Genomic DNA, 144,179 nt, shown 5'->3' with positions numbered 1-144,179 from the left:
TAGTGTAGGGCTGTTGAAATCAACAGCCCTACACTAATTTACATCAGGTAAGGATCTAGCCTTACTCTTTTAATTCAATTAAGATTTTACTCTCAGTCAACCTAAATTTCTACATGTCACCCTTTACTACTATCGGAGCACCTTCAACATTAGAATCTTAGACTCATAGGACTGGAAGAGACCTCCAGAGGTCATCTAGTCCAGTCCCCTGCACTCAAGGCTGGACTAAGTATTATCTAGACCAGGGATGGGCAAACTACGGCCCAGGGACCACATCCAGCCCTTCAGACATTTTAATTTGGCCCTTGAGCTCTCACCAGGGAGCAGGGTCCAGGGCTTGCCCTGCTCCAGTGCTCCAGCCGGGGGCTTGCCCCTCTCCGTGTGTGCCATGGTTCCGTGCGGCTCCCAGAAGCGCTGGCATATCCCCCATTCAGCTCCTATGCATAGGGGCAGCCAGGGGGCTCTGCACACTCAGCCCGCCGCCGGTCTGGGGTTCTGTCTGCCAGCCCGGGGTTCTGTCCACCCACCCAGCCCAGCCCGCTGCCGGTCTGGGGTTCCGGCCGCCGGCCCCTTGCCAGCCGGGGTCCCAGCCATCAGCCCTGCTCAGCCTGGGATACGAGCCGCCGGCCCCGCTCACCTCGCTGCTGGTCTGGGGTTCCAACCGCCAGGCCCCCTGCAAGCCCAGGTCCTGGCCGCCGGCCCCACTTAGCCCGCTGCCAGTCTGGGGTTCCATTGTGGGGCCCCTGTAAATGTAAAATTTATTACTGGCATGGGAAACCTTAAATTAATGAAGACTTGGGCACGCCACTTCTCAAAGGTTGCCGACCACTGCTATAGTGCTTAGGTTTCGTTTTTCGTATCCCTGAGTGATGTAGCTATGTCAATCTAAATTTTAAAGTGTAGTCCAGACCTATGAAACAGTTGGAGAGCCCCTGTCATGGCCCCTTTACAAACAAGGCAAAGCCAAGCCAGAGTTAGTTGCTGTTCTAGATAATGTACAGCAGCAACACAAAAGTATTTTCTGGTTAAAATGCAATATAGAACACAACTATTTTGGAGTGATGTACTAGGAGGTATTAGTGTTTGGGAAGGGAGATGCAGAAAGGCTCTCTAGCAAGTCAAACACTATTTTAGTTCTGGGGCTCACCTTCCCATGTCTCACATTGTTTGAGTAGTAAAGGAACCACCTGATGTCCAGATTCATTTCAGGGAAAGGGAGGGCAGGTATGATGGGGGCTAGTAGACATGTTTAAAAATGTAACTCAAAGTTACTGATGGATAGATATGGGGAGGACAGGGACCTTGAAAGGTCAGTATTATGAATGCAATTTTACTCAACCGCCTAGCCACTCAGGCCCTGATCCAGCAAAGCACTTAAGCCCATGCTCAACTTTAAGCACCTGAGTAGTCCAACTTGTGACTTACATGCTTAAAGTTAAGCACAGGCTTTGCTGGACTGAGGACCTAGGCATCTGAAAGTGCCAAACCAGGTTTCTCCTTGGATTTGAAAGTTGAAGGTTAACAGATCTTCCTTTCCTAAAGATGCAGGGTCAAATCCTCTGCTGATGTTAATTAGTATAGCCCCACTGTAGTCAGTGCATCTATGCTGGCTTTCAACAGCCGAGGAGCTTGTCCACTTTTTTGTAATAATCTGAAAAGTTGCTTCTGCCCATAACTTGCTCCCCATTTAATATGCATCAGCCAAGTCCACTTGCTAAGTGGATCATTTTTGCACCCATATTCCCTGAGATTCTAAAGGAGAATATTGCTTGAGAAAGCAGCAATTATTTTACTTTTTTGTAGAGTAACAGGTTGTAAGTTATTATTCTCTTTATAATCGGTGACAGCTTCCAGGGAAAATGCAAAGCTGGCTGTTTTTGACGTCTTACACTGACTATAACTTAACAAGTCATAGGTCTTTTTAGCACCAGAGACATCTTTCCGTCTTAGTAATCCCTTCAGAGAATTCCTTCCAACATATATAGAAGGGTGGCCTCATGTTAAGAAAAATCTTTTCCTCTAAAATTGTTTACGGTCCAGGAATAGACCACAATGAAAAGAATGGCTTCCCAAAAACCTAAGGGGCTGTCAGTCCACTTATCAGAAAAATATTATTACAAGTGCTGCACATGGGTCACTTACCCTTTCCGGTATCTCCTAGTGGTCTGAAAGTCAGGGGGGTGGGGGAAAAAAGCAATATCAACAGACAGCTGTCCTAGTGGGCACTGGATAGACAGAATGATTAGCATTGCTGAGCTATTTAGTCATTGCCAATGGAATGATGAGCTCATGTTGCATAATGAGTCACATATTCAGTGTGGTTAGACTGTAAGCCTAACCCCCTGCCACAGAACACCCCCACCCTATCCTGACCCCGACACTAGGTCTGGCTAGTTAACACATGTGGAATGAGACTGTACCTACCTCTGAGCTGGCAGCATTAGGCATGTACTTGGATTCCCAGGTTGGAAGATTATCTCACTCAGTCTAAGTTCTCCCAAAGATATATAAGCTAAGCTATCGTGGTGAGTCTCAGCAGAGCTGACCTGAGCACTAGCGGATTTCAATCATAAAGGAATACAACTTACAACCATTGGCAAACATGATGATGCTGAAAGTAGAGGAGCTGGTAGGTATAAGCTACTTTTCATTCACAATTATTGTTATTTCAGGATTTTTATTGTAACTAATCAGTGGGAGTCTTTATTATTACAGGTACTTAAAGGACAACTATCACTGTGATATTCTGGTACATAATTATACCTATTATATCACATTATGCTTGGAGGAGCTTGTTTTAATTATTCCTTGAGTGTTGAGTTCACCATGTAATGTAACAAAGTAGTTGACTGGGTTTTGTATTGGAAGATGACTCACCAGAAGAAATGGTGTAGCCTGGCATTCGTTGTATACTTTTTACTTTGTTTTTAAGCTTAGTTGCTGCGTTTGTATGCAAATCACAAACATTTAAAAGGTGCACTCAGTAAAAGGAGAAAAAGGTCTAGATGTTAATTAGTTCTCAACCAGGGGTACATGTACCGCTTGGGGTAGGCTGAGGTCTTCCAGGGGTACATCAACTCATCTAGATATTTGCCTAGTTTTACAACAAGCTACATAAAAAGCACTAGCGAAATCAGTACAAACTAAAATTTCATACAGACAATGACCTGTTTATAGTACTCAATATACTATACACTGAAGTGTAAGGACAATATTTATATTCCAATCGATTTATTTGATAATTATTTGGTAAAAATGAGAAAATAAGCAATTTTTCAGTAAGTGTGCTGTGACACTTATATTTTTATGTCTGATTTTGTAAGCAAGTAGTTTTTAAGTGAGGTGTAACTTGCATGCAAGACAAATCAGACTCACGAATGGGGTACAGTAGTCTGGAAAGGTTGAGAGTCACTGGTGTAGACCAGCAGGAGAGTGAGTTTGTGTGTGTATGGGGGTGGGGGGGATGTGAGAAAACCTTGATCTATGCAGGAAATAGCCCGACTTGATTATGTAAAGAGTTGTCACTTTGGATGGGCTAGCACCAGCAGGAGAGTGAATTTGTGTGGGGGGGTGGAGGGTGAGAAAACCTGGATTTGTGCTGGAAATGGCCCACCTGTTGATCACTTTAGATAAGCTATTACCAGCAGGACAGTGGGGTGGGAGGAGGTATTGTTTCATATTCTCTGTGTGTATATAAAGTCTGCTGCAGTTTCCACGGTAAACATCTGATGAAGTGAGCTGTAGCTCACGAAAGCTCATGCTCAAATAAATTGGTTAGTCTCTAAGGTGCCACAAGTACTCCTTTTCTTTTTGCGAATACAGACTAACACGGCTGTTCCTCTGAAACCTGGTGTAGATTATATAAGCAAGACTGTTTCCTTTGTACTTTTAATGTAATGTTGAGAATTACTAACAAAAATTCCTATAAACTGTTTTTCATGGTTTAAGGAGTTTTTTGAAAGATAGGCTGAACACTACAAATTAACATAAACTTGATTTGACCAATAAACTGAGCAAACAGGACAAATGTAGAGGAACACTGGAATGTTGTTAGGAAACTCCTTTTCCTCCCAGAAGAATACTTTAACATAGAATTGCTGTACAGCATAGTTAGTAAATACTGGAGTAAAATTCTTTGGCAAAGTCCCTCCAATTTCTGCACTGCTAAATTCTCCAACAAACCAAATTGTGTGACAGTTTTTGATTGCAAAACCATTCCAGATCATATGCTTTTAGCAAAATAAATCCCAAACAGAAAGGTTAACACACACACTTTGAAAGTACTTTATCAATCATAGGAAACAATTTCAAGGACTGTTCTCATTTGTATTGTGACATAGCAACAACACCTGGTGTGTATAGACTACCTAAAGCTACCATTATCCAGCAACATTGAAGTCAATGGGAACTTTACCATTAACTTCACTGGGTGAGGAGCAGGCTCTTAGCCTATGTATCACACCTGTTTTAACTCTATTGTTTGTGTCTGAATTAGATGGCAAGCTCCTGGACACTAGCATATCTTCAGCTATGTCTGCAGCATGCAGACTGTGCTTATAAGTAATAAGGAATGATTTTGCACTGATAGGAAGTTGATCAGGTTGCTTTAATGTGTCTTTCCACCTTGAGCTTCTATGACTCTGATGAACGTTACACAGGATAGAAATTAATGGGAAAACAGAAAGAGATGTTGGCTTTGTCATCGGACACTTGCTGCAGTAGTACTACTGTTCTCAGAGCAGCAACCAAGGCCCAGCCAGTCAGAAAGGGGATTCAGAACTTCATAATCCATGCTAACTGCTACAGGGCCTGATCCAACATCCACTGACATCAATGGGAGTTTCTTCATTGACTTCTATAGATGTTGGATCAAGCCATTAATGAAATTGCAGCAACCATTGTCATAAGGCCAATCCTGTTGCAGAGTGTGAGTAAGCACTGGGTTCCGACTGTCACACACACACAGTCTAGGGACAGATAGAACACTTACACATAGGTTTTTTTTAACCACTGCAATTGGCTCCTAGCTACTAAGTGTTCCCAGTAGGTGGGTGCTTAAGACATGGTGCTGCAATCACAAAACATTGTGTTCCCTTTTACAGGTGACAGGGAAGAAGAGTGACAGTAAAGAGACTGTAGATTTCCTCCCAGAGGACTTCAAAAATGGAGAGTACGAAACTGCTGTAAGATTAGAGAAACAAGAGGACCTTAAAACACTCCCTAAGCACTCCCTGACCCGAGGAAACCTGACCTATGAAAAGGAGAAAAAGCAACAGGCAGAGGTAAGCGCTTTGATTTTGTGTTCATTTTTATCATCATGTGGCTGCTGTACTGGTGTAGCCCTAAAATGCCACATGATTTTGTTCTAACTAAAATAATTTTATGATGAGCATAAGAAGTAAAACCTTTGCAGCTCACTTCCCAGTGAGAAAGGAAAGGATCCCATGGTCTTCAGTGGACTTTGCATCAGGCCAGTAATGCTGTCAAGCTGTTTCTAAAGCTCTCTTCATTTGTAATTTCTAACTGAAGAACTAGGAATCTTTTCTGTCCAGAAGGTACCTGCTGCCAGCTGTAGAGTATGTTAAGGAGTAGCATATATGGGAAAAGCCCTCCCATTCATAAACATAACCATTGTCACCATCAGCTAGACAGCCCTTATTCCCCAAACTGGCTCACTTATACCATTCCCTTGCCAAGTGTTAATAGCAAAGTTCCATACTTTAATCTCCTGTTACTAAGGGCCTTCCTTTCCAGGACACCCTGCGATGTGCTTACTAGCCAGAAAGCCAGTGGCTTTGGATGAGGCCCTCATTGCAGAGCACATCCAAAACAGGAGAAGGTGAAGCTACTTGATTAAAATTCCCCTTAAAATAGACATGAAGTGTCTGCACACCAAGTCATTTTACATTTTTAGTTATTTAGGGCCAGATTCTAGCCCCTTTACTCTCCTCACGTTGCACTGTAACAGGGCATGCTCTGGTCCCACCCTCAGATGCCCCAGGAACCGCTCAGACTCTCCACCAAGTAGCAACTTCGCATGATTGATTTACATTCCCATACAACAAAATTACATACAGTGCATCCCTCCTTTACCCTTTCCTGCAGGGCCTGGGAAGTATAGAGATCACCCTTTCTTGAGAGCACTACATTCAGATAGTCCTGCTTACTCCTTCTGTAGCCCCTGTACTACCTTCCTGCAACCTTACTCTATCAACAGAGGGATATAATTGGATTATCCAGCCTCCAACCTGATCAGATAATTAGCTTATACCTCCCCAGTCAGACTTCTTAAGGCAGCTGGCTGATGCCTAAATGATCAGAGGGCTGGCTCACCTGCTAGCTTGCAGCCCTGTTGAGTAATCCTACTGAAGTCAAGAGGACTACACAATATGGGTAAGAATGGTAGAATCTGGCTCTTTATCAGTTAGTTTTTTAGTCAGTAGGGGCCAATTTCATACTTGTAAGCAGGTGTAACTATAGTGACTTCTGCTGCACCTTTTTACACCAGATCTGAATTAGGCCTTAAGCATTTACTGGTGCCTCTTTTTAAGGACAGCAGTGAGCTTTTTAGTAGATTACTGCGGTGTAACAATACTGAATGAAACTACAGGTCAGTATGAACCCTGCATTTATTTAAAGGTGTATTTTCCTTTTGCTATCCATAGTATCAGTACAACCATCACAATTCACAGGTTTCATAGATTTACGGTCAGAAGGGACCATTATGATCATCTGTCTGACTTATATTTCACAAGCTGTAGTATGTCACCCAGTGATTACTGCATCTACTACAAGTTGTGGTTGAAAGGTAGAGCCCTGCAAATCTGTGTATATCCGCAAATCGTGGATGGATATGGATCCAAATTATATATCTAGAGCCCTGCAAATCAGAGGGTATCCACTTTATATTTGAGGACCGTACTCCTGGATTGGATGTGGATAGAAATTTTGTATTTGCGCAGGGCTCTATTGAAAGGGCATAACTTTTAGAAAGAGATTCAAATTAACTTAAAGGCTACAAGTGATGGGGTATTAACTGCATCCTTTAGTTACTATTCCAGTGGTTAATTATCCCATGTAGTTAAACAGCGGCATCTTATTTCCCATTTGAATTTATTTGATTGACAGTGTAAACTGCATTGCCGTGCTGAAAGGAAAGGAGTTTTGCATTCCCTCTGGACTCAGTCTTATCATTTGCTTGTTTCATTCAGCTCAAGAAGAAAAAGCTAGAGGAGAGACCAAAACTTGAAAACTTGCAAGATCTTGAAAAAATTATTCAGCTGAAGAAAAGGAAAAAATGCACAAAATTGAAGGTGCCTGTTTTAAAGGAACCTGAACCAGAAGTTACTGTAAGTTCCATTGTTAGAAAGTGCATTCTTTTATGAAAGACTTATGGAATTTCTGGAGCAGTGTACAGCTGTAACACACGCTTATATTCTGTAAATTTGTCTCCATCAGTCAGGACCAGTGGACGTACCTACATTTTTAAAAGCTGCACTGGAGAATAAATTGCCAGTAGTTGAAAGATACCTGTCAGACAAAGGGGATCCAGATGCTTGTGATGAGGTACAACTTTTATTCTTATTATTTCAGAAAGATAGCAGCAAAAGAGATCACGGGGTGTAGTTAGGCAAAATTCCAATTTCCATTACATTTTGTAGCTTCTCTTATCCTTTTGCAGCATAAAGGAAAGAGAGTTAACTACAGGAAACTACAACTTACTAGGTTTTCTTGCTTTAAAGGCACCCCTGGGAACGAAAAAAGTGTATTTTACCTAGGAAAGTCTGTATATTTATTGGAAACGTGCTGGCAATCAGGAAACCCTGATTTCCTTTGGCAAAAGGCCTTTCAATGCTGCAGGATTCCACGACAATGAGCTATAATACAGAAGGCTTTCTGCACAGTTACCAAAACAGGATTCTTTCATTCTTAAAAAGCACAGCTTTGTTTGGATATCTGACTCTACCACATTCCAAGCTAGGAAGGAACTGTCTGATTCCTTACACTATACCCTGTTTTAAAGTGCATTTGTAACATAGTATGATATGGACGTGGGAATTCAAGAGGTTCAGAAGGTTTTTAATTTGAATGCCACATTGCAGACATTACTCATGCCCTTTAAAATGTGCTGGGTAGGCAGCTGTCATCTAGGAGGTTGCTATTAAAATTTAGTAGATTTAAGGTCTCAAAAGCATACGCACTCAGAAATGAATCAGCATAAAATGTGTGTTTGCTATCATCCCAGGGTACAAGAAGGAAAAGGATTTCACAAATCCCTGTGCCATGTACAGTATTTGACTTATCCCTGTTTTAATTGACAGTACCAACGCACTGCATTGCACAGGGCATGCTCAGAAGGACATCTGACAGTGGTGGAAAAGTTAGTGGAAGCTGGAGCCCAACTTGAGTTCCAAGACATGGTATATACATCTGTTTAAGTTTCTTTGCAAAACCCACTGACCCATACAAGAGACGTCAGAATTACAGGGTCCGTCACAAAGCAATTAGAGCAGCTTTTCAGAGTCCCAAAAACAGGACTATTGAGAAGGAAATATAAGGGAAGGGTGTCTGCCCCTCCTCCTGCACCCTCCCCAAATCGGCTGCTGAAAGATGTGAGGATGAGAAACAGACTGCCCAGCATATCTTCTGTTGCTTATTCACAACAGAGCCTGACAAAAGCCCAAAAGAGTAGCAAACCTGGGATCAGGACACTACTCAAGGCCTGTCACCTCTACAAAGTGGTAGAGATGAAACAGCCTCATCAACTGATCGCAGGTGCACTGCAATACAACCCCAATGCCTGGGCTGGGATTTTAGCCCAGAGCAGAAGAGAGGACACTGCTCTTCTGGAATGCTGTCCCTAAGTGGGGTTGAGTAGCAACAGCATTTGCTGCTGCTTCTCCCCTCCTGACTATTTGCAGGGAACAGAGAAGCCTCACTTAACCCTCCAGTGACTGGAGGTGGGAGTTGTAGAAGGGATGAAGGAACAAGAAGGATTCCCAAGAGGCAGGAGGAAACCTGGGGAGTAGATGGTGAGAGGGACCCCTCCCCATCTGCAGAAGAGCTTGGAAAAGATAATGGTTCTTTACACTGAGCTTTGTTTTTCTTATGTTTTGGAGTCCAAAAGGCAACAAAACAGAGTAAAAAAAAAAAATTGCTAGACATCAAAAACTGAACACCAGACTTGGCTGCCCAGAGTTAGGTTTCTAAACCCATAGCAGGCACCCAAATATAAGTAGCCTGATTTTTAAAAGTGCTGATCACTCACTGCTCCCGTTGAGTTCACTGAGATTTGTGGGTGCTGGACACTTTTGAAAGGGCAGATCATTCAAAACTAGGGAGGGCCTCCATATAGGCAGCCAGGTTTGAAAATTTTGGACCTCTTGTTTTAAATTACTGTGTAGAAAAATAAATCTGCACTTAGTACAGGTTTAATTTAAGGCATGTTATAATCATCAGGTAACCCATAGCCGGGCCCAGACACCCTCTACTATTGCAGTGTTGCCAGATCCTACTGCCTTTAAGTACAACATGCAATGATTGTGAAGGATGACAAATCAGCAGGGCTAGAGACAGTCGGGCCAAATAAGAAAAAGCTGCTAATAGCTACAGCTCAGTGGTCGCTGACTTGCAGTAATTTGATTTAGGTCAGACTGAATTAAAAATTTTTAAATGAATAAATATTGTTTTTTATCACAATTGTTTAATTTGTTGGGTTTTGGTTCAATTATTTTATGGTTGTAGCTTGAATCTACTGCTCTTCACTGGGCATGTCGTGGGGGAAGCCTGGAAGTTCTGAAATTCCTGCTCAACAAAGGAATAAACAGAAACGCCAGAGACAAGGTATGTTCTTATATGGCTTTTTAAGCTGGATGTGAAAAATGGATCGATCCTCAGTTCATTATTTTGGCAGCTGTTCATCATGTACTGGCTCTAAATCAGATTTGATTATTTTTTGTTGATGATTTTCCTGCTCCCTCTGATTGTTTTCTCCCTCCCGTTGTCTAGTTGCTCAGTACACCTTTGCACGTAGCTGTGAGGACGGGTCAGTATGAATGTGCTGAGCACCTCATTGCCTGTGAAGCAGACCTCAATGCCAAAGACAGAGTAAGTAAAATATATAAATTTACTTAACATAGAGGCTAACTCTCAATTACAATCTAGCACTGAGCTGACAATATGCCTTTATAATTCCACTTGATTGTAAAATGACTGTGTCCTTTGTTCAGTCTTGAAAGATGGGTGAGCACAGCAGAATCTAAGCCAGTAATCAATCTTGTTTTGTTTGTTTTAGGAAGGAGATACACCACTTCATGATGCAGTGAGGCTGAATCGTTATAAAATGATTAGACTCCTGATTACGTATGGAGCAAATCTACATATAAGGAACTGTGTAAGTAAGATTAGTACAGAATCTTCCCATCAGAATAGTTTAATAGATCTGCAGGCTAGAAAGAACCATTAGGATGATCTAGTCTGTCCTCTTATTTAAGATTAAAGTAGAACGTATTGAAAAATGGTCTGTTTTATGAAAAATTTTCAGTACATTTTTGAAAAAAATCAATTTTTTATCCAACTCTGATTTAAAATTATACCCCACCTTAAATCTACCCAAGTGACCTATCTTAAAAAAAATGCAGAATTATTATTATTTTGTAGCGATTCTTTCTTACAACCTGTTGCACTTTCACTGTATGTTCGTAATATTTTAAACATCACAAACTGAAGTTAACTCTTAACCCCTTAAAAAGAAAGTCAGCTGATGGCTGGTCTTGGCTGTGTCTGGATGAATAGTTCATTAGTAACCTGACCAGCTGGACCTATAAATCAATCAGGGAGAACTCTGGCTAAGCAGAACTTTTAAAGATTAATTTCGGAAGCCCAAAAACTGACCTTTTGCATTTGGTAATTCTGACAGTAGCAGCTATGGAGTAACAGGAAAATGTCTGTAACCAGTTGTTAAAATACTCATCCCTGCTCACAAAATCAGGAAATGTTTTTCCCAAAGCCATGGCAGGCTGGAAAGTGACCTCTATTGCCGTCAATCACCAATTTTTGCACTTGGATTTTTCCCAAATTGTTATCTGCCTTGCTGCCCAGGGACTGCACTTTGCTAAGACTGCCAGGCAACTTCCTCAGTCCACTCTATTTAGTCCTTCTGTAACACAGTCACTAATGACCATATTCATCAACATATGTATGAAGAATGATGAATGGACAATAAGTGCTGAAAGCCAAAAATCTGCTCGCTTAGGCCTTGTCTACAACAAGTTGTACCTGTTTAGCTTAAAGTGTGATTTTTTTAAAAAGCTGTTTAGTTAAACTGTTGCAACCCCCACTTATTTCAGTTTGAGTGATTTATGGTTTAGCTAACCAAATTCCTGATTGATTTAAGCTAAAACAAAATAAACTTTGTGTAACTGAAAAGTTAGATATTTTAACAGATTAAATTTAAAGTGTGCTTTATTATTGATCAGGACGTTTACTAACAGCGTCTGCTCCTGCAACCACTGAAATTAGTGGATATTTGTTAGCCGCTAACTTTGAAAGGAGCAGGAATACTTCTATAGAGCAGGGCAGTGAATACCATGGTGATGAGTTTGTCAGAACTTAGGTGTCATCAAATATAGAAAGACCATACATTAGACACATGTGTCTGACACACAGAACTAGAAGAGAACAGGGACATTAATTTACGTAAGTTTACCAATTGAAATTAAACCTGGTTCCCCTCACTCTTTTTTGAATAGGAAAAGAAAACCCCTATGGATCTTGTTCTTCAGTGGCAGAATGGCACCAAAGAGATATTCAACAGCCTTAAAAAGAACTCCCACAAGAACTCCCATATAAACACATTCTGAAGAGAGAAAAATTACTTGCCTGGAGAAAAGTAGTCTTCTCTTCAACAGTTTAAAGGCACCAACCAACCTCAAGAAAAATTGCACTGAACATGCTATTTTTACTGAAGAAAAAAATGTGTAGCCTAGCAGATTATTTGTAGCTTTATTATTTGTGTAGCAGATTATTTGTTGGAATACTCTAGAACAAAGATTCAGAAATATTTAAAAACCATTTGTGTTAAAATTCCATTGATTAAAAGTTGCTCTATTTATTTTATTTTGTTAGTTCAAATGATTATCATTGTTGATCTTTGTCAACAAGTCATGTTACCATTGTTTTTATACAGAAAGCTAGAGTTACTACTGTGGTAACCTGAATCAGTCGGCAATATTAACACCCTCCCCACCCTTATCTTAGTCAGCAGTCCAAGTGTACTCCTGTCAAGCCTTTCTATAGACCTAATTAGCTAACATGTCATTGTTGCCCTGTCTCGGTTAACTCTCAGTATTAGAGTAAGCTGGTAAAAATGAGAGGCAATATGTGGAAGACAGTAGAAAGCAATGGAAGGTTTACTAAGATGCCAAGTGGAATTAAAGGAACAGGTCAGTAATTGGACTTGTGTTGTTTAGCCATTAATAAAGAAGGCCAAGTCAAACATTAAGTAATTGTTCGGTTGCTGGGTCAAACCATGTTCTGAAGGTAAGAGGCTATAGTGAAGGAGCATGCACCTCTGACAAGCTGGTAAATGCTGATTTAAGGAAAGACAGATGTATATTTGTAAATGTGTACTGCTTTTTATGTACATTTTGTATTTATCTTATTTAAAATTTAATAAACTGGGTGGCTCTTTTTATTTCCAAGTGTATTTTGCCAAGTGAAATTGTGTGGAGGGAGCACCATGATCTTGCCAGACAGTCCACTGCTTTCCCTTTGTTAGCTAAATGATTAGGTGTAGTTTCTTTCAAAAATTACTCAGCTACCTGGAGCTACCAGCTCTGAAGTACTGTGTTTTCATTATTAAATGCCTTTTTAGCTTCATTTGTGTGTGTGTTTGTTTTTTTTAAGGTTAGACAGATAGTGGTCAATACCAAAGTTAAAAATTCAGTTTTGATTTGAGTTTGAATAGGCATCAGCTCCTCAGCTAAGCAGTAGCTAAAGCAGAGCCAGACAGGATGGGAAGCTTGAACAGCACCAGCCAAGGAAGTGGGGGAGCTGTACTTGCCCATGTTGGGAGAGGAAGAGCAGCTCTCTCTTTGCTTTTAGTAGAGAAAGCAAAACTATATTCTCCCCCGCCCTCCCTTAATCTAATCCCTGCGGATGCACCAGGTGGGAGTTCTAGATCTTTTAATGTTACAGTGGACTTTTACGCTGCATTTAATTAAAACCACACACCAGTGCTGCAGCCACCCAAATGAGAGAACTACTACTGCCCCATTGTGTATTCCTTCCTCCCCCAGTTCAGTCACACTTGAGTCTGCAAACATTAGAAAGAAACCTAAATCAAGTCCTTGTGATACATTGCTGCAAATGATGGGGTAGGACAGTCATTTAAAAACAGTTAATTATATTTAGACTTTGGCAGTAGGTGTGAATACTGTATTACAAAAGTGTGGCTTTGCATAGGAGTGCGATTATAACCAAACATGACAACAAAAGAACACAGATGTGATCTACCCACAAAGCATCAATACCTAGAGAATTCTATTAGCAGCCACCTATCTTGATGATGAATGAAACAGATCATCCTCTTCTCGGACAAGTGTTTTCCAAAGTGCCCCCTAATTAATCCAGCCCACTATATGCAAGTACTTACAAAAATCTTTGTAAATGCTGGGACTCACTAATAGGCTCCTCTTTGTTGAGTCATAGTAGATCCCTGTCACTGCCCACCACCCACATACTGCAGCTACGCTGCTTTTCTGTGCACTAGACCAGCTCAGTGTCCATGAAAGCCGAGAACGGAACTTGCTGGAAAAAGGACATGAAATAGGCTCTTTTTATTTTGTCCACATTTATACTTGAGAAATATTTATACAGTCCAAGCCTCAGAGGCTAGTGTGACAGAAAAACAAAATTAAATTTAAAGAATTAAATGTTGTCTCCCCTACTATTCTAACAGTGCTTGGGAGGGAGGAGATAAAGAACAAATAGTATAGGCTGTTAGCAAGGTTATCTCCAGCATGGAACTGATGTTAAACAAATAGTAAACCAGATTACCATGCTGCTTGTTCCATGTTCACAAACCTCTCTCTATGCATCATTCAACAAGCAATTACTCTCTTGCTCAAAGCAAGTACCTCTCTGGCCATGGCAAGAGAAGGCAGTGCCACTCTCATAGTTAGTAGTCAGCTGGATTTAGTTTCCTCTTTTGTTTCAGCCAGTATATCAGGATCTTGTTTATGATTCATTAAAGGACAAACTAATGTAATGATACCCAGTGACTGACAACAACAGGACACAGGTCAAGCACAAAGTCAAAGAAAGTCAACGGCATCAAGGGCAAAAATTGCATTGTAAACTCAAAAGCTTCTTGTGACTAACACACTCCATTTCTAAAAATGTTCGTGTATTTTAAAGCAAAACTCCATCCATGGTGCTTAGTCCAATTGTTGAGTTTTACCTTCTGTAAATCTACTGCAAAAGGACCCCTGCAGCATGTTACAAGCTATAATTAGCATTTCTCAGCTTGCTTCCAGCGGTGGCCAAAGGGCTGAAATCGTCATAGTTTGACACACAGCCGGTCCATTGCAGTCTCTTACCCCTCTTTCATATAGTTCACCATCAAAAGAAAAGCCTTAATCAAGACTTGGAAGAGCCCTAAAAACGTTTTCCAGGAGGGAGTTGATTATAATCTGCAGGCAGCTGGATTACACGCATTGAGGTAGGAACTGGTAACAGAATAGATGCTCTTGCTGGAGAACATAGACCCTAATGCAAGTTTTATTTCTCTAAGGTTACTGCGACAGAGGTTAAGCAGCTGGCATGTTGTGACCTCTGCTTATCGCATTGATCACACTCATCTCACTGTTACCTTAGGCTCTTCTTGTGTGTCTGCTATAATTAGCCGTTGTCTCGTATTATATTTCGATTTTAAGATCTTCTGGGCAGGGACTGTCTTTTAGTTATATCTTTGTATCATGTCTAATATAATGGGCTCAAGCCAGTAGGAGCTATTGTAATACAAGTAACTGACAAGGGATTTCTTTGCAATTCAAAGATGCCAGAATCTCCCTTTCAGCAGACTATCATAATGAAACAAAATTAGACAATGCTATTCTGCACCACGCAACTATTTTTCTTATGCCAGTGGGGGGATTGTGGGTACTGGCTTGCAATGGTAAGGTAAAATATCTGGAAGCTTTCTAAACTTTGATGAAGAGAAGAAGTGGTGATCACGTTTTAGAAGGGCTAATTGTAAAATCATGTCAACATATAGAAAGATGTATGTAGCTGTAAAATTCACGCTGTAACAGCCAGCACATCCCTTGGCCCACGCTGCTTCCCACAGCCCCCATTGGCCTGCAGCGGCAAACCAGTCCTACATTATCCTTTTGCCATCAGCAGTAAGATCATTCTGCTGGGGTGAAATGTTACGGATTTCAATAACCTTATTCTTGCACAAACATTTTTTTTTAATAAAATATTCTTAGTGGAACAAATTAAAATAATGCATCAAAGAATTGTGGGTGGGTAGCATGGGAGGAAAGGACTTTGTGGAAGCTGAGAAGTTGGGTTTGATCCTCATACTTCAGTCTTGGCTTTCTTGCGGACTGGGAGAACACCTTCCTCCTCTGATGCTCGGGGGGTTTTCTTCGTGTACACCACCCCAAACGCAGTCTTTCTGGTTTCTGGAATTTAAAAATGAAAAAAACCAAAGTTTAAAACAGATCAAGTAAAAGTGATATGAATATGTTAACTGCTCATTTCAGTCTGTTTCCATACTTGTGCCTAACAAGTACTTCTCCATCTCCCCCCCACAAATAATGCCAGCACAATGCAATGGATCTGAATTGTATGTTACTAATGCAGTACTTCTCAAATTTGCATTCTGTTGCCTATTTCAAATGGGAGGTAACTCCAGATTGCCTCATTCTGCCAATCCCAAATTCCCTCTTTTCATGTGGCATTGCGTCCCCTTTGCTCTCCATAGTAGCAGCCTGTACATTTCATACAGTGATGAAGCATTAAAATGAGAGCACTCAAACACATTAAAAAAAGGCAGCAGACACAAAGATACTCAAACCCAAGAACAACAAGTGCATATTCAAAAGATTAATTATTTCAGTCTCCTAAATTATACCACAGAACTGGGTAACAAGATGCTAACAAGGTCATTTCATCCAGCTTTGCAGAGACTGCTGGATTCCTCCTTCCCAAAGGAAAACCCCAAATTCTCAGATTTTGGAGAACAGATTCCTGTATGTTTCACACAAGGGCCATTGCAAATTGCATTCCACTCCCATTCACTGAGTCCCCCAGACACCCAGCTCCTCTTCTTCAGGCATAATTATCTTGACTTTTGGCATCACAAGACCCCACAGGCCATAGGGAATGGAAAAGGAAGTGGGATCACTAATTCAATCCCCACGCCTGCTCATCTGCTCATCCTGATACATGCAAGTGAGTTTACTACCTACCATTCCTCTATTTCTTGGGGATCCTCCTGTGATGTCTCAGAGGAGTTCAGTGGACTTGTTCTGGAACTACTATTGTGGAGAGCACAGTTTCCACACTTCACTCACTTGACATAGAAAGCATGCACACTGAACTTTCCGGCACCATCAGTAGGGAAAGAGCTGAAGGTCTTGTGTACCAGGAGGGTGGGGATGGTTTAAAGTTGGTTATTGGTGCAGCTGTTCCAGTGCAAACCCCAAGTGCAGATGTGCTGCATAGGAATAAGCAATGACTTGCACTGGTCAGTTATAAGGTACATAGTTATCTGCGTAGATAAGACCCAAAACGGGTCACCAATATTAGGCAGGATAATATCTATACATTGTATTTTCTATAGTCTCAATTCCTGAGATTCTGAACGTAGAGAACACAGGAATACTTGCCATAAGATAGACAAGGGGCAAATATGGCTTTCAGATCCTTGTAAGCCCATGATTTAGGAGGCTACAAGATAGTAACTGAGGGTAGGAAGTAGCTCCTGAAGGTGACCTGAAAAGGGAGAGAGAAAAGTGGGCTTGTGCCCTGAAGAAGGCTGGAAAGGGTTTGTGCTTTTTTAAAGCAGAAATTAAAAGATAGAAATTCAGGTCTTTGTTTTGCCTGGAGACTACAGCAATGGGAGAACTAATTATATTATGACTTCACAAGAGTCAGGAGACAAAGCTGAATTATAACAGAACAAGGACTTGTTCAGACTGTTTAAAACTCTGTTTTCCTTTGGCTACAATCAATGGACTAATGAACATTTTAGAGAAAAGATGCTTCTGTTAAACATTTGACACCCTGCTTCCCTTCAGCTAAGGCGTGCAATCTCACAGTAGTCACTTGCATGACTCTCCCCTTCCTCTTCCCCCGTCCCAAACAGTCCCCAAGTGATGCTCCAGCAAAACCAGGGAACATCAAATTTGATATACCCAATATTTCTGAAGTTAAAAAAACAAAGGAAAAATAAAGATTATCCTGAAAGACTAAAAAGGCCTTTAGGACTTCTTGATATAACAGAAGCAGCTAAAACTGCCAAACCCACTTAAAAATATCTTATAAATTGGACAATTAGTTAAAATACAAAATCAAGTGGATTTGTTTCAGCTTAATACCACAGAGAGAATAACAGTTTTGCACCGACTTGTAATACTTTTAAGTAGTGGCAGTGTGGCTTTGCATTAATCAATTAGCACCTAGTTACAGCAGTAGGGCATAAATAATCCTTATGCTAATTCTGCTAATTTTACTAGATGCCCAAAAATCCACAATCAAGGAAGAAGGCCATATTGGCTAAAAAATGGTTTCGAAGGAAAGCAAAGGCAGCTACAAAAAAACCCTAATACATAAATGGAAGAACACTGAAGTTGACCGTAACGAATATATAGAAGTTAGAAATTGTAGAAAATTGTTAAGGGAGCAAAGGGACACAAGGAAAAAGCCATGGCCAGCAGCGTTAAGGACAATAAGGAAGTTAGATATATTTGGAACAAAAAGAATTCTGTCAATGGTATTGATCCATTAGTAGATGGAAGTGGTAGAATTATCAATAATAATGCAGAAGTGTTAAATATTTCTGTTCTGTATTTGGCAAAATAAACAGATGATACAATGTCATCATATGATAATATACTTTCCATTCCTCTAGCATCTCAGGAGGATGTTAAACAGCATCTACTAAAGTTAACCATTTTTAAATCAGCAGGTCCAGATAACTTGCATCCAAAATTTTAGAAAAGCTGGCTGAGGAGCTCACTTTCCTCTTAATGTTGGTTTTCAATAGTCATGGAACACTGAAGAAGTTCCAGAAGACTGGAAGAAAGCTAATGTTGCCCCAACATGTAAAAAGGGTGAACAGGGTAACCTGGGTAATTATAGGTCTGTCAGACTGACATTGATAATTGATAATGGAGCAGCTGATACAGTACTCAATTCATAAACAACTAAAAGAGGATAATGTAATTAATGCAAATCATCACAGTTTTATGCAAAATAGGTCCTGTCAAACTAACATGATACCTTTTTTTAGGATGATATTTTAAAAGATTACAAGTTTGGTTGATAAAGGTAACAGTGTTGATGTAATATACTTAGACTTCTGTAAGTCATTTGATTTGGTACTGCACAACATTTTGATTTAAAAAGCTAGAAAAATAGCAAATTAACATGGCGCACATTAAATGGATTAAAAACTGGCTAACTGACAGGCTTCAAAATATAGCTGTAAATGGGGAATCATAGCTAAAGGGGTGTGTTCCTAGTGTGTTCGCACAGGGATATGTTTTTGGCTCTATACTATTCAACATTTTATTCAATGACCTGGAATAAAACATTACATCACCACTGATGAAGTTTGCTGATGACACACAAATTGGGGGAGTGGTAAATAATTAAGAGGTCAGGTCACTAATACAGAGCTATCCGGATCGCCTGTTAAACAGGGTGCAAGCAAACAATGTGTGTTTTAATACAGCTAAAACATAACTGTATACATCTAGGAACAAAATGTAGGCCATTCTTACAGAACGGGGAACACTGTTGCGGGAAGCAATAATACTGAAAAAGATCTGGGGGTCATGTTAGCTAATGAACTGAACATGAGCTCCCTGTGTGACCTTGTTGCCAAAGGGGCTAATTCAATTCTAAACAGGGGAACCTCGGGTAGGAGTAAAGAGATTATTTTACCTCTGTATTTGGCACTGGAATACTCTCTCTAGTATTCTGATGCCCACAATTTAAGAAGGATGTTGAAAAATTGGAGACATTCAGAGGAGAGCCACGAGAATGACTAAAGGATTAGAAAACATGCCTTATGGTGATAGACTCCAGGAGCTCAATCTATTTAGCTTCACAAAGTGAAGGTTCAGAGGTGACTTGATTACAGTCTGCAAGTACCTACAAGCAGACCAAAAATTGGGATCTTCGGTCTAGCAAAGAAAGTTATAACATGATCCAATAGCCTGAAGATAAAGCTAGACCGATTTTAGACTGGAAATATGGCATAAAATTTTCACACAGAGTAAATAACCATTGAAACAATTTACCAAAGGTCATGGTGGATTCTCTGTCACTGACAATTTTCAAATCAAGATTGGATATTTTTCTACAAGATATCCTCTAGGAGTTATTTTGTATTATAAAAGAGGTCAGACTAAATGATCACAATGGCATGTTCTGGCCTTGGAATCTATGAGTCTAGGGTAGTTTAATTGGTTTAGAACAAGGCTACCACCCAAGTGCTGCACAAAGCATTTATTTAGCTGTGAGGGTTTTGAAATGTGGTTTCATTTACAAGCCCTTAAGGTCGAAGGCAGAATAATAGTCACAACACAGCCACAATGTTTTAAACTCACCAAGCTATAAAAAGCAACTAGATAAAAGTTTAGGCTTTATTTTCCACTCCTGAAATCTTATTTGTATTCCATGTGAAAAGGCCTTGCAGAAAGGCCAACCGCAGTGTGTCTGAATGGATACACATGTTGTCTTTTGGAAGATATAACATTTTTCTCCAGAGTATTTGAAAAAGCTCAGCACTTCTGAACAAAATTTCTTGTTCTTTAAAATTCCTTTGCATCCCAAGATTTTAAAAGTGGACATTTAAAAATCGTAATGCATTGTCCAACTTCAAATCAGGATCAGTTCAGGCCTTCACAATAAGTAAAATTTTTATTTTAAAATCTGATTTGGGGGCATCTTACTTTTGAAGTATTAAAAAGCAACGGCATAACACAGACTTGAGTGTTACCCTCTTCAGCATTTTCATTCTATCTACCTGCACCTAAAGCATTTCAATCTATTCAAAAACACTTTACTTTACAGAAGGATGAAAACTGATACGGGAAGTTATAATGGCACCTAACACCACCACTTGTCAAGTATTCTAGTATCCCCAAGCCATACATGCAATTTTCACCAACACTAATTGGAAAGATACTCGTCTAGTTGTTGGGAAGAAAAAAAACTCCATGTACAATACACGTATTGCTAGCAGACAGGAAACCTACCTTAAGATAACCTTGCAAAAGAACTGCTCACTCATCCTGGGCAAGCACTTTTTTTGGACAGGTAAAGAAAATATCAGCTTTTTTCAACATCACGGTAAAGGGTGAGCAAGTACACTGTGTGTCAGGGCAATGCAGTTTCAATATACTACTGTCACTGCAGATTGGCAAGAGGATAGAGGCTCACAGTGAATAGGCTCAGACTTCTACATGAAGTCAAACATGCCATTGACAACAGTTTCAGGTCCCACCTGTTTTGTAGTTAGAGTTCCAGGTCCAGACCCAGTGTGTCTTCTCTACATAGAGCAACTCAGTTCTGGCATTAAATTATTTCTATGGTCAAAACTGACCAGTCATTCACACCACTTATTATGGTACACATGGCAGACCTCTCTTACAGTGAAAGAGATTCAAGCCAGAGTAAACAAATTAAAACAAGGAGTTGCTAAGAGGTGATAAGAGTTTTTATTGGGGGAGGAGGGAGGGAGTGGGGAGAGGAATTAGTGGCACGCTGTAAAGTGGCTAACTGGGAAACTAGGATGTTTAAATTGATATATGGCATGTTGTCTTATTCATCTCTATGTGCCAGTGAATGCAGCACATAATACAACTGGAAGATTGTTGATTTCCACTGTAGTAGGTAAGAGCCAAATTGCCTTCTGCCTATTGTTCAATGATGACATATATGAGCATATAAGAATTATAGTTGTTGTATAGATTTCTATGCTGAAAGCACAGTGATACAAGTTCTAATCTTCTAATACCTCAGAACATTGCACCTCTGCTAGTAACATTTCTTACCAACGAGAGAACACTGAGTTTGATTTCACATCATTCATGAAGTGCTCTCACAGCATACTGCAGCAATGAATAAAGTCAATGTAAAATGAAAAGTCACAAAGGGAAGACAGGGGCATCTACAGACATGCATAAAGAGTGTGAATGCAACAGAATCTGCTGTCATTTAAGGCCAAATCTTGATCCTATTGAAGTCATTGGCAAAGTTCCCACTGATCTCAGCCAGTCCAGGATTTGGCCCTTATGAATCAAAATGCTATTTTGCTACATAATGTAATAGACTGATGTGCGGTTTGATTCTATTATCTGTGCTTTCCCAGAGGAGCCCCATAAGTACTATTATAAGTATTCCAAGGCAATCACCACCACTGGCAAGACCCATTCATTTCCTCTTACTCCTTGGGGGAGGCCACTGCACTGAGGGAGAGAAAAGTACATGGAATGGAGAAGAGGCACCTGTGGATCATCACCTAGAGAAAGAAGAATTCCAAGAAGACTCTTCCTTTAAGAGAGGGCCCAGCACCATTTGGAAAATAAGGTGTCAGAGCTGCATTACTAAAAAAAAATATGTAAATTAATGTGAAACAGAAGATAGTTGTGCTATTTACTCACCTCCATGAAGGAGGACTGCTCTGCAGTTGGTAGAAATAGCTGCCTTGGCGTCACTTTCAGACAGGCCAAACAACAAACCTCTGTCACCTTTGTTAAGGAGCTTAGTGTACAAAAAGGAGTGAACAGATTAAGAGGTTCTTTCCCCTGGGGTAGATTTGGTCACCTGACAAGTAACTGGGAACTATCAAAGCTGCAAGTCAGAATGACATCTTGCATAAAGTTACTCAAAGAGTGGTACTATTATATGGATGGCACTTAAAGTATAGAGGATCTGATTCAATGCCTACTGAAGCCAATGGAAGTACTTACATTGTCAACATTCTATTGATTCTACTGTTGGATCAGGCCCTAAGCAAGGCTGAATCAGGCCCTAAGCTGAAGAACCCATTCCCTTTTGAGGACAGAATCTTCAGTCCAGTTGAGTATTCTTCTCCAGACTTGTCCCTGTCCAAACTAGCCTTTCAATGAAGTTAGGAAACCATGTTTATATGCTGTTCCATCGAACCTGGTTTGAAACGTGGTTTGGTAGGGCACTGTGAAGGGGACTAGGAGTTGGCCAGAAAATGGAATTTCCATCCTACAGAGGATTCTGAAGTCTTGCAGGAGGGGGAGAATCCTCCTAATTTGGGAAGAAAAGGAAACTTGGATCTACTTTCTAATCAGACAAAACAAGTTTGGCACTCTCCCATACCCATTCAGAATCCTGATTCAGGAAGGAAATCGTCAACTGGCCTCATGGTATGAAATATAGCAGGTGTACACATACCCATATTCTCCAAGAGTGACAAACTAGAACGCGGAGACTTTACTTTTTTTTGTTTTGTTTTGTTATTGCCAGTTGCAGTATTGTCATTCTCTAGTATTAAAGCGTGAAGCCAAAATCTGTTTCTCAGATCTGACACTGTATTATAAAAGCATTATAGTTTACCTAATCACAAAAGAACCCAAACACTCCTACTGAGGACAAAGCAAATTAGAGTTATTTAACAGTCTTTTTATAGTTGCAATGCTTATGTTGAAAGAGTTCTAGTACAGATAGATTGCACCCTATCTTTTCACAGAAAGGTATTTTTATTTTATTTTATTTTTAAACTTTGTTTTATTCAACACTGCAGCTGGAGACATACTTTAGAAATACAGAAGAGATTTTAGTCTATGAATTTGGTTCTGAAATTAATAATTCAAACAACCTTCCTGCTGCCATGAGTTCTGTTACAATCACTATGTAAGTCACAATTACGTAAGTCACAAATTTTAAAAAGGTCTGGAGGGTGGGGGAGATAAAGGCATAGAAATACTTTTATTGCAATACCAAAATATTTGAAAGTCAACTGCAAGTTTCCTACATTATTCTTAAAGATCAGATTTTACTTGGGAAAGGATACAGATTAGCCACATCATAAGGACCTCGAAGTTCTAATGGCTAAAACAAAAGACACAAGTGAGAATATCTACACACCCCCTCTATTTATTTTAGAGAGTCACAGTTTGCAAGATAAGATTATTTACAGAAACTATCAGCCATTAACTGTTAAATTAATTATATGAAATTTAAATTAATAATTTCCCGAGTTGTTGAAGATGCTAACATGAGAGCAAGACAATTGCTATCACCAAGGGAAAACAGGAAGTGCCCACTTCCACTAGCAGAATTAAGAAAATGCAATAAAGTGATACACAAGAAACCAAAATAAAAATTCAAAAGGGTAATTATATTGATGCTTATATTTCTAGCAGAAATTTATTTACATTAAACTTATTTACATTAAAAAAATACTGACTTACCCTTTCAGCTGCACTGGATATAATTATGTTCTAGAGAATAAAGGAGAACAAGCATTAATCTTAGATAAATGTTATTAATAAATTGAAGATTAACATAAACCCAACACTAATACTCCTATGAATATCATTTAAAGTTAAGAGTTAATTCTGTTATCTAGCTAAAATATCTGCTGCTTTCTGGAACAGGCAAATCCATGAAGATTATAGATCATGGCTCCTTACAAACAAACTAAAACCATCTACCAGCTCTGCAAGTTGCAGAGCTTACTGGGCCAAGAGTCTATACCAAAAGAAAAAAAAGAAAAAGAAAAGAAAAGAAAAGAAAAATTCCAGCTACCAATACCCTTAATTATGGAACATCTAATCTTTTCTAAAGCCGATGCTTTTAAAATGGTCGATTTTTTTCAGAGCAACCGGTCAGTTACTGCAGATGTAATACTGGGGCAATGCAGGGCATTCACAAAAAACGGTTCTGGTGACTTAAGGTTTGCACAAAAACAGATGTTTGTGCATATTGTTAAAGGTATGTAGTGAATTTCTAAATGACAAAAAGCACATCTTATAGATCTAGGCACCTGTACATATGTTAAACTATCGTATCATACCGTATATCTTACAAAATACTTTAAATACAGAATCTTGCATGTATGTAAAAACAATTAAGTGAAAACATCACTAAACTCCTATTACATAAAACGAGCCCATGCTGCTGGCTGCCACAGGGCAGATTTCTGGCTGAAATAGCTCTATCCTACATTCTTCATTCCTCAGTTTCAGAAGCAGGGCAGAAAGTCTTATATCTGAAGATCCCCATGTCCCTCCTATTGATATGTTGCATTCCACCAGAGTAGCCTGTCAATCCTGGTGGAGCCTCACATCTCATGCATAGCAGTGTATCAGACTCCTACCCACCAGTCCTCAGTAGAGAGGAGGAGGAATCGCAGCTTGCTTTCTTCCCTTTCTCCATGAAGATGTGATAGGTAGCACCACCTCCTGAATCTTTCTTCTCAGCCTCCCGTGCCCGCATGCCTCAGCACTGGGCAGGGACTCTCCTCTGGCCTCCCTCCAGCTAAGGGGAGTTATGATGTTGCCACCTCCTGGACTCTGCTGTCTGTTCTCCTGCATAGAGCCTGGAAGACAGGCATTGGCTGCTGCAGCTCAAAGCAGCAGGCTTAATTTTTCCAGCTGACGCAGTCAGCATCGCTGAAACTCAAAGGCACCCTTGAGATCCATACTAAGCAGGTTTAAAGCTGACCTGCAAAGCAAAAAAAAATCTCCTGGGATCTCTCCTGATGTGTGAGGGGAAGTTCCTCTGTGGGTTACTTCTGCTTCCAGTGCTCTCTGAGCCATAAGGGTCTGCACGTCCTTTCCTGCTCAGCACCTGAAGAAGTCTTGTGCATAGTGGAGACAGTGAGGTCGTTCCATGGAAATACAGATACCTCTGAGGTAATCGGAGCTCCTACTTGTGCACGCAGTTGCTCTCCTCAAATCCATGCTCCACTCCTTGTGTTGGGAAAGTGGAGGGTCAAGTGAAGCCATGTAGAAGAGCAGCAAATGGGCCATATCCCCCTAACAGGAGTCGTGTGGTATTTAAGTGTCAATGATGTCAGAGGGGAAGAGTGCTGAGGCCTCACAGCTCAGGCTTTGAGAAGGAATCCCACAGCCCTATTTTCATCTTTAAAATGGTATGAGAGATCTTTAAGGCTAATGCTTTAGAGGTAGGTTTCCATGAGCACCTTATCTAAAGTCATTACAGGCAAGAGTCCTTTGGGGTTCAACATTAAAGGAACTGTGGCAACTATGCAAAGAACTGGGATGTGTGAGCCCCCGAAACACTCACCCTCTGCCATGGCCTAGGGGTCCCATAGAAGCCTAGTGAAGGAAAGAGGGGAGTTAGCCAGCCAGGGAGATGGGAGAGGAGTGTGGTATTCTTCCTCCCCCCACCACTTTCTTATGAATGCATAGATGCTGATATTGAGGGCAATCAGTATTATCAGTGATAAGTCAGTGGATTATATTAATGGGTTTTCACTGGCTGACGTCAAGCTAGTGCTTTTAGCCAGTATACTTGTTAATAGGGGTCAAAATGTACTGAAGATTTGATCTGCCCATTGCTGAATTAGTACTATTAGTATTGGGGTGTGTTTTTCGACCCCCATCAAAAAATTTTTAAAAATCCAGCCCTTGGAAGAGTTAGGGGTTTTGTTTTGTGTGTTCAACTCCAAAACACAGAGACAGACTATTTAGCTCATCCCACAGCTGATGTAACTCTGGCTTTTTTCACATCTGTGGGTGAAGGGTTGTAACTAAGAGTACGTCCACACAGCAATTACACACCTGCAACTGGCCTGGGTCAACTGACTTGGGATCGGGCTACGAGGCTGTGAAATTGCTGTGTAGACGTTCAGGCTCAAGCTGGAGCCTGAGGTCTGGGACCCCATGGGTGGGGAGGGTCTGAGAGCCTGGGCTCTAGCCTGAGCCTGAACATCTACACAGCAATTTCACAGCCTTGCAGCCCAAGCCCCATGAGCCTGAGTCAGCTGACCTGAGCCAGCTGACCTGAGCCAGACACAGCTGTGCCATGGGTTTTTTTTATTCCAGTGTAGATGGAATGAGTGTAATTATGATGCTCTTTTTTCTTTTCTTTTCTTTGGCAGGCAAAGGCTCAGTCACGTGTTCAGAAATTCCAGCATCAAACTTCCTTGAAACTGCTCAGCCGATGCAACTCCAGAAGAATTTGAACAACTGACTGAGTTAATTTTATTTCCGTTTGAGAACTCACCTTTCCTTTGCAGATCTGCATCAGACTAAGAGCATTTGAAATTGTGTATCTTCTCATTGTGGAGTCTTTGATGGCAGGGGTGTAAAGAAGTTCAAAGTAAATGCCGCGATCTATTGCCTTCACATGAAAGAAAGAAAATAATCAAAAACCGAAAGCAGAGTCGCATAACAATCTTACAACTAGTGCCTATTATTGATGACTTCTTCTCTCAGTTCTACCGCTTTATATACAAAACTAACATGCGGCAATTGTTCTGATAGAAACACACTGTAGTCTGAAGGGTTAAAATAAAGACATTGTGTCTGTACGCCATGTAAATGCATTTGAACTTAAGACTGTCAGGTAACTGAGGCTTATTTAAAAAAAAAAAAAAAAAAAGCCTCTTCCTCTCTACTTGCCAGGCTGTAATAGGCTTTCCAAGACTGCTCAGATAAGAGACATCAGAGTTGATCAGCTGCAAGTGTGGAAGTCTCAAAGCGTGAAAGAAAGAGAACAGTGGGAAGTTTCTTCTCTTCAGAAGGCCAATCATGGCTCGAAAGTCTGAAGACCTGGCTAATCATTAGAGCATTTCATGGACAGACAGGCACTGTAAAAATTGTCAGAACACTCCTTCTGCAGCTTCATAGCTGGCTTTGAAGAGTATCACTTTCCAAAGTTGAGGGTTCTCCCTAGCACCCATCACCACAGTACTCAAGTACTCACTAACAGAGAAGTTATTCCGGGAGAAGAGCGAAGTTAATTAAATCTTCCCCACCCCATTTGACAATTTTTGAAGCACAGTAGGTTGTAGTACAGTTTGTTATTTATTATTTCTATTGTGGTAGTACCTAGGAGCCCCAGCCATGGATCAGGACTTCATTATGCTAGGTGCTGTACAGACACGGAACAAAAGAACATTAACCCACCCTCACAGCCTCTCTGTGAAGCAGATATTCTCACTTTTGCAGATAAGCTCTTGGCTCTGTGGTCAGCTCACTGCACAACACGGTCTCACACTAGCGTTATGGAGCTTTATAGCAAGATGTTGCACTACACAAAAGAGAACCTTCTTATTCCATTTGTCCAATTATCTTCAGTGCCTCTCCTCCACATGCACCCAAGCATGAGATTTATCAAACATCATCATTAGAGCTGGTCAGAACCAGGGAAACCTGCCTGCCAAACAGGTTTCAGTCAGAAACCTGACTGACTTCCAGCCAGCTTGTTGCCCCAGTCCTCAGAAGCCTGAGTTTCAAGGCTTCCAGCATCTCAGCAGTCCACCAGATGGCCTGTGCCAGAGCTGGGGCTCTCAGGGTATGTCTACACAACAACATAAGCCTTGGGTTACTAGGACTCGAGTCAGATGACCCATGTCAGGGAACCTTGCGCTTGAGTGTCTACACTGCATTTTAACCCTAGGTTAAGGATTTTCTGACCTGTGCTTGAACCTAGGGCTCTGGCATCCACACTGCAGTGCACAGACCTGAGTCAAAGTAACCGTATCCTAGAGTGCCTAGTGCCACTCCTCCCCGCCACAATGTCAACACTCTAGCCCAGTGGTTCCCAAACTGGGGTTCATGAACCCCGGGGGGGTTCGCAAAATGTTATAGGGGGTTCTCGGGAAAAAATTCCCTAATGGCGGACAGAACTGTCCCAAGGGACCCAGGGCAGCACAGGGCCAGCAGCCTGGAGCCCCTGGACTTCCAAGAACTAAGCAGATCAAAGCAAACATATCTATCACACTGAGGAGATTTAAACTTCAAGACTCCTTATAAGAAATGGAAAGGGAGGTGGATATTTTTTGCTGTTTTTAAAATTAAATAGGTAGCTAGTATTGTTTTTAAAATTATTACGAAGAACAAGTTTAAGCTTTGTTGTAACGTGCGTTGTTTGCCTGGACTCCTCAAGACCCGAATGCTTGTACAGGAGGAACTCTTTGAGTTGGCTTCTTAAATCCCTTCATGCTGTTTCACATCTGATACTCCTGGATGAAACATCGGAGCCTTGTCTTATAACAGGCTTATTCAAAGTGATACAAGCTACGAAAGTGAGATCTTGGAAGAGTGTTGCCGTCTTCATAATGTAATAAAAATACTATAATGATAAATAATAATTAATAATAAATAGTGTGTAATGAGCATGTCATAAAAACAAATTTTATAGTTCCAAGATCACCGCTTTTATAATTTATGCTCAGGTAAAGGAGAAAATCCCTGGAAATATTCATTTTTAGAAGGGGGTTTGCGAGACTTGACATTTTAGTGAAAGGGGTTCATAGGTTGTTAAAGTTTGGGAACCACTGCTCTCGCCCTTCGAATGTGATGCACCGTGGAAAAACGCTACTGCTCACCCTGTTTCCATACTGGGGTGGTGCCATTGATGCAACTCAGGTGCCCACAAGTACATAAACTTCATAACTAGCTCCTTTGGTGGCTGTCTCAGGACAATGACTGCAGTTTGAGGAAGCTTTATACTGGACTACCCTCTAATCTGAGAATTGGGCTCTCTACCTCTAGGCTGAGTCACATTGGTGGGAAAATGCCCATGGGCACCTGTTCTCAGGATAATTACGACATCAGCGTTCAGAGTTTTCAAACTATTGAAAGGAAACATTGTGATTCTGAATTTTTAAAATGGGATGTACAGCAAAGGTATTTTTGTTTGGTTGGTTTTTTAATTTATTTTTTGTCTGTTTTGAAGTTTCTAAGTTCTAAGTTTTTGAAATTGACATAAAATGTAGGTTTCAGAGGAAAAACACTCCCACCAGCCTGGCTGCTGCTGTCTGCAGAGTGGTGAAGTGCATCCCTAGGGCTTGGTGCAGTGTGCTCCATTTGCAACAGAGTGCAACACAGACTGTTGGCATAGAGAGAACTAAGGAAGCTGCCCCAGGGAACTCTGGGATACATTCAGAGGCCTTCTGGGATCTGAGTCAAGCTGGAGTTGCGTGCACACAGGAAAGCAATAGGGCTCTGACCCTAGGTCCCAGCTTAACCTGGGCGTGGACCCAGGGCTGGCTCTTAGGATTTTTGCCACCCCAAGCAAAAAAATGTTTGGCCGCCTCTGCTTTTTTTTTGTGCCTCTCCCGCCCCAACCCCTTCCCCAAATCCCTGGCCCTGCCTCCTCCCCCTGGCATGCCACATTTCCCCCCCCACGTTGCTTCCTGCGGCTCTCTCCCCCCACCGCCCCCAGCTCACCTCTGCTCTGCCTGATCCCGTGAACACGCCACCGCTCCGCTTCTTCCCCCCCCCCCCCCAGGCGTGGGAGAGGCAGCACTTTCACGGGAGCAGGCGGAGTGGAGGTGAGCGGGGGGTGGGGGAGGAGCGCAGGAAGTAACGGGGGGGAGAGGAGATAGAGGAACCGCTCCCCGCTCCAGCTCGCCTCTGCTCCACCACCGCTGCCTCCCGCAAGCGCGCAGCTGCTTGGCTTCTCCTCCCTCCCTCCCAGGCTTGCTACGCCAAACAGCTGTTTCGCACGTGGCAAGCCTGGAAGGGAGCGGGGAGAAGCGGAGCGGCGGCGGCGTGCTCAGGGGAGCAGGCGGAGGCAGAGTGGAGGGGAGCTGGGGCCCATTTCTAGGGGCGGCGTGGGCAGCGCCGGAATGCCGCCCCAAGCACCTGCTTGTTTTGGTGGTGCCTAGAGCCGGCCCTGCTTGGACCCTCCAGTCCTGCAGGGTCCTGGGGTGCTAGGTTTGAGCCCTAGGTTAACACAATTGATGTGTGGACGTAAGGGGAGGTTAGGCTTGGGCCCAGGTTTATATTGGTGTGTAGACATACCCTCAGGGTCCCTGAGCTGACCAGCTCCCCACATGGAGAACTGCTGGGGCTCTGGGAGCCTCAGAAACATTTTGAGAGGTCAAAACAAAAATGTTGTTTCAGATTTTTTTCCCCCAGACAAGATGCTGAAATTTCTGTTCGGTGAGAAATTTAGAAATTTCATTTTTTGTTCCATATCAGAACAATTTTTTTTGTTATTCCCATGAAACAGGAATTCAAGTTTCCAGCCAGCTCTAGCTGTAAATTTTTCAACAACAAGGACTAAAGTCTACCCATGGATGCCCACCCATGCCACTGACAAGGAGCTGACACTGGTCCATACTCAAGGAAAGAATCTGACCTAAGAATCCAGACTAAGTTGTGTGGGCAGGATTTTATTTATAAAAGATAGTTTATAAATGGCTGACGCTTTGTTTTTACTCTAACTTCTATCCAGTATCAAATATTCAGCAATTCCATCGGCTGGCACTGATTTCATTTAGTGAAGCACTGCGTTACACAGATGAGACCTCAGTTTAGTCATAGTGTAGAAAGGTAAGGAGGGAACACATTTGCAAAGAAAAACCACCCTGTAGTACAAAAGCAGGAAAAGAACCACTCCAGTGAAAAACCTCAGTTGTGTTAATATTAAATACTGAGTTTAGTAGCAGCAAATAATTTAGTTGCAAATTTACCATGTTAACAGGGGGTCTTCGGAAGTAGAATGGCAGCTTTTCTGTTACATTTATGCATATCAGATCCACATCTAGATTTGTGCAAGCGACCTACATCACAAAAACACAAACCGATAAGGCACCTTTAAGTGGGTTACCAGCATTAGACATGCAGACATTTGCTATATCACAGATATGTCAGAGGCATTTCCAGTGTAGTCTATGTTTTAAATCCAAGAGCTGTTCCATGGGGATACCAGCAAGACACTGCAACAGTGCCATGTGGGTGTGTTGGGTTTATTTATTTTTAAAGCACTTAGCCATGTTTAGGACAGCACTTTTTCCATTGAAATAAACAGACAGCTTAGCAGTGGGCATCATCGCTTTGCTCTCAGTTGGCTGTCAGGCACCCCCTTAAAGTGGGTTTAGCAAAGTAGCTCTACCAGACACATTGCTAATACAGCAGAGCCTCCTTTCAAATTGGGGTACACATACCTGTAGGAGTACGTGAACTCTCATCGGGGGTAAGCGAGAAAAATCCTCTAACAATGGACAACGCATTTTATTTAGTAAGACTTGGCAATCTAATCAATGTTTAATCACCATTCAATTAAAACTGAAGCTGCATTGGTGTACATTTCCTTTCTGCTGTGCGACTCACAATCAGAAGTTTTCAAACTGTGGGGCGAGCCCCCCTAGAGGGACAAGGAGGAATGTTCACGGGGACAGGGCTTGGGGAGGGAGCTTCACTTCACCTCACGGGGCCACCCAGTCTGTCTGGGTTGGGGGTATGTGGGGGTTTGCAACCAAAAATTGTAACTCGGGGGGGGGGGGGGGAGGAGAGGGGTTTCAGCTCAAAAACTTTGAAAACTGCTAATCCCTCCCCCGCAAGCATTCCTTTGCACCCCCTGGGGGGGGGGGGGAAGGTCACAATACAGTTTGAAAACCTTTAGAAGCTGTTGCTAAATGGAAGGCAGAACCCCTCTCCCCACAACACACACACATCACTTCTGCCAATTTCAGATGGGAGCATGTGATAGACTACATTATTTGGAAAGGGGTATGCAGCCTAAAAAGTTTGAAAACCACTGATCTGGACCAGCCCACACAGGTATTTGCCTAACCTGTTCTTAAAAACCTCCAATGATGGATGGAGATTCTACAACCTCCGTAGGTAATTGATTTCAGTGTTTAACTACCCTTAAAGTTCGGAAGTTTTTCCTAACCTATATCTCCCTTGTTGCAGATTTCTTCTGGAGGTCATTTGCATCTTTCAAAACCTAAAAACAGAAAGAGGAAGACACTCCAAGGCACCTTAGAAAACTATTCAAAGAGAGGAACATTAATTTAAAAGAAAAATCAGTCAAATGGGAGTTTTCTTAAACTACAGTTGTTACAAGTAAGATTTAAGATTACCATGGCTGAAAGATATTACAATGAAAGATTTTTTTTCTGTTTACTTTGTATAGTCAAATTCTACCTCTGTCAGCTTCCTGTACATATGGGTCTTTCACAAGGCAGAGGAAAACAATTTTTTTTTTTTTTTTAAAGCAGGGAAGTTTGATGGTTAAACTACAAAAATAGGCAGGAGCATTCAGGGGCAGCTGTAGTAACAGAAAACAGTTTTCAGTCATTTTTTAAATAGACTCCATTCCAAGTTGGCAGACTTCCTTTGAAAGTGAATACTGGCATTGCCATCAAGAGAGTCAGTATGCTAGTTGGTAGCACACCATCTCTCACACGAAAGATCAGTTCACTGTCAACCAGATTAGCAAAAGCAGACGGTTACTTGCTACTCATGCTTGCAATTCCACAGTTAGCAGAGAAGCCTAATGAGTTTTCATCAGTGAATCCACCTGACAATTTTATGTGCGCAAAACATTGACAAATGCGAGGTTGTGTCAGACCATCAGCGAGACTGGGGCACTCAAACCAGCTATGCAAATATCGCACATTTTAACACCTTGTGTATGAGACACAGGGAGGTAGTGAATGTCTACTGCCTGACTAGTTAATCCGGAAACCACCCTCCATTTGATAGTGCTTTAGAACCGATATTCTTCTGGCCGTGGTGTTTGTTCAAGATATATTTACAAACAGCAAATACAACAGTACAACTTAGTGTGCAGTGTAATGCTCAGTAACCACCGGAGTCTGATTGCACATTAAGTGTATTGCCACAGCAACTGTAAAATGCTTAAAAACATGATGGTCAGAAAATGCAGTTGATTAAGAAGCCGAAACTTCTCCTGTCTGACAGAATGACTCTGAAAAGATATGGTACTGTGAGGGGAAAAATTAATTTCTACTACTAATTATTTGTATTACTGTAGTGCCTAGGAGCCCTCATCATGGACCAGGACCTGACCCTGTTAGGTGCTGTACAAACAAACACAATCCCTGCCTCAGGGAGCTTACAATCTAAGTAGAAAGACGAGAGACAACAGATGGATACATGCAGACAGATGGGGCAGAACAAGGAAACAATGAGCACTGTTGGTCAGCATGATAGGCTGTGGTTTCAGGTCACCAGTGGCCTAAACATTGCCAAGTTTTTTGTAGGCTTCACAGCACAGGTGAGTTTTAAGGGGGGATTTTGAGGAGGGTAATCGGGTGGTTTTGCAGATGTGCCCAGGGAGCTCTTCTCAAGCCTGAGGAGAATGAGGGGAAAACAACCCCACGAAAGTGCTTGTCTGAAAGTTAAACAAAAGGGAGATGGAGGCTGGCATTATGAGCCAAATCGGAGGCAGCAGAAAACCTCTTGATACTCAGTGAGAGATGATAGGTAGGGTGAATGTCACCTTACTGGATAAAAGCAGAACAAATTTCTTCTGTCAAGTACAAAAACTGAACCACATTAGGTCATATTAAACACACAAAACTGCCTTCATAAGTTGACAGGAATAACAATACAAATTTTTAAGGGTATAAAATAGCTGTATTTTGAGTGATAACCAATAGGAGAAGCAAGCCTTATTTAACTGCCACTAAAAGGTTCCTGAATATACACTACAGAGAGACTAAACCACTAAAGGTGAATCTTTCTCAGCAGTATGGTTTGGAGCCCTTTCACGGTGATAGTTTGTAGTGTCCAAAACATCTACTTAAAATATAATAAGATTTCTGTGTAGCAACACATTCAGAGACTGAATCTTCATCATTGTCCTGGGAACAGGGTTAACCTGAAAGTTTATTTTCAACTATCTATTTTTAAAGTATTTTCAACACTAACCTTTGTGATCAAGAAAACTACAAGTTTCCCTTAAATATTTTTCTCCTCTTAAACGTTTTTGCCTGGGTTTACTTCACGTCCTGCAGCTTCAGTGCTGCCCTTGACAGCCAGAGGGAAAACTGCACACAAATACTTTATAAGAAAATCCAAATTTTGCAAGAGCAAAGCTTTCTCCTCCTACATTTGGTAAAAGCCAGTCTCAATGCCAAGGGTGATTTTTTTTTTAAATGGAAACATTTGATTTAGGAAAATACATTCTACATGTGCAGAGACTATAGAAGAAAAGCTGTGTCTTGCCCTACCCTCCTCCACCCGTATTTTTTTTTAAAAAAAACCGAAATGATTGGCTGCTATTTCCATATGGCTTTTCAGCAACAGATCTCAGACTTTTTTTTTGCAGGAGATAGGTCAGTGAGTCACCCTCAAAACCCCCACTGCTCAAACATTTAAATCCTACATTCCTTCGGTCGTCACAAAGCATCATTTCAACAGAGTTCCAAAACAATTCTTACTAAGCCAAAGAGCTAATGAGCTGAGGAAGGTGTTCAAATTTGGGAAGGCAAATTGTTTGAGACAAACTTTCTAAACACTAACAGCTTAACATGGGTAATGGATGTTTTTCTCACACTGCCACTTGGTGTGCTTTTTCTGCCTTGCACTCTATCAAGTTTGAGATGAAATGCAAGCAGAACACTCGTCTAATCCAACCCAAAGCACTGAACATTATTCCAGCATTGACAGTTACGATCACAAATGGATTCTCAGATGCTTCGAGAGAGGATATATATATATATATATATATTTAATACTTACATGAAACAGTTTCTCTGTCTTTGGAAACACTGCTATGATGTCATACAATCTTATATTTGTAGATGTTGATCTCTGACACAAAAAGAAAAAAAAATCACACTAATTTATGGAAGATGCTAAAGGTATGTACCATGAAAATTGCCAGAACAACTACTAATAGAAGAAGAAGAAACGCTTCTCCAGTTGTGAGTTGTAAAACCAAACCACTCCTATTAAGGCTCTATTAGCAGTCCTATCTGCTGACAGTGTTTCAACATGGCCATTATTTTGGCGCTCATTCTACACAATAAGTAAAGCACTAGCAACTGTTCGCCTTGTCAGCCATACATGTCCTACTTTATCACGTACATTTTCTAAGTCCTCCCCTTGCCCAAGTTATTAGAATACCCAGCTAAACTCTCTGGGGCCTCGTGCGGGGGGGAGGCAGTTATGCTGGAGTTCAAGTTTAAACAGAATTGAACGAATGCAATATCGGCTCTATTGTCATATTTTAAAATCTGAACTCAAGTTCTAGAGATGGGGTGATGATTTCATGTTTTAACACTTCTTTCCCCACCTTATCACAGGGCTTGGTAACAGCACTTTACTTGAAGCCTTCAGGCCCAGGAATCAAGGGACTGGGCATGGGAACAGAACTCCGATTTCTCATAGCAGCATTAGTAAACCACCAGTGCAGAGCACATCCCAGTTTTATAAAGTGAAATCTTCAGAGAGTGATGCGATCCCAAGGAGACATTATAGGTCAGCAAATTAGTGTAGTATTTTTTGTGAAATCCATAAAATTTCAAAAATAACATTTTACTATGAAGAGAAAATACAACTTACAAAATAAATAAATTTTAAAATACTTACCAATACATTGCAGTGAGAAGGATCAGAAACTACAAGTGTTAATCTGGTTACAATTTTAATTGGTTTGGATTTTCCCTGTAAGCAAAATAAACCATCAAAGAGACTGTAGAAGAAAGTACAAAGCAAAAATCTAGCTGATAGATTTTCATGCCTAGAGCTATAAATAGAGAATGATGCTTTGTTTGTATTTTTGACTATACCAATTTTCTGATTACTTCTAACTATACTCTTCATAGTTTTTCCTTTCCAATTTTAATGCTTTGCTTCTGTGCTTTTTTGTACATTTCTGCTCTTCAGAAATAGTGGCTTTTCTTGTATTTCTTTGAAGTCTGTTTTTGCTTTCAACAAACGAACAAAAAGATCAACACAGGAGAGGAACAAGCACATTTTATTGGGTTACCACTACTGTTCTCTAATCAAACAATAAGGGCACTACAAATGCAGTTTTAGAATTAAAGTCCATTTTTATATATAATTGTAACGGTTTGACTGTATTCCCAAATCCTATGACAGTAAATCTGGTAAACTGCCAAGCCCTTAAAAATCAAGCCCTTAAATTTCACAATACTGTAGTCACTCAACTATAAGCAGTTTCAAAGTTCATGCTAAGTGCAATTTTTGCCTCATGTCGTATAAAATGGATAGCAAAGAACAGAATAAAGCTTTTTTAAACATGAATAAATAATCCTGCTCTTGCTGTGGGTTTATTTTAGTAGTCGGACAATGACTTTCTAAATTCACAACATAAACAAGAATTATACGCATAAAAACACCAACATGAAAATATATTTTTAGAGTGACTATAATTAGGGTTAAGATTAGGGCTGTCAAGAGATTAAAAAAATTAATCGCTATTAATCGCGCTGTTAAACAATAACAGAATACCATTTATTTAAATATTTTGGATATTTTTCTACATTTTCAAATATATTGATTTCAATTACAACACAGCATATGAAGGGTACAGTGCTCCCTTTCTATTTATTTTTGATTACAAATATTTGCACTGTCAAAAACAAAAGAAATAGTATTTTTCAATTCACCTAAGTACTGTAGTGCCATCTCTTTATCTTGAAAGTTGACCTTATAAATGCAGAATTATGTATAAAAAAACCTGCATTCAAAAATAAATCCATGTAATACTTTAGAGTCTACAAATCCACTCAGTCCTACTTCTTGTTCAGCCAATCACTCAGACAAAGAAGTTTGTTTACATTTGCAGGAGATAATGCTGCCCACTTCTTGTTCACAATGTCACCTGAAAGTGAGAACAGCCGTTTGCATGGCACTGTTGTAGCTGGCGTGGCAAGATATTCACACGCCAGATGCGCTAAAGATTCATGTGCCTCTTCATGCTTCGGCCGTCATTCCAGAGGACATGCTTCTGTGCTGATGACGCTCGTTAAAAAAATGTGTTAATTAAATTTGTGACTGAGCTCCTTGAGGGAGAATTGTATGTCTCCTGCTCTATTTTACCCGCATTCTGCCATATATTTCATGTTATAGTAGTCTCAGATGATGACTCAGCACATGTTATTTGTTTTAAGAACACTTTCACTGCAAATTTGACAAAATGCAAAGAAGGTACCAATGTGAAATTTCTAAAGATAGCTACAGCACTCGACTCAAGATTTAAGAATCTGAAGTGCCTTCCAAAATCTGAGCGGGACGACGTGTGGAGCATGCTTTCAGAAGTCTTAAAAGAGCAACACTCTGATGCGGAAAGTACAGAACCCAAACTACCAAAAAAGAAAATCAATTTTCTGCTGGTGGCATCTGACTCAGATAATGAAAACGAACATGCGTCGGTCCACACTGCTTTGGATCATTGTTGAGCAGAACCAGTCATCAGCATGGACACATATCCTCTGGAATGGTGACTGAAACATCAAGGGATATATGAATTTTTAGCGTATCTAGCATGTAACTATCTTGACACGCCAGCTACAACAGTGCCATGCAAACGCGTGTTCTCACTTTCAGGTGACACTGTAATTATGAAGTGGGCAGCATTATCTCCCATAAATGTAAACACTTGTTTCTCTTAGCGATTGGCTGAACATAAAGTAGGACTGAGTGGACTTGTAGGCTCTAAAATTTTATTTGGTTTTGTTTTTGAGTGCAGTTATGTAACAAAAAACCCTACATTTGCAAGTTGCACTTTCATGATAAAGAGATTCCACTACAGTACTTGCATGAGGTGAATTGAAAAATAATATTTCTTTTGTTTATCATTTTTACAGTGCAATTATTTGTAATAAAAAATAATATAAACTGAGCTCTGTGTTGTATTTAAATCAATATATTTGAAAATGTAGAAAAACATCCAAAAATATTTAATAAATTTCGTTTGGTATTTTATTGTTTAACCGTGCGAGTTAATCGCAATTAATTTTTTTGAGTTAATTGCGATTAATCGACAGCCCTAGTTAAGATTTTGTCACGGTTATTTTTAGTAGAAGTCACGGGCAGGTCATGGGCAATAAACAAAAATTCATGGGAGCCCTGACCCAGAGGGGCACAGTCCTTGCTCCAGACACTGCCAAAGCTGTGAGGCGGGCGCACACATCAGCAGGGTCGGCTCCAGACGAAGCCATGAGGGATGGGGGGGAGCAGTCCTGGTGCAAGGGGAAGAGAGGGACGCGCACAGCCCTAGCCCTAGCCCCAGCCGAAGCTGCAGGGGGAAAGGAGGGTTGAGCACAGCCCTGACTCCGCCCTGACTGCCTGAAGTCATGGAGGTCCGGTAAAGTCACAGAATCTGTGACTTCCCTGACCTCTGTGACTAAATCGTATCCTTAACTATCATGTGCAGGTGGAATTTAAACTCTGACATACCTGTACAATAGGCAAAGATGGAAACAGTTCTGAAAGAGATATTGGCTTGACAATCTCCTGAAACAAAAAACAAACAAAAACACCATGCTTACAATGTATTAAACATGAGGGACAAAAAATTTAGGCCCAAACTGCACAGCTTCTAGATAGAGGGGGTTATAAAATGGTAGTTTAGTCATGTACTGAAGGACCCTGTAATTCCCTAACCTTGCTTCCTTCTTAGATCACTCACCTAGATGTATGCATAGTTATGAAGTTATTACTAAGTACAAATAAAGAAAACAAGAATAAATATTGAAACAGAGCCCTACCTGTTTCTTTTCTTTGAAATCAATGACATGGTTAATTGCAACAGTTGAATATCCCACTAGAAAAGGTAAACATATGGTAAGTTTTTTTTGTCCTATTTACTATTTAATAGAAATTAATCAGAACAGAGAGATTTAAGATTAGCAATTAAACTCCACACATCTGAAAGGTTTCTTTGTGTAATAATTTGAGATTTCTGAAAACAGAAAATCAGTAGGAAACATGATGGCTTAACATTAAAAACATTTTTTTTCCTTTAAATACATGAAGAATTATGGTCCCTGTCCTGCAAACAATTATGCAAAATACTGAATTGTAAGAACACAAGTAATCCCATAAAGTGTTTGGACTACTTGCTCCTTAATGTTAGAGCAAGCCACAATTGCTTATAGGACCAGTGCCTGAAGGTATGTCTCTACACAGAAAACCGTCCCCCCTCCACTAAAACACCCTGCTGCAGAGTGTCTCGGGATACGTCTACACTACAGTTAGACACCTACAGCTCGCCCGTGCCAGATGACTTGGGCCATGTGTACACTTACATAGCTGTGCCACTATAAAATTGCCACGTAGGCGTGTTATACTGACAAGAGAGAGCTCTCCCATCAACATCATAAAACCAGGTCAATGAGTGGTCGTACCTATGCCAGCTGGAGAGCGTCTCCTGCCAACATAGTGCTGTGGACACGAGTGCCTATACTGGCAAAATTGATGTCACTCAGGTGGGTATTTTTTTTCACACCTCTAGGCGACAGCAGTTTTGCTGACATAAGTGCTAGTGTGGACATGACCTTGGACTTGTGGGGCTCAGGCTAAGAGGCTGTTTAATTGAAGTGTAGACATTTGGGCTCAGGCTTCCTGAGCTCTGGGACCCTCCCACCTCACAGGGCCCTAGGATCCAGCCTGAGCCTGAATGTCTACACCACCACAATTGAAGAGCCCCTTAGCGTGAGTCTGAGTCAGCTGGCACAGGCCAGCCACAAATTTTTAATTGTGTGGCGTAGACATACAATCAGAGCCCAAGGCAACTGACTCAGGCTCCTGCTGCAGAGCTAAAAAATAGCAGTGTAAACATTCAGGCTCTGGGTGCCGGGCTCTGAAACCCAGTGAGACCCTCCCCTTCGCTGTGGCTCCAGCCTGAGCTCGGAAAGCTACATAGCAACAAGTCCCAACTCCCAGGGTGGATAGTATAACAGTGAAGTTTTACTGGCAATAGTGCACATCTGCCAGGATAGAAAGGGTACACGTATGTTGGCTTATTCATTGGACCTATCATAATAGTTAGCCATGTTATCTTTCCAGCCTCAACATACAGGAGAAGTTAAAAATGTATTGCATGAGGTGATGCAAACAGAGGGACTTAAAACTGGCCACTAAAACTTATTTTGTTAAGAATACCCCACGATGCACAGTTTGTTTGCTAAACACAGCATTACCAACGGTGCTAGGACAAACACAAAAAGACGCACAGAAACTGTAGCATGAGGTTGGCTTCCAAATTAGGAGATTTAAACCCCCAAAAAATCACATTTAATTTTGGCCTAGGGATCTATTTGAAAGGAAAACTGGAAAATCACGTTCTCTGAGTCTGGAGCAGGTCCCTGCAGTGCAGAGAGCAGAGGAACTGCATAGTTTCAAACGAGCACCCCAGGCTCGGGAACCAAGCTGAGTTGGCAGGACGATTCCGCACCCATTTCCCGAGGCAGTCTATGCCAGGGGTTCTCAAACGAGGGGTCGGGACCCCTCAGGGGGTTGTGACGTTATTACAGGGCGGAGTCACTAGCTGTCAGCCTCTACCCTAAACCCCGCTTTGCATCCGGCATTTATAATGGGGTTAAATATATAAAAACGTGTTTTTTAATTTACCGGGGGGGGTCGCACTCAGGGGCTTGCTATGTGAACAGGGTCACCAGTACACAAGTTTGAGAACGACTGGTCCATGCGCTGGTCACTGCAATGAGGCTGGCGCTACCAGCACAAAGGCCACGGCTCAAGGGGGTTGGACTAGATGACCTCCTGAGGTCCCTTCCAACCCTAACCTTCTATGAATCTATGAAAACCAACAAGGGGGAAGAGGGGGAACAACAGGGCTCCCCGCACCCCGGCTCCACCCCGCAGGGCGGGGCCAACAGCTCCGTGCCTAGGGAAGGCGGCATCCCTCGCACGCACGCTGCCGCGGGGGAGCGCCCAGCGGCTCGGCTCTCGCAGCGGGAGTCGGAACCGCCCCCGTGGGTTGAGAGGTGCTCGGCGCTCCCCACCCCGAGCCCCGCACCGCCCAGGCCCTGCCAGGCTGGGAGAGCTGCGCGGGGCCCCGCCCAGCGCCCTGGGAAAGGCAAGGCGGCCGCTACTCACGGTGCGCGGCGGCCTCCAGCAAACTCTGCAGCGACTTCCTCTCCGGCGCGCCCGGGACGTTCAGATCCGCAAAAGCAGCAGCCATGCTGCAACCACGTGGCGCCGGCAGCACGACGCGCTGCAGCGCTGCGCGTGCGCCTCAGGCCCGGCTCCGCCCAAGGCATGCTGGGAGTTGTAGTTTGGTGGCGGCACGCTGCTAGCTTCCCGCGCGGTGGTGCTCCTGTGGGGGTGCGTCCGCCCCCCTCCCCCGCCCCAGCAGCGCATGACGAGTGACACCGACACTGAGCGCAAGGGCCCGCGCACATCGCGCGCACTGTCCACGGCGGCCGCCACCAGCGCCCCCAGACTCTCCCGGCTGCACCCAGGGCAGGTTCCCCTCAGTGCAAACGCCGGGTCCGCTCCCCCGGAGCGCCGCACTGTCAGCGAGCCCTGCTCGGCGCGCATCTCGTGCGCACAGTGCTTACCACCCCGGGGGCAGCCAGCCTCGGCCAGCGGCTTCGGCCTCCCGGCACGGCCCCCGCCACCACAGCAACAGGGAGAACCTGCGGCAAAATGTCTCAAGTGGAGGCGGCGCCCGCCGCTGTGCTGCAGGCACCAGGCACCAGCCTGCGGAGGCCAGGGGCAGCTTTCTGTGGGCAAGGGACACAGCACCTACGTTGATGCTGCTTCCTGCCCCTACCTGTGGATTCCTGCCCTTGTCCATCCCTGGGTTCGGGATGCTGAACCCCCGGTGCCTCATCTGCAGAGGCACATTTCAAAGAAGCTCAGACGGGTGAATCTCAGAGTTTCTGAACCCCTCAAGCCCCCTCCATGGATGTCTCCCCAGGGCGGGATAACCTGGCTCTTAGCTACACTGTAGTTCGGTATATACGTATTTTGTGGAGGTGGAATCCTTTACCGAAACAAAGTTGAAACAGAAGACGTGGTGGTGGGCTCCTTGTTTGCTGGAGAGAACAGCATTGCAGCCACTAGATGGAGCAGTTATATTAAACAGTTATTACCAATGAACTTATTTGAGGCTCCAATGGAGCATTGACAATGACAAGAAAAGGGGAAAATGGGTTTTTAAGACTCCTCATTTTCTGATCGATTACATTTAAAATATAATCGATGTTGTTTATAAATAACTATATATTTGGCTTACATACACTACTAATGCATTTTAATCACTGTTAGTGAACCCACCAAACTAGCATTCAAACTCTGAGGGAAAATATCAGAAAAGTTCTAGTGGTTGAACATTTAAAGAAAATAAACGGTGCCTAGATGGTCATGTAGGTACCTAGATTAATAGGCAACTAGTTAACTACACATTTTCAACACAACAGAGTCAGGGTTCTACTTAGTTTAAGTTTTGGGTGAAATAATTATTTTCATACCAGTTAATGCATCTCCACTTATAACTGCCTAGATACATTGCTCTTTCCAATACCAGTGCTTCAGTTCTTTTATTACTTAATCTTATTGGCTCCTTCCTGGGTTATCCTAAATGTATCTGTTGCAATTATTATTCATTCAGTACAAGCTACAGCTGTTGTAACTATGCGCTCTACAATCGATTATACAAACAATGGGAGAGATTCCATGCTTGCTCCTGGTTTAATCACAGGTAGCTACCTTAGAGTGAGCCAGTATTTCTTCTTCTCAGAGTCTTTAGGGACTGCTATGGTGAAAATATGCATTTTACAGCAGGAATGGAAAACATCAATACTGGGACTCTTTTTTACTTCCTTTATGAGAAAATGCCAGAGCCTAGGGGTGGCTTTATTTTCTTCTACCACAGACTTATATCTGGACTTGAGATGGATGGAAGAAAGCCCTTTTGGTTTATGGGTGTCAAGAGTCAGTTATCAGTCCAGCATGACCCAAAAGCTGCAGTTTCTTAACTGCTAGGGGAAAATGATGGTCTCAGTCAACGAGAAGGTGACAGTGATCTCCAGCCCTTGAAGAATTCCTTCTCTCAACTAGCACCTCTTAGGTCTTTCCGTGGTTCAGGTTGAGCCAACTATTCTTTTTCCAGGTGCTAATCTCCTTGATACACTGGAATAAATAGCACTGTTTGCACTGAATGAAAAATAAACTGTGTTATGTGTCATTTGAAATATTTCTTGCACTACAGCCTGTGTCAGTTTTACAATGTCCTGTAATGGTAATACACAGGTGTTAAATAGAAGCAGCAATAACAGAAGGAATTCATGCATCACAACTGTTGGAAAGGGGAAGCAGCTGCCCATTATGACTCTAAAAGGAATAAGAATAGTCAGTTTAGTGCACTTTCAACACACAGCTCATGGCAGCTAGTGTCAGACTCTTTTGCCATAGCTTTGAGTTTAACCTGTCTGGCAGAGTATTTCTTATTAAGTACTCCTATCTCAGTAATTCACAAATCATAGAATATCAGGGTTGGAAGGGACCTCAGGAGGTCATCTAGTCCAACCCCCTGCTCAAAGCAGGACCAATCCCCAACTAAATCATCCCAGCCAGGGCTTTGTCAAGCCTGACCTTAAAAACCTCAAGGAAGGAGATTCCACCACCTGCCTATGTATCACATTCCAGTGCTTCACCACCCTCCTAGTGAAAAAGTTTTTCCTAATATCCAACCTAAACCTCCCCCACTGCAACTTGAGACCATTACTCCTTGTTCTGTCATCAGCTACCACTGAGAACAGTCTAGATCCATCCTCTTTGGAACCCCCTTTCAGGTAGTTGAAAGCAGCTATCATATCCCCCCTCATTCTTCTCTTCTGCAGACTAAACAATCCCAGTTCCCTCAGCCTCTCCTCCTCATAAGTCATGTGTTCCAGTCCCCTAATCATTTTTGTTGCCCTCCACTGGACGTTTTCCAATTTTTCCACATCCTTCTTGTAGTGTGGGCCCAAAACTGGACACAGTACTCCAGATAAGGCCTCACCAATGTTGAATAGAGGGGAACAATCACGTCCCTCGATCTGCTGGCAATGCCCCTACTTATAAATCCCAAAATGCCATTGGCCTTCTTGGCAACAATGGCACACTGTTCACTCATATCCAGCTTCTCATCCACTGTAATCCCTAGGTCCTTTTCTGCAGAACTGCAGCCTAGCCATTCAGTCCCTAGTCTGTAGCGGTGCATGGGATTCTTCCATCCTAAGGGCAGGACTCTGCACTTGTCTTTATTGAACCTCATCAGATTAATTTCATGCTCCTGTTCACCAGAGCAGTGCCCTTGCTTGTTTTTGTTGGTGCAGGGTGAATTTTTCGTGGTGATAGAACTTGTCTCCCAGGGACATAGCATCTTCACTATAAGTTTTGCCATGTCTTATTTTCAGGTGAGATGCCTCCATAACAGTTTCCAGGTAATTGCATCTGTGTTCTCCCATCCCCACCCTGTAGTTTACTTCAGGGGTTCCCAGTCAAGTCTCAGGTCTCCGACTCTTATCTGTCTCTGGGCAGGAACCCTTGTCCCACTCCCTTCTGACCAGACGGTTTTAAGGCTGCACTGCTCTGTGCCTTACACTGTGATATTCCTCACAAACCAGTCTGCCTAAAGGCTACCGCCTGTGCTTTGCTTTCTCTCCAAGGGCGATGACCAGTGTATTGCAGCAGTCACAAGTTACCATGCAGCTCTTTCTAAGCAAGCCAGGGTGGATAAAAATCAATAAATAAAAAAAAATCAGATTTTTTTTATTTAAAATCGGATTTTTTTGATAATGCTTTTTGAGGAAAAAACCCCTTTTAAGATAGATACATTATAGCTTAAAGATATCTCACCATGGAATAGGGATTATAAATTCTAATTCTATAGTATGAGACAATATATTCATGTAATGTTTAAGAAAAATTTTGTAAATTAGTTCCAATAGTTCATGGATTAGGGACCCAATTTTATGGGGTTCTAGGGGATTCTGTACAGATTATTTAGGTTAATTCTTCTATCTACCCAATGGGACTCAGTGCTCAGTCTAGAAGATACCATCAGAGATGATTAGTTTTGCAGTTCTCAAACTGTGGATTTGTGTCACCAGAGATAACATGCTTGTTAACAGCAAAAATGTTTTAAAATAAATATATAGAGGTGAGAAATAACAGACCTCAACCCTATTGTCCCCCTGCAAATTTGTGTACACATAGTCAATCCTTACCTCTCTCTAAAAGTGCAAAGTTTCAAAAAGTTCAATGAATAGAAGATTGTTGGGGCGGAATAGATCTGGACAAGGAGAAGAAGTCTGCAGATAAATGTGAGAAGGGAGAGACAGGCAGTAGAAACAAAAGTGAAACTGTTTGAGCAGCTGTCAAGGTTCCTCCCCCACTCTGAACTCTAGGGTACAGATGTGGGGACCTGCATGAAAAAACCTCCTAAGCTTATCTTTACCAGCTTAGGTCAAAACTTCCCCAAGGTACAAAATATTCCCCCCGTTGTCCTTGGACTGGCCGCTACCACCACCAAACTAATACTGGTTACTGGGGAAGAGCTGTTTGGACGCATCTTTCCCCCCCAAAATACTTCCCAAAACCCTGCACCCCACTTCCTGGACAAGGTTTGGTAAAAAGCCTCACCAATTTGCCTAGGTGACTACAGACCCAGACCCTCGAATCTTAAGAACAATGAACAATCCTCCCAACACTTGCACCCCCCCCCCTTTCCTGGGAAATGTTGGATAAAAAGCCTCACCAATTTGCATAGGTGACCACAGACCCAAACCCATGGATCTGAGAACAATGAAAAAGCATTCAGTTTTTTACAAGAAGACTTTTAATAAAAAATAGAAGTAAATAGAAATAAAGAAATCCCCCCTGTAAAATCAGGATGGTAGATATCTTACAGGGTAATTAGATTCAAAAACATAGAGAACCCCTCTAGGCAAAACCTTAAGTTACAAAAAAGATACACAGACAGAAATAGTTATTCTATTCAGCACAATGCTTTTCTCAGCCATTTAAAGAAATCATAATCTAACACATACCTAGCTAGATTACTTACTAAAAGTTCTAAGACTCCATTCCTGTTCTGTCCCTGGCAAAAGCAGCATACAGACAGACCCAGACCCTTTGTTTCTCTCCCTCCTCCCAGCTTTTGAAAGTATCTTGTCTCCTCATTGGTCATTTTGGTCAGGTGCCAGCGAGGTTACCTTTAGCTTCTTAACCCTTTACAGGTGAGAGGAGCTTTCCCCTGGCCAGGAGGGATTTCAAAGGGGTTTACCCTTCCCTTTATATTTATGACAGCAGCATATTCCAGAAGTCTTGAGGTCTTTCTGAGTGTAGCCTTCATTGATTTGAGATCTACCATACCATTCTCTCACTAGAAGGGAAAACCTGTAATGGAAGCAGGCCGTAAAAGAAACCCAGTTTGCGAATATTTTAATGAAGTTCCTCTACCTGTGGCAGGCATGCAAAATGCAAACAGTGCAAAGAAATGCAAGGCCTGGCTGCCCAAATGAAACAACATCATGAAAAGTTTTCCTTCTCAGGAGGAAGCTGCATTGAAGATGATGAAAGGAACATGTCTGAACATGCAGGATCTTCAGGTTGGGAAACTTTTTTATTTCATACTTCTTTCTTAAGGACTGCCTGTCTTCCTTCTGGACTATTTTTGAATTCTCATGTTTGAGCAAAAATTATAGTTGTTACTCTATGGTACTATCATTTTAGATGCAGTTGTGATAAAAAATAAATAGCTGAAATAGGTAGATCTTCCTTTTACAATTTCACCTTTAAAGCAGTACTGAGTGTTAGTGAATGCAATGAGTAATACTAAATGAGCAGTATGGTAATAATAATTAAATAACTGCATTGACTTATTTTGTTTAGGAGAATCCATCCTCCACATACAGGATTCTGAAGACTATCCACCTTCAAGATCACCATCATTTTCTATAGTTTCGGAGTTATCTGCCAATGATAGTGTATCAGTCACATCATGTATGTCACATAGCCACAGTATAGCACCTGTAGCAAAACGAAAAAGAAAAAAACCCTCCAACATCCAGAAACAACCATAGATAAATTTGTGAAAAGAACCAGCAAATTACAAAAAGAGGTAACTGATGAAAAAATTGCCCAGTTTGTTTATGCAACAAACTCTCTTTTCTGTATGATTGAGAGCCCACATTTCATTAACATGGTTCAGTCATTACGACCAGGATACAGTCCACCCAACAGAGCAGATGTCACAGGCAAATTGCTGGATAAAGTGTATGAGAGAGAAATTGACCAGTGTGCAAAAGGTCTAGAGGTTAAAATTGTTAACCTGAGTCTTGATGGAGCAAAGTCCAGAATGATTCTATGTTCCTGTGTGACAACAGAAGAAGGGAATGTCTTCCTTACATAAACAATTGATACATCAGGAAATGCACACACAGCAGAATACTTACAAGAAGTAGCAGTAAAATCTGTAACAAACTGTGTGTCTAGGTTCCTCCCCCACTCTGAACTCTAGGGTACAGATGTGGGGACCTGCATGAAAACCTCCTAAGCTTACTTTTACCAGCTTAGGTTAAAACTTCCCCAAGGTACAAATTAATTTTATCTTTTGTCCTTGGAATATCCACTGCCACCACCAAACTCTAACTGGGTTTACTGGGAAACGCAGTTTGGACATGTCTTTCCCCCCAAAATCCTCCCAACCCTTGCATCCCACTTCCTAGGGAAGGTTTGGTAAAAATCCTCACCAATTTGCATAGGTGACCACAGACCCAAACCCTTGGATCTGAGAACAATGAAAAAGCATTCAGTTTTCTTACAAGAAAACTTTTAATAGAAATAGAAGTAAAGAAATCACCTCTGTAAAATCAGGATGGTAGATACCTTACAGGGTAATTAGATTCAAAACATAGAGAATCCCTCTAGGCAAAACCTTAAGTTACAAAAAAGACACACAGACAGAAATAGTCATTCTATTCAGCACAATTCTTTTCTCAGCCATTTAAAGAAATCATAATCTAACGCATACCTGGCTAGATTACTTACTAAAAGTTCTACGACTCCATTCCTGTTCTATCCCTGGCAAAAGCAGCATATAGACAGACAGAGACCCCTTTGTTTCTCTCCCTCCTCCCAGCTTTTGAAAGTATCTTGTCTCCTCATTGGTCATTTTGGTCAGGTGCCAGCAAGGTTACCTTTAGCTTCTTAACCCTTTACAGGTGAGAGGATTTTTCCTCTGGCCAGGAGGGATTTTAAAGGGGTTTACCCTTCCCTTTATATTTATGACACTGTGAAAAAAAAATTCAAATGCCTAGTACGCAGTTTGGTCACAGACAATGCTAAAAATGTATTCAAGATGAGAAGAGAGTCCCAAGCTAATAACATACAGTTGCAGCTCTCATTTGATGTAACTCCTTCAGTGTTCCAGAAATAAAGGCTAATGTTGTTGAAATTGCAAAATACTTCTGTAACAACCACTTTGCAGCAGCTGCTCTGAAAAAAGTGGGAGGAACCAAGCTAACTCTCCCACAAGATGCGCAATGGAACTCAGTTGTGAACTGTTCTGAGCCCTATAGCAAGAACTGGCCTAATCTGATGACAGTTTGTGAACAAAATCATGAAAAAATAGATGGCACCATCACAGCCAAAGTTCTCAACATTGGGCTTAAGAGAAATGTTGAACACATGCCAAGTATCCTGAAACCTATTTCTGTAGCCTTGAACAAAATGCAGGGAAATAGCTGTTTTATTACTGAAGCTGTTGAAATTTGGAAGGAACTGAGTGAGATCTTAAAAAGAGAAATATGCAACGACAGAGTTAAATTACAAGCATTAAAAAAAACGAATGGGACAAGCACAATCTCCAGCTCATTTTCTTGTAAATATTTTCAATACTTGGTACCAGGATCAAACCTTAACTGCTGGAGAAGAGGAGTTGGCTATGACATAAACATCCAGCAATCATCCCTCCATAATGCCAACTATAATAAACTTCAGAGCTAAGGGTGAACCATTCAAGAAATATATGTTTGCTGATTATGTTTTAAAGAAAGTCACACCAGTGAACTGGTGGATGTCACTTAACCACTTGGATTCAGAGACTGTAGAAGTGATAATCTCACTTTTAACAGCAGTAGCTTCTTCTGCCGGTGTAGAAAGAATATTTTCTTCCTTTGGACTAATTCATTCCAAATTGAGAAATTGTTTGGGACCTGAAAAAACAGGAAACCTTGTTTTTCTTTCCAGATTATGAACAAACAGGAAAATGAAGGTGAAAATGACTGAGTTAGCTGCAGAAGCCAATATTTTAAGTTTCTTCTTTAAGGCTGACATAGTTGATTAAATTTTTATTTTTTTTAAATATTTCATTTAACTATTTTAGTTAAACAATTTTAACAAAAACAAATCTGATTTAAAAAAACTTGAATGTTTAACTACATTCAAAAGTTTATATGCTTATTTTGTTAAAATATTACGTTTGCTGTTGAAGAAAAAAATCCAGAATATATAACGTTGTTGTTTTAGTTAAATAAAACAATTTAAATGTCTGTCTGGTGATGTTCTCCTCCTAATACAGCATGGCAAGAAAATCCTCCAAATATTAATGATTAACCTGTTGAATTGGAGATATTTATGAAGTCACTGGGAGGTGAACTATCTGCTTCAATTACCTTTGGTAAATGAAATAAGAAATCATTCATTTTCTGATATAGCTGTAAAACGAATCTGAAAAGTTTTCAAAATAAATCACTTTAAAAATGTATAGTGTGTACTTTCTAAAAATGAAACCTACATCTATTTCTGAGTTGTGAAGGATATGTGTTAAGGTTATAACAACCAACAAGAATGCACTTTTGTGTAGAAATCCATGGTTAAATCCAGTCTTCCTGTCTAGTGATTTAAATCAATTTGATTTAAATCAAATCCACCCTGAAGCAAGCCCATTTAGTCTTAAGGTAAAAGTATAACAGAGAAAACATCTGAAAACAATAAACAGATTTAAACATATATTAAAGATACCAGGAGTCACCCATCATTCTTAGGGGGCCCTAGTAGGCCAAAGATGTTCCAACCCTTCCACAATGGGTGGGGCCCCTCTAGGACAGAAGGTCCTGTCTATTTGCTGGAGTAGAAAAGATCTTGTGACAATTCAAGCTCATCCTTTTATACCAAAAGACCTTTCTTTGTCTCTTAGTCTCTAGAAAACCCAGCTTGAACCAGCTGTTTAGTTTGTGACTTGCTTTAATAACCCCCCTCCCTGACACAAACATTATTTTTGGTTCCTGGAGGACCTATGGTTACCCTCTTCCATGGAGAAAAACACAATCATACTCATATATAAACCATTCATAAATTAAATACAATGACCCCCAAAGATATTGCATATGCGGTATCTGTCACAGCTGTGCTGCCTGCTGCAGTCAATATATGTTGGCATCAAAAAAGTGAAAAATTAATTTCACATTTGTTTAAGTTGTGCAGATGCTAACGTTTATTTTGACAAGAAGAAAAGAAACACCAAAGAAATGAATGTTTACCACTCTGTTTTACTACCACAAAATGATGATTTATTTTCACAAAGCCAAGAAAAGGCAGTAAAGAAAACTGCAGCTGCACCATCTCTGCTACAAGTCAAACAGAAACATGATTTGCTAAATACTACATGCTGGGAATAGAAATCAAGGTTCAAATAATAGTTTCAGAATGTAATTCAGAGAGTGGTAAAATATGTTCAACATGTTGACAACATATCCTCCGCAGGCTGGAGGGATATTTACCTATATCTTATTTATTATTTCCAGCACGTTAATGCTCAGAGCAGCAATAACTTACCAGACCTTTATGCAGTGATGAGCTGCCAAAATCTTACCAACGGGTTCCCTCCTCACCCTACGAGGGGGTCGTTGCCAACCCCCGCCCCCTGGGACTCCTGTCCCAGCCAACCCCCCCGTGTTCCTTGACCCCCACCCAGGACCCCTGCCCCATCCACCCCTGTCCCCGACTGCCCCCAGAACCGGGCAGGAGGGTCTCGTGGGCCACCGTAGTGGGTGCCCACCCCACCCCTAAGAGCCAGAGGCACCTGCCGGGGGGCGAGGTGGGGAGTCCCGGAGGTGCTTACCTGGGGCAACTCCCAGGAAGCATCCGGCAGGTCCCTCTGGCTCCTAGGGGTGGGGGAGCGTAGCAAGGGGGCGAGCAGGGGGAGCAGCTGCTCCCCCACTGATCACATCAAAAGTGGCGTGTTAGGCACCGATTCCCTGGGTGCTCTGGGGCTGGAGCACCCACAGGGAAAATTTGGTGGGTGCAGAGCACCCACCGGCGGCTCCCCACCCCGTGCTCGGCCCCAGATCACCTCACCTCTGCTCCGCCTCCTCCGCTGAACACGCTGCCCAGCTCTGCTTCTCTGCCCCCTCCCCCGGCTTCCCACGAATCAGCTGTTTGTCGGGAAGCCTGGGAGGGCTGAGAAGCAGGCGGTGGCTTCACACTCAGGCCAAGGGTGGCGGAGGAGAGCTGGCGTGAGGAGTAGTTCCCCTGTGGCGCCCCCCCCCGGCCCAGGTTATCTGCTGCGGCATGGGCGGCCCTCCTCATGCCTCCCTGATCCCAGCTCATCTCCGCATCCCTAGGCCTGAGCGGGAAGCCGTGGCCTGCTTCTCAGCCTGCCCCAGCTTCCCGTGCGAACAGCTGATTTGCGGGATGCCTGGGGGGGGGGCAGAGAAGCAGAGCGGGATGGCGCGTTCAGAGGAGGAGGCGGAGCGGAGGTGAGGTTGGGCCAGGAGTGGGGCTGGGAGCTGCCGGTGGGTGCTCTGCATCCACCAAATTTTCCCCTTGGGTACTCCAGGGCTGGAGCACCCATGGAGTTGGCGCCTAAGGTGCCACTTTTGGCCGGTTAAATTTAGAAGCCCTTTTAGAACCGGTTGTCCCTCGTGGAACAACCGGTTCTAAAAGGGCTTCTAAATTTAACAACCGGTTCGAGCAAACCGGCTCCAGCTCACCACTGCCTTTATGGGCACCAACGGAAAGGAGATGCTGATTTTCAAAGGAGAAAGAGTTGAAAGGAAAGAATAAAGAGAGAAAAGAATAGGTAAACACATGACATGAAGACGGACAATATGGATCAGACATGGAAGGAAAGGAAAAAAGGGATAAAGAAATAGAAGGGAAAAAGCAAAAGAATTTTCTGTTAATCATACTTCTTTATTTATTTTGTACATTTCTGACGCCATCCTGTATTTAAATTTCGGGAGGAAAAGGGAGGGATGGTGGTTATTTTGTGCATTTTTGTCAATTTGGTTGCCCCTTTGCTTCAAGTGGTTAGCCAGTATTCAAGGCCTTATTGGGTTGTTTCCATTAGAAGGAGAAATTTACGATATGCATAAGGTATTTCTTTGGTGCAAAACTGTTTATTTACAAAGAACAGCTGTCAGTTTCCTTTCTCACAAATTCCAAACCTGCCTTTTCAGCCAGTCTTGTTCCCCAAGGAACTCTGCTTGCTCTCAAGGCCACTCACACCCTATGTCTCTAGCTTCCTGCCTCTCAGACATAGTCACTTGCAGCTGCAATCAGTCATTCCCTCAGCCTCTGCATTGCAATCGTTCCCAGGAAACTTCTTGGCCAATGTGGCTTCACTATGCTCAGGTTTTTCCATGTAGCCCAGTGCCTTGGGTGGTAGCTTCCTATTGTTTCTAGTTATCTCACTCCACAAAGGGGTTTAATTGCTTCTTCCACTTAGCCTGAAAAAAAAGGTGGTTAGCCCACCCATCAGCTTTAATTAGGTATATGATTGTCTACTGACTAAAGAGCCTCTTGATGGCAGCCATTAACATCTTCCATCGTAACCATATGAATCCTGCTGGCTCCTCTGTATTCTTTAGTTGTCAAGTAAATGCAGAAAAGACAACAGCTTTGATTCTCATTGGATAGAGTGAGAGTAGGGGGCCACAGGGAGCCTGATTCATAGACACCCAGCCCTAGCACAAGACAGGGCAGCAACATACGTTGTTGGTGTAAGATCCTCAGGGACCTTACACCAGCAGCGGATCAGCTGTGGCAGAACTCTGTCCCACCACGCCCCTTTCCATCTGTCTCCTGCACCTGACATACCCCTTCCTTCTCCTTACACTGAGGGTCAGGGCAGCTTGTGCAGATGCAATGGAATCTCCTCTAGTGACTTTCCACTGGCAGAGAGTTCCTCTTTCCTCCACATTTTATTGTCTTTAACTTTTTTTAATTCCTTCAGATCTCAGTTTCATAATCTCATAGTTGCATCAGGCCTGGCACTACTGTGGGGGAAACGGGACATTGCCTGCCCTCCCCCTCACATGATCTACAAGAGTCCCCACAGTTGTTGTTAAAAAGGCCAAAATGTGTACAAAGTTATCCAATGTTAAGCAGCAGAACAGCAGCAGATTGGAGAGGCTTCATCCTTTATATATAAGCCCCTTCGTTTTCAGTTTAAACCATTTTTTAACTGAAAAAATCCTGGTTTTTACAAAAAGTATTATTCATTTTTTTCTGATTTTCACCCTACTTTTGTATCATTTAAATATATAAAAATAACTTACTTTATTAGGAAAATACAATACATTGCATGAGAAATGTATTATGCTAATACATTAGTCTGCGTGTATACGCAAAGCTGCCTGTTGATGTAAGGCTTAGCCTATTAGTCTAGAAGATACACACAAACAGGCAGGCAAGCTCTGAAGCACATGCGCATCTGAACATACTGATGAATCTCACACCCATCACCTACACATTTCAAGCAGTTAGCAGATAACGGTTTAAAGATCTGACACACTAAAATGGGAAGAAAACAAAAATCTCTCCCAGAAAACATTTCAGATCACAAGGAAGTATTCAAAAAGCTCTAAAAAGACCCCCAAAATGGGAGAAAAGGATGAAGTTGCGTATATGCGCTACAAATGGTGTTTCCCAATTATTAAATTGAACTATTAGCCTACCAATATTTACAAGTCTCCAACAGCAAGCTGTTTATTCAAAGGAAAAGTTTTATTTGTGGGTTAAGAGATATCCTGTTTTCTTAAACTCAGAGGTAGCACTGTATTTGCAGTTCTATTTTAGTTCTGCAGCAAACCACACTGAACTCCATTAAGCATTAATCTACTGAATACTTTCCCCTTGTCCTTCACCGCCGCACGCCCCGCTTCAGAGGGGCAGGCTACTGAAGCCCGGCTGCAGGCGGGCGAGGGGCGGAGCAGCCAGGGAGACTCAAACTTCCCTCGCCGCCGCAGGTAGCTGGGCTGGGCGAGGGCTGCCGCGGCGGCAGCTGCGGGCGAAGCGCAGGCAGCCTCCCGCCAGCCGCACGGGTCAGGAGAGAGCGGCGGCCGCTGGGGGGCGCGGCCTCCCCGACGGGCAGCGCTCAGCGCACGCGGACGCCATGGCGCGATTCCCGCCCCCGCCGAGCCCGGTCAGCGGCGCGGGGCACGGGGAAGGTGAGGCACCCGCTCCACCTGTGGTGGCAATGATCAGCTAACCGGGCTGAGGCGCTTCTCCCGCGGACGGCCGAGCCCCGGCCCGGGTCGGGGGGGCGAGCCCCGGGCAGCTGGGGGCTGAGCGGGCTCGGGGACCCTCCCCAGGACCCAGCGTGTTGGGAGCCGGCGGCTTCATGGGCAGCACCCGTCAGGATGGTTATGGACAGCAACAGCAGTCACGTGTCCGGCCACCTCCGCGCCTTCGCCCTGGAGGCTCCCCGCGAGCTGAGCGGCAGTGGGATGGTGGCTGGCTCCCTGAACCCCCGCTGGCTGAAGATCATCCAGGATGTCACCGCCAGCCCCAGCCCCGCTTTCAGCCTGGCGCCCGAAAATGACACCGGCTGCGGGGAGCAGATCCTCAGCTACGGCAACATGGAGAAAGTTGTGATCGGGGCCATCCTCTCCCTCATCACTCTGCTGACCATCGCGGGCAATTGCCTGGTGGTGATCTCCGTGTGCTTTGTGAAGAAACTCCGGCAGCCCTCCAACTATCTCATTGTCTCCCTGGCTTTGGCTGATCTCTCGGTAGCGGTGGCCGTCATGCCCTTTGTCAGCGTAACGGACCTCATTGGAGGAGAGTGGATCTTTGGCCACGTTTTCTGTAATGTCTTCATTGCTATGGATGTGATGTGTTGCACTGCTTCCATTATGACTTTGTGTGTGATAAGTATTGACAGGTGAGTGCAAAACCCGAGATACCAACATCTCCTGTGTACTTGTGCTGCGTGTGTAGCTGTGTGTCTCTCTTTGACTGGAGCTGAGACAAGCAAACTGAGTGACTGCCCCCCTTTGAACAATACAGTGGCTAGGAGAAAAAATAGAGTAGAAACAACCTACTACTGCAAAATGGCTCAAAGTTATTTAGGTTGATAAGTTAGCAGAGAAGAATCTTGAATGCTGACTGCAGCTGGCAAATATGGTGTATGGCAATTCCACTAGGGGTCTCTTTTGCTTGCTTATTTTTCCTTGGGAAATAACAGATATTCTCAGAGGAAAAATGGATGGCATTTTTAAAAAGAAAAAATCAATTCAGTCATAGACTAAGCTATTTTACACCCGCAGCCTATTGTTGCTAACCTACACACAGGCAAATACATGTGAAAAATGTGGACACTAAAACAGAGTGGGGGGAGTGTGTGTACTGACTGCAGGACAGCTTACTAGTAATTTGTTTCCAATGTTTAAATCGAGTTTATGGGTTTGATTCACCCCTAAAGCTGAGGGAGAGGAAGCTTCAGGGAGCCTGCTGTGACTCCCTGATTCCACACTGGGTATAAGTTACAGCAGGCTAGAGGCTGTTGTAATTTATGCCTATGGAGGATTGACACAATAGGGCCAGTGCTCTGCCTCACCCCCACCAAACTCCCTCCCTCAGTATGCTGCCTGTATGAGGCAGCAGCTGGTTCCATCAACTTTATACCAGCTGGGATTTCCTCTCCACCCAGTGGTTTTGCCAATGGCCATTTACAGCCCTTGTGCTACCTGAGTGGTGCAAAAGGGTTAGAGAAAAGGAGAGGATCTGGCCCAAAGATATTTCATAATTTTATTTAAACTATTGGGAATTTTGCTTCTATGGTCAACAAAAACATAGCAATTTGAAACCTTGAATTAAACAGCAAGTGGATTTTATTAATCAATCTATATCAGTAATAATTGCTAGCATTGATAGGACCATAGGAACTGCCTTTTTGGAACAGAGAAGTGGACCATTTATTACTGTGTCCTGTCCAGGCCCACCGACAGGGGGTGGGCAAAGGGGACAATTACCCAGGGGCCCGGGCGATTTAAAAGGGCCTGGGGGCTCTTTTAAAATCGCCTGAGCAGGCCACAGGGCTCCTAGGCTTGCGCAACTGCTCTGGGGCCAGGCCCAGCGCTTTGGTGACAGAGTCATCATTTTGGTGACAGATCCTCAGAGGTGACAAATTCATCCCTTCCACCCTGGGCCCTGGTGCCCCTAAGGACAGTCCTGGCCCTGGGGCTCAGAATTCCTGTCGGCAGGCCTACTCCTGTCTGACGGTGTACCAGCTGTTTCAGAGGAAAGTGCAAGAATCTTGCAAAAGACATGTTTGGATAACCTTCCCTCAGGAAAGTTTTCCTCCTGGTCTCTAACAATCAGAGGTTATCTTATGACCTGAAGCATGAAGGTTTATATCCCCTTCAAAACTCTTGTTTATTAATATTTGCTGTTACAATTGTGTATATTCTTGCTAACTCTGTATTAACCAATCCTTAGTAGAATTCTGATAAGCTCTTGAATTCAATTATATTTTGTAGAAATGAGTTCCACATACTAATTTAATGTTGAACAAAAAAGTATTTCCTTTCATCACTTTTAAATTTGCCACCTTTAAATTAAATTCTTGTGTTATGAGAAAGGTGAACAGCAGTGACTGACTCACCCCCCCACCTTTTTTTCTTTAACTATTCATTAGTTTGTATACCCTTTTATCCATTTCTGTGGCAAAAAGTCCCAATTTTTAAGTTTTTTCATGACTCTAATAATTCTTGTTGCCCATCTCTGAACCTGACATGCCAAGTAAGGCTGTACCATTGATTTACATAATTGCATTGTAATATTTTCAGTATTATTTATTCTGTTTCTTACACATTTTTGTTTGCTATTTTTGGCCAGCGCTGGGCACTGGGCAGAGGTCTTCATTGAGATGCTCCGGTCTTTTGCCTGAGTTGTTATAGTTACCCTAGTGATAAGTGTTAAACTAATTAAACCAATGATAGAAGTTATACACATGTAACAAGGAGATAATATATCCTTTTAAGACAGAATCTGGAACTGGAATTACAAAATGATTGATTTTTAATGGACAAAAACAATGAAAATATTCTCTCATTTTTTACTTTGCTTATTCCTTGTTTTGTATATTACTGAACAAATACTTGTATTAAAGCAGGTTCTTTTGATTCTTAAAGAGTTCATACTCTCCTGCTGCTTATTTCTAACTTAAAATAATAATTCTCTGTGAAGCCTGATGCCTTAACTTCTGTTTACTTCAAATCTATTATACAACCATGAGTTGTGATGCTGCAGATTAAGGCTGATGTCAGGTAAGGAACAGCTGCAGATAAATCCTTAGTGAAATCTTACTAAATGTTTAGTAACAACTAAGAAAAGAGGAATAAAGAGATGAGCTAGAAGAGTAATTATTGTAATGGGGTTACACTGGCATAGCAGTGGATTACCAGTGGTGAATCAGGTGCAGGGTTTTTCAAGGTAACCATGATATATATTAGCGACTTTTTAGAGATGTGAAGATGCATAGAATATTTTCAGCAACTAGAAAGGACCAAAATTTAATCTGAGCAACAAACTATCACCCAGATAGCACTGATCTCATGCTATCTCATTTACAGTAGAATTACCCTTTTGTGTAAGTAGAAAGCATTTCATTTATGGGTGAGAGTTGCATATCACTGAGTAAAACTCTATGTGTAAGGTGGTAACTTGCAAATCACATGGTATGCATTATTTAAGAGAGTCCAAAAAATTTCACAAAGAACAATGGATTTGATGGAAGTGCCTGTATATTTGATCTTACTTTAGAGGAAAAAAGCCTCTGGGAGGGGAGAGAGTCCATCCTACCCCAAAAACCTACTCTGTGGAACAGTGTAGGGAGCACATACAGTAATCCAATTAGCCTCCCCCTTGTGGGAAAAGCAAGAAGCAGGATTTGGAGACAAAACTAACCTGTTGGGCATACCATTTTTGCTTTTCATTGTTAGAACTCTAAGCAGAAATAGCTCTTCCTGCAGCAAGTCATCTTTCCCAGAGATGAGAATCACTATTAGTCCAAGGAAAATCTTGAAAGAACTTAAGTATGTAATGAAACTAAAAACCACAGTTTCAAACAAGCCATCCTTTTCAGTTTTCAGAGTAGCAGCCGTGTTAGTCTGTATTCGCAAAAGAAAAGGAGTACTTGTGGCACCTTAGAGACTAACAAATTTATTTGAGCATAAGCTTTCGTGAGCTACAGCTCACTTCATCGGATGCATTCAGTGAGACCCAGGGGACAGGGGTTGCAGTATGTGTGTGAAATTCACTCCCACACACAGGGCCAGCACAATCTTCTGTACCACTTAAATCTCACTGAAAGCCCTTGTGTGCTCAGGCCTCATTTTCAATCGTGTTAAGCAAAAGCCCTGCGAGATGCAGTCTAACACTTTTAAAGTCCTGTTGTAGCCTAGTGCAAAGCCTACACCATGGCCAGCTAGCATGGCTTCAAAGTGGTTAGTCTGCATCGTAATGCCTCTTTTTAATCTGTTAAGCTAACTCAGTTGAAAAACACACCCTTTTTGCCTATCAAGATATATCCTCTGTGTGTGGTGTTCTGCAGCACCCTGCAAAATCCCGAAGTATTCATTCCACAGGACCACAATGCGTTTCAAGTGATGGCATTTTATAATACATAAAATATGTGCAGTACTGTATGTACCTGAGAGAGCGGAACAGCTCAATGTATTTGCATAATACTTTACTGACATTCAGAGACAGTTTGTTGAAGGAGAATTTTGATGCATACCAAATAGAAGGCTAAAACTGAAAAGGTGATGGAATAATAGACCTATATGCACTTCAGTGATAGGCAATTTGCCTGTCTTACTAAAGATATGCAAGGACTGTATCCAATGTAAGATATAGTATGCAATTTGTTTTTTCACCCTCTGGGCCCACTTTTCAAATATAAGTTTCTGAACAGGATGTCCATGCTCGCCCTGGTTACTCAAATTGACACATGAGCACATAAAATGGGTATTTATTTCCCTAAGTGCTGCTTTTAGAATTCAGATACATGCAGTTACTGAGGATCTAAAGTGAAACCCAGACTTTGTCTGAAGTATCTGAATAAAACAGCTGGTAAATATTTGTGCTCTTTGTTGTATTAATGAATGCTACATTAAGACTGTGCAAAGCACTTATTAAAATGTTAGTATAGTGATCACTGACACTTTACAGGCTCCACAGGGACTCAGCCAAATTAGAAAAGGCACATTCCGGTGAGTATCTATACAGGACTGAACTTAATGGAGAATCTAAGGTAACATCCGTGACAATATCAAACATTGGAATTTTAGGCTTTTTGCAGCCCATATCATCTCTTCTACCTTCACAGGATGAAAACCCCACAGATCCTCATCAGGGAGTGCAAAAGTGGGCAGTGCCACCTCTGTGGCATCCCCCCTATATCTTGTGGGAGCCTTTCTTTGGGAATAGGTATCTGCCTATAGGATGGGGTGTCTGAGTCAGAGGTGGTGTAGGGTGGAACTGGGGAAGTCAAGCATCATTCTTCCACCACCAGCCCCATGAAGATTCCAGTTTTGTGAATGATGCCTTTCATACTTCTGGGGTAACTGCACCACCTCACAGAATGGCACCAGTATATGCAATTCACCCCAGCAGCTGGTACTTCTCTGGATTTGTTTACTGGTTCCCAGGTTTGCAATAAATTCTCCCACCTCACTGATTTGAGTTCCTGAATGGGGCTTAGTAACAATCCCTAGACAGCCATCATACAATCCCTCATAAATATGCAGATAACCTTATTCTCAAAGATATGCCTGTGTTTGTCATATATGTTACAATGACACTTCAGAAATGAGGTTGAGATCCTACTCCTACTGAAGCCCCCAGAAGTTTAGTCAGTGACTCCTTTGGGAGCAGCACTGGGCCCTAAAGCATAATCTGTGTCTTGTGATTGCATGGGGGAAGATGAGAAAAAAGTTAGGGATTAGGGATGCTTAGGTAGCTACGTTTAAGTACATTAGTTACTATTATGAAAACAGACTACTCAGAATAGGAAAAGCTGCAAATTTTCCTGCATTAGAGTCAAAAGATTATTGGGAAGGCTTGAATGCTGCAAAGTAGGTGGGATTATTGGATCAATTGCTAATGGATATTTTCAACTACATACATTTTACAACTCTGCTTTTCATTGAAATCAGCTTGTTGCATTTTCCAACGGAAATTAACTGCTGATGCTTGCTCCTACATGGATATATATTGTGGCTTAAATTTTAACAAGTGATTAGTGATATCAGGTGCCCAATTTTTGGGTGCCCACTTCAAAAAGGGCCTGGTGTTCAGCACCTGGGCACTGTGCATTTGTGCATTTCTGACAATCAGGCTCCTTTTAAAGTGGCTGAAGCTGAGCACACAAAATTACCTTGTCATTTTTTAAATTTAAGCTTATGCATTTAAAAAAAACAACCAACCAACCAAAAAAACCCATGGTTTATTCCCCAGTTCTTTTACCAGTCTGAGAGAAGGGAAGATTCCAACTGTTGCTCAGTGACCAGAAATTACTTTCATGTTAAAAAGAGGAATATTTTTCCAAATAAAAAAAAAAAAAGAAAATTGCACAAAGATTTTGGAGCTGGCTGTCGAGGCCATAGGAACTGTCCATTTCATTGCATCTCCTCAGGGAAGGGAAAATGGGGACTTTTCTTCCCAGAGGAGAAAGAGTTACACCAAGATTCTTATTCACTCTCCTCTTCCATAAACGTCTCGGGCTGCTAAGCAGTCAGCAGAATAAATAGTAATTCTGATCATTCTACTTGCCAGTCCACAGTTGGCACATCCAAGAGAATGGCTGCCTATTTGGCAAGTTCTCAGTGTCCCAGTCCAGGCCTGTGTGATCACATGGTAATGCTTAATCCTTTATAGCAATGTTGCAGATCTGAATAGAGAGGAGGCTTCTGGATGTGCATTTAGGCCCAGCACAAGTACAAATTGTGCTCATTGGAAGGAGGCAGAGAGGGGGTGGAGCCAGAGTTGGACCAGAGACAGAGGGGGAAGGGAAAGTCTAACATAGTTCTAATGGAGCTCGAACATAGGTCAGCAAGAAGTGGCAATAGGGCATATTGGCTATACCATCTTAATTCAATCCCTGAGACTTGGAGCTAGATCACAAACCTCATGTGAATATTTGCTCTCCAGGACAACAGAGATAATACAGAACATCTAATTTCCCTTCTGCGTGCTGCAGGGAAAGCTAGATTTAGTAAAAAGAGAATTTCAGTCACCAGAGATGGGCAGAAGGGATTAGGCACCTATGTTTTACTTGTCTCTATAATTCTGAGGACTCTTGTGAAAGCAGTCTGTAGGCTGATACATACTGCTAAATAAGTCAGTGTTTGAGTTTTGAAATGGTAGAAAATGAAAACTATTCAACCATTTGAAACGATTTTGCCAAAATTAAAAGTCTCCCTTTGTACATAAAACTAGTATCATCATAAAGCCCTGAGTGAAAAATTAAACAGTTAGAGCAGTAAAGTTACAAGATCACTTGCAGCTGATTATCACTAACAATTAAATTGTCAAATTTCACCTTAACACACACAACTCCTGTTGACTTCAGTGGGAGCTGCAGGCACATATCTGAGGGAAGAATTTGGCTCTGTCTGGTTTCTTAAAGTTAATATACTTTAAAATATGCTTTGGTTGTTTTTTCAGAAAATTTCATACAGTGCATCAATTGTCTGATACTCTTTGTATCTGTACATGCAAAGATAATTAATCATTTCCACCACTAAAAAGTTCCCTTTGTGAGGAATCCATAGAGATAAAATTATAAGCAGTTGCAGAAATATTAAAATAGAAAGAGAAATCAGAAAGTGAGTGATATCTCAGCTGTCAAGGTTCCCTCCCCACTCTGAACTCTTGGGTATAGATGTGGGGACCTGCATGAAAGAGCCCCTAAGCTTATTTCTACCAGCTTTGGGTAAAACTTGCCCAAAGCACAAACTTTTTGCCCTTGGAGGGTATGCTGCCACTACTGAGTGATTTAACAAAGAATCGGGGAAGGACCACTTGGAGTTCCTATGTCCCCAAAATATTCCCCCAAGCCTTTACACCCCCTTTCCTGGGGAGACATGTGAATAATATCCTAGCCAATTGGTACAAAGTGATCACAGACCCAAACCCTTGCGTCTTAGGACCATAGAGAAATCAGTCAGGCTCTTAAAAGAAACAGAACTTTGTTAGAAAGAAAAAAGGTAAAAGAAGCACCTCTGTAAAATTAGAAGGGAAGCTAATCTCACAGGGCAATCAGATTTAAAACACAGAGGATTCCCTCTGGGCAAAAACTTTAAAGTTACAAAAAGAAAACCAGGAGTACACCTTCCTTTCAGCACAGAGAAAATCACAAGCCAAAACAAAAGTAAACGAACGCATTTCCTTGCTAGTACTTACTAATTCTAATGGAGTTGGATTGCCTGCTTTCTTGATCTCTCTCTCTCTCTCCGGCAAGCACACAGAACAGACATACAAAAGCCTTCCCTCCCACCCTAGATTTGAAAGTATCTTGTCCCCTTATTGGTCCTTTTGGTCAGGTGCCAGCCAGGTTACCTAAGCTTCTTAACCCTTTACAGGTAAAAGGATATTGTGCCTCTGGCCAGGAGGGACTTTATAGTACTGTATACAGGAAGGTTGTTACCCTTCCCTTTATATTTATGACATCAGCAATAACCCACGCTCCTTGGCTGGTGTACAAGCAAGACTGAAAGTGCTAATAGCTGTCAGTTCTGTATATTAGCACTACTGCATCTTAAGAGCATTTTAAGGAAAGATAAATCAGTGGATGTAATCACAAGAAACTGCTGCATGTAGACAATCAAACTGCCCTGGAGCAGAGGGATAAGATTCATGAAACTATTACAGTTATGCACTAATATATTGCAATTTAACTGAATAAAACAGTTTTACAACTGAAGAGATGAGTACTCAAACAATAATAATTACTAGCATTTGACTTAGAAAAAATTGCAAATAACTACCTTTGGGTTGAATAATGAACTATAAGCCACAAGCAAGGGGTGATGCATCATTCTGTTGTCTCTGGAGCAGACTGGGAGGCAGATTGTTCTTGAGTCACATTCTGCCTTCCTACTGGTCTCCCCTGCTCCTAGGGGGAAGTGCCCAGCCCTAGGCCTAAACCTAGCGCAGCCTACTTCCCTTAGTGTAATTCTGCAAGCTAGCACATTGTGCAAGGCAAAGCCAAGGCTCTGCTCTGTCCCAAACCACTCCCACCCATCTTCAGGGAGCAGGGGAATGTACCAGGTCTGCAGAGCCTACTCTCCTCTTTGTGTACCTGTGGAACAAAGAGTTATCACAAGGGAGTCAGGAGGTGACTTACACCCAGTGCTTAATTTGTGCCAGGACTTGCCAGAGCTGAACCCCAGTGCCTCAGGGCTTGGCAATTCACAGCCCCGGCATCTCTGGGCTTGCAGTGTCTGTTATGAAAGTAAAATATTGCTTGAGCTTCCGCCTCTCTTTTATTACAAATTAAGCACTGCTTTCCCCCACTTACTCCATTGTGTAAGCCAGGCCACCATTTGGTCCACTGTGTTGAAAAGACCGTGGCTAGAGCTATGGCATGGAAGAAATCTGTCGCTGAGCTTTCTTCATTACAACAATTGGGTTATGCATGAAAATCATCCACATATCAATGGAAGAAATTCCCCCCTAAATGATCTTTGTCCTCATTTTTCAACTGATTTTAAAAGCTATTGAAAGTACAACTATACTGTATATTCCTTTAAGACAGCTGAAATTCATATAATTAATTGTCTAATGCCATGTGCTTGAAAAGGAAGTTTGCACAATGAACAGAAGTGCATGCTGTTATATTTCAATTTATAATGAAACTTGCAACATGCTATCACCATATTAAAAATGTAAACCTTCAAATCATGGTGTGACTGTTGCTAAATATTGTGTATCTGGCAGCATCATGTGCCAGCAGGATTCCCAAAAAACAACAGTCCTCCTTTGTGTGGGTTTCTAAGTAATTTTTAATGGCTTGTTTGTTTGTAGTAGAACTAGACAATTAAATGCTTTGAGAAATGGAGAACAGTGCAGAGAAAATAGATGATCCATGATCAGATCCACGATCAGATGTTCATCTGTGCAGGGAATTAAATGAAAATACATATGCCTGAACCAGGAACAGCTGGTGGTGTTATTTTGATGCTCATCACTTTTTTAGTGACCTGTTAAGGTGTTGTTTTGATATTACAAACAATATGGCTCCTGCGGTTGTAAAGATGCACTTTTTGTGTACATTAGGTTTCATTTTAAAAATTGTCTTTGCAGTTGGAGAAATGGAGAAACCCATTTTTTAGCCTTGTTGCTAAAGCCACTTGTGCTAAAGTGCAATATTTCAAAATGACATTGTCCTTTATTATTTGCTACATTAGTTTGGTCACTAGCACAAAACAAGCTTCATTTCTTCAGAGATTATGAAATTTTCAAAGCAAATTAAGAAGACATCAGAATATTCTTCTACAAACAAGAAAACATAAGAACTAGGGCCAACATTTCCAAGCCTGGGTACTTAACGCTAGGCTCCCAAGCTCATAGTTAGACACCTAAATAAAAGTGGCTTAGTTGTCAAAAGATGTTGAGCACCTGCAGTTCCCATTGAATGCAATTAGATTTGTGGGTGCTCAGCTGTTACGAATGTCAGGCCACATGAGGGCCTAAATATGAATTTAGGAGCATAACGTATGATACCCAGTTTTGAACTTCTGTCCTAGAACTATGAGAACTATTGAGAACTGAAAGTACAGTTGCCTTTTACTCCTGCATAGCCAGTGCCATCAAGGGCCAACAGCTCCTGAAGGTTGCCAGCCCAGAATAGGAAGAGAGAGGACCCATACCCACTGCTTATCAGTGATATGGAACCGCCTGTGGTGGGTGGAAGACGGGCAGCCTTCTGCCAATCCTCTGTCTACCCCTATTGCACCCATGAAGGTTGCTGCAGCAGTAACCCTCACAAGGCAGGTAAAAGAAGAGATAGGAGAACTGGGATTCTGGGCCCTTAAAATCCCAGTTATCTTTGAGGACATTCTAGGGCAGAGTCTCTATCTTCAGTTGTTCACACAACTATCTTGGAAGTATTATGGCCTCAAAAGGCCTTTCCTCTTGCAAATGACAGCTCAGTTTTAGAACTGTCAGCTTGCTGTGTCACTTGTGCAGCCCATCCCGCCTTCTCTTCCTGGGTGATCACTCAGTCAGTGGAAACCTGTCCCTACCTTTTCTCATACGGACGTCATTCCTCAGGGCCCTCAGCTGGGGTAGGGAAGATTCCCAGATGCAGCCTAAGGAAAGAAATCAGTGGCTGTATAGCACCCCTGCTTACACTCATTGTGTTTGTGGCCAAAGAGCATGGATGGCCTAGAGCCCAGCTACCTGTTCTATGGAGCTGGCCTAAATACAGTTCAGTAGTAGTCTAAATTATCATTTTGGACAACTGGAGTCACAACATGGGGCCAAAACCTATCCCCCAAGTGCAAGCCCCTAGAAGATTTAAAGCCAAAAGCAGCTCTCAGCGCCCATACGAGAGGGCAGAGAAATGGCCTGGGGAAAGGAGTTCACCCCGAGCTGTCAGGTAGTGGACTCTAACTGTGTAGGAGACCAAGTTCAACAAGAGAAGCAGAGACTTTGTCAGAGACCAGAGACTGCTGGAGAGAGCTGAGACCCTGACCAGGGTCTTGCTTTTCCTTTGGGTTTCCTCCCCAGATTTGCAGCTTGTGTGGCGCTCACTTGGTAGAACGTGACCTGGCAGTGGCAGGCCTAGCGGTGCGTACTTCCCTTGCCTGCAGCAGATGGGCTAAGAAGAGATGTCTCAAGGTGCTTACTTGACCACGCTGAATCTAAATGGATTTGTGAGTGAGATGTAAATGGGTGGAGGGATTGTTTTGTGAATAAGCATTCTGGGCTCTAACAATCTGGGCAATTAATAACTGGAACTGTGGGGTTGGCTGTACCCCCAAACACAGTGCTTGGGGTTTGCTTATGTCATTAGATGTTTATCTTGTTTTTTCCAATTAAAAGGAATTGCCTAAGGATTCCTGTGTGCTTGCAAGCAGGAAAGAAACACCTGTAAAGGTGACCAGGCAGGATCAAATGTGAAGTTCCTAAAAGCTGGGAGCAGAAAAGGTTTCATATGACAACTTGATCCGCTCATTTCATTTATTTTCAACAGAACTCCTAGGGTATGTCAGTATGTACAGTGCTGCAGCGGCGCAGCTGTACTGATGCAGCTGCACGGCTGGAGCTCATGTGGTGAAGCCGCTCTGTGCCGACGGGAGAGAGCTCTCCTGTTGGCATGAAAAATCACCTCCAGGAGCAGCATAAACTATATCAGTGGGAGAAGCTCTCCTGTCACCATAGCATTGTGCACACGAATGCTTATTCCAGTGTAACTTTTGTCGCTCACGGGGGTAGAATATTCACACATATAAGTTTTGCCGACTGGCTGTAGTGTAGATATAGCCCTAGACTACATTGAATGTGGCCCTTCCTACTCTTAACCGTACCCAAGAAAAGGGCTACACACTGAAGTCATTTAGGTTATATAGGTGTAAGTGAAGGGAGAACTAAGTGTAAGCATATTGCAAGTAAACAGCTGTGAAAAAGTAATAAATGCTAGGGAAATAAAGTGAGATTTGCTTCAGAGATGCCACGGAGGTGGTAGGTACATGCTTATGTTGGGACTGAAAATTATCTGATTGAGTCTGACCTTACCTTTGGAGCATTCTGCACCACATCTGCAGCATGAAAGAGGATCTCCTTGTCTCCTCCCCTACCGTCATCAAAATATCAGTGGGAGAATAAATAAAATAAGATCCTGTAAATGGAAAATAAAAGTTGCTTAACTGAGCTACAGAGAAGGAGGAAATGGTTTATAATCTTCTCATCAGTTCCCGGTGAAGGATTTTACAATAGAAAGTTCTGTAGGTAAATACTGGTTGGAAGGTCTTAAATTGCTGCTGCACAGGCAGCCTGCCATCTTAAAACTGTCACTTTTCCTCCCTCAGTGCCTCTCTTCCTCCCCCATATTGCTCTTTGTTATTTCTTCCTCAGATTAATATTCCCCCACTCCATTGGTTTATTATAACATGTCGGGATTTGTTATTGCTGTTGTATTTCAGTGATTGGTCTTGGTTGGGTTGGGAGCTGACTCACAGTTGTAACAGTCAAAAAGGCGTAGAGGTAATCGGAGAAACTTCAGCTGAACCACATTTCACTTGGAGATGTTTCGACTTTTTCAGAATGAAATATTTCAACTTCTTGTTTTGAAAAGATAGTGTAATTTTTTAAATTTTAATATAACAAGTCAAAATTGAAATGAAACATTTAAATCAACCTGAAGCAAAAGTTTGTTTAAACTTCCTATGGGAAATTTTCAGGTTTTGCTCATATTTGGAACAAAGCCAAATTTTGAAAATCCGTCATGAAACACAGCTTCTGTCCTCTGCACTCTGACAAACCCAATCAGAATATGGCTTTGGTCAAAGTATGCCTCCACACTTCAAGGTGGAGGTGTAATTTCCAGCTCCAGGAGACATATAGAGCTAGTGCACTTTCTTGGGTGGGGACCACGGCTGTGTCTATGAGCGAGGGGTGTGATTCCCAGCTTGCACAGACATACTCGCACTACCTTGCTTTGAGCTAGCACACGAACAATAGTAATGCAGCTGCAGGAGCATGGACACAGTGAGCAGCAGCACAGGATAGCTGCCCCAAGTACATACCTGTCCGGACCCTATGAATACATACTTGGGGCGGCCAGCCTGTATTGCCACTTGCCGCTGCCTCTGCTACCACAACTATACAGCGGGGCTTCAGCCTCGGTGCTTCTACCTGCTCCTGTAATTCAGTTAATAACAACACCTTTAAAACAAAGGTATGGAAACAGTTATACCCTATCACTGCCGCCATTTCCCCCTCCTTCCCACAGCCAGGGAGAGGCCATCGTTCACTTTTGAAGGAAGAGAGATTTTCTAATTTTGAAAGTGAGGCTGTGACTCATGTCCCAGCTCCCCTCTCCGCAGCCCAGGAACTACTACTTCCTTTGTGTGGCAAGGGAGATGATTAGCAACGTGTGAAGAACCAAGTCCAGATTAGTGAGCCAGTGGGTAGCTTCAGGAGTGATTTGGAGATGCCACTGGCAAATGATTGAAGTGGACATGGATTTATAATGTGGTCCACAGTTTGCAAATAATGTCCACATTGACAAGGTCCATTGTCTCATCTTCCAAAGGTGTAAGAGATGACAGCATCTGTCATGCAGTGTTCTAAAACGATTCAGTGTATGCCAGTGTTTCCTGGGTAGGTTGAAGCCTGGAAGTTCATTGATCAGGTGTTTGTTTGGGACATTTGCATTATCCCAAAGTACTTCCCAGCATGCCCCAGGATTGAATGAGGACAATTTAAGAGCCTTAGTCTGATCCCAAAGAGACTTGCGAGATTTCAGATGTGTCTTTAGAACCTTCTGGAAGTCTTCATGAATTGGTAAGTTCAGGTTGGCCATGGTTTAATTGTACGCATGAGCTGTGTGTCTCTCTGGATCGTGCGGGGGGCGAGGGGGAGTCTATGTACTGCAGTGGACAACCTTTGAACAGGAACCACTAGTGGAAATGAGGCTCTCAAAGACTTTGCCTCTCTTATAGGGGAGGAGCCTCAACCATGCTCCTCCAGCCTTCACTGCCATCTTCTGTTCAAGTGGACATTTTACAGCTGTAACTCTCACACACTACTCATTAGTAAATACTATTGCCTGCCTCTCCCCCAAAGCAAGAAAGGGAACACACACACAGCTGCCTGATGCCATTGATACCCCTGTTTTCTTGTACTCAACCCTACCTAGTATTATTGTTACTATTATAATTTATTTCCGTTGTTATGCCACAATGCTGCTAGCACATCCACGACTACAGGAACAGACTATTTCAGCTCTTTCCATCCCTGGGACTCAGCTAGGTCATATAGCCAAATGAGGTCCAACAGATATGTCTTGCTCATGGAATCTGGCGAACCAGACACCCTTTCCTCTATTCAGAGCATCCCATGACACAACCCACTACTTCACCTATCACAGTTCAAATAGGGAGGAACTGTCCAAGGAGACAGCAGAGTAGGCATAAGAAACTGACTACCAGACATCTACTACCTGTCCATTACACAGGACTATTACCAAGGTAAGGGCCCAAAAAAGGTGGCACAAAGCTACCTGAACTAAAACAGATGCTGATCAAGAAAGACCTGTTGCCATCAAACAATACATGATGCTCTCAGTGATGAAGAATCTGATGTAGTTTGTATCACAGAAACCTACTTGATGACACCAGAAGTCCTGTGCTAGGCCCACCTTGTCCACCCAGGATACTCTGCTCATCCCAGATCCAGTTTTGTCCCCTAGATGACCATTTTAGACTGCCATGTGGCATAAAGTTGCTGCAGTGAAAAGGAGAATCAAGCCCCTTGTTTCTGTTTCAGATCCATGACAAAACTTTGCCTCTTTCTTCATGACTACGTAGTTTTCTGAATAGTCTCTTGGGAGGGACTTTGTCAAAGGCTTTTTGCAAGCCCAAGTAAGTTATGTCAGCTGGTTTCCCTGTATCTGCTGTTTTGATGACATGGTCAAATCTTTTTAATAGCTTAGTGAGGCATTTTTCCCCTCCTCCAGGCAACAGGGACACAGCAGCAGCAAGAACCAGCTCCAGTCAGCTCTTCATACCACCGGCCCCACCAGAATTGACAGGGGACCCTGAGCACCCTGGAAGGGGGCCAGGTCTTTGCTCCTCAAGCCATCCTGTCCCTCCTTCTCCCAGCAGGGACAGAGCAGCAGAAGCAGGAACCAGTTCCAACCAGCTGCATCAGCCTTTAGGAAATTCCAGCTAGTACAGACAGCTGCAGCACATCTCAAGAACACATCAGACTTGTCCTCTGCTCCCTACACAGGCTTCCATTGAATATCGAGTCAGGGTCTCTGTCCTTATCTTTAAGTTACTCAATGGCCTTGGCCTCGCTATCTAAAAGGTCACCTAAAGCTATGGGATGAAGACCATGGCTGACAACTGTTCTTCTCAGGCATGATGGAACTCTACCATCAGGGTAAAGGTCATCTGTGCAGGAGACAGAATTTTTTTTGGGGGGGTTCAGTGCAATGAACTCCCCCAGGATGCTGAAGTGTTGTATCTGGAGGCTAAGAATTGAGCAGGGAGGGGTGACAGGCAAATTGGGCTGACAGGTAAAGGGACAATCAAGGCAAAAGTGAGCTGGAGTGGGAAAGATTTACTGCCAAGATTGGAGTAAAAATGAATGAGATTTCAGAAATTATGTGTGAGATAATAAAAATCAAATGGAAACACACTGCAAGTACCTTTATTCCCAGATGATTATAAATTGCCTTAGAATGAAAGCAGAATGCATGTCTCTAAAGGAAGTGGAATGGTAGGTCTGCAGACAGAAATGAAGAGGGAAACATACAGAGATAAAAAAGAAGAAATAGAAATAGAAATACAGCAACAGCAGGAGACTGAAATGAAAATGGAATGGAAGAGATAAAGGAAGAATGAAAAAGAGTTAAAGTGAAGTATATACAGAACATACAAAGCAAAAAATATAAAGCAGTAACCGCTTTCAGAAAAGAATAGAAGGAGGACTAGAAAAAAGAAGACAAACAAATAAAGAATAACACAGAAAAACTGGGAAATGGAAGAGGGAAAGAACCATAAGGAAGCTGTAAATATGTGAAGAGAAATTTTATTTAGTATTAACATAAAATATTTATATGTATTGATTTATTTTTTTAAAAAAATGTTTCTATCAGTAAAGGTTTACATTTCTTTGGATTCAATCAGAACTAACCAGAACCTCTAGATTGGATGCTGGGAACAAAGAGTCGGAATTTTGTTAGTCTCTCTTAGTTTTGGTGCTTGCATATTAGTAACAATCCCCACTTCTGGCACTGGGAGTGAGCTACTTTTCTGGGAATAAACTCCCCTTTGTTTTCAAAAGGAAAGATGCTTAGGCTCCATTTGCAATCTAGAATAATAAATGAAAATGTTCACCTTGGTACAGGGAATCACAGTTCACAAATATTTAATTTTCCCCAGGCTTCATAATGAAAAATTATCACTTAATATTTTAGTATGAGACTAGTAAAGACTTATACATAAAGTGCACAATATATAACGTCTAAACTGTTATACATGGTGAATAATGTGCTATAACACTTTTTATAGTAAAACTAAGCACTTTCATGACACCTGACATTTAGCAGGAAGAAAAATTAAAGGATTAGGTGAAGTAATGTAATTAGGGTATGGAAGTAGGCCAGCATTGTAGAGTTCGGGATTTTCACAGACTATCACCTAATTCACTACATAACAAAGATTGTTTAACTACAGGGAACATGAAATTAGAAAGTTTTATCTTTACCAATGAGTACAGTACTCTGATTTTGGCTAAAGAACCAACCTTACTAGCCTGGCATTGCAAAAATTTACCAATATTTAGTCTGAGTTTTTAAAGTCATGCAGTACCTGCAATTTAACCAGCAAAATGGCCCCCCTTCTAGGAAGGAGAGTAGAATTTCATTCTTTACTTCCTTTGGATCCACATTATTCTCTTCCTCTTCCACCATGAGCTGACAGGGTGGTTATGTGGTTTTCTAGGCTACAGCCAGACTGGCCTCAAGATTCAGCCAGTGAGTGTTGCAAAGAAACTTATGAACCAATACTGTAATACTAGAAATCAAGCCAATTCCTTTTCACACCCCATCAGCCTATCTATCCCTCTCCCTCAGACTCGTTCTGATTTATGTACATTTGTCAGCACTGAATGTGGTAAAATGCCTGTGTAGTACATGGTACTGCTATTATTGTTAATGAGCCGATGTGGCTAATTGAATGCAAATCAAAGATGCAGTGTGATCCCGTGGTTTGTGCATGGGTACAGAGATTCAAAGATCTAGGTTCATTACCAAGTTCTGCCACTGACTTCATGTGTTAGCTTCAGCAAGTAACACATCTGTGCCTCAGTTTCCTTTTCTGAAAAATAATGGGTAAAATAATGCTCACCCACCTTTTGTAAAGCTTTTGGGATCTTTGCAGGAAAGGCACAATGTAAGTACACAATACTATAATTTTTTAAATAAGAAGTTTGAAGGCACCAGCATTTAATAAATAAAGGGTGGTCTTGTAGGATACAGCAGATGTGGGTTCAGTTCCTGGTTCAGCTACAGATTTCCTGTGTGACATGAGTAAGTCATGTTTGCTCTCTTTCTGCCTCAATTCTTCACCTATAAAATGGGGGTAATACTTCCCTGCTCCCCTCCTTTATCTCTCACATCTACCTAAACATAAGCTCTTTGGGGCATGGAGTTCTCTGTTACTATGTGCATGACCAGCATCTAGTATAACAGGCCTCGGTTTCAATTGTGGCCCTTAGTTGCTACTGTAATAGAAATACTAAATAGATTTCGTGGTCATTTTTACATGATTAGTTATGTGTTGTTTAAGTAGTGGAGCATTACAATTAAATAAAATATATTAATGAAGAGGCAAAAATAGTTGTTCTAGATATCAAATATCGTTCACGTAGTAGGGAGAAAGTTTGTAAATGCTCGACAGACTCTAAGAATCTGTTATGTTTTGTTATGTCCTAGTCCTGTTCTTGTCTTAATACTGCATGGAATTCAATAGAAAATTAATGATGAATTATTAAGAGATTATGGCAGCTCCACAGATGGGGTGGATGATCCGCAGCAAAAGGTTAAAGACAGCCAAGCCCTTAAATTAGCCTCATTCTTCTAAAATAATTTATTCTGGTTGGTGAACAGTTAGACCAGATTCCACAGCTCCGGGTTAAAAGGCCCAAATATGGTGAGAGAGATATCTAACTCCTGACACATTACAAAAGGGAGTATATCAGGTTTGGTTATTCTTAGAAAAGATTAAAAATAAATAAAGGCGAACATTTATATTAATTTTTTAAAATATAAAAAAAGCTTAGGTCTTGGAATTAAACACAATGGCAAGCCAAGCCAAGCCAAACCCTATTCAAGATTTAAGCAGTAACTAAACAAAAGAAAAGGAGTACTTGTGGCACCTTAGAGACTAACCAATTTATTTGAGCATAAGCTTTCGTGAGCTACAGCTCACTTCATTTGGATACAACTAGTGAATGCATCCGATGAAGTGAGCTGTAGCTCACGAAAGCTTATGCTCAAATAAATTGGTTAGTCTCTAAGGTGCCACAAGTACTCCTTTTCCTTTTGCGAATACAGACTAACATGGCTGCTACTCTGAAACCTAAACAAAATAAGTGGATTCCAAGTAGTATTGGTCTTCTGCAGTTTTTCAATTTTTTTCCCATACCCATCCATTCATCCTCATGAAAGCAAAGCTAGGCAATGAAAAACATAAGTTGATTCTGACAGAATGCTGGGAGAACAGGTCAGATTAGTGGCAGTGAGTGACAAGCCAGTGCAATATTTCATACAGGATGATAGATAAATATGAATTAAATGGAATCCCGTGCTTATGAAATACATTGAGACCAATCCTAAGGCACATCGTGTGTGTTGGGGGAATGCTTTCCTGTATATTTGAAAGAGATATGTGTGGCTGGCTGACAATAACACCATGGACAGGATCCCTGAAAATGTCTTGAGAACTCTCAGATATTAGTAATCTTTTATGTATTCAGTTATTCTGTGGCAAAGAAAAAATAGTTAAACAACAAACATTGAGCAACAAATCTGCCTCCTACTTTTCTTCAGGCTATACTATCTTTTTTTTAAGCTGGCGGTAGGTACTGTAGCAAATGTTCATGCATAGCTAAATGGTCATATGAGCTGTTAATGGAGTTGGGCCTGCGTACAACTAGTCTGAATTTGCCTCAGCATATCTTCTGTATGTCCCAGAAGAGACAGTGGGAATAGGTTTCTTGTAGTGGGAGATATCTGATTATTCTACTTCAGTTGTATCTTTCCCTTTGTGGTTATCACTGGCATAGAGGCCATGGTGTCATCTTTATTAACAAAACTTCATTATCTGACCTTGAGGTTCCAAATATAGCAATGACCCCTCCCCTTTTTCTCCAGCATCTCAAAGATAAGTACTAAATCAAATGGGAACAAGCGCAGGAAAGGAGGAAGCAGGTACTGTTTCTGAAACTTGGGTTTAATAGACACTGCGGTAAATTAGTGTTGGCTTACCATGAATGCTCCAAAGACTGACTTTGCCTACCCTTGGCAACTGTGGTTGGAGGATGAGTCAGTGGCTTCTGTTACACACATGGAACAGTCATATGCTTCAAGCACAAATGCAGGGACATTCAGAGAGATGTGATGAGAAAGTTCTGCCACATCTGTGACAGATGGGTGTCTACAGGCACTCACTCCTGTATTGCTGTAGATGAAATAGCCTCTGCACCATTTTATGGTTTAAAGGATTCAAAGGTCTCCATACAACGGTCTCTATCTAGTTTATTATTTGTATTACAGTAGCACCTCAAGAGCCCAGTTGAGATCTAGGCCCTGTTGCACTAGTTGCTGAACAAGCACATAGTGAGAGAGACAGTCCTTGGCCCAAAGAACTTGCAATGTAAATAGACAAAAACCAACAAAGGGTGGGAGGGGAAAAAGAGGCACAGAGAAGTAACCTGATTTGCCCAAGTTTACATACCAGGTCAGGTCCAGAACTCTGCTTTTGGGAGTGCCTGTCCAGTGCCCTATCCTCTAGAGCATGCTGCTTTCTCAGTGCATGTTATAGCCCAAAGCACTTGTTATAGTTTTCTGTATAGTCTAACACACTGTAGTAAGTGAGGTGGTTGTGTGATCTGTAGTTAATATGAAAGTACAGTGAATATATTGGATATAGACCAAACATTTTCTGTAGTCATTATAGCGCATCAATAGTGTATCAAAAAAGCCAAAATGTAAAAAAGAATGTCCCCCAGGAGCTGTAACCCACAGTGAAAATAAATATCCTTCACAATACGGTAGATATTATGAAAGAATATTAGGTCACACTGAGCTGGAGTTTTACTAATAGTATTGAGTAAGGTCTCTTTTCTTTGTAAGTACCGTATCTATTATTGTTATTCAGTAGAGACCTGATGTTTATTAGTGGGTAAATGTGAAAAGCAGTGACCGAATGTTCAAGTTCACTAGTATATTTGCTGAAAGCAATAACATTTAAAACAGTTTTACTGTCAGCCCCAAGTCTGTCATTTATTTGTAGAAGTAAAACATCCATAAATGGAAGAAACAGTGAATGTTTATAGTATTGTTTAGAATCAGAGTCAGAACATACATTCTTCTGCTGCTGCTGATATTGTGGCTTGACACTATGCAGTATTTAAATCTCTAGGCCAAGACTCTAGGGAAAATAACTATCTAGAGCAGCCAGCTTCTACAATTCTGACTATCACTCTTCTCCTCATGGAGGAGCAGGCCTGCCGACAGGGTGGGGCCAAAGAGAGCAATTGCCCAGGGCCCCAGGTGATTTAAAAGGGTCTGGGAGCCCCCGGCCAATGCCGTTGGCAATGCAACGGGGCTAAGGCACGCTTTCTGCCCACCCTCACTCCACTTGAATCCAGATTCCAGAAGTGGCCGATGTTTCTGCGGCCCCTGGGAGGGACGCAGGGGGTCTCCGCACACTGCCCCCATCCTGAGTGCCAACTCCGCAGCTCCCATTGGCCGGGAACTGCGGCCAATAGGAGCTGCAGAGGTGGTGGCTGTGGGCAGCAGCACGCGGAGACCCCCAGGACCCCCGCCTAGGAGCCGGTGCCAGAGGGGTGTGCTGGTCACTCTCGGATGCCACCCAAGGTAAATGCTGACCCCCTGACCTCCTCCTGTACCCGTGGCCCAGCCTAGAGCCCGCACCCCAGGCCCAAACTCCCTCCCAGAGCCCAATCCCTCACCCCCTCCCAACCCTCTGCCCTAGCCCAGAGCCCGAACCCAGCACCCAAACTTCTGCCTACAACCTGACCCCAAACTCCCTCCCAGAACCTGTACTCTGCACCCTAACCCCCAGCCCCAGCCTGGTGAAAGTGAGTGAGGGTCAGGGAGAGCGAGCAACGGAGGGAGGGGGGATGGAGTGAGCAGGGAGCGGGGCCTTGGAGAAGGGGCAGGACATGGGCATGGTCTCAGGAAAGGGGCATGGCAGGGGGCAGGGCAAGGGTCTTTGGGTTTGCGCGATTAGACAGTTGGCATCCCTACTGGGCGGGTATGTAGAAACCCGGGGAGTTTATGCGTGTATGGGGAGCTCATTAACTATTCTGCCCTGGGGCTCGGAATTGCTGTCAGCAGGCCTGTGGAGAAAGTATCTGCCTTTTTTAAAGTCTGGTGCCACATTGTAGGGTCTAGTTCACTACAGATTCTAGTCCCCATCACACTTTTGGGGGCTGTATACATCATAATAAATTACTGTGATTATTTGTTTTCATATCCACCCTGCAGGGCTGCTATCAATTTCAGCCTGTCTCACTTTCTTATGTACCTCAACAGCCCTTATCGGTTTTGGAAAAGAAAGAGAATACCATTTATTTGATATGTTCCATTGCTAGTCGTGAGAATATATTCCACAGTATGTAAATAGGCCAAATTCAATGTGGGTTTATGCCTGCTGGGACCCGGTGATTAGTGGACTTGCATAGGGTGTTAATTTCAAATGTAAATTGGCCCACTGGGACCAGTAACTAAGATAATGGTATGAGATCAATACCTATGATTTTGTGTTCTTATATATATATATATTATATATATATATTACAACATTGCTTAGTTAGAGGCCACAGTTTAGGTTGAAACTCCATTGTGCTTGTCACTGTATGTATGCATAGCAAGAGACAGATTGTAAGCCCCTTCCCTGAAGAGCTAAGTAGACAAGTATGATTAGCCTCATATTTCCAGTTGGAACTTCAAGCTCAGAGATTTGCCCAAGATCACATAGGATGTCTTTGGTAGAGCCAAAAAGTGAACCCCAATCTCCTGAGTCCCAGCCCAGTACCTTAAAGATCATCCTTCCTCTTCCTTGTAGTAAGGAGTCTGAGAAACCAGTAACCAGACAGGAAGTTGGACAATGCAACCTCTTTCATCCCTTGTCAGCAAGGCATCAAAAGGTTACAGACTTCTTGGATGCTGCTTTTGTCCAAACAGTATCTGAAAACAATTGCTTTCTACCAGGAGCACCATTTCAGATTGGGGAGGCACAACTCCTGGTTGGTGAGGGGAGAGGAGCAAGCAACAGGGGGAGGGGTCGCTCTCAGCCCATGGTACGAAACTCGGGGGGAGGTAGGAGGCTGGTGCCCCCTGCCCTCTCTAAATGGTGCCACTGCTTCCTACTCAGTATCTTTTGGAAGGTAATAATTATTCAGGTACTGACTGTATTAAAGAACCTACTTTCTGCTACTCAGTAATTCAGAAATAGTAGACGCAATAGTTCAGAAAGGCATGAGTTTTTGTTACACTATTCTGTAATCTCCAGCATATTATACAGTGACAATGATTCACGTTATTTTAAAGTTGTATCTAAATTTTCAAAGTTAATGGAATTTATGCACCCAGATAAAAGATGTGAAGGTTACTTGATTTATGCCTGTTTAGTTTTTCCAGCCCATTACATTTAACAGAAGTAGATAGGGTAGAAAGGAAACCAGTTTATTTTTATGTAAATTAGTTCATTTTAATTTCTAATAGAATACCTTGTGGAACTCAACTTTACACTGACACCACATTTTACTAATGCATTTTAATTCATATGGATATATTTTTACTTACATTAATTTTTGTGGTTACATTTGGATGCATTAAATTGCAGCACTGGGCATTCCTGAAACCAATCTGTCTAAGCACAAATTTGTCTTTCACTGAAACTTAGTTTAATCCCTCAAGCTATATACCCTTGGCCCCCATCATCATAGCCTTATTATCATGGAAAACAAATTATGAAATAGTTGGACATATATAGTATTATGCATCCCAGGAACACGTGTCTGCTGCTATTGCTCATGCCCTTCAGTTACAAAGCTCCGTATCCTGTGTTGATTTTTGTAAAGCGATGTCTGACTGATAATATCCTCTAATGTCCTGAATGAACTTTACTGAATTAAGTTAAACCTTGTTGAAGAAGTTTTAATACCTTTAGCATCCATTTATTTAAAATGCAGTTGTGTGTGTTATTGTGGAATTGCATGTGAATACCTTCTTTAAGAGATTAATACATTCTCTGGAAGGTATTAGGAACTCCAAAGGGCTTTTTTTTTTTTTTTAAACAATACCCATGAAGTGGATTTCCTCGGAAAGTGCGTGGGGCCAAGGGGAATGCAAATGACCCTTTTCAAATCCACACTTTTGAAGCAAGGCCCACCCTGGGGAAGAAAAACCCATTGTCTACTAGTGGCCTGCTCTTGGAAACTCCAGATCAAAGACCCCTGAACTGTATAAAGGGTGGACAAAACATATTCTGACCATGCTTGTTCTGAACTGAAACTGTTATGAGCTTGTCATCACAAAGGAAACCCCTTGGGTGGGGCATTGAAGGACTGCTCCTTCCAGAGGCCATGCTAGAGTTGGGCTAATCTCTGGCAAGCTTATTAACATGCATACAGCTTCTTAATATGCTTTCTCTGTAATGGTTTTTAGTTTAAGAATAAAATAGGCCTGCCTAGAAAGAACTGAAGGGAACTTAAAACTGTAGACAATCATTCTGTTAACCATCTCTGAAGAGAAAGCAAGCAGGTATGTTTGGGCAGCCTGTCTCTTCTGGGAATAAGACAGTGAAGGCGGGGAACTGTCCAGCCTGGAAATACCCTCATCAGAACTCCACCCAAGAAAGGCAACAGCTGGAATCCTGAGTGTGGGTGCCACTGCTGGACCACTGAAGGGAAATACAGGTGCAGTTGCCCTGAACTGTGAAACTGTGCATTACAAAAAGAAAAGGAGTACTTGTGGCACCTTAGAGACTAACCAATTTATTTGAGCATAAGCTTTCATGAGCTACACGAAAGCTTATGCTTAAATACATTGGTTAGTCTCTAAGGTGCCACAAGTACTCCTTTTCTTTTTGCGAATACAGACTAACATGACTGTTACTCTGAAACCTGTGCATTACAAGTGACTTTTTATTAATGCTCAGTCATGCTAGTAATTTAACTCTTTGCAGGTTAAGTAATACCATTGGCTTCATTGTGAGCGTGAGCTGTTGTACCTCACCCATTTACAGTGCCAACACAAACCTCAAAATGTGTCAGCTAATAAATAGCCATTTTGAAGTTAACCTTGCACCGGTCAGCACTTCCTGTCCCATGACAGTCGAACTCCAGCCCTTTCCAGTATGAACTCTGATTTTCTATATCTTGGAATGCCTTGGGGAACTTTCTGTTCATCACAGTGGCACAATCTCCAGCCAGGGATTTCACAGAATAGAATTCTCCAGGACATCTACAGCTTGTCTCCAGGACTCCAAGACTTAGCAGGAGATAATATTCTAATGCAAAAGGTGTGAGAGAACGAAAACAACAAAAATACTATAGCTTTTACTAGTATCTATGTTACAATATCCGATCACTTATCATGGAGGTGCAATTCCAAACAACCATAATAACCATTCTCAGCCCATTCCTGGCCCAGTCTTCAGAAGTACAGCATGATTTGATTAGAAGCTCACTGAAATTGGCCAGTCCAAGCTGTGAAGGATATGGCACAGTTACCAAAATCTACCTTTCACACTCCTGCCATGCCAGTGATGCTTATCGTCAGTGATGTTGCGGAGTGATTGTTGCCACCGGATTCTTACTTAAAGAAGTAGCATTAGCCATAATTTGCTACCTTGCAATAAGGGCACCAGTGTGGCACTTTACAGTAGTCTCACCATCTAAATAGAACTCGAGTCATAAAAATTTCTTAGAATAAAATATTTGTATTCTAAGTTCAACAACTAACATTTAAGAAAGATTTACAGCATGGAAACCTGGCAATAGACTTCATTTTATTCATAAACGCTGTGACAAACCCTATTGTTGCTATAGCACTTATATAATTTGTTTTCTTAGTCTTTTGTAATCCTAAATTTAATAATTTTTATCAGTTATAGCTAGATGCCTTTGTTCCCAAGCATTGTTCAACTGAAAGTTGTAATGTATTTTTATTTTGTTTAATTAATAAACACTTGATGTGAGTGTTGAAGAAATGGCATTTCTTTCTAATTATATAATCATAAAATGTATTATAATGTACTGCTGAAATGATCAAATCATGGAATACAATTGCAAAGTCTATGTTGTTTCTCTTGGAAGCACAAAGGTAAGAGTAACACAATGTATCCTATCCAGTTTAGTGGCATGGATCTATACACTTTATTTATAGAATACCTCTTGTAGGATCACTTATATTGCTCTAAGCACAGTTATAAGTCAAAATGTGAAAGAGTAATCACTTCTTTGCGTGAATTGTAGATCATAGAATGTACCAAGGGTTAAATTCCAGAAGTTAGCTCAGTAAAAACCTAACTTTCAGAATCTTTTATAAAAAACTTTTATAAGCAAAAAATGATTTCCGTCTTTACATAATTAGAAAGATTCTACATCTGGGGTGAAATCCTGGCCCACTGAAGTGAATGGGAGTTTTGCTATTGACTTCAGTAGCACCAGGATTTTACCCTAGGAGAATAACTAACTAACTATCTCTACAGGAAAGCAGGTTCTGCCTATCTTAAAGGTGATTAAGTTGACATGAATTAACTACAAGTTTGAAAAAGTGCAGGAGACAGGAATAGAGAATGTAAAATAAAATCTAAAACATTATTCAATCTCTTTATGGCAGACTACATGAAATAGTTTTACCCATAAATCAATGAACCATGTAGTAACTCTTCCTTATTGTTCTAGGTACCTTGGAATAACAAGACCACTTACATATCCTGTGAGGCAGAATGGAAAATGTATGGCTAAAATGATCCTGTGTGTATGGCTCCTCTCTGCCTCTATCACCATACCACCACTTTTTGGTTGGGCCCAAAATGTGAACGATGAAAAAGTTTGTTTAATCAGTCAAGACTTCGGTTACACAATTTACTCCACTGCAGTTGCGTTTTATATCCCGATGTCAGTGATGCTTTTCATGTACTATCAGATTTACAAGGCTGCTAAGAGGAGTGCTGCTAAACACAAGTTTGCTGGTTTCCCACGGCCAGAAGAAAATGAAGGCATGGTTTCTGTGAATGGAGTTATAAAGCTACACAAGGAATCAGAAGAATGTACAAATTTTTCACGACTCCTTAAACATGATAGAAAAAACATTTCCATCTTCAAGAGAGAACAAAAAGCTGCCACTACCCTGGGAATTATTGTTGGGGCCTTTACTGTGTGCTGGTTGCCATTTTTCATCCTTTCAACTGCCAGACCCTTTATCTGTGGTACAGCATGCAGCTGCATCCCGTTTTGGGTTGAAAGAACATTTCTATGGTTGGGTTATGCAAACTCTCTCATTAACCCCTTTATATATGCCTTCTTCAATCGGGACCTGAGGACAACCTATCGCAATCTACTACAGTGCAGATATAGGAATATCAACCGGAAACTATCAGCTGCAGGGATGCACGAGGCTCTGAAGCTTGCAGAAAAGTCAGAATTTGTGCTGTAAGGTCACTTATCCCTTCTTACAATAATTCAGTTTTATACACATTTGCTTTCTCTTCAGAGTTAAAAGAAAATCAGAGAAACGGCCCCGATAAAATCATTAACTAAGTGCCACAGTTTTTTGCTGTAGTAAGGACTGGGCCCTAGAGTATTTGTGATTTTAGCATAAACCAACCCTTTCCACTTTATACTATTATAAAAGGAAACAATATAAGACAAAATTGGACTGGGGAAATTGTATCATTTGGGATTATTATTATTTATATGTAATAATTATATTCACTTGATTACCTGTGAATGAACCTTAGTGAAGTTTACTATCACTTTTGTACACCTTCCAATGAAACAGCATTTATGGCTGTGAAAAAATACACATTGATTATATGGGCCAGATCATCTGCTGGTATAATTTGGTGAAGCTTCAATGGTGCTAAGTTGATTTATGCCAGCTGACGATCTCGCCCCACATCTCTAATTTAACATATGAAACTGGTATATAACCTATTTTAAGACCAGGAAAAGGCAATCTGGCCCTTACCTGACTCTGCTTAATCTAACTCTCCTGATTTTATCAGCTGAGCCCATCTTGTCTAATTTAGACTTAAACTTTCCCAGACTCAAATCTAGGGTTCTGTTGGCCTTATTGATATTCTTTGCTCAACAATAGTAGTAAATTGTCTGAGTTTATCGCAGTTTTCTACTTTCTAGAGCTCATCTGCTGATTTGTGAACCACTCTTACGTATCAAATATAAAACTTGATACCTAAGAAATCATATTTTGGTCACTACTCATATGATTACCTAATATTTTTTCAAAATTATTAAGTTTTGTAAAAAAATCTCTCTTTTTCAGTAATGCATTCAACCTTGCCTAAAAACTTAGACATTTGTTCCATTTGTTGCCCTGCGCAGCAGCCTCTCTAAGGGCTTGATCCTGCTCTCATCAAAATCAATGGCAAAATTCCAATTGACTTGCATGGAGCAGGATCAAGCCTTTTATCAATAATATACTTTCTGTGGAATAATGACCAGTACTGCACACAATATTCCAGGTAATACTCAACAAGTTACAGTACAGTAATGGTCTCAGGGTGTCAGATGTTACACTGTTCGGAGGGGCCATTGGGAGCAGCCCCACTTCGTCACACCATCCTTTTTAAGGTCAGGCTTGACAAAGCCCTGGCTGGGATGATTTAGTTGGGGATTGGTCCTGCTTTGAGCAGGGGGTTGGACTAGATGACCTCCTGAGGTCCCTTCCAACCCTGATATTCTATGATTCTATGATTCTATGATTTTGCTTTCTGTCCCTTGCTAAAACACATTAGTATGTAGTTTGCTCTATTTATTAGAGCTGTGTACTTAGGCTATAGATGTTGAGTTTTACCCATGATAACTCCCAGATCCTTTCCTTATCATTGTGTTGGATGACTGTTCCATTTGGCTCCTATTTCTTATCTTGATCTCTTCTTTCAGGTTAACTATTTTAAAGTTGTCTACACTGGTCACCTTTGCCATCCGCTGATCCAGTCACCTAACACTGGAGGATTCCCTTCTTCTCACTGATCTCTTTGTGTTCACATATGAATGAACATTAGAAGCCACTTTACCAATTGGTGTTCCTACATTTTGCAAATCTTAAGCTAAAGAAAGGAAAACTTGGGGCTTTTGTAAAAGAAAACTCAGGAATAGCTAATATTGTATCATTGCCAATTAAACCCTTTCTATTATTTCACAGTTTTATAACTCCCAATTTTTTTTTAGAAAAGGATAATTGGATATTTGCTGAGGAGAAAGCATACTCATTACAAAGTAGTCTCCATCACTACAAGTTAGAAATAAGGTAATTATCTTATAATGCCAAAGATAATTCTGGCCTAAATTCTGCTCTAACATTCACCACATTAAACTAACTTTAAATGAATTCAGTGGTGTTACTTGAGACATACACCAATGCAGAATTTGTCCCAGTCTTCTTGAATAGAGTTTGTAAAGTCACTGGAAGTGCACAAGCTTGTAGGCAATAGCTGATGTTTATCAGATACATAGAGGGAACATTGTATTCCCTCACTACCTTGTTCATGTGCATGGCTATGCACCCTGCTGGCAGGTTTCATGCACAGTTACATTTGAGCCATTCAAGAGACCTTTATGTGCCAGGAGGCATCTGCTTCCTGCTGGAAGAAGGGGCTTAAGGGCTCCCACTCCACCTGCTGTCTTCTGTCTGAGGTAAGGGGGTCCCAAGGCTCCCCGTCCTCCCATGGAAAGAGTGAAAGTAATGTATGATAGCGGGGGGAGGGGAGCGTGTGTGTGTGTGTGTGTGTGTGTGTGTGTGTGTGAGAGAGAGAGAGAGATGTCTCTACAGTGGTGATAAGCATTAGTACAAAACCCTAAAACAGATTATATCTCTCACTCTCACACACACTGAAAGTTAAGGGAGGTTATACAGGATGGATAGAGGAAAAGGGAAATGAAAGGGGGCAAGGACCTTACAAGGAACGTAAGTTATAAGAGAAATATATGAGGAAAGACAGCTAGTAAGTGGACAGGAAGGAAAATGAAAAAATATGTGAATGACAAATAAGATGGATAGAAAGGGAGACAGCATAGCCTGGGGGAGAAAATGGGAGCTGAAGAGATTGGACTCCCGGATGTTAAATTTAAGATCTAGTAGTTTTTGTTCTGCACACATACACACAAAATTAGAGGCAACATGGGGACCCCCATGAATCTGAGGGCAGACACATGAACTGATCTAATTTGCATCCCAGGTGAAATGAATGGAGCTGCACAGGTGCTGAGAGCAGAATTTGGCCGAGATTGTCAACATGTTATATACAAATGGTACTGGGGCTGGTGTTGCCATAAATAAATTTTCATATCTAACATGAAATGAATAATTTTGACATCAGAGGTCACCCATCTGCCCAGACATATGTTTTAAGATTAACACATTTTAAGGCCAATTTTTTTTTTAAACTGGGGAGTGTCTAAAGGTAAGTACCTAAATCAATATTCTGAAGTCAATGGGAGCTGCAAGAGCCTTTAATATCCAGCTTTATGTTTCCACATCTGAGAATTATGGCTTAAATTTTTCAGCAATCTGATCCTCAGGTGTGGGGATTCTCTCTACACACCCATGCTGGATCCGGGAGGTGTTTAGAAAGCTCCTTGTTAATCACAAAGGCTGAAAGACTTCTGAAATACCAAGTAAAAAGGACAGAAGGAGCCCTTTCACCCACATAAGCACTCAATCAGTATCTCTACAGAGAGGTGTGGCCACTTTATCAAGCAGGCCCATGCATCCCATCTCAAAAGGGTTGAGGTCTTTGTTACACCAGATGTATCTGGTGTAACAGAGCAGAATGTGGTCCTTGGCTTTGGAATTTGGCTAAGATCATGGCTAAAACAAAGTTATGCTTCTCCTGAGAATGCTCTCTCACTATCTTGACTGCTTTTAACTAACTAGCTTTGTGAAAAAGCCAAAAGGTGTCTAATCCCAGAGGAAAGGATATCCTTAATTATCTACTTAGATATCTACTTGAGGCAACATATTAGCATAGTTTCGGTTTAGTTAACACTCGAGTTATGTAAATAATGGAAATCGTTATCCACAAATATTTACTTAAATTTGAAAGTGAAAGTGCTTTGTTTGTGCTCACACCACTCTTTTGTGTTTACTTTCTATTACATTCCAGCGAGTGAGTTTTGCTTGCAAGAACGTGTGCAGGAACTACATTTTAAGCTCAAAAGCTGGAGTATGTAGATACTTTATATAGAATTCCGTTTGAGGTTCAGGTTTTCCAGGTCCCATTACCAGAGCCCAGGCACATGGGCAATTAATGTGTTATTGTATCCAGCAACAAATTCTGAATTGCTTGCTCCCAGAACTGTTCAGTCTCCTTCATTCTCCATGGCTCCTGCCTCATGGACAGGGGCTTGTATGTCCTGATTTGGAAAGCAGGGGAGTCAATCTAGGTTGTATCTCTATGATTAGGGCTGCTCTGGGCAGGATCTTTATGGTTAGACTTTCTCAGGACTCACAGGGTATGTTTACACTGCAATATAAGCCCAGGGTTCAAACTCAGGCTCAAGCCTAACCCTCCTTCCATCTACACACAAATTGTGCTAACTCTGGCTCAGGCCCAGGATCTCCTGGGGTGGAGGGTCCAAGCCTCAGTCAAGCCAGGTCCCAGGGTTCAAACCCTATTGCTTTGCTCTGTGGATACAGCCCCACTGGACTCGTGCTCTGGGAGTCTCCACAAGTGTCCCACACTCCCACAGGCTGACTTTCTTTGTCTTCTGGACAGGCAAGTTTTCCCACACTGCACCGCAAACAAGGCTACAGCAGCCACGTTTTGGGATGGTGCTCGGAAGTCAAGTCTGGCATATGGCTGGTTGGAGTCGGGCCTACATAATGCAGTGTAGACACTGGAGACCCAGGGTGGAACCCAGGATTCAACAATTCCTAACCTAGAGTTACAAATGTGCATAGACATTCAATCCCTGGGTTTACAAACCCAGACTCTGCTAACTCAAGTTCTACTAACCTGGGCTTACATTGTAGTGTAGCTCTACCCCCAGAGACCCAACCAGACATTGAGCCTAGGGCACAGTCCCTCATGGCCAAAGACTTGGGACAACTACTAAAGTGCTCTAGCAATAACCAGGGATCATTAAGTAGTCAGGACCACGCCCACCTCAGTCAGGGTCAACTGGGAAGCGCCAAGATCCCACTCGTTTGGATTTCCTTCCACCTCCAGCAGTGCACCAGAACCTGGGTTTGGTGAGTGTCAGAGCACAATATACGACCTATTTGTTTAGCCATGCTTTTGATTAACTGATGGATTCAATTAATAGCAGAAAGTGGAGATCTGTTGTTGAGCCTTTGAAATAAAAGAATTATAATTTTTTTTTCAAATTATTTTTAACAGTTTAAAGCGAGGTATCAATCTATCATTTTATACTCATTTGATCAAAATAAAAGTATTTTCTCATTTTCTCTTCCTATCCAGATATTATTTTATTATCCAATACCACACAGAGCCATAGATGTGCCAAATAATCTGAAATAAATGTACTTCAGACAGTTATTGAGTTAAGGGTGTTTATGAGTAAATCTGTACTGCAAAGTTTTATCTTTTGCTCCCTTTTCATGTTCTAGCTTTGTGGTATAACAAGCATTCAGTATATATAAAAGAATGTTGTACTATTTTTACTATTCAACATAGCATCTCTAGAGCACTGTTGAGGTAAATTTAGGGATAGGTCAACTAAGACTCTAAAATGCAGGACATAGAATACCAAGGAACCTTGAAAATGATGCCATTTATTTTGTGCATAGCTACCATCTTAACTTTCTATTTGATTTTTCTTGTCTTTCAGGAAAAACTGCTCAAGAGATAAACTTCTCTCAGGGAAAGCACAGGAAAAAATTATCAGCAGATCCTGATCATAGCTCACCGTAGATCTTAGGTTCTTTTCATCCTTTAAAAAGAAAATCTCTTTGTCTCTTGGTCTTTGTACAATAAGTACATGCTAATAGTATCTTTATGGCTGTTATCTTTATTTTTTCTCTAAATAGCCATTGCCCCTCATGAGTATTGAAAATTGGTTTATAATTTTTTTTCAAATGTTCATTTTCTATACATCTTAATAATGGTAGACCAGTAGCTCTCAACCTTCAGCCCTTCTCCCAAATAACCAGGACCCTTTCGCACTGTATGGAAAGTATGGGAAGTACAGAGTGTTTGCAATTCCAGGACATATGTTCACAACCCCCAGACTGATGGCCTTCACTGTAGATGAAAGGCAGTCTGATTATTTGCTTTCTCGTGGATGCTGATATATATATATATATATATATATATATATATAGGCAATGTAGGAAACATTTTAAGACTTCATGAACCTATGCCTTTTTTCATTAGTATTATAATTGTCTATCATTTATGATCGATTTATATATAGTTCTAATTGAATAAATAATGCCAGAATCCAAAATACATATTAAAATACCTAAGTTTCCAGAAGAGAGAGAGTCCACTGAGAGGAAACCTATTGTACTGTTATAAACTATTGACATACAGACTGGATAAATATTTTGCTCTTAGTTTTAGATCTACTCAATCAATAAAAGATCAGCATGTCTCTCTTTTTAATACAGCAGATGTGTGGGCTTTCCTTACGTGTGGTCTTGTTAGTTCCAGAAAATTGTGTTTACAGTATGCTTAACTTTTTCTTTCTACATAAAAGAGAAAGCCACTGTAACAAACTTGTTCTCTTATTTCTAAGCATACAAGTGTTAAAGTCTGTCATGAATTAACAGAATGCAAATGACTAGACTCAGTAACTTAAAATGCACAAAAATCTAGCCCTGTCTGTAAATGGGGATAATGGTACTCATCCCCTTTGTAAAGAGCTTTGGGATCTGCAGATGAAAAGTGGCTCTATAAGAGCTAGGTATCAGTAGTAGTATAACGGAGCCAAGCAGCATTTTTAAAGAGGACTCACATACAATAATAGGAATCATTCAGTCACAAGAAAAATACATACAAAATTAGAACAAACAGATGCTTGATACCCATACTGTGGAAAAAAGTTATTTTGTGATATCTCAGCCTTATAAAACATGGTGACTAAATAGAGATCATAGAAAGGTGGGAATGGAAGGGACCTCGACAGATCATCTAGTCCTGCACTGAGGCAGGACTAAGGGTATGTCTACACGAGGATATTAGGTCGAATTTATAGAAGTTGTTTTTTTAGAAATCGTTTTTATATATTCGAGTGTGTGTGTCCCCACAGAAAATGCTCTAAGTGCATTAAATGCATTAACTCGGCGGAGTGCTTCCACAGTACCGAGGCAAGTGTCGACTTCCAGAGCGTTGCACTGTGGGTAGCTATCCCACAGTTCCCGCAGTCTCTGCTGCCCATTGGAATTCTGGGTTGAGATCCCAATGCCTGATGGGGCTAAAACATTGTCGCGGGTGGTTCTGGGTACATATCGTCAGGCCCCCGTTCCCTCCCTCCCTCCGAGAAAGCAGCAGCAGACAATCGTTTCACGCCTTTTTTCTTGAGGAAATGAGATTCAAAAGTTCGCGGTTCTTTTCCTGTCTACCTGGCCAGTGCATCTGAGTTGAGAGTGCTGTCCAGAGCAGTCACAATGGAGCACTCTGGGATAGCTCCCGGAGGCCAATACCATCGAATTGTGTCCACAGTACCCCAAATTCGACCCGGCAAGGCCGATTTAAGCGCTAATCCACTTGTCAGGGGTGGAGTAAGGAAATCGATTTTAAGAGCCCTTTAAGTCGAAAAAAAGGCCTTCATCGTGTGTATGGGTTCAGGTTTACATCAATTTAACGCTGCTAAATTTGACCTAAAGTCCTAGTGTAGACCAGGGCTAAGAATTGTCTAGACCACTCCTGACAAGTGTTTGCCTAAAAATCTCTAATGATGGAGATTCCACAACCTCCCTAACTAATTTATTCCACTGCTTAACTTCCCTTGTTGTTAGGAAGTTTTTTCTAATGTCTAATCTAAATCTCCTTTGTTGCAATTTAAGCCCATTATAACTTGTCCTGTCCTTGGTGGTTAAGAACAATTTATCACCCTCCTCTTTATGTCCCCCAATCAGTCTTCTCTTCTCCAAACTAAAAACACCCATTTTTTCAGTCTTTCCTCTTATGTCAGGTGTTCTAGACCTTTAATCATTTTTGTTGCTGTCCTCTGGACTTTCTCCAGTTTGTCCACATCTTTCCTGAAGTGCAGTGCCCAGAACTGGACACAATACTCCAGTGGAGACCTTTTCAATGCTAAGTAGAGTGGAAGAATTACTTATTGTGTCTTGCTTGCTATACTTCTAATACACTCCAGAATGAGGTTTGGTTTTTTTGCAACAGTATTACATTGTTGACTCATATTTAGTTTGTGATCCACTAGCACTCCCAGATCCTTTTCTGCAGCAATACTTCCTAGGCAGTCATTTCCCATTTGTGCAATTGATAATTCCTTCCTAAGTGCAGTAATTTGTATTTGTCCTTATTGAATTTCATCCTATTTATTTCATAGAATTTCTCCAGACTATTTCTCCAGTTTGTCAAAATCATTTTGAATTCTAATTCTGACCTTCAATTGCTCCCAGCTTTGTATTGTCTGCACACTTTATTAGTGTAATCTCTAGGCCATTATCTAATCATTTACAAAGACATTAAATAGACCCAGGACAGATCTTTGCAGGACCCCAGTCAATATGCCCTTCCAACTTGACTGTGAACCATTGATAACTACTCCAAGTAGTTTTCCAACCAGTTGTGCACCCACCTTAGGTATGTCTAGGCCAGTTGTTCTCAATGACTGGTCTGTGGACCAGAACCATTCCCTGAGATCTTCATGACAGTTTAGAAAGGCAACAAGCTAGTTCCTGGTATCAAAAAGGTTGAGAAACACTGGTCTAGGCTATATTCCCCTAGTTTGTTTATGAGAAGGTCACATGAGACAATATCAAAAGCCTTACTAAAAAGTTGATATATCATACCTGCTTCCCCCTTATCCACAAGGCTTGTTACCCCGTAAAGAAGGATATTAGTTTGGTTTGACATGATTTGTTCTTGACAAATCCACGTTGACTGTTACTTATAACCTTATTATCTTCTAGGTGCTTAAAAATTGATTGATTGAATATTTGCTCCATTATCTTTCTGGGTACCAATGTTAATTATACTGTTCTATAATTCCCTGGGTTATCCTGTTCACCTTTTTATAGATAGGTCCTTTTCCAGTCCTCTGGGATCTCCCATGTCCTCCATGACTTCTCAAAGATAATCGCTAATAGCTCAGAGAGTTCTTCAGTCAGTTCTTTAAGTATTCTAGGATATATTTTGTCAGGCCCTGCCAACTTGAAGACATCTAACTTGTCTAAGTAATTCTTAACTTGTTCTTTTCCTATTTTAGCCTCAGATCCTACCCCATTTACACTTATGTTCCCTTTGTTAGTCATCTGATAACTTAACCTTTTTGGCGAAAACTGAAACAAAAAAGGCATTTAAAACTTCAGACATTGCTGCATTTTCTGTTATTGTTTTTCCCACGTCATTGAGTAATGGGCCTAGCTTGTCATTGGTCTTCCTCTTGCATCTAATCTATTTGTAAAATGTTTTCTTGTTGCCTTTATGCCTCTAGTTAGTCTCATTTTGTGCCTTGGCCTTTCTAATTTTGTCCCTATATGCTTATGTTTTTTTTTTTAAATCTATTCATCCTTCGTAATTTGACCTAGTTTCCCCTTTTTGTGGGGCTTTTTTTTGTTTCACATCATTGACAATCTCCTGGGTAAGCCATGGTGGTCACTAACCATACTTGCTTTCTTTCCTATGCACTGGGGTAGTGTGCTCTTGCGTCCTTAATGTCTGTTTAAAAAACTGCCAACTCTCCTGAACTCTTTTTCCCCTTAGACTTGCTTCCCAAGGATCTTCCCTACCAGTTCTCTGAGTTTGCTAAAGTTTACCTTCTTGAAGTCCATTGTCTTTTTTCTGCTGCTTTCCCTCCTACCATTCCTTAGAATTATGAATGCTTATTTCATGATCACTTTCACGCAAGCTGCCTTCCACTTTCAAATTCTCAAACAGGTCCTCCTTATCTGTCAGACTCAAATGTTGAAAAGCCTCTTCTCTTGGTTCTCTCTCCACCTTCTGCAATAAAAAGTTATCTTGAATGCATTCCAAGAACTTGTTGGATAATCTTTTCTCTGCTGTATTATACTCCCAACAGATGTCTGCATATTTGAAGTGTCCTATCACCACCAAGTCCTGTGCTTTGGATGATTTTGTTTTAGTTGTTTAAAAAAAGCCTTATCCACCTCTTCTTTCTGGCTAGGTGATCTATAGTAGACCCCTACCATGACATCAATCTTGTTTTTATGCCTTTTATCTTTTCCCAGACACTTTCAACAGGTCTGCCTCCCACTTTTGTCTCAGTGCACGTTTATATGTCTTTGATATAGAAGCCAACACTTCCTCCCTTTTTTCCTGTCTGTTGTTCCTGAACAAGCTGTACCCTTCTATACCAATGTTCCAATCATGTGAATTATCCCACCAAGTCTCTTAAGTATTACAGTGATTGGACACTGTATAGAAATTTAGAGCTGGATACATACAAGGGAACAAAAAGAAAAGGAGTACTTGTGGCACCTTAGAGACTAACCAATTTATTTGAGCATGAGCTTTCGTGAGCTGTGGCTCACGAAAGCTCATGCTCAAATAAATTGGTTAGTCTCTAAGGTGCCACAAGTACTCCTTTTCTTTTTGCGAATACAGACTAACACGGCTGTTCCTCTGAAACCATACAAGGGAACAGTTATCCTCTCCTAGAACGCATGTAAATAATACAGTGATAATAACTACACACCTACCTATGATAAATAGATTGATTTGCCTCCACTAGAGACAAGATTTTGTTAGTGAAGACTGATTAGTTAAAGCATGCTTAATGGAAGCCTGGCAGAGTCACTATGGTTTAGTAGTCTAATAAGGTATCTGGGAATTTTCTGTAGAATCTTACCTTAGCATGAATTTACCCCGAGGAGCGATTTGTCTTGTATGGTTGGGATTGATTCTCTAGGGCCTACACAAGCTCTTTGCTGCCCCTCTTAAGGGATGCACCTGGGAGGCCCCAATATATACACTGATAGGATAGGACTTTAAACATGTCATGGAAATCAAATAGCATGAGAGAGAACTTAAGGATCACTGATTGTATACATAGAATTGACAGATCCCATTATTCAATAACCATTGGAGTCCTTTTCAGCAACACAGATTGCAGGACTGTTTCATACACAGCCATTGATTTAGATTTCTCTTTTTAAAAACTGCTATAAACAGGCATTTAATACAGCAAATGCTATGAAAGTACCAATAAGGTTTTCTAACTTTCAAACATAAATCAAATTTAGAATTAAGAGAGTCATCTACAATATCTTTGATATTCCAAATTTTCTCTTTTTCCACACAGAGTATCTATAACTTACTTCAAATTCTCTCTCTCACCTACATCCACAAATAAAGATCAACAGAACCAGCAATGTCTGAAGTCACTCCTATTGACTTCAGTGAGTGTGCATCTCTGAGGGCAAAAATTTGGTTCTATAAGTTGTATTCATTTCAGATTTATGCAATATATAAGCAGATATCAAATAAAACACTTCCTTAGGCATGTGCATTCAGCTAAAGCAGACCCTGACTACTATTTTTATTTAACTATATATATAAATAAATGAAACAACCTATTTTTTATTATTTCATTCCTCCATATCTAGTTTTGACCTTGGATATGATTATCTGGTTAGTTTTTACAATTAATTGCTGATGTCTTCTCATTTTAATTAACAATGGAAATAAACTTGTTTGAAATCTATTTCTGCATTGTACCCCACTGTAAAATTGCTTTTCTTGTGTTATCCTTTATTGGTCTCTAGGAAGGGCCTCCTTTTGTTCAATTTATTTCCTGTTTGTTAGGGTGGGTTCATGTGCTGAAATGCCTGAGTTCATGAAATGATTGACTGTTAAAAGGCCTGTTCCTGGAGCCTGGGCTGATGTGAATAATCCTATTGATGTCAGTAGGGGTAGTCACATGGAAAAGAGCTCTGCTCAGGCCTCTGGCATGTGGAGGGAGTTGAGTTTAGGCTGTCATGCAAACCAAACTCAGAAATTTGGAGCTACTTTCTGTTTAATTTTCAGCCTTACCATTGCCCTCGTGGGTTTTTGGTTTATTTTTTTTTTTTTTTGCATTAGTGCCAAATCCTGGATCTCAACACAATGTCCAAGTGGCTGAGGAAAGACTTTCTGTACGGCAGAATGACTGGCGGATCTGTGTAGTCACGGATCCACTACCATTCTCCACAAAGAACTTGATTTTGAATTCAGGGAAATTACTCACCTGATTAAGTGCTTTGCTGGATCAGGGCCAGAGAGCTCATCAAGTTGCAGGGTCAAGCCCCAAAATCCCTGCTGGGTGGGGTGCAGGAAGCCCCCATGGAACAGAACTCTGACATGGGCAGGGACTGATGACTCCCTGCTTCCTTTTCCATAGCAGAACAGCACTAGTTCCACTGGGTTGAGTTTCTCCACAACATCAGGGGAAGGAGCAGGATTTTGCCCCAGTGATTATTAATGGGACAATGTTGCAGCTAAGATAAAATGTGACATTATTTTGTCAACAAATACTGGGTGTGAAGTTATTTTTGCAGAAGTTATGTGGATAAAGGTCACTTTGCAAAATCAAGGGATGGATTCTCCATCCTGCTATGGCCCCTTTACTCAGTTTTTGTGCCTGGGAAATTCTCCTCTCATAAGAACTGAACAGGACAACCACAGGTTATCTTATGAGGCCCCCTGCACAAGCCCTAAGCTAGGCAGTGGGGCTTAGTGTAAGACCAGAGAGTAGAGGGGCAGGCCAGGGGGAGGGCTTTAGCAGATGCTGCTTCAGCAGTTTTTGGGCTGCTGTACTTTAGGGTTGTCCAAATTGTGCTTAGGACCTTTTTAGCCCTCATAGAAGCCCAGAATTGGGTAAGCACAAAGGTGACCCTTAGCCACCCACTTCCTTGGGCCTCAAGTTTTGTGCTGAACTTCTGGGAAAGAGCTCTAATTCTTTATAAGCCTAATCCAGTTCTCATCAAGGTCAACAGGAGGCTTTCCGTTGATTTCAATGGGAGTTGGATCAGGCCCTGTAGGGGATGCTGTTACATTTTCCTATCTAATTCATTGTGGGTTGTGTATTTTTTCTTAAAACAGGAGAAACTCTGATTACTCAAGAAAAAAGAGTCATGACTTATGACCAAATACACAGCGAAGTAGTCAGATATGCCAAGGCACGACTGGGGAAGGAAAAGTAATGAAGATTTAGCCTGAGAAGAAATAAAGGGGGATATGAAATGCACTTAATCTTCTTTGAATGGGAATGTTTAAAAAATTAAATAAAAATCCATGAGCTTGATGCATTGTATTAAATGAATTTCTCATGGAAGTGGTGACACCTCTCATTTCTTTGTGGGATAATTGCTATTGTGTACAAATGAAAAGAATTTTCTGTTTGAGAAAGCCAAATCATTTTAGCAATAAGCAGTTTGACACTTGAGGGGAAAGAAATCAACTGAAATCCAGAAAGACAAGATATTGTACAGATCTGCACCTTTATCAATGTAAACAGAAGAGACCATTCATATATGTTTCTCATGCTTGTGGCTTACAACAATCTCCCCACTATATTTTCCACTGTATGCATCCGATGAAGTGAGCTGTAGCTCACGAAAGTTAATGCTCTAATAGATTTGTTAGTCTCTAAGGTGCCACAAGTACTCCTTTTCTTTTAACAATGCTATTATTATTCAGGGATCACCCATGATACAGAATGTATTTTGTTTTACTACAAAAAGATATTTTTCAAGCAAATGGTGGCAATGTAGATGCTTTCAAGCCTTGTGTTGAAAATGTTCTGTATGTCCGAGCTAAAATCCAGAAAGACAACAATAAAAGGCTGATTTTTGTTAAAAGTGGCCCTTTGGTATTCAATGGCAAAAGTCCTGTCTAATTATACATCTTTGACACAGGTGGTGGTTGGTGTTTAAGATAAAAATGGAGCATAATTTGTCGGTTGTCTCTGACCTTTCAGTAAAAATGCGTCTCATGGATTTTATTATGACAAAATCCAAGAGACAAGAGCAAGATGTATATATTTTACACAACAAAAGGTTAATTTATGTTCTCTCTAAGTGGTGATTTTTGATGTATCAGAATATATAGAGAAACTAGGATCTCTCTTTGTTCAAGTAACTGCATAAAAGGTGGGGGGTTTTCAACGGTCTCTTGTGTGCTGTTTCTGAAGAATATATATATATAAAAGCACCCTTTTTAGATTCATATCTCGTCTGTTCAGCTGAATTTCATGGGGGTGTATGCTGTTGTACTGATGATAATCAAGTACAAGAGTAGCCATTGTCACAGTATTAAAAGTCACTAGGACTCCCGTTCAGTACCTCATCAATAGGATTAGTCATTGTGAACTCCACATTTTAAATAAAATAAGTGCCTTTGGTAATTCACTTGGATTTTCCAAGAGGTACATAGTGAGAACAAATAGAGCTGTACAAAATTCAAGCATGTCAGTGATAAAAGTTTTGATAATCCTTAAATATTTAATGTGAGAAAGTTTATTGTAAGTACTCAGTGGACCAAGTTCTGATCAGTTACAATGGTATACGATTTCAGTGGAATTACTCTGAACAAAGTCAGATCAGAACAGGGTGCAACATATAAAACGAAGGATGGAAGATTTAAGGGAGAAGAGGTACTCATATGAGTGACAGTAAAAGCAAAAGCCTGAAGATTATTTTTTCTTCAGTAAATGCATAACAGAAAGCAAAAGGACATCTTTTAATATTCTAAAGCTAGTTTTTGACTCTGACGTGCTTAGCTACTTCACAGACACTGAAGCACCTGTATTCAGAACAAAGTGGAATGTCATGCTTTCCTTTTAGATAACCAAAACCTTAACTTCAGATTTAATAGACTAATTGTACATTATTAGATCCATTATTTAAATGAATTTTTGTAATATGTACTAGTATTAAAATTTTCTGTGAAATTCACTGTAAATATTGTGACTTTAAATTTAATCAAAAATATATTCTATTTGTAAATGTTGTAAGAGAAATGTTATCTGAGGGTTAAGAAGCAAGGAATGCTTCAACAAACTGGTGGATGGGGATCTACAATGAGGAAATAGGTGCTAAATGCTTTTGGACCGACATTGCCTTTGAAAACACAAGCAGTAGCAAATCTAACACATCACTGTGTTGCTCAGGCCAATGATTTTGTTTTCATTTTGTCTAACAGATTTTAAGAGGCTGAAATGACAGGCACCTGCCTAGCAGCCATTAGTGCCTTTAAAAATCCACCCTGAATTTCCATCTCTTTGTTAAATTAGAACAATAATCCCTGGGAATAAATACCAGTAGCACGACCTCCATTATTTTTTCTAAGAAGAAGAAACGCAGTGGATCTAATTTACCTAGATTTCAGTAAGGCATTTGATACCGTGCAACATGGGGAATTATTAGTTACATTGGATAAGATGGGGATCAATAGGAAAATTGAAAAGTGGATAAGGAATTGGTTAAAGAGGAGACTACAACGGGTCCTACTGAAAGGTGAACTGTCAGGCTGGAGGGAGGTTACCAGTGGAGTTCCTCAAGGATCGGTTTTGGGACTAATCTTTTTATTACTGACCTCGGCACAAAAAGTGGGAGTGTGCTAATAAAGTTTGCGGATGATACAAAGCTGGGAGGTATTGCCAATTTAGAGAAGGACAGGGATATCCTACAGGAGGATCTGGATGACCTTGTAAACTGGAGTAATAGTAATAGGATGAAATTTAATAGTGAGAAGTGTAAGGTCATGCATTTAGGGATTAATAACAAGAATTTTAGTTATAAGCTGGGGACGCATCAATTAGAAGTAATGGAGGAGGAAAAGGACCTTGTAGTATTGGTTGATCATAGGATGACTATGAGCTGCCAATGTGATATGGCTGTGAAAAAAGCTAATGCGGTCTTGGGATGCATCAGGAGAGGTATTTCCAGTAGGGATAAGGAGGTTTTAGTACCGTTATACAAGGCACTGGTGAGACCTCACCTGGAATACTGTGTGCAGTTCTGGTCTCCCATGTTTAAGAAGGATGAATTCAAACTGGAACAGGTACAGAGAAGGGCTACTAGGATGATCCGAGGAATGGAAAACTTGTCTTATGAAAGGAGACTCAAGGAGCTTGGCTTGTTTAGCCTAACTAAAAGAAGGTTGAGGGGAGATATGATTGCTCTCTATAAATATATCAGAGGGATAAATACCGGAGAGGGAGAGGAATTATTTAAGCTCAGTATCAATGTGGACACAAGAACAAATGGATATAAACTGGCCACCAGGAAGTTTAGACTTGAAATTAGACGAAGGTTTCTAACCATCAGAGGAGTGAAGTTTTGGAATAGCCTTCCAAGGGAAGCAGTGGGGGCAAAAGATCTATCTGGCTTTAAGATTAAACTCGATAAGTTTATGGAGGAGATGGTATGATGGGATAACATGGTTTTGGTAATTAAATATTCATGGTAAATAGGCCCAATGGCCTGTGATGGGATATTAGATGGGGTGGGATCTGAGTTACCCAGGAAAGAATTTTCTGTAGTATCTGGCTGGTGAATCTTGCCCATATGCTCAGGGTTTAGCTGATCGCCATATTTGGGGTCGGGAAGGAATTTTCCTCCAGGGCAAATTGGAAGAGGCCCTGGAGGTTTTTCCATCTTCCTCTGTAGCATGGGGCACGGGTCACTTGCTGGAGGATTCTCTACTCCTTGAAGTCTTTAAACCACGATTTGAGGACTTCAATAGCTCAGACATAGGTGAGAGGTTTTTCGCAGGAGTGGTGGGTGAAATTCTGTGGCCTGTGTTGTGCAGTAGGTCAGACTAGATGATCATAATGGTCCCTTCTGACCTAAATATCTATGAATCAAATAGAGTATGTACCGTGAGCCAAGTTTGGTATTTCCCTATCCCCAGCATGGGAGAGCTGGTGGAAAGTGTTGCTTCATAATAGGTTACAGTTTCACACCTTTTTATCATCACCACCCAACAACAGTCAATGAACTAAACAATACATCTGGCTTACAAAGAATACTGGAAATCATAATATACTGATATTTTGTCATGCAATGCAGAACACATTATTCTGCCTGTGGCCTTCCTGCAATCCCATCTCCTGCGATACTGAGCAGTAGATGGCAAAGCTTACTTTGCTAATGAGCGATAAAGGCTTCCCTTAAATACCTACACATCCAGAATACATTAAGCAAATCATGTGTACAACATGCCACAGGGTAAGAAAAGGAGTGTGCAAAAAATGCCAATGGGTAATTTGAACAGCTGCATAAAATGATACTTGGCACTTCTCTGATGCCTTCCATCTGCAGATCTCCAAGTGCTTTACAAGCATTAAATTAAGCCTCATGTAAGGTGGGCTGGCATTATCCTCATTTGCCACATGAGTAAGGGTTTAAGTGATCTGTCCAAGGCTGTAACAGGGCCAGAAATAGAACTCAGGGTTCCTGGCTCCAACATCTGTGCCTTAACAAAAAAGGAGTCTTTGCTACTTTTCCTTTCTCATATTAGTGTTTCACCTTTTAACATCAGCTCTAGATAACTTGTAAAATACCTGAAGTTTAGTGTAGAGTATAATTATTCTGTTAGTTTTTCTGGTCATGGATGATTTGGGGAGTAATGGTCTGAATTTTAATTCTGTGGGGTTACACGGATGTGTGGGTGAACTTAAGATGCCTTAATGGGGCCTGCTTTTCAAAAATGCTGCGCACTTGCACTATGAAAATTAGGTTCCTTTTAGATGTCTGAAGTTGGGCACACACACAAAAATGGGAGGGACTCATGGTCAGTTGTCACTTTTTGATATGCCAAAAATACAAATGGACCAACAAATAAGGTTGGGGATTTCAAAAGGCACCCAGGGGAGTTAGGTAACCAAATTCCCTTAAATATTAATTTGCTTAGAGTGCCTAGTTTCCTTAGACTCCTGGGAGAAATCCCAGTTTAAGTACATACAAAAAGTAGAAGATGCAATGTTAGGCTCATGCCTCTTTCAATTTCTTTCCCATCCTAAAAAACCAAAAACCTTTACACTTATAGCTCTTCTCCATTCTGCTTGAATAAGTGACTGAACCCATATTTCCTCAAACTACAATTTGTACAATACTTTCTTTTCCGGTTGCTAAATTAGATGAGGATCATGTCCATTTTGCAGCAAAGAATTCCAGTTTTTTAAACATTTGTTGTTTTTTTTAATAAGTCTATGGAGACCCACCAACACCACGCTTCCTGAACTGCCCACACCTGTCTTTGAGTTTACAGGATATTTTTCACCATGCTATTTTACATTTAACTTACTTTTCCCCCTCAGAAAAGAGTATGATTTTCTTTCATCTTTCTACCTAGATAATTATATTGCACTCTTCACGGTTGCATCTAAGCACTTTTCAAAATTACATAAATCCAGACAAGTGGCATACAAACTGACCTAGAATTCACTCTCTTTTCCTTCTGTCAAAGAAAAGGAAAAACAAAAGGTTTTTAATATTTATTAATATAATTATCATGTTTTTAATATTAGGATGGAAAATCTATGGTAAAGAGGAGCATCTTGCATTTTGTCTTGAAAACCGTTAGGTTTGTGGTCATTCTTGTGGAAGGCACTGGTGGAAGGGAGTTTAAACAGAAGTTGGCTAGCTACTAAGACTTATCTGTCACTAAGTGCCTTCTAGGTACCATTGCGGGTTCCATTGTTCCTGAAGATCATTGCTGTCCAGGATGGTCTGGTGATCACAGAGGGAGAGGTAACCTTTGAGATGCCCCAGAACCAGCCCATTGAGCGCACTGAAGATCAAAGCCAGGACTTTAATCTTGATCCAGCATTCAATGGGTAGCCAGTTAAGTGATTGGAATGAGTACACCAGTACTGTTATTGACCTGAATGTGTCAGGAGGCAGGATGCTGCATCCTCCACTAGTTAAGTTTCTATAATGAATGCAGAGTGTTGCAGTAATCTAATCTAGTTTGAAGGTTATAAATGCCTAGATTACAGTGGCCAAGACTGCAACTGACAGGATGTGACATGATCTGCTGGCTAGTCAAATGTGGAAGGCATCATTTTTCCCCTGTTCTATTTGGGTAGCAGCTGTGAAGAAGCTATCTGAATCGGATTTTTAAGATCCATTTTAAGGCCCTTTTACTCTTATCAGAGGAGTATATGGGAGTGTGATGGGGCTTAACCCCATCACCTGCAAGGCTAGTGAATACACCCAATTAGTCATGTCTGCACCTGGAGACGTGAGTAGCTGTGGGGGGAGACACGAGAAGAGCCAGGCCATACTAAATAGACTGAAGCAGCTTTGTTGAGGGAGATGCTGTAGAGGAGACAGGACGCTGTGGCTGAGAGAAGTCCAGGGTTATGGGGGCAGCATACGCTCCTGTGAGGGAATTGCTGAGATAGGGTTTGTGCCAGTTCAAGGAGAGGATTTCAGTAGCCCCGGGGGCAGGGAGTTATCCAGATTCATTTGGTCTTGTTCGGGATACCCTGGAAGTGGTTTGAACGTTGTGACTTGGCCGAAGGGCTGAGCCACAGAAGATCTGGAGCCAGAGGCAGGTAGCTAACAGGAGGCACTGAAGTCAAAGATAGCAGCAACATCCCACACTGAGGCAAAAGCATGTTCCAAGGATGGGTGAGACCACCACAGGGGGGCTAAGTGTAACTCAGTATCAGGCCCAAAGTGTTCTCAGGAGGACAAGCAGGCTGCTTTGGTAATAGTGCTTACTTGCTGGATCATGTTGCTGCTGACACCAGCTATAAATATAAGAATATCCATCACAGAAGCACCCTGATACTAATACATCACTAAAGTTCTGCTGAAGTCAATGTGGTTTGCCAAATGAAAAGTAACTAATAGTAATGACACATTCTGATCTCCAGAAATAGAGAGGAAGTTCTATATAATTTTTGTTTTCATTCATCCAATAAAACCACTAGAAGGAAGGAAATAAACAGGAAATACTATTAGAATTGATAAATACATCTTGCTGGTTACTAGTTCTAGAAATCTAATTTATTCTATACACCACTGAGCCAAATAAGTGGTGTTCCACTGAGTTGATTCTACATCTTGACATATCACAGATTAACAGGACAAAATGTTATTCAAGTGATTGACCCCAGTTGTATTGACACACAAACTAAGAGAGAATTCAGAATTTAGAATGTAATGACAGGAGAAAAAACAGGATGCATGTGTCAAAATGAAGATCAGAATCAAGTAGATATAAAGTAATAAGACAGTTGTGAAAATATTTAAGATGAAACAGAATAGCATTGATTGGAAAGCAAATTCTGGATGAAACTAAGCTCATAAGCAAAAAGGACATGGCAGTTTTGGAAACCAAATCCTGCTTATCATTACTCTGGCCACATTTTATTTAGAGAATTATTACAACTGAATTCTCAAGGTGAGGAGAATGATCTTTTCTGCATGAGAGAAAATGGAAAGGACAAGAGGAAAACCTAAAAATATGAAATTGTCTTGGCAAAAATAAGGCATTCTGGCAGGCTTCTTAGTTGCAGGAGGCAACCAAGCCAAGGAGTTCTCTCTCATGGCCTTGTTTTTGTACATGACCTGGGTTATCTCAATCATTTCAAATAATGATTCATTCCCAGTGTCAGCCCAGCAATACCATCTAATTGAACAAAGATTATGGCCTATGATAAAGTCAAAGTTAATTATATTGGCACACACCTCTGAAGTGGTCCAAAAGTTTCAAATGGATCAGACGTGAAAGGGTAAAGAAAACCTATCCCTGTCCAAAGAGACTTTAGCTCAGCTAGAATGTAAATTGGCTGATAAACTGATGATCAAGGACATATATGATGAAATCCTAGCCCTACTGAAAACAGTGAGAGATTTTTTAACTGCAGTGGGACTAGGCCAGGGATTGGCAACCTTTGGCCCATGGCCCGCCAGGGCAAGTCCCCTGGTGGGCCAGGCTGGTTTGTTTATTTGCCGCGACTGCAGGTTTGGCTGATCGCAGCTCCCACTGGCCGTGGTTCGCCATTCCAGGCCAATGGGGGCTGCGGGAAGCAGCAGGCAGCACATCCCTTGGCCTGGGCTGCTTCCTGCAGCCCCCATTGGCCTGGAGAACCAGCCCGGCCCACCAGGGGGCTTGCCCTGGCGGGCCGCGTGCCAAAGGTTGCTGATCCCTGGACTAGGATTTCTCCTGTGAATTTTGCTAATCCTGAGTTCTAGTCTTCCTCTCTATGTTAATTATAAACACATTCACAGGAGAATGTACTTTTATTTGTTAAAACCAAAGTTGAAATTAAAAATATTTAAAAGCAAAAGTATATTGAACTAGAAAAGCAGCAATGTCTGAAACACAATATCTTTTCTAAAAAAGGTTATTTATAAGTATGTAGGTGCTTGTGGGAGAAGACGACAGATAGGCAATTTAGGCTGGCATCCCTGATAGAGTTGGCAAGGGTTGATGGCTTGATAAGCTCATCGATCCGATAAAGTAGGGCAGGGATAAATGATAAAGGGCCTTAAAAGTAAAGACAAAAAGAGTTTGTATTTGAATGGGGAAGCCAGGTGGGGAGGGGAGATTCAAAGAAAGAGGGATTATATGATTGGAGTGACAAACCAGGAAAATGATTCCAGCAGCAGCATTTTGAGTGAACTTGATGGAGGTAATGTGGTTGCCTGGCATCGAGGCCAGAGAGGAGATTACAATAGTCAAGGCATGAGATAAGGGTCTCAACAACAGTCTTGGTAGTTTGGATAGAAGGGGAGAAAAGAATTTTTAAATTTTCTGTTGATAGAAGCAGTAAGACTTCAACACTGCATGACATAACTAACTGAAACTGCATAATACTAAACTAGCTGCCATGCACCAGTATAATTTAGTGCTGTCAAATCCATGATTAGTTATCAAAATCAGACATTTTTCAGTATTGTAGCATTGGAAAGAAGTGATCCTTGCAATGCTTTAATACTAGAGAGGAAGTCATCAGATGAGGACTAAGATGTAATGTTCAGCCATGGAAAATCATGTTTTTAAACAAATCTCAGAATACTGGGAAACATAAGAATGGCCTGCTGGGTTAGACTAATGATCCATGTAGTCCAGTACCCTGCATCTGGCAGCAACCACTGTCAGAAGCGTCAGAGAGAACGAACAGAACAGGACCATTATTGAGTGATCCATCCCCTATCATCCAGTCCCAGCTTCTGGCAGTTGGAAGTTCCAGAAGACTGGCACAACCTTAGCTTTCCCCCCAATATTTAAAAGGGTTAAACAGGATGGCCTGGTTGACTCTAGGTTGGTTAGTCTGACATTGAGATCCAAAGTAAAATCATAGGATGAAATCAGTAAAGAATTAAAGGGTGGTTCCAAAGGTAATGCCATTCAACGTAATGACATGGAAGATAGAGATATATATCAAGTTTGTTTGACAAGACCTTGGAGATTGCAAGTTTGATTGATGAAGACAATTGTGTTGACATAATATAGACTTCTATAAGTCAAATGACTTAGTCCTGCATGAGATTCTGATAAAATAATCAACACTATGCAAAAAATCAATGTAGCCCATATTAAATTAATTAAAAAATGAACTGATCTCGAAGTCCTCATCCTCTTAAGGGGTGCTTTTAGTGGGTTCTTTCAGGGATCTGTTCTCAGCCCAATGCTATTAAATATTTTAATCGATTATCTAGGAGAAAATATAAAATTGCTTGTAAAACTTGCAGATACAGAAATTGATGGAGAAGTAAATAATGGTGACAGGTCAGTTATATAGACCTATCTGGATCACTCGGAAAGGTGGGCTCATTTGAATAATTTATATTTTAATACAGTCAAATGCAAGGTCATATATCTAGGAACAAAGGTCACTGTAGCAGGGTATTTCTGGATCTGGCATGAGAACCTCATATTCCCTTTCTTGGGCACTGCACCCAGGTTCTCATATTTGTCAAATAATATCCCTTCTTGGGATGTGGTTTATTAAAACAGCATCTCAGTTCAAACGTCAATTTAAATCAGAATAAGAGAGAGAGAGAGTGAGTGTGTGAGCGAGAGAATGTATATATGTAGTGAATTATATATACACTTTATATAATTATAAACGTTCAGTCCCAAAAAAACCAGCTGCAGCTGCTCTGTATTTCCTCTAGCCAATTTTTCTTAAGGATTCTGCTCCTGCCCTTCCCTGAAGGTAGCTCCAGCCTGGCCTTTGCATCTGCATAGGGTGGAGAACTGCCACCCCAGTTGTCTTTGAGTCTATAGCTCGAGCTGGTCTCCCTTCACTGATGAAGAAGGTTCCCTCTTATAAGTCTCACACCAGGTTAATAACTGGTGATATTGGTCCTCTTGCTCAAGTGAAATGTTGGCTCAAGCCCATCACCTGGGGACAGATAACTAGACACAGACAAGGCTGAGCTCAACTCCCTAAAAGAGCCAGCCTACCCTGTGACAATCACATTTACAAGAGAGGGGACTGTATCCTGAAATGCAGTGATATTGAAAAAGACTTCGCTGATGATCCATCACAGACCCCTGAGCATGACCTCATGTGTAATGCTGTAGCTAAAAGGGTGAATGTGATCCTTAGATGTATACCCAGGGGAATATTACGTAGGAGAGGGGTGGTTTTGCCTCTGCATATGGCATTGGTGAGACCATTATTGGAATACTATGTCCAGTTCTGGGGTACACACTTTTAAAAGGATTTTGAAAATTTGGAAAGAATTCAGACAAGAGCTATAAAAATAATTTAAGGTCTGGAAAATCTGCATTACAGTGAGACACTTAAGAAACTCAATCTATTTAGTTTATCCAAGAGAAGGTTAAGAGATTACTTGATCATGGTCTGAAAGGATTTTTTTCAGTACACACATCTTTAATCTTGCAGAAGGCAGCATAGCAATGGTTGGAAGCTGAACAAATTTGGACTACAACTAAGTCACAATTTTTTAAAAACAGTAAGCATAATTAACCACGGGAACAACTTACCTCCGGCAATGATGGATTCTTTATCACTCAGAGTTTATAAGTTGAAAAGAACATTATGGGCTTTATGCAGAAATTAGTTGGGGAAGGTCTATGGCAGGAGATCAGACTAGATGATAATGATCCCTTCTGCCCTAGAAAAATCTATCAACCAACATCAAATTACATTCTGAATAAATCTCCTGTGGAGTTTGATCCTGTTAAACTTTGTCATTTTTCTGAAAGAACAGAATCTAAGCTTTTATGTTTGAGTGTGTGTATGTATATAAATAAATGATGTGCATACTTGATACTATAGAGGCTTGTTCCTGGCAGGGCCGGCTCTAGCTTTTTGCCGCCCCAAGCGGCAAAGGGAAAAAAAAAATAAAAAAATGAAGCCTGGCTGAGCTGCCGCCGAAGAGGAAGAGAGGGACTGCAGGGCCCGCTGCCAAATTGCCGCCAAAGACCCAGACGTGCTGCCCCGATGACGCACGGAGCGCCGTCCCTTTCTATTGGCCGCCCCAGGCACCTGCTTCCTTCACTGGTGCCTGGAGCTGGCCCTGATTCCTGGGAATGTGGGACTGCTTCATTATTCAGAGAAGTTAAAGCCACATTCAAGGTATCTAGGCGATCCCAAACTCTATGCCAATAAAACCTCTGTTCCAGAAAACATTAAAGCACTGTCATGTTTGTTAAACCATTTTATAGAGTAAGGTTTATGGCTTTTTTTATTGGGATTATTTTTGTATTCATCCTCTGTAATGCTGGCTTCTTTTAGTATGATGGATCATACTATAGAAGTTGTGGGAGACAGAGAACACTAAATTCTATTTTTAAAACTTCTAATATACCTTTTCTATCCAACAGGTAGTCACAAATGTAAAGTCACACATTTTGCAGTGCTCTAAAACTACAACCAAATGCTTTATACCACTGAGAAGGGGAGAGTCCCAATGCTTTAATGGGATAAAGGATCTGTTGCTAGTTGAGATGTTTCTATATGGAAACAGAGCAGGCAGGAACCTCGAGAAGTCATCGAGTCCAGCCCCCTGCACTGAGACAGGACCAAGTAAACCTAGACCATCCCTGACATGTATTTGTCCAACTTTGTTTTAAAACATTTCCAATGATGGGGTCTCCATGACCTTGAATAGAATTCCAAAGCTTATCTTATAGTTAGAAAGTTTTTCTTAATATTTAATGTAAATCTCCCTTGCTGCAGACTAAGCTCATTACTTCAGTGGACATGGAGAAAAACTGATCACCATTCTCTTTATAACAGCCCTTAACATACTGGAAGACTGTTAGCAGCTCGCCCCTCCGTCTTCTTTTCACAAGATTAAACATGCCCAATTTTTTTCAACCTTTCCTCATAGCTCAGGTTTTCTAAACCTTTTATCATTTTTGTTGCTCTCCTCTGGACTCTCTCCAATTTGTCTACATCCTTCCTAAAGAGTGGTGCCCAGAATTCATAGATTGATAGACACTAAGGTCAGAAGGGACCATTATGATCATCTAGTCCGACCTCCTGCACAACGCAGGCCGCAGAATCTCACCCACCCACTCCTGCGAAAAACCTCTCACCTATGTGTGAGCTACTGAAGTCCTCAAATCGTGGCTTAAAGACTTCAAGGAGCAGAGAATCCTTCAGCAAGTGACCCATGCCCCATGCTTCAGAGGAAGGCGAAAAACCCCCAGAGCCTCTGCCAATCTGCCCTGGAGGAAAATTCCTTCCCAACCCCAAATATGGCGATCAGCTGAACCCTGAGCATATGGGCAAGATTCACCAGCCAGATACTCAGAAGAGAATTCTCTGTAGTAACTCAGATCCCACCCCATCAAATTGGACATGGTACTCCAGCTGGGGCCTCACCAGGGCTGAGTAGAGTGGGACAATTGCCTCCTGTGTTTTACATTAAATGGTCTTGGTAATACACCCCAGAATCATAGTGGTTTTTTTGGTTTGTTTTTGCAGCTGCATCACATTGATGGCTCATATTCAGTTTGTGGTCCACTATAACCCCCAGATCCTTTTTAGCAGTACTACCAGCCACACAGTTATTCCCCTGGTTAGATATCAAACCTTACAACATTAATAGTCCAAGTTTGAAATATGTTAGACCTGGGATGAAATCCTGGCCTCACTGAAGGCAATGGCAAAATTCCCACTGACTTCAAAGGAGCCAGAATTTCACACCTGGACTTTATAGATTATGGTAAGGTGGGGGTGGTGGGAAGGGAACTATAGTTGGAAGGAAACATTTGTGGCAGGGTTTTAAAAGATAAATCATTAAATGGTGACTGCTTGAAAGTTGCTCAGTGGTTTGGGATGCTAAAGAAGACTCAGCAGAGATTAATTAGTGGGCAGAGAACAGGTGAAAAGGGAAAATGTCCACAATATATAGGGCTGAATTCTCTGTAGTGCATAAGCTGCACTCAGCATAGCTTGGGGCAAGAGGGCAAAGGTCACCTTTGTGCCCTTCCCAATCCTGAGAGCAGTTGGGGACAAGTTCAGCCCTGGTATAACTTGCAGCAGCCTCATAGACCGTTCAATGCAGGGTTGGCATCTCCACCACAGGGTGCCTCCTCCAGGGGGTGGGGCCTCATTCGGCCCCTGGGCCCACTCAGGTCTCCTTGCATGGAGCTCCCCTGCACAGCTCTTTTCCCTTGCCCAGCAGAATCACCTCACTTCTACTGCCAAGCAGCAGTCTGCAGAACACATGAGGAGATGGGATTCATCCCCATGGGAAGAATACTGGCAGAAGTGCTCACAGAGTGACTTAGCAAACAGCCCTGAGTAACACAGGGGATACATACTGATGCTGTTCAGAATACCAGTCTAACTGATAAAGTGTGCCAAAACACAGGCCACAGGAACTAACAGTTGTGTGTGATGTGGGGATGGCTGAGGGACACAGGCAGAGAGAGACTTATCCCATAAACACTTTCTCAGTTTCACTTAAGGGAGGCTTTTTTCCTCCTCTTTCTGCCTCTTTCACCTCCCTTTCCTCAAACCTAATATCAATATGTCATCTTGCTGTGCTCCTAATTTCATAAGGAGTCAGACCAGCTGGGAGGAAAGTGAAGAAAGTTGCAGAAAGTGTAAGAGACCACTGCTGGTCCTCTCGCACATTCCACAGCAACTCACGCAGCAGTCACCACAGCACCTATTGTAGCCATCTAATGCAGGGGTGGGCAAACTTTTTGGCCCGAGGGCCACATCTGGGTATGGAAATTGTATGGTGGGCCATAAATGCTCACGAAATTGGGGGTTAGGGTACGGGAGGGGGTGAGGGCTCCAGTAGGGGAGCGGGTTCTGGGGCGGGGCCAGAAATGAGGAGTTCAGGGTACAGGAGGGGGCTCCGGGCTGGGGTATGTGGGGAGGGTGGGAGCTCCAGCTGGGGGAGCAGGTGTAGGAGGGTGCTCTGTGCTGGGACCGAGGGGTTCAGAGGGTAAGAGGGGGATCAGGGTTAGGGCATGGGAGGGAGTCGGGGTGCAGGCTCCGGGCGGCACTTACCTCAAGCAGCTCTCGGAAGCAGCAGCATGTCCCCCCTCTGGCTCCTACATGGAAGCGCGGCCCTGTCCACAGGCGCTGTCCCTGCAGCTCCCATTGGCCGCAGTTCCCAGCCAATGGGAGCTGTGGGGGTGGCACTTGGGGTGGGGCCAACATGCAAAGCCCTCTGGCTACCCTTACCTGTAGGAGCTGGAGTGGAGACATGCCTCGGCTTCCAGGAGCCATGCGGAGCCACGGCACACATGGAGCAGGGTAAGCCCTGGACCCCACTCCCCAGCGGAAGCTCAAGGGCCAGATTAAAATGTCTGAAGGGCTGGATATGTCCCCTGGGCTGTAGTTTGCCCACCCGACCTAATGTCGGAACTTCATTTTAATGAGAACCAGTGACATCAGTGAGCTGCATGGTACCACATGCTCAGCATATCCAGAGATACTATATCAACATCTACCCAAAGGACATTTTGATTGATTTACTTCAGATCTGAGACATTGATTCATATTGCACAACATAGTTGCATCAAAGCATGAAAAGCCATATCCATATGTGACATAACACAAGTCAATCAGATATGATGAGATATTTTATTCATCATTTCAGTGAACTGAGTGTTCAATATGCAAATAACTCAAATAGAATTCAACAGGCGCTCTGTATATTTTTGAAATTCACAAAAAAATTTCCTTGATGAGACCAAAATGAACCTTTAGACTGTTGACATAATTAGAGAACCTATTTATCAAAAATAGCTTAAAGAAAATCAGGTATGCAAGGAAATTAATTCCCAAACACTTCAGATTTCAGATGCCTGTGACAAAAATGTTAATCGATTTCTGATGTACTTGGTACTAAGCTGTATTCTGTTCTTACTTACAATATTCAAATATAGAGAGAGATTAAATGTTAATTTAGGGAGTATGTAAAAGGAAATTACTTTTATACATTATACTACAAAACTCACTGAATGGTAACCTCTATGCCATGTGGCCTCTTTGAACTTACATACTATAGAGATAGTGAATACATTGTCTGAGGCAATTTTAATTTAGATTAATAAAAGAAAAGTAAGTCGGATTCAACTTCACTTGTTTGATTAAAGCTCTCACTATAATAAAACCCAAGATACAGAAAGCTACTTAAATTGACTGGATAGTGTTGAATAACTCTGAAAGAATAAGAATTAGGAAGTTTTAATGAATCCCTTTGGCATACAAAAATAGTACTGACTCAGTGTGTGGGTACATACACAGAAATGCAGAATCAGGACCCAAGGGCTCAGTATACTGCTGATCATGAAGAGTGCTAACAATATGATTCACACTCCAAAGTTGCAGGTACTAAAAACCTCTAATGATCAGGCCTTAAATGAGGAAGATTAAAGAAGTGAAATTCTTTCCCCTCCTACTTACCAGTTCCCTTCCTTGCTACATTCCTGCCAGTTCACACCCTGCTTCCACTTTGGTGCAATTTTTTCCAACCCTAACCCATCCTTCACCACCAGCCACATAATATAAAAGTATTGTATATCTTCCTAATTTTACACATTGTTCTGAAAACTGTTTGACAATTTGGGTGCATAAACCCACTTGTAAGTCATGATTTTTCTTGTTATAACATTAGATACTCTATGCATGTTGGTCACCGGTTTATAGTATTGCACCAAGCACTACAAACGAAGAACCCCAGTGGTGCAATTTTCTTTCTTGGTCCTATAGCTATGTAAGCCTAGTTATTAATCAGGCACTAAGTTTAATAGAGAATCAAGAACAACAAAAAGTAAGGAAATAAAAATAAAGAAATTAATGACCATGGCAAACCCTACATTTCCTGCTGCAATCATTTGTAGATGTTAGGCAACATCAACCAAAGCTCAGTTAGTGACAGAAGGCATTATTGAGACTTCCTTTTGCTGGTACCATTTCTATAGATCTGTCCAGCAAATGATTCCTCCTGAAGTACATGGTATCAGTGCTAAATGCCTGCCCATGAAAACTAGTAATATTACAGAACAGAAAGGCTACTGTCTTTCCTTTTCTGTGCTTCATCTGAACAGGAATAGCAAGACTGGCTGTAAGTGAAGAGCTTTCGGCTGATATTACAAAAGATTAAGAGTTCTACAATAGTATTTACCCATCTAATTCCAGACATACAACTTTTTAAATCTTCTTGCCAGGTTATGGCAAAGAAGAATTTGATAGTGACCTTGATAAGCATGTGTATGTGGACTGGAATGGAAGGAGGAGCCCTCTGCCTGAAACTCAAAACTTGTTATTTCTTCCAACTGTTTATATCATCTAGGTTATTGGCACCAAAATCTGGCTATTGGATGAGGTAAAACACATTTGTATATTATTTTAGGTGGCCCATTTGATTTATGTCAGTCACTTGACTTTAGGAGAGATGAAGTGGGGAATTCATTAGAGTAAAAGCCTCCAATACACAATTAAAAATTGACAGTATTTTTATACTCACTGCCCCACTCTTATTTTTCTTCTTCTAGATTCCTATTTTTCTTGCTGCCTTTACATATTTCTACCTTTAATTCCTAACAAGAGTATAAGGGATCTTTTAGGGCACAACCAATAGAAAAGGACACATTTATATGCCACTTCACATACTGAGTTCATCTTATAATATCCACAGAGATCAGTAATTAGATCTCCTATAGTGTTAATCTTGTCAGATCAATTATTTGTTCTTCTTATTTCCCCTGGCACAGCAATAAGTGTTTCATTGGTCTGATACCCTCTCTGCATTTGTGGACCACATACCTGAAGCCTTTTATTAGGGGTGTACCAAATATATAAATTTAGTATTCATTGAAATAAGTGGAAATGTTATTTAGCTGAGGCAAAATTATTGTTCTAGCCACTATTTGACTTCTAAACAATACAGCCACATGTATTGTCTTTGGTCACTTATTGCAGCAGGAAACAGTAATATACATGAAGGAACATTTTGAACCTGCTCTTAAAAAACAAACAGTCCTATGGAGAGTCATTAGAATTCTTGTGAGCAAAGATGCATCCCTCATAGGTTTACAATTACCAGCCAGAGAGAAGAAATGTAGAGACAGCATGTCAAGGTTCCTTCCCAACTCTGAACTCTAGGGTACAGATGTGGGGACCTGCATGAAAGACCCCCTAAGCTTATTTCTACCAGCTGAGGTTAAAACTTCCCCAAGGCACAAAGTCTTTGCTCTTGGATTAGGTAAAATGCTGCCACCACCAAGTGTTTTAGACAAAGAACAGGGAAAGGACCACTTGGAGTCCTCTTCCCACAAAATATTCCCCCAAGCCCTACACCCCCTTTCCTGGGGAAGGCTTGATAATAATCCTCACCAATTGATACAGGTGAACACAGACCCAAACCCTTGGATCTTAAGAACAATGAAAAATCAATCAGGTTCTTAAAAGAAGAATTTTATTTAAAGAAAAAGTAAAAGAATCACCTCTGTAAAATCAGGATGGTAAATACCTTACAGGGTAATCAGATTCAAAACATAAAGAATCCCTCTAGGCAAAACCTTAAGTTACAAAAAGACACAAAAACAGGAATATACATTCCCTCCAGCACAGCGAATTTTACAAGCCATTAAACAAAGAAAACCTAATGCATTTTCTAGCAAGATTACTTACTAACTTTACAGGAATTGGAGAACTTGCATCCTTGATCTGTTCCTGGCAAAACGTATCACACAGACAGACAAAAACCCTGTGTCCCCGCCACCCCGATCCAGATTTGAAAGTATCTTGTCCCCTCATTGGTCATTTTGGGTCAGGTGCCAGCGAGGTTACCTTAACATCTTAACCCTTTACAGGTTGAAAGGTTTTTGCCTCTGGCCAGGAGGATTTTATAGCACTGTATACAGAAATATGGTTACCCTTCCCTTTATATTTATGACACAGCAACACAAAAACATTAGGGGAATCAGGTCACAGAAAAGTCAGTGGAAGAAGTCTTTGAACAAGTAACTTTACATTAATTAAGGCAGTGGTTCCCAAACTTGTTCTGCCTCTTGTGCGGGGAAAGCCCCTGGCGGGCCGTGATGGTTTGTTTACCTGCTGCGTCTGCAGGTTCGGCCAATCGTGGCTCCCAGTGGCTGCAATTCGCTGCTCCAGGCCAATGGGAATTGCTGGAAGTGGTGCAGGCCAAGGGATGTACTAGTCGCCACTTCCAGCAGCTCCCATTGGCCTGGAGCAGCGAACTGAGGCCACTGGGAGCTGCGATTGGCTGAACCTGCGGACACGGTATGTAAACAAACTGGTGCGGCCCACCAGGGGCTTTCCCCGCACAAGCGGCGGAACAAGTTTGGGAACCACTGTATTAAGCTATATCACCAGAAAAAAATAATTTAAAAGGAACACAATAATTCTTCAGTGTGGTCCCTGGATTGACCCAACAAGGAGTAAGTCACTGAACTCCTTCCAAGGATGAATTTGGGTTATAATTGCCATGTATTACTTTAAATGGTGTGTCGTTCACTAAGGGTCTGATCCAGCTCCCATAGACTGGCATAAGAGTTATTAGTTGAAGCCTCAGGGCAAGACTCTGGCTGTGCTATAGTTGGAGCAAGTGGGACAGAAACATAGTCCCAACCTCACCCTATAAGCCCCCAATTCCTTTGGCGAGTCTACTATAATTGTCTGTGCATATCAGAACATCCTTCTCCTGCTCTCAGTCCCTCATGCACTCACACAGGACTAGGCACATATTAAACATTATTTAAACAAGATCAAGAATATTAAGCTCTGGCTAATTTATTTCAATTTTTTATGATATTACAAACACAGTTGTTGCTCTTTATAGGTTTCTTCCATCAGGTTGAATTAGGACTTGTACTTAAAATAAGGAACAGCAATAATCTCTCTCACACCGGTTGTCACTTTACATATTGTGATACAGGAGGGCCAGGGAGCAGTGGGAGAGTGCTGGGGGGAAATATATAAGCTCAAGGCTAATTAAGGCGTGGTTCCCTGCAGGTTAATTGGAGCACCTGCAGTCAATTAAGGCCCTGTTAGGAACCTAATAAAACCCCCTGCGTCAGGCAGACAGAGGAAGAAAAAGAAAGAAAGAAAAAAAAAAAAAAAGGACTGGAACTTAGAGGTGTGTTGAGAGATTTGGAAGACCTGAGAATTGAAGTAAGGGAGACCCTGCCCCAGGAGGACAGGGAGACTCCCTTCCCCCCAGCATCTAAGGACCGAGGGTAACCCCACCTTAGGGGGACGAGGGTAAGAAACCCACAGGAGTTGAGAGGGGCTGGGACTAAGAGCAAGGAGCAAACCCAGACCCCTCCTCCGCTTCCCTCCTCTACCACCTTCCCGGTGGGGCCTAGTAGCGGGGTCCTTGGCACTCAAGAGCAGGGGCAAAGGGTGGCATCTTAGCTCCCTGCCAAGAGAAGCGCAGGAAACACCAGACTAAATTGGCCATCTTGCCACATGTGTAAATTACTAAAATTAACTGGTTAAAACTTTGTAGGTGTTATTTCTAAGGGCTCTAAGTCGTGTGCAAATTAATACTTCTGTAGTACCATTGTATACTCAGCACAAGGTAAAAATGCTAATTTTTACATCTAATTCTTATTATATATGTGAATATAATTTAAAGAAAGGAGACAAAAGCTTAGATTGCAAATTTTCCATTTGTATCTTTGAAGGCATAATTTGTATTAGAGTGCTGGTTAATCTTTTGTGATATTTTGGAGATACACTTAAGGACAAAAATTCCCAAAGCTAAGGATATGTGCATATAGATAGCAAACTTCTTTAGGGTGGTAAATAACAGATTCTTGTTTTATTCATTTGCCTTAAAGTCATTAAATCTGTGTTCATCTCTTATACTTCAATTATTCTGTGATCTCTAAGCTTCCTAGGAATGCCACAATTCTATTAGATACACATATATAGAATAGAACCTGTTGGACACAAGTGTTGTAATTCGTTAGACATATTGAATATATAAAACTGAGAAAGCAAATGTACCTTTCTATGTAACTGCAGTTACTGCAGCCATGAGATTATGTCTACTTGGTGAATTTCTTACCCACTATTCTCTTCCAGGCCACATGGAAGCACTGTTTACCCATGCCACTTTCAAGACATTGACACCTCTGAACTGTGACCTCTCCCACTGCCACTGCAGTTCCACTACTATCTGTCCTACTTCTCTTTGGTCAACAATTTGTTTGGCTGGCTATATAGGGGTAACATGGAAAAAGTCACACAAATGCTCTTCTCTCTGTCAATCTGAAATGGAGAACATTAGGTTACATATATTATAGCCTTGTGCTGTGCACTGTACTAAAATACAGGAAGACCTATTCCATACTCACAAAGAAGGAAGCCAGTGAACATAGATGCTAGAACGAGGAGTGCTGGGGGTGCTGTCGCAACACCTGGCTTGGTTTCCATTATAATACAGGATTTACAGTTTGGTGGAATGGCTCTCAGAACCCTCGCTATAAAAATTGTTCCAACACCCCTGCCAGTGAATTTGCACCACAGGTGGGGTCAGCAAGGAAGAACCACCACCAGATAAACACTGACAGGAAACTCAGAGAAAAGAGGATCTAGATTAGGGGGGTCATATTCTGAGCAACATAGAATACAAAATCATTTTCTAGTGTACAAATGCTGCCTCCAAACACAGAAATGAGTAGAATTGACCAGAGGATGACAATTCCATTTTGCGGCAACTTTGAGATTTTGAAATTTGTTTTTCCTTCCTCAGTGGAATGAAAATAAAATATTTGTGAAAATGGAATTGTGTCAGGGGAGTGTACATGTGCATACATCACATTCTGCATTCTGGTGGTTAGGGACGTGGAAGACGCAGGTTCAAGTCACCGTTCCTCTGTCTGATTCAGAGCAGTTTTTTACTCTAGAACAAAGACTTGAAGTCTCTCTCTCCCCTTTCCAAGGAAAGTTGTGGAAATTTATGTCTCCATAAAACATTTCGGCTTCAACAATACAGCATATTTCACCAAAATTTTGGTGAAAATGTTCCAACTGGATCTAAAAAGGAGGCATTTTCACATTTCAGTGACTGATGGCAACTACACAAAAACAAACTAACTATTGTAGCCACAGATTTTCATAACAAAACAATAACATTTTGTCCATCATAGTTATAATTAGATAAACACATCTTGGAGACTGCCTCTTAAAATAATAGCTTTGGGCCAGGTAGTCTGTTATTAAATGATACATTAATACACCTGCTTCAGCAGGAGTTTATGAAGACTGAGCTGCATCCAATACTTGTTTATTATTCACTATAAAAAATAAACCATGTCCAACAACTCCTTCTGATGCTTGGATTAGTCCTAATGAATTTATCCCTGGTCCCCAGCTACCCTTGAGAAGTTTAGCTGACAAAATAATTACCCTTACAGTACAGAACTGAAATTAAAAGCATACATGTGGCATACCATATATTACAACTTCACAAGGAGCAAGCATATTCAGAGGAATTATGGGGAGATATCAGTCTCCTTACACTGAAGTTTGTAGTTTGATTTCTGTGACACAGTATTATTCCTGTTCCCTGACTGGATGATTGAGACAGTGAATAATGAATAATACTTTCTCGTTCATGCCCCAGTACACTTGTCTGTGTGTGAAAATGGTTATTAGTATGAATACCAACTATTTGCCAGTGTCCAAGTGAACAGAACTTTAACATCTGAGAATGTTTACTGACAGTGAACAAAAAGGGGAATGAACATGATTGACCCAAACACAAGTACACAATTGCAACAGATATTCGAAAATACTCCCCAACTACAGCTAACCAGCTTCAGAAATCACATCTAATTTCTCCATTGAGGTGTGTTATCCTTCTGTATATTTCCTGCCTATAACTTATACCCTATAGTATATAGCTGTTTTCTATGATATGTTTTCCTATACTGAGATAGTTTGTTTTTCGATTTGCTAGTCACTGGCATCACTCTGAGTAAATATTGGAGAATTGTCTATTAAGGGCCCAATCCTGGATATCTGGTCACCCAAGTCTCCCATTAAGTTCAAATCTCAACAAGAGCTTTGGGTGAAAGAGTGATGCAGAATCTGACCCAGATTCTCAGAAAGGAATCCTAACACTCATGTATTTAATAAGAGTTGTGATTGTAAGCTTGGGTTCATTTTATAGAATACCAGAATGTGGTATCAAAAACTTGGCAGTCATTGGTTAGTAGCAGGGATTTTGACTCAGAGTCATCTTTGTACAAGTGTTCTACAAGACTGGAGTTTTTGATCTTCTACATCCAAAAGACTGAACTTAAATCACAAGAGCTTTTATGTAAAAGCAGATTTGTTAATATCTCTTCAGAATTGTTATATTACTATTAAGTAACACTATGCTCTTTAAAAGGGAGACAGTTTACCCATGGCTCCCGCTGGAATTCTATCAGTTCATTGGCAGGATGCAGGAATATTGTTTAGCTGTTTAAATTATCATAAGAAAGAGACAGTAAAGTAAATAGACTGAATTGTCTCTTGCTACCATGACTCAGCCTATCTAATCAGCTGATTAATATTTACACAACAGATTGCCTATCTGGAGGAATTGCCTAAATAAGCCCACAGAACATATTTTTCTTTATGTACTTTTGTTACATAACTGCATAACATAGATATATCTTTTTCCATTAAACGTCAAGCTCTTATCTGCAAGTTACAGCATGTAGTGCCTAAATTCTGTTATTGAACAAAATACCAGAGAAGACTGACTAGTTTTGATAAAATACAAAAATAATTAAACCTTTGAAAAAGCGGCCATGGAATCATTTGGGAGACAAATTCCCAGGGTGTCTCCTTGTTCCTCCTGAAATATGTTCAACATGCAGCTCTTCTTAATTTGCAATACAGAGTGTTGCTACTCAGTTGGGAACTTCTCTGAAAGAAATTGGCAGTCCATCAACCCTTTGTGGACACAGAAACAAAGTGTATTGCCATTGTAACCATCTCCCTATAAACACTGCTGATGCGAATTAATTTTAATTGAGAAGGTGTTAGTCTTATCCAAGGCCATTGAAGGACTCATATTCCATTTGTAATTATATGGAGAAGAATCCACTTCTGCCTCTTACTGATGTACATGAAATGCTTATTTTATTATGGATGTTTTTCACTGGAAAAAATGGCTTGATATAATGGTCCTGATCCACAGAGTGCATGGCAGGCTGCATGCATGAAAGGGTGGTTTAAAATTCACCTTCACACTCATCTGATCCTGGCCCAGCCTCTGTACCACAGTAGAGCAACCATGTTAGTCTGCTCTAATTTATACTGGCTGCAAAGGGCCACAAGGGACTGAAACAACAGCCAAAGATAGGTTTGCACAGGGGGTTTCCCAGCTAGACTTCCTTTTACCTCTTGTACTGGCAACTGGGATGAATAGAGGTGTAAGGACTTTTATGCCTCCAGTGGTTCATCCTTACACTGGGGTGATCCTGCCTAGGCCAATTAAACTAGTTTCTACTGGTGGTGAAACATAAGGTAGCTACCCTGCACTGGAGATTCTGCCCTAATACTTTGGATTTCATACAACAGACTTAATAACCACTCTTTCCTTTCCCTCTAGCATGGTCTATAATATAGTATGATTAGTTTAATCACTCTAAACACAAACTGGAAGGGGAATGGATTTAATGATCTAATGGATTTCTTCCATATTGTTATCATGATCCAACATTTCTCAATATATTCTATATGTCCATCTCATATGTTGCATTACTCATTAAGGCAGTGGTCTGTAAAAGAGAATTATATTTTAAAGCTAACTCAGATTTTCCATAAAAACATCCCCAAAGAAAATGGAATAGAAAAAACTCTAGAAAGGACATGGAATTCACACACTACCAGGGTTTAAATCAACAAAACCCAGAAACTCCCTCAGTACTCTGCTCCATTATGCAAAACAGAGAACAGTACAATGTGTAACACATAATCACACACTTCTCAGAAGACTTTCAAACACTGGAACAGAACAAAGTAGGATATGGATAAATTTGGAGCTTCATATTTGAGTTTCCTAACATTTGTTGGTATAAGCCAAATATCTTCAATTAAAAAAAAAGTAATAACTTAGTCTAGTTCTGATGTTGAAGACACCACAGGAGATATTTCTAAGGGCTTCTTTAACTATTTCCTATGGGCAAATTAGTGATATTTGGGAAAGATGACTTTTTAAGTACCCAGCTAATTTGCTAATATGCATTTTCATTTTTTTGCATTAAATCCAGTGTGTTTTGTGTTGTATTATGAGCCTGTATTTTTCATTAAAAAGTAATTATGTGAGATTTGCTACCAACTGTACAGGAAATAACATTGCTAATAGGCACTTCAGTTCCCTGTCATTATAGATAATTTAACATTTGCACACAATTATTGATGTGTTTGAGTCTTCTAGCATATGTTACACCTTTTTTCTTACAATCATAATCTCTCTTTTAATGGCTCTCTTGTATCAAAACTGTAATGTCTCCAAACACTTATAGCATGGTGCTTCTTCCTAACAAAATCCCTACTCAGTCCCTTCTTCACTCAGTCCCTTGGGGCTTGGCTACACTTGCAAATTAAAGTGCATTAAAGCAGCCCCAGGCACCCTAACTCATGACCAGTCCGCACTGGCAAGGCGCCTGGACTCTGTAGCTGGAGCGCTCCTGATAATCCACCTCCACGAGAAGCATAACACTTAGTGCGCCTTGGGTGAAACGCCCCAGCGTCAATCTGAACGAGGTGTTGCATTACTGCGCTGTGATTGGCCTCTGAGAACTTCCTATAATCCCCTGAAGTCAAGTGGCCACTCTTGTCATTGTTTTGAACTCTGCTGCAGGCATGCGGATATCCCCTTTCAAAGCTCAGTTTTTGACAGCCAGCATGCTTATCTGCTCCGGGACAAAGCAAACCATTACTGTGGAATGCTGTGTGTGAGAGAGAGGTGGGAGGGCGAGTGAGGTCTGCTGCTGTCTGAACTTACAAGACAGCATGCTGACATGCTCTCTGCCCCCCCAAAACACACTGTCTCTCCCCCCATATACACACAACACACTCCCTGTCACACTCTACCCCTCCCCCCATTTGAAAAGCATGTTGCAGCCACTTGCACACTGGATAGTTACCACAATGCACTGCTCTTTGTGTCAGCTGACAGTCTAAACACACAGCAGCGTTTTCCCTGCTGCAGTCTCCGAAGGCTGGTTTAACTCCCAGTGCTCTACATCTTCAAGTGTAGCCAAGCCCTTAGTTTAAGCAGTAGGCTCATTCTTATAGTGGTGGAGGTAGATTCAGTCCCCACAGTGAACCCAAATGGGGTGGGTTACACCTGGATAAGCGGGTACAAATGAACAGGAAAGGGAATACAGGTAAAACTACCAGTACATGTATAAAGTGTGTACAGTGAACGGGAGTGAAAGGTTTTTGTTTCTTCCTTTGGATAACCAGTAAACTGGTTTTATGTTTCAGATATATTTTGGACCCTATCTAAAGCAAATGACTGGGAATACTGCCCTGATTCAGCAAAGCATTAAAGCATCTGCTTAGGTCTGTCATTATTCATCAAAACACCTATGTATGTATTTGACCTCAATCATATGTTTCAGTCCCATTGAAGTAAATAATATTTTAGAGATATGCTCTAGGAATTATTTTGGAGAAGTTCTATGGCCTCTGTTATACAGCGGGTCAGATTAAATGAGCACAATGATCCCTTCTGGCCTTGAAATTATGAATCTATGTGCTTAAGTGCTTTGCTGAAGAAGGGCCTCTATTAGGTAAAATGGAGGAAGGAATTGCTCTGTATTTGAGGCCTTGTCTACATTACCAGGGTAAGTCGACCTATGTAGCTGGAGTCTATATAGCTTAGGTCAACTTACTGTGGTATCTACACCATGCTGCGTTGATGGGAGAAGGTCTCCTGTCGACTTACCTTAATCTTCTCATTCCGGTGGAGTATCGGAGTCAATGGGAGAACAATCTGTGATCGATTTAGCGGGTCTTCACTAGATCCACTAAATCAACACTTGGTGCATTGATTGCAGCAGCATAGATCGCTGGTAAGTGTAGACATGCCCTAAGATAACTTTTGTGAGCTTAGAAGGAGTACATATGGTTTTAAGAAGAGTGAATAACTTATGAGAATTTGTGTGTCCAAAACAGGAGACTTATTTTGCAATATGGCCCATGTAAGAGGGAGCTAATTCTTACCCTGGGAGTGTTTTCCTTACAGCTTAAAGACATATGTAAAGGAGACATTGGGGGGAGTGGTGGTTGGGGGGCAGTCTTATACTTGGGAGGGTATATGAACGTTGACCCTTGGCCAATGAATTTTTGGGAAATAGTTTAGAAACTGGGTGATCATTTCTTTGCAGGTATAGTTGGTTGTGATTAGTTTAATTATTTTTATAATGGAAATTTTGTATTAAAAGGTGGTGAAGACACACCTGCTGTCTTTGCAGCATGTAGGAGTTAACTGGGGGAGGGATTTTCCCTATGCAGTTTGAACTAGATAGTAGTTTAAGATAGGAACTGAAGAACCTGTGTAACATTCCTGTGCATTGTTTAACTGCTAATCAATTTTTTTCCTAAAAATTCTTTTGGCTGTTATTAAAAACAAAAAACGAACATACATTAAGGCAAAGAGACAAATGTCAGCAGTAATCAAGTAACTATATACATAGAACTCGAGCAGCATGATAATGTTGAGCTAGTTGTCTTAACTTTTGGCTCCACAGGTCAGAGAATTAAAAAAAAATATTCTAGAGAACAAGAGACAGCAAAAATATAAACACAGTAATTAAAGAAAAGGCAGAATTAATTGGTTTTGAAAATAAGTAATCCCACTAACCAAGGACTGAATCACTAACCTGATATATTCCATCATTTCACAATGTACTGCATGTGCAAAGTTTCTACAAATCATTCATTGTTAATCTCCGTACTCTCCTACTACACAGGACTGAAAAGATCTCACTTTCTTGTGTTTAGAAAATGTCACATTCATTGTATGTGAGCTCTTCAAAAGTGAGAAAAAACTAAACACTGTCTTTCGAGGTTAGTGGCAATTGATTTTTTCACATCCAGTGAAAAAACCACGTCTTGTAATACTACTGATGGGGCTGAGAAAAGTAGGTGTAGTGCAGGAGCTGACAAAATGATTCTTATGCACAATTTGTAGGTCAGGTTCAGTTTGTGAAGTGATGGAAGATCATTTGGGATCAAAGGCAGTAAAAAAAGTGTAAGTGCTTTTATTGTTTTGTTATAGAAGTTGCAAATTAGTATTTGCACACATACAAGCTGTACCATTATTAGTGTAAATCTTCAGTTTTCTAAGATGGCCAAGCTATTGGGACTGATTCCAATTTTATACCAAATTTCATTTACTTGAACGGCATTATGTGAAAATTACACTGGTGCAAGTGAGAGGAGAATCAGTCCCACTGTGTCTATTGTGATTCATATCTTTGTGACAGATTAAACTACAGTACTATGCCTCTCATTTACCATGCGTTGCTAATCAAGGTAAGGCATTGTGATTTAACTTCTTTTGTGGTGATAGAACTAGCTGCCAGGATGAGATAATAGGTTTTCATTCCAAGTATGACTGAGAAACTGACTTTTATATTATATTACATAAGCACTACACTGGTTTGTCTTTAGAAAAGCACTTTTAGGTCAAGGTGACAGTGATATAAATTTCTATAAGATCAAAAATGTATTTTATGATTGCTTACTTTTAAAGATAACTTGCTTGTCCCGTAACTGAATATAAATTGGCTCAAAACCCTTTAATATCCTTAGATAAAAATTATGTTTCAGAGAAGTCTGTTTGAAAAATACAGCTATAGTCTCCTCTTCTCTGAACAGTCTGACTACTGTCCAACTGATGATTTGTGCAACTGAAATAGCCCTTATGACCACTGCAGTAAATGCATCTGCAGATGTCACAGATGAAGATTTATATAAAATTCTTCTGAAAATGAGATTATGTTTAGTGAATAATAAACTATGGGGATTTCATGAGCCAGCTCAAACAATTTAGACTAGCAAAAACATGTTAGTCACAAAGATTTAATTAAAAAAAAAAAGTACTTGTGGCACCTTAGAGACTAACCAATTTATTTGAGCATGAGCTTTCATGAGCTACAGCTCACTTCATCAGATGTATACCGTGGAAACTGCAGCAGACTTTATATACACAGAGAGAATATGAAACAATACCTCCTCCCACCCCACTGTCCTGCTGGTAATAGCTTATCTAAAGTGATCAACAGGTGGGCCACATGTGATTCTGATTGTCTAAGAGAAAGTAGTTACTAAGGGCTTTGGAGTAAGGGTAAGGCCAGTTGAGAGGCAAGTGATACAATAGGTAGGAGTAAGGGAGGTGCATCATAGTGGGTACCACATCAGCCATTGACTACAAACACCTAACCATGCTAGGGTGACATATCTAGAGAGAAAGGAGGAGTGGGGGGAAGACTTCCTTTGGCTCAGAGATGGGGGAGGCACCAATACTCTGCAAAGACCCTCTCTGGGCCCAGGAGGCCAGTTCTTGACATATGGGGCACAGGTGGTCTGACAGTACCAGCTCACTTCAAAGGCCATATTGCAGCCACATGAGGAGCTCAGGGATGACCTTGGTAGGGTGAGAAAAAGTGTCACTGCCAACTGATATCTGCTTGCCTGAGTCTCTTCAAAGGGCCATTGGGGACACCACAGGCACTAAGCAAACTGCTATCTCCAATTGCTTGGAAGAATTTCTAAATGCCCTGGTTACAAGGGTAATGAATCAAACATGCTTCTCTGTGGACAGAAACAAACAGGTGATTGTCACTTTCCATCAGTGCTAACCATTATGAATGGGACTCAAACCCCTAAGAGCTCCCAGGGTAGACAAAGGTACCCGTGGAAACAGAAAATATGACAGGTTTCAGAGTAACAGCCGTGTTAGTCTGTATTCGCAAAAAGAAAAGGAGTACTTGTGGCACCTTAGAGACTAACCAATTTATTTGAGCATAAGCTTTCGTGAGCTACAGCTCACTTCATCGGATGCATACTGTGGAAAATACAGAAGATGTTTTTAGATCATAAATGTGATGTGGGTTTGTGACCACCAATTGCTGTTACAGTTGTGGCTACTTTTCCTGGATCCTGACATGACCATTATGTACTGACAGTATGGGCTTCAGACACCCCACAGACAGTGGGGTTGTCAATGGAGATAGAAACAGGAGACAAAGGGGAGAGATTAGGGAAAGAAAGGACAAATTCAGTTTTGGAAAGAGTTAGAGAGGACAGCAGGACATACAAAAAAAAAAAAGAGGTCAGAGAAGGAGCTACAGTTCTGGGACTGGGTGGAAAGAGAAAGTTTAGGACCAGTGGGGATAGAGATTTTGGAAACACTGGGTGCAGAAATGGTAGTTGAAGCCATGGGAATAGAGAGGAAGATGGGACTGGGAAGAGTATTTAAAATGGGAACTGAAGGAATAGTTGAGGCAGTAGGGGCTGGCATTCTGGATTTTCCATCAGATTACAGGATACACTTCATTATTACTTGAATGAAAAAAATACCAATTTTTGTCCAACACTTTAAATAGAGACGTGTTATTAAACACAGCTAAGCTCTCTTCTGCTTTCTATGCTTCTAATACCATTAAGATCAATGTGAGTTACATGTGTCAGTAAAAGAAAGTACAATTAATACTGAAGAATTACCTTGAAATACTTACTGTTTTGAGAAAACCTTGATTTTTCTATTGTTGAAACTATTTATTACCAGTAGTAGCATTATTTTCATGTTCAGTGACACTTGAGATCAGATGAGAAAGTGGCCCATTATCTACAGCTGTAAGTCAAAGGACATTACTGTAGCTGAGAAGGATATTTAGGTAGGAGTGGAGGAAGATTCTTCACTGCATACCCATTGTCAAGGAGATCATTAAGAGTATCATGGTGAGAACTGTAGGAATCAAGTTGACTGTGAGGTCAAACTAGATTTTTTTTTTTTGGCTACTTATGCATTTGTTCTTGTTTGTCTGAAGGTGTGCTGTGTAAAGACAACACCCAGTTGTCTTCCCTTCACAGCTAAAATTCACCCTAAAAGGCTACTTACATAATAGCAAGTGCTTCTAAAAGGAGCTTTAAATAACTTGACAAACAGTCACTTGGAAAAAGGTTTCTATCTCTTCCATATTGTTCATTTTGGACCATACCTCTAGAGGAGAATAACTGGCTTCAGTTACAGATAGCTCTCTGTATGCAAGCCTACTATAAGAGGAAAATCACTGAAGTCTAATACATTTTAGCATTTACAGAAGTTAGTACAAAAATCCACATCTCTAGTTTTAGTTAACATTAAACCAGCAAACACAAATTAAAACTGAACACAAGGAAAAAAACAAAACAAAATTTTAATATAGCATGGAGAACCATGTTGCAGATAATATCCTGTATTTATGCAAGAAGCAACATTTCTGTCCATCCTTCCCAGAAATACTGTTAAAGATTTTTCTTTTAATAACCTTACTTGAAATCATCTTTGGAAACAGTCATAAACTGTCTAGTAAATGTGTGATTTTAAGCATCTATCAAATTTTACTACGGTCTAAATTGGCAATTTTAAGCTGGCTCTTGAGTCAGTGCTTTGAGGCATCTGTAATCCCTCTAATTGAGAGTTTTAATTTGTAGGTCTTTTGCAGAGGTTCAGATATTTTGTTTCTTACCCTCTCGTTTGTGAGAATTTCTTAATGATTTATAAATACAGTCTAGCTCATGTCTTTAAACAATCCCTGCTACAAAAAAAAAGACTCCACTTTCTTAGGAATGTATTGTTGCAGCCTTAAGCGTCTGAGTGTTTTAGCTCTAAGTATTGGACCAGATGCAGATACCCTTACTCATAATTTGAAATCAGAGGGTCTCCTTTGGAGTTAAGTGCTACTCACCATGAGTCAGAACATCAGAATCTGGTCCACTAAAAAACTGGGTTTTTCAAAAAATTCCTTTATAGAAACTAAAAATCAATGAAAAGAAAGGTGAATAGTTAGATATTATCCCTAAATAATTCCCAGTTGCAGACAGGAGCACGATTACTTTTGTTCATGAAAGGATATTTAATTCAGGTGACGGGGGAATATCTCCTTACATCGCTTATGTTTCAAAATTTTATTCAACAGAAACTGCAAATCCCACAAGAGGATTTTAGTCAGTTACAGGTATTTCTACTCTTGGGGTGAAATCCTGGCATCACTGACTCCAATGAGACCACAAGTTCATCCTTGATGTTTCCATTGGGACTATCAGTTTGAGGAAAATACAGACCCACCAAGTTCCTTCAGGCTTCGTAGCAGTATTAATGGGATAGGAAAGGTTAAGATTAGAAAATCTTGAAGTTGGCAAATTTAGATGAATGCTGTGGTACTTGAGAGTTTCTTCCTATTCCTTCCTTATATTTGGGAGAGACCAGTACTAAGAATCTATCAAAAATTTGAAATCCTGACTTGTTTCTCTAGGATTCCAAAATTTCCAGTAGAATTGATATTGATTTTTCAGGTTATAAGAGAAATAAACTTGTGATCAGCATAAAAATGCTATCAAGTTTGTTTCTGCTCCAATATTAATAAAAGGAGTATCTGGACAGGTTATAATAAGTAGAGATAAAGGCTGTAAGTCTATACCAAAACAATAGAAAAAGTGGCAATCCAGGGGATGGGGAAGGGGGTGTCCCAGGAGGGGACGGTCAGGGTTCAAGGAGCAGAAGGGGTTGGATGGGTCGGGAGTTCTGAGGGGAGCAGTCAGGGGGCGGGGGCCAGGCTGTTAGGGGAGGCACAACCTTCACACAATTTCAGAACCCCGATGTGGCCAGAAAGTTTGCCCATCCCTGTGATAGATACATGGAGGTTGCTCATTTACAAAAATCTGTAATATAAACTTTAACTGGAGAGTCCTACTCTACCCCATCAAAAGCTTTTGGCATCTAAAGACATTAACATGTATGAACTATCAGAAGAATCAATAGTCTGCTTATTTAACATTAACTACAAAATGTACAGTAATAAAACCATTGTATTGATATTCATTGAGGAAGATATCACTTTATCCAAGTTAGGGACCAAGAGTTTTGCCAAAATGTGAGAGTCCAAACTCAAAAGATGAAACTGGACCATAACTGCTTCTAATAGCTGCTTTTAGAATATATATGTTACTCCTCAGAGAATTCTGAACCCCCAAAAATTATGCACATAATATTTTAAAATTCTGCAAATTTTATTTGTCAATATATAAATGTGGCTCCAGCATGGCAGTGGGGAACACAGGCTACTAGCTGCATTGAGGTGGGAGATCACCCTGAAGCCCCCACCTCCCCCGGTATAGGGTCTTGGCAGTAAGGCTGCACCTGACCCTGACATGGTGCAAGGGCTGGGCCTGCCCCAGAAACACCCTGGGGCCCTGCCCCTCTGTGCCAGGTGCATCAGGTGTGGGTGGGCAGGCTCAGCCCAGCAGGATCCAGTGTGGAGGGTCTTAGTGTGGGGGGATCCAGGTGTGGGGTGAGAGGTTTCTGTGTGGGGCAGTCTGGGTGCAGGTGGCTCAGTGGGGGATCTCAATGCACAGGGGCTTGTGGTGAAGGTGATTGGGGCTCAGCAGTGGGATCTGGGAGGCTAAGCAGGGGGGAGGTCCGGGTGCCAGGGGAGTGGGGCTTGATGGCATGGGGGTCCAGGTGCAGCTGGTTGGGGGTTCAGTGGGGTCAGATTGTAAGGGGAAAGGGCTTGTCAGGGTGAGGGTTCAATGGGCCTGCTTAAACAGGGGAGCCCCAGCTGCTGCCGCCGAGGGGATGCCAGATGCTGGACTCCTGCTTTGCCCTGTGACTCCCCTCTTCTTCCCCATCTTATCCTCTTCCCCCACTGTCCCATCTCCCAGCTCTCACTCCATGGGTGCTGGAATAATTTGTATAGTGGGGGTGCTGAGAGCCATTGAACCAAACTGAAACCCTGTAGATAATGGAAACCACTTCAAGCCGGGGGGTGCAGCAGCACCCCCAGCACCCCTAGTTCCAGCACCAATGCCTCACTCCCACATTCCCCTTCCCTATTCCACCCCTTCCTTTCCCACTTTCTTTTCCACCCCTGCCTCTTCCCCCTCCCCCCATCATTTCCCCCATCCCCACCACGGGCACTCACTGTTGCACTGAAAAACAGGAAAAAGAACAGGAGTACTTCTGGTACCTTAGAGACTAACCAATTTATTTGAGCATAAGCTTTCGTGAGCTACAGCTCACTTCATCAGATGTAGCTCACAAAAGCTTATGCTCAAATAAATTGGTTAGTCTCTAAGGTGCCACAAGTCCTCCTTTTCTTTTTGCGAATACAGACTAACATGGCTGCTACTCTGAAAAAAGAAAACAGGAAGGCTCCCAGCACACAGAAGCGTGACTGGCACTAGGATCCAGCATTCAGCTGCAGAGTCAGCGAAGCCCAGAGGCAGCCTCCTTCAGCTGGGCAGCCCTGCACTTGCAGAAATGGGGGGTGGGGGGAGGGGCGCAGTGGCAGGTAACCCTGTGTGCCTCCCTATGCCTCGCCTGTTTGGGGGGGTTAATTCCCCTCCAAAATTGTGCCCATGGTCATCCCCACCCCACTTCTCTTTGCTTCCCTGCCATTTTCTGCAGGGAAGCACAGGAATTCTGCGGGTGCCGAGTCCCGCAGAATTACCCCAGGAGTAGGTGTGTGTACACACACCCACACAAAATGTGAACTTTGTTAAAGAAGAAGAGACAGGAAAAAAGGCAGAAAAACAAAAGTGAGCAAAATCTTGAGAGTTAAGAACCTAGCAAAATGTAGATTAGTCCTTGTTGCACATTGCTGTACAGTAAGTCTCTTATAACACGTGTGATTTAAGTACAAACGGAATGATCTCAGCATCATATTAATACAGTCGACAGACTTGTGGGGAATGCTAATATCCTAAGGCTCTTCTTTTGAGCTAAACATTTAGCCTAGGAGGCAAAAATAATACATTCAAATAAATTAGTGCCTCTTTTGGCAAGACTCTCCAATCCTAGAGGTGCAGAGTCCCATTTGGATCTGTTAAGAAATACATTTGAATAAGAATTTGAAATTAAACATATTTAACTTTATACTACCTGTATCAGAAACCTGACCTGACATCACATTAAAGAAAAAAAATGTTGTAGGTCAGTGGAGTTTGTTTACTCCATAGGGCTTTTCATAGACAGGTGCAGCTTTACTTCAGGGTAATTGTATAGAAAGGTCTTCTGTTGTTGTGGGATATTAAAGAAACCCCATTTTCATAATAATGACAACTCACTTTGTAGAATACCAGATCTCAGGTGCTTCAGTGTCCTGACTATCTTGGCAAATTGATCCCTGTGCTGGTTCTATTCCAGCTGGCACCTCGGTCTCCAAGCTGAAGTTGGGGGAAAAAAAAAAGAATTCTCTGCATGAAAATTCTCCTTCTTACATTCTTCTACCAGAGCATTCTAAAAATTAAGGCTCCAGGCATATTTTTTCCTTAAGATTTGGTTCGGGGGAGGTGGACGGGACCTTAGTGAGCTAGCTGTCTGTTCCAATGGTAGGAGCGTCTCATTCTTTACTGAACTGATGGTTCAATAAGTTCTGAACAAAAATAGGATTCTTGTCATCTTCCTTCTCAGGGACACCAGTGATCCTGATATTAGAGCAACACCTATTATCAAGGTTTTACTTAAAGTACCATCATTTGAGATCAGTGGATTCCTTCACAAACACAATCTCTCTGATTTCTAGAAAAAAGAACAGGAGTACTTGTGGCACCTTAGAGACTCACAAATTTATTAGAGCATAAGCTTTCGTGGGCTACAGCCCACTTCATCGGATGCATAGAATGGAACATGTAGTAAGAAGATTTTGTGTGTGTGTGTGTATATATATATATATATATATATATATATATATATAATCAATCTCACTCACATACACACACAGAAGGTGGAAGTTGCCATACAAACTGTAAGAGGCTAATTAAGATAAGCTATTATCAGTAGGAGGAAAAAAACTTTTGTAGTGATAATCAGGATGGCCCATTTAGGCAGGTGACAAGAAGGTGTGAGGATACTTAACATAGGGAAATAGATTCAATATGTGTAATGACCCAGCCACTCCCAGGTGACTTCTGGGTACTCTTCAAAATAGATTGACAGAACCAGAAGAGTATCCAGAAGTCACCTACTACAGGACAGGCCCAACAAAGAAAATAACAGAACATCTCTAGCTGTCACCTTCAGCTCCCAACTAAAACCTCTCCAGCGCATCAAAGATTTACAACCTATCCTGAAAAATGATCCCTCACTCACAGACCTTGGGAGACAGAGCAGTCCTCGCTTACAGACAGCCCCCCAAACTGAAGCAAATACTCACCAGCAACCACACAACAAAAACACTAACCCAGGAACCTATCCTTGCAACAAAGCCCGATGCCAACTGTGTCCACATATTTATTCAAGTGACACCATCATAGGACCTAATCACATTAGCCACGCCATCAGGGGCTTGTTCACCTGCACATCTACCAATGTGATGTATGCCATCATGTGCCAGCAGTGCCCCTCTGCCATGTACATTGGCCAAACCGGACAGTCTCTGCGCAAAAGAATAAATGGACACAAATCTGACATCAGGAATCATAACATTCAAAAACCGGTAGGAGAACACTTCAGCCTCTCTGGCCACTCAGTAAAAGATTTAAGGGTGGAAATTTTGCAACAGAAAAGCTTCAAAAACAGACTCCAAGGAGAAACTGCTGAGCTGGAATTAATATGCAAACTAGATACCATTAACTTGGGTTTGAATAGAGACTGAAGTGGCTGGGTCATTACACATATTGAATCTATTTCCCCATGTTAAGTATCCTCACACCTTCTTGTCAACTGTCTAAATGGGCCATCTTGATTATCACTACAAAAGTTTTCCTCCTACTGATAATAGCTCATCTTAATTAGCCTCTTACAGTTTGTATGGCAACTTCCATCTTCTCTGTATGTGTATATATCTTCTTACTATATGTTCCATTTTATGCATCCAATGAAGTGGGCTGTAGCCTACAAAAGCTTATGCTTTAATAAATTTGTTAGTCTCCAAGGTGCCACAAGTGCTCCTGTTCTTTTTGCGGATACAGACTAACACGGCCGCTACTCTAAATCTGATTTCTAGGATGCTCGTCTTCTTTGCTCAGCTTCTTTCTTTCTTTTCTTTAATGAGTCGACCTTGATGTTCATGATTTTGTGTCCATTCTCATGTGAGTCTTCTAGAGGTGATCTGTGAGAATCTAGGATTTCTTGTTTTCAGGCCCAGCCTTCAGGAGTTCCCTTTTTGAAGTCAGGTTCCTCCACATTGCTGGCAGCTGCTACAATTAAAGGCTTCTGATCTGTCAGAGCCACTATTCAGATAAAGTGGTTAAGTTCAACACCATAGCAAAGCTCAGAACTATTAAGTTACCCACAAGTTAGGTGTCTTTGGTGGAAAGTATATGTTCAAAGAAGGTTGTTTAAATCAGTTAATAATTGTCTCAGCACATCATTTAACCAAAGTATCTTTCCATCACACAAATTAGCTATTTCTAAGTTAATCACAGAAGTATCTAAAAACTTAGCAAAAAGTATTTTTCTTAATTCCTTCATCATTCATCTGTCGCTTTGCACGATTATGATGCTGTTCTAATATTACAATGAAATCAGTGGAACAGTGGCCTTGGCAGACAGGAAATATTTGGTACATTCAACAGCATAGCGGCTGAGACACGGTCTACATGAAGGGTTGCACCAGTTAGCTAAGCTCAAGGTGTGATTTTAAAGGGATTTAGCTAACCCAGTGCAGTGTCCCCACAGGGTTAGCACTGGCTTACCGAAACTGGTACAACTTTCTCATGTCAACAGGCCTTGAGGACTACCTAAATGTGAAACTTCAGCAGTCAAATGGTTAAAGAATATTCAGATTCCAGTTGTATAAGATGTCCTGGAAACAGTTGTACTTTGCTGTTGATAATGCATCACTTGTCTAATCTCCTCCCTATCTTCCTCCTTTGAATGTATTATTTAAGTTTTGGGCACTTAAGACTAATGTCAGGGTGTAACTGAAGATTGGTAATTAAAATGTTCACACTGCCTACTGCATTTTAAAATAGCAGAATTGTCAGGAGAGAACTTTGAGTGCTGTTGTGCATCATTGATTTCAAAACCAGTACTGAAAAAAAGCCTCCTCAAACAAGGACAAGAAATACAGAAATAGTTGTTTTGTGAAGAGTAGCCTCTTTGCCCTCCTACCTGATGATTGATGATACAAAGAAACTAGAACAAGTATAGGAAGAGCAGAAGGCTTGGAGGGACTTTTAGATAAAAGACCCTTGTTTACAGACACTGCTAGTTTCCTCCTGACTCCATTTAAATGTATGCTCTACTTGAGCCTATTATCTGATCTGGATTTTGATAAAGGTTTTTCACATTATACACGATTATGAAAGTTGAACAAATACAACACCCAATGAATATAACTATTATTAAATAACTTACTCTAGTATTCAGCCAATTCTCATGTCATTGTTACATATCCACTTCCTCAAAAATTATTTTGCTGAATGTTATCTCTTAAAAGTTAGTTGTATTATTGAATCTCAATATCTATTAGTTTGGGTTCAGTTTTAATTATGAGTGAAGCTTTATGTTGATTCTTATTTCATCTGAACTAGTTTAACCATCACAAGCAAGCTAATTTTGTAACAAGCATTTGAAAGGAAAATTCAGTATAACTTAAGCTATCCAACTTCACATGAATAAACTAATGTTGTAAGCCATTAGAGTCACTCTAGGTATATCCCATTCATTTTTGGTATGTAGAGAGCTAATGATCACATCCAACATCTGATAAGCATCCTTACTAACTAAGTTTTAGTTCCTTAGGTCACCACTTGTTGATAAACAATTGTAGGGAAAGAAACAATGAGGTAGGCAACAGAAAATTGTACTACAGCTGTTGCATAATATTGAGAGTGTTAGGGTGAAATCCTGGGCTCATTACTGTCAATGGCTCAATATCTGACAGATCAATGAGGAAAGCGTTGCCCCAATTCAGTATCTTCATTCACACAAGCAGATCCTTGCATCCACATGAAGCCAAGTTACAGGATCAGGGTCTTGCTTTGTACCCTGCACAAATAAAATCTGCGTTCTGACATATCCTTCTTCAAAACGAGAGCAAATATGATAAAGAAAAACTGAAACACACTAGTTGTGTCTCATTACTTCTTCATGTCTGTCTCTGACAGAGTGCTGTTTGGAATATATCGTCCATTTGATGTGTTCCTTCCTCTAAAGCATACATGAATGCCACCATATCATCTGCAGTTATATCTTAGATGCATTAATCAGCATTATTGAAAATTGAGGGAAAAGCTCTTTACTGTTTCTCTCCTCTCATTGTTATTCAGCTTGGTGCACTGTTATCTCACAAAGGGGGCCTTAAGTTCCTTTCTGAACTGTTTAATTAGAATTTTGATTTGAAATACAGAAATGAGTGAGCAAGCTGCACAGAACACTGCATGATATGTTAAATTTAACTCTTGCTTGTACTTGTTATGTGTGACATTGAAGAACATGAAGGCATTGGTGACATGCAGACCTTGGCCATCTGCTGTGTGATGAGTTAAATTGTAGAGCAAGTGGTGCAATTCCCATTGAACCCCTCTGTATTGCAATTTATCTATCTGAAAATGGGCTTATTATTTACCTGTCTTTCAAAGGCTTTATCTAGCTTACTTAATTTTTGTAAAGCCCCTTGAAACCTTCAGATGTAAGGTGCTATAGATGCACAAGTATGATTGCAGTGACTATTCTCTGGTAGTGTCATGCAAGAATCTATATCCCCTTCCACATGGGAATGAGATAGGGGGTCCCCTCTTTACATGGATCTGGTCCCCCACATAAAGTTAAATCGTAAATTATTTTCATTGTACCATATAATAAAACTTCAATGTATTCTCTTAGAAAGTGATATTTGAGTAGGATATCAGTTTCTCATCTGGAGTAAAAAAATAGATTAAATACAAATAAATCAATATGCTTTATGAAGGCATTTCACTCCTCTCATCCCCTCTGGCTCCTCTATCTTTCAGGGTTTTTTTTTTTTTTATTTTTCTTTATGTTCCCCACCCTCAAATCAAATCATTAAAAACTCAAAGATTTTCAAAGATGACTAGGAAAAAAAAGTGAGAAAAGAGAAAATTATGGTAAAAGGAAAACAAAAAAGTTAAAGAAAAAATTTAAAATACAAAATGAGAGAAATCTTCAATTTTGAGAAGAGGCCATTTTTTTTAAATAAAGCTTTTCCATTCAGAAAATTTCAACCAGCTCTACTTTTAAGCTATTAGTGACAGCTACCTAACACCTATTTTAAACAGAAAAGAAACAAGTGATTGTTTTCTTTTTTAAACTAATTTTAACTTTTGTCACTACAAATAAATGCAAAGCAATGACTTTCCCACTTCTGCCCTCCTTTCCACAACTGTCCTATTCAGTGACCTAAGGACTTATTCACTGACTGCCAATGTAATCATTAACTGATCCCAGGTTATTATTCATATGTGCAGTAATGCTAAAACAGATTAGGTCAGCTGGTAAGAGACAGCATGTATTTAATGCCCCTGTCATATTACACATGTCATTTACAAGAGGGTATACATCTATCATGTGACTGGGATCAGTTTACATTGCCTCCCATGGCTACTGTTGCAATAGTCACTACAAAGTATTTGTGTATAAAGAATCAAAGTTACAATGTTACTAATGTTTGCATTTGGAGTAATGGTTAGATGGTGTATTAAGGATCAATGGTTTATCAAGTTGAGGTGTAGAAGTGTGATAAATTTAATATAAGAGTTAGCTAACTGCAGTGTATGATTGATGTCATCACTGTAAATAAAAGTAACAAGTACCATTTGATAGACAGTGAACCAGGCTGACTCAGCTACATTAACAATGTTTGTGTTATTTTGTTGCCCATCTAAATTTAGCAACTGCTAAGAATTAGAACAGCAGCTGTGCTCTTAATATTTGGTTCTCAACCTAGTTTTTTGGCAGTTTTCCTAGAAGTAACAAAGCCTACCAGAGTTTCCCATGCTAGCAAAAACTGACTTCTAAGAGCATTTTAGAGATAGAATCTTTTTAAAAATCCATTCCAGAACTTTGTTCAAACTAAACCTCAAACAGGACTTTCTCAAAGTTCATTTGCATATTGGGTCATGCAATTCCCAGCAGAACCATCTACTGTGGAGCACACTGTAACAGCAAGAAAAACAGGAAAGAGTGTTTAATTTTGTGAATTGTCCATACTTGGCATGTATGAAGTTCCACTAGCTACAAATAAGTGTACACAGTGGTCAGACTGAATTGGGACACCAGATCGGCAATTACTCTGATAGCTCCATCAGCTTTGACAGAATAAAAGGTCTCAAAAAAAAATCTGTTTGAGCCCTTACGATTAGGACGGTCTTTTTTCAAGCATGAGCTGACCCATTTACAGCATGACTGCAATGGAGAATATAGACAGGACAGTTGTCTCCTATAAAAAGACAAATTAATTGAAGACTTCACTAGTACTCTATACTAATGTCAAAGTCTCATCTATGTTAGACCTTGTAACTCTTGCAATTAGGAGAAAGGACAACGGTGTTTTATCTATGTCCCCCGAGTCACTGGTAGCACCCCAAAGTCAGGAACAGAAACAACTGGTAAAGGTCAGACTTTGGGTAAGTTGATGCTAACCCTGCTCCAGAATGTTAAAAATGTCAGCCAGTGAAGTCTTGTCTGCATAATCACTACCAAGGACAGGAGAAAATTTTCACTACCCCTCTCATGTAGTCAAGAGCTTCAAACTCTCAGGAGAAGAGAATAGCAGCAAGGGAAATTTTCCCCATTCAGCATTTGTTCCATATGAGAGAACAATGCAAGTTATACAAAAGAAAAAAAATCATGCTAGTTACTATAGTTCTCACCTTCTGAAAAGAGCACAAAGGTTCTAAGTTACCTTTTAAAATACTAAGTTCAGTTTAGATACAGGGCCAAGTTCTCTCTTGCACCTGGGATCTGCTCAGTGTAGCAGTGAGGCAATAGACATGATGGAGTTGGTTATAGTTTCCCGATTCTCTGCCCTAACCTGGTGGCTGTTCTTTCATAGGCCAACTACCAAATGGTCCCCAAGGAAGTAAATATCAGCCCTGCAAATGCTCCAGCCGTGCCTCCTCTTTCCTCTTGTGCTAGGGCTACAGGGAAGGAAGGCTGACGGCATAAGCGTACAGCTGGCTGGAAAAGGAGCTTGTTTCCTTCAGAAAATTTCAACTCAGAATGGCTGCCTGGGTACCTCACAGAATTGTAGTTTGGGTGCCTCATGCTTGCACTCTCCCCTATAGACTGGGCTCCTTGGTTAGACTAGTGGAGACAGGCATAACAAGAACCAGTGACTAAAGCTGAAATTCAAAATAGAATTTAGGTACAGTGTCTTCTTTTTCTTTTCCTTTTTTAAAGACAGTGACAGTTATTAATCATGGGAACAAGTTCCCAAGGGAAGTCGTGGATTCTCCATCTCTTGCTGTCTTCAAATCAAGTCTGGATGCCTTTCTGGAAGTCATGTTTCAGTCAGACAAGTTATTTGACTCAGTATAGGAGTAACTCAATGAAATGTAATGGCCCAGATATACAGGAAGTCAGACTAGATGCTCCCCTTGTCCCCGCTGGCCTTAAACTCTACAAATACTGCATGATGGCCTAAAGCCTTATCATGGTGAGGGCAGACAACTGCATCACACCCTTAGTCGGGGCGTATCATAGGCAATGTAGTCCAGCTGGGGAGACCAGCCCATTAGAGAGAATGGGGTCATGAGGAAACTGAAGTGCAGCTCTCATGATATAGGGCAGTGGGGTACCTGAATTGAAATATTTTTATTTTCAGGAGTTTAGTGTGACAATAAATTCATGCTCTCCTTGGAAAGTAAACACTTTTTGTGAAGTTTCATTTAGTCAAAAATCCAATTAAGAAATGTATTGGCAAGCCCTACATAGGAACAATGCTTCACCTGCTGAGGTCCTCCTGCAGGCCAGAAAAAGCCACAGTTAGGGAGTTTCAGGCAGTTCATCTTCCATTTGAACTACCCGCACAGTGCAGGGCTGAAAATCTGGCTTGTTTCCCCACCGCCAGCCTCCAAAGGAGTAGAGTTTCATGCTGTAAGATTTGCAAGGTAAATACCAAACCTTGGAAGAATGAAGTCAGTGATCAGAGCTGAACGCCACTTCATTACTCTATTTCTGGGAAGTTCAGATAAGCTGTAATCACTTAAGCCTCTGCAGCACTTTCAATTACTTGTAAATCTAATTCCCATAATTTGTTTTATTTCTTATTTTGTTGCCAATAACAGAAGTTTCAATATGCATTCCATTTAGTGATATAATTAATTTTCATTATTAGATTGTAGCATAAAGTAAACAAACTCTGAAATGGCTGTGTTTTATACCACTAGCAAGCATAAAAGAGCAATCTATGGTAAGATCTTTAGGTATTGTACATGCTAATGGAGAGTCTCACCTAGTTTAGATTTGTTTTTCAGATACAGTAGACTGCTTTTCTGACAGGATCTTAGTCCTTACAGAAAGGCTGTTATTAAAGCATCTCCTGTAAATCATGGACATCTCAGAACAAGGCCACTTCACCTACTCCACAGTGACTCATACTATCTAGTTAGAGATGTATGAACAGGAAATTGTTCCATTCATTTATTATTATTGACCAAAAGAAAATGCCCTGTTCCACAATATTTTATTATCTGGGAATTGTTAAGAGTGAATAATTCTGAAGATGATTCATTAATTTTTTCATATTGCAAATAGCCTGACTTTGTAGAGACTTTGTCTAAGGCCTTTCACTCATACCTGCAATGGTCTGCCCAGGTTACAGTGATTAAACCTTACCTTTAAGGCATGCAAGAGTAATAAAAACATTACTTTTGTTGTATTTATGTTTAGCCTGGTAATAGGGAATGTATTTGACTAGGTGGAGAAACTAATAAACACCATTCCTAGGACAGAGTTCCCTCTTTACCCATTGTAGGTAGCAAAGGTTGAGACATCTATTGTTAAGATCTCCCATCAGTTCCCATTATAAGACCCTGTTTTCAATTATTTGTAACTTTGTCAAACTTAAGTCGTTTGGGTGAAAATTTGTCATGCTGGGTGTCTGCCCTGGACAGAGGTTTTGGGATGCCATAAGCAAAAATGGTTCAACCATTTCTCAGAACAAGGTTAGGGAAAAATAGGTTTTGTCCTTGTGTAATGTTTTTGTCAGGTTGTATACATACAGTATGGAATTGTAAGCTTTACTTGAAGAATGTAGTAAAACAGAAGTGCCTTTACTTTCTAGGATTATTTTGGAGTCTCTTGCTGAGTTCTTATTTAGACACACCTTCTTTAACCATCACACCTTAATAATTATGTTAATAACCACCTAGAAAGTTATGTACCTCTATGGCTGGGTGCCATCCCATAGCGCATCCACTCATTGCGTGGCCCTGCAGGCACCTCATCCCCAGTTCCCTCCTGGATCTCTCAATAACATATTCACAATCCAGAGTACATTTCCTTTCTTGGGGTCTAATTTATTAATCCTTTATATAGTTTTGTCTCCAATGTCTCTTCAGGCCCAATCCATCCCTGTTAGGGATTCCAACACCTTCTTCAGGCTTTAGGATCCCTGGTGCCCCCCTGTTCCCTCTGGGCCAGGGAGTTCTGTCAGTCCCATTGTACTCTCTGGAGAGTCTCTCTCCAGTCTCCTTCTGCCCTGATCCAGGAACACAACTCTTTCCCCTTGGTTAAGGGATTCCACAGCACTCCTTCATGGGGCTGTGGTGTGGCTCACTCAGGCTTCCTCAGCTCCTCAATATCTAAGTTTCATCCCCCATTTCATGGAGCCTCCCATGGTCTCAGACATGTCTACCCCTTAGATCAGGGCCTGTGATTCAGGCAGGCTGCAGTCTAATCCATGCTCTCCCAGTGGACCCCTTTAAATTACATGCACCCAGTTCCACCTAGACCAGCAGTAAAGACTTTCAAACAAACAGAATTCAAAACATCACCTTCATGAGAAAACCCTTTCCTCTCAGACATCTCTGCTGGGGTGTAGTCGTCCAATCATCCTTACCACTTAGAGGCCACCTCAGTCCTTTCCCCCTGGGCTAGAAGAGAGAAGCAGTCCTTCTCCTGCTAGTCCCTCTCCCATAAAGAGGGGAAAAGCAATTTATATGTGGCCCTCCTTCTCAGAGCTTGGCTGAGAGAGAGGGGAGATCTTGTCCTACCTTACACTACAAGGCTCCAGCTCTCAGGCCCTTAAATAAACAATAGCGTCCACTCCCTGTCACCCCTCATGCTAGCTATTACCTCAGGACCACTTCCTCTCTCCCAGCATCTGCTTCTACCATTCCCTACGCCCTTATTTGCTCCAGAACTCCTAGAACATTGAAGGGGCTGTGTCATAGAACAGGGTGGCTCTGGCCCCTACGACTTCTTAAAGGGGACAGACCACCTTGTCTTAAAAGACTCACTGGTTTGATTAAAAAGTTTCCCTCTTTAGTCTCGTATGTTTTCCCTTCTCTACTGAAGTTACTTTGGAAGAAATCCTTCCAGCTGTGGGAGGCCCAAAATACAGTGGAACCAATTCACACCAATGTTAGGCCATGAAGAAGAACTCTGCAGTTCACTGTGGAACCAGGCCCCATGGCAGACCATTTTGTAAGAGCAGACATGGGCTTTTGGCATCCTGCAGGCTAACGGGTGGCCCATGGACCACAGAAAAAATGCAGAGCAGTTGCACAGGTGCCACATGCTTTGTGTATTAAGTAGGGGAGGAATCTGTCCTCCTCCACCCCATACTGGTCTTCATTGCAAAGCATGTTGAGTCAGATTTTGTAATGAAATTTACTTGTAATGCTTAAGAACTAGTCATGAATCACACCTCTAGGACTCCCCCATAATGGAAAGCTGGGTGCTTTTGAGGGCACATGGCTTTAATGCCAGACCACTGAGAATGTGAGGATATGCAATATCTCACTGCAGGGCCATGTGAGACTCCTTTGCTTGGTACCTGTTTTATGCAGGGGTTGAAAATCAAACAAGCAGCAATCTGTCTTAAATGGAATAGCAATTTCAGCCCCTTAAGCAAAAGTAAAAAGCACTGAGGATCAAATGTCTGTGATAATCTGCATTAAGCTCTTAAAAAAAAAAAAGGCAGGGGGCTTTTTCAGTTAGAACCTTTCCATTATTAAGTCATGAGATCAGTTTCAATAACTCTCACATCCTTAATGTAAATAGCCATCTGACTTGTTCATCTTTAGTCTAAACTTATGCTATGTCTACACTACAGGGACTGAAGTGGCATAGCTACAGCGCTGTAGCTATGCTGGCATAACCCTGTAGAGTAGATGCAGCCTCTACTGCTGGAAGGGTTTCCCCCATTGCTGTGATCAGTTGTTCTCCATGTCCAGTGATGGCAGGACAAGAAATGATGGACTTAATCTTCAGCAAGGGAGATTTAGTTAGATATGAGGAAGTTTTCTAACTATACAGGTAAAGTTCTGGAATAGGCTTCTAAGGGAGCATTTGGAATCCCCATCACTGGAGGTTTTTAAGAACAGGTGGGACAAACACCTGTCAGGGATGCTCTAGGTTTATATGGTCCTGCCATAGAGCAGGGGGCTGGACTTGATGACTTTGGGGTCCCTTCCAGCCCCATGTTCCTATGATTTTCTCTCAGAAGATTGGGAAGGGCCCCTTTCAATTGACTCTTGTGGTAGGTCCATTGTTTCATTTATTGCTCTCTAAACCTTTGCTTCCATAATTGTGTTTCCAGCTGCAGGGATAGGGGTGGAATGGGAGGGCATGAGGTAGTCAAGCTGGAGTTCTATCTCCCTATACTTCCTCAGATGGTCCTTATGGATAACTTCAGGCTTCATCCTGGGAGGCAACTCTATACAGAGTTTCATTTATTCATGATGCTACTGTTCAGTGTCTCTTCCAAGATTTATCCAGCTTAGGACTCCAATCCTACCTTTTCTTCTCCTAGGATTGTTGAACCAGACAAGGTCCCATCTTTAAAGGATTCTCCTAGGCCAGAATTTACCAGATCAACTGGTTCATATTTTGCTGCTGTGGTTATCTTCTGACTACTATCTGTTTGTCCAAGACCTTCAGCAAACAAACATGAATCTATTCCCACTTGAGGTCCACAAGAGTTTTAGCAGCTAAAGTTTCTCTTGATCTTGTGTCTCAAGCCAAGTGTCAATCATTCCCCCCTCTTCCCCTTCCTGGAAAGCTCCCACACTATATAACTGTCATTATGGTTTCAGTCTTTAGCAGCCAGGGCTCACACTTGTGCACAAAAAATAGCTATGTGAACACTGTGGTACTGGTGGAGGCTTGGGCTAGCTACCTGAGCTTGGATATAGGAGGTTGGGTCAGCTTGAGCTCAAGTGCCTTGAGACTCTGTCTGTGCCTCAATGTTCACACTGCTATTTTTAGTATGGTAGTGTGAGGCCTTGCTAGCACAAGACTGTCTACCCAGGCTGGGAGGCTTGCTCCCAGCGGCAGTGTAGACATACTGCAGGAGAGCTTGCTCACTACAAACAAATCATCCACAAATTAATTGTTTCACATACACCAGAACTTTAAAGGAAATTTCCACAGACAGAATATTTCCTGGATTTAACCAGTTATTAGCCATAATGAAATCCAGGATGATAGTGAAAGGGCTCAATCTTAATTGCTCCAGTTCCAGAGGTGCAATTTTTAAACCCAACTTTTTCCCATTTTTGGATAGGTAAAGGTTCCCCAATCACTTGCTCCCTTTGAGACCAATTGAGAGTTTAGAATCAAGGGCTTTGATGCTGCAAGCCCTAATTTAGGTGAACTATTTTGGGCTGCACTGGTAATCTGCATAGAAGAAGGGGCAGTGCTGAATTACTAAATTACAGGTCATGAACTTGTTGACTAAATTTTTTTTCCAATGGAGATAGATTGGTAACAAGGAAATGGAAATAGCCAGGACAGAATAGAGTGATCAGATGTCCTGATTTTATAGGGACAGTCCCTGTAATTGAGGCTGTGTCTTATATAGGGGCCTATAACCCTCCCACCCCCACCTCCGTCCCAATTTTTTACACTTGCTATCTGGTGACCCTAGGACAGAAGGACTCTTTCTAAATAAAATTTTTAATAGTCTTCCAGAAGGTATGAGAGTTCTCAGATTGTTACAATAGCCAAGTGAAAATAAACCAAAACTAAACTTAGTAAGATACCTTGTTTTCTTCTTGGTTGTATGACTCCACAAATATAAAATCATAATGTAAAACAGGGTATCTAGGTTGTACTAGCTAGTCTATAGATCTGGAAATTTACTAGCACAATCTAAAAAGACAAAATGGAGCATAGGATGTACTGGTTGAGATTAAAGCACTTGACAGCAGAGTACAGGGAAGTGAGTCAGTAGGTTTTCATTGATTTTGCAATGACTTCCATTGTTAAGGAAGGTGAGTGATTTCAGAATCAGGTATAAGAAGAGTTTGTGAAAAAAAATGTAGTAAATATAAAAGATTTGTCCAAGCTACTAAATTTGATTGATCGATTTTAGGTACTAGTACAGCCCCTATTACCTTAGTATCTGAGCAACTCTTAGTCTTTAATAAATTTATTTTCATAAGACCTCTGAGAGGTAGGTGGGGAAGGAGAACTATTATCCCCTTTTTATAGATGGGGAACTGAGGCACTGGGTGACAAAGTGACTTGCCCTAACTCACACGGGAAGTCTGTGGAGGAGCAGGTCTCAAAATCCTAGATTAGTGTCGTCTTAACCACTGGACCATCCTTCCTCAGGTTCGGGTCTGGTAGTTTGTCCTTGGTAGGAATGACTGGATCAAGACCTAAAACTTTTCTGGAATACTTCACTTGTCATTATATTATGAACCCACGCCAACACAGTGGGTGCTCCAGCCCTGGAGCACCCATGGAAAAAAAATGGTGGGTGCTGAGCACCCATTGGAAGCCCCCATATCAGCTCCTCCCCCTAGCACCTCGCACCTGCTGACAGCCCCACTGATCAGCGCCTCCCCCTCCCTACCAGCACTTCCCACTTGCCACAATCAGCTTTTACCTGGCATGCAGGAGGTGCTGGGGGGTAGGGGGTTAGAAGCAAAGGCCATGCATGCTTGGGGGAGGGGTTGGAATGGGGCAGGAAGAGGCGGGGTGGAGGCAGGGCCTTGAGGGAAGGGGTGGAGCTGAGACAGAGCCTGGGGTGGAGCCAGAGGAGCACCCCCCCCCCCGGCACATTAGAAAGTCAGTGCCTATGTTATGAACTCACTTGCAATCAGGAGTTGAAGATTATAATTAAGTGAATCAGTCCGGACAGAACACCAGGTCTTGTTTAAAATTATTTCCTTTTATTTCCACAGGAATTTCAGTGAGGTCTGTTAATCAGATGTTATTATGAGCAGGGACCAATGAGGAAAGCCACAAGGTTATTTAGCAAATCACCAAAAAGATGTCACTTTACTGAGTTGAATTTAGAGGAGCACCTTAGGGCAACAGGTCCTGGCAATGGCTCAAAGGGGGAGAACTGCAGTTCCTCTGCTGTCTTTTAAATCCACAAGACCCAGAATGGTAAACCTTGACAACGTTACACTATCACCATTTCAATCATTTAAAACAGTTTTAAGTTCCTGCCACTGTCTGAGTGTCCCACCGAGTTTGTTTGCCTTTTATCAGCCTTTCAGGCAGTAAACATCTTAACTAGAGATTGCGTCTTGTAGAACAAGCACAGTGTTTAGTTTTTAAACTAATAACACCATCACTATTTGGCCCCC

At 41.3% G+C, this 144,179-nt stretch overlaps 3 protein-coding genes across 9 annotated transcripts; 2 read left to right on the top strand and 1 right to left on the bottom strand.

The window, feature by feature from the left end:
* The first annotated feature begins 2,404 nt into the window (after positions 1-2,404).
* Positions 2,405-12,799, top strand: ANKRD1 (ankyrin repeat domain 1). The gene is made up of 9 exons (XM_048858076.2): positions 2,405-2,629; positions 5,103-5,282; positions 7,212-7,349; positions 7,459-7,566; positions 8,322-8,420; positions 9,745-9,843; positions 10,009-10,107; positions 10,295-10,393; positions 11,751-12,799. Exons 1-9 carry the CDS (start codon positions 2,603-2,605, stop codon positions 11,859-11,861), a joined length of 960 nt encoding a protein of 319 aa, XP_048714033.1. The 5' UTR covers positions 2,405-2,602; the 3' UTR covers positions 11,862-12,799.
* Positions 12,800-13,819: 1,020 nt separating this feature from the next.
* On the bottom strand, positions 13,820-41,446 carry RPP30 (ribonuclease P/MRP subunit p30). Its single transcript, XM_048858077.2, is given in 12 exon segments — positions 13,820-15,689; positions 21,906-21,985; positions 23,291-23,328; positions 23,691-23,720; positions 26,473-26,589; positions 30,896-30,985; positions 34,920-34,991; positions 35,772-35,846; positions 38,607-38,663; positions 38,918-38,973; positions 41,268-41,370; positions 41,372-41,446. Coding segments are annotated over 12 exon segments (885 nt in total). The 5' UTR covers positions 41,432-41,446; the 3' UTR covers positions 13,820-15,582.
* A 12,799-nt stretch (positions 41,447-54,245) lies between these two features.
* On the top strand, positions 54,246-96,738 carry HTR7 (5-hydroxytryptamine receptor 7). Of its 7 annotated transcripts, none has more exons than XM_048858380.2 (4): positions 54,246-55,332; positions 81,354-82,103; positions 93,412-93,436; positions 94,886-96,738. In XM_048858380.2, the coding sequence occupies exons 1-4, from the start codon at positions 54,809-54,811 to the stop codon at positions 94,895-94,897; spliced, it is 1,311 nt and encodes a 436-aa protein (XP_048714337.1). In that variant the 5' UTR covers positions 54,246-54,808; the 3' UTR covers positions 94,898-96,738. The 7 variants fall into 7 exon arrangements, 5 of the variants coding, with proteins under 5 accessions (XP_048714337.1, XP_048714335.1, XP_048714340.1 ...); XR_012669389.1 differs by lacking the exons at positions 93,412-93,436; positions 94,886-96,738 and adding exons at positions 83,865-83,943; positions 87,486-92,286 and having other exon boundaries at positions 54,247-55,332; XR_007357700.2 differs by lacking the exons at positions 93,412-93,436; positions 94,886-96,738 and adding exons at positions 83,865-86,886; positions 87,486-92,286 and having other exon boundaries at positions 54,247-55,332.
* Positions 96,739-144,179: the final 47,441 nt, after the last annotated feature.

Source organism: Caretta caretta, chromosome 7, assembly GCF_965140235.1.
Source record: "Caretta caretta isolate rCarCar2 chromosome 7, rCarCar1.hap1, whole genome shotgun sequence".
NCBI classification, from domain to species: Eukaryota; Metazoa; Chordata; order Testudines; family Cheloniidae; genus Caretta; species Caretta caretta.
This window is presented reverse-complemented; position numbering and strand designations above follow the sequence as displayed.

Bases quoted from the DNA above. Each gene is read 5' to 3' on its own strand.
- ANKRD1 (XM_048858076.2), top strand. From the start codon at position 2,603: ATGATGATGCTGAAAGTAGAGGAGCTG. The intron at 5,283-7,211 runs GTAAGCGCTTTG...TGTTTCATTCAG, and splicing joins AGAAAAAGCAACAGGCAGAG to CTCAAGAAGAAAAAGCTAGA. The intron at 9,844-10,008 runs GTATGTTCTTAT...CCCGTTGTCTAG, and splicing joins ACAGAAACGCCAGAGACAAG to TTGCTCAGTACACCTTTGCA.
- HTR7 (XM_048858378.2), top strand. From the start codon at position 54,809: ATGGTTATGGACAGCAACAGCAGTCACGTGTCCGGCCACCTCCGCGCC. The intron at 55,333-81,353 runs GTGAGTGCAAAA...TTATTGTTCTAG, and splicing joins TGTGTGATAAGTATTGACAG to GTACCTTGGAATAACAAGAC. The intron at 82,104-83,576 runs GTAAGGTCACTT...CTCTTCTTTCAG, and splicing joins GAAAAGTCAGAATTTGTGCT to GTTAACTATTTTAAAGTTGT.